This window comes from Eupeodes corollae, chromosome 2 (genome assembly GCF_945859685.1).
Source record: "Eupeodes corollae chromosome 2, idEupCoro1.1, whole genome shotgun sequence".
Classification (NCBI taxonomy): domain Eukaryota; kingdom Metazoa; phylum Arthropoda; class Insecta; order Diptera; family Syrphidae; genus Eupeodes; species Eupeodes corollae.
The window spans coordinates 129,100,663-129,244,841 of record NC_079148.1 but is presented as its reverse complement, the minus strand read 5'-3'; the positions used below and the strand labels follow the sequence as shown (position 1 = coordinate 129,244,841).

General features: G+C 33.8%; 5 protein-coding genes across 10 annotated transcripts; 3 read left to right on the top strand and 2 right to left on the bottom strand.

Moving 5' to 3' along the window:
* Positions 1-8,782: 8,782 nt before the first annotated feature.
* Positions 8,783-33,887, top strand: LOC129948251 (zinc finger MIZ domain-containing protein 2). 4 transcript variants are annotated; one of them, XM_056059176.1, is made up of 12 exons: positions 8,783-9,658; positions 27,281-28,040; positions 28,150-28,500; positions 30,001-30,695; positions 30,765-30,898; positions 30,964-31,096; positions 31,168-31,381; positions 31,451-31,809; positions 31,889-32,257; positions 32,320-32,500; positions 32,563-32,979; positions 33,099-33,887. In XM_056059176.1, exons 1-12 carry the CDS (start codon positions 9,594-9,596, stop codon positions 33,234-33,236), a joined length of 3,816 nt encoding a protein of 1,271 aa, XP_055915151.1. In that variant the 5' UTR covers positions 8,783-9,593; the 3' UTR covers positions 33,237-33,887. The 4 variants fall into 4 exon arrangements, with proteins under 4 accessions (XP_055915151.1, XP_055915153.1, XP_055915152.1 ...); XM_056059178.1 differs by having other exon boundaries at positions 8,784-9,658; positions 32,335-32,500; XM_056059177.1 differs by having other exon boundaries at positions 8,784-9,658; positions 32,332-32,500.
* Positions 33,888-47,622: 13,735 nt separating this feature from the next.
* LOC129946337 (biogenesis of lysosome-related organelles complex 1 subunit 4) lies at positions 47,623-48,488 on the bottom strand. Its single transcript, XM_056056485.1, has 3 exons — positions 48,339-48,488; positions 48,203-48,274; positions 47,623-48,140 (listed from the first exon to the last, which is right to left on the bottom strand). Exons 1-3 carry the CDS (start codon positions 48,399-48,401, stop codon positions 47,784-47,786), a joined length of 492 nt encoding a protein of 163 aa, XP_055912460.1. The 5' UTR covers positions 48,402-48,488; the 3' UTR covers positions 47,623-47,783.
* A 2,850-nt stretch (positions 48,489-51,338) lies between these two features.
* On the top strand, positions 51,339-54,313 carry LOC129946149 (ATP-dependent RNA helicase DDX42). Its single transcript, XM_056056228.1, has 2 exons — positions 51,339-52,779; positions 52,888-54,313. Exons 1-2 carry the CDS (start codon positions 51,481-51,483, stop codon positions 53,947-53,949), a joined length of 2,361 nt encoding a protein of 786 aa, XP_055912203.1. The 5' UTR covers positions 51,339-51,480; the 3' UTR covers positions 53,950-54,313.
* A 3,885-nt stretch (positions 54,314-58,198) lies between these two features.
* On the top strand, positions 58,199-59,455 carry LOC129947553 (uncharacterized). Its single transcript, XM_056058156.1, has 3 exons — positions 58,199-58,387; positions 58,449-58,632; positions 58,686-59,455. Exons 2-3 carry the CDS (start codon positions 58,589-58,591, stop codon positions 59,248-59,250), a joined length of 609 nt encoding a protein of 202 aa, XP_055914131.1. The 5' UTR covers positions 58,199-58,387; positions 58,449-58,588; the 3' UTR covers positions 59,251-59,455.
* A 4,080-nt stretch (positions 59,456-63,535) lies between these two features.
* On the bottom strand, positions 63,536-140,959 carry LOC129948240 (elongation of very long chain fatty acids protein 6). Of its 3 annotated transcripts, none has more exons than XM_056059159.1 (4): positions 140,821-140,959; positions 139,739-140,196; positions 66,029-66,166; positions 63,536-65,755 (listed from the first exon to the last, which is right to left on the bottom strand). In XM_056059159.1, the coding sequence occupies exons 2-4, from the start codon at positions 139,918-139,920 to the stop codon at positions 65,176-65,178; spliced, it is 900 nt and encodes a 299-aa protein (XP_055915134.1). In that variant the 5' UTR covers positions 139,921-140,196; positions 140,821-140,959; the 3' UTR covers positions 63,536-65,175. The 3 variants fall into 3 exon arrangements, with proteins under 3 accessions (XP_055915134.1, XP_055915135.1, XP_055915136.1); XM_056059160.1 differs by having other exon boundaries at positions 140,817-140,892; XM_056059161.1 differs by lacking the exon at positions 140,821-140,959 and adding an exon at positions 140,354-140,804.
* Positions 140,960-144,179: the final 3,220 nt, after the last annotated feature.

Below are 144,179 nucleotides of genomic sequence, written 5' to 3'. Positions count from 1 at the left end.
AGCGCGAAACACATTTCGAACCGAACACTGATTTTGGTAATAAAATTCAATGATTTGCAAGCGTTGCTCGTTAGTAAGTCTATTCATGATGAAATGTCAAAGCATACTGAGCATCTTTCTCTTTGACACCATGTCTGAAATCCCGCGTGATCTGTCAAATACTAATGCATGAAAATCCTAACCTCAAAAAAATCACCCTTTAGAACCTCCAACATTTTTCATTTAAATAAAAATTGTTTAGAAAATCAAACAAGCAAATTCTTTCTTTAGTTTTCTAAACTTTTTTGATATTACGTTATAATTGTTGGAACAAAAATTAGCCCTCTTCACTTAAACAAAAAATAAATCACTAAATACTTTAATAGTTGGTAAAATTGTTGTGCAAAACATTTGCAACTTGGACTTCACATCTAAATTTCAAACTATTATCTCACTTCAAGGCAAGGAAGTGTTAATATTTATTACTAACTTTCTTGAGGTGGCTCAACAGTCCTGTGTGAACTAGGGCCTCACCCAACAAACTTCTCCATCTAGCTCGGTCACTAGCTAGATGACTCCAGGTTCGCGCTTCCGGTTGGGTGAGGCCACTTTTTAATTGTTCGCACCACCTGATTCGAGGCCTTCATCTACTGCGCTGTCCTGAGGGTGTGGATTCAAAGGCTTTCCTGGTCGGAGAATTGGTTTCCATGTGCTCTACGTGACCCAGCCATCTTATTCGTTGGACTTTTACCCTTCTGGCTAAGTCAACGCCGCTTAACAGCCCGTACAGTCCGTCGTTCCATCTTCTCCTTCTCTCCCCTTTGATGAATACGGGACCGTAGATCACACGAAGAACTTTTCTCTCTCGAACCGAACCAAGGTGCTTTCATTCGCTTTTGTCATAGTCCATGCTTCTGCACCGTATAGCACCACGGGGATGATAAGGGTCTTATATAGCGACACTTTGGTCTTTCGAGAGAGGACTTTAAAACTCAATTGCTTTCTTAGCCCAAAGAAACAGCGGTTAGCAAGAGTTATTCTTTGTTTGATCTCAGCGCTGGTGTTGTTTTCTGCGTTTACAGCAGAGCCTAGGTAGACGAAGTCCTTGACTAACTAAAAGTTTCGTCGATGGTGACGTTTTGACCGAGACGTCGGTGTTGTTTTCTTGACGACAGCATGTACTTTGTTTTGCCCTCGTTAATCTTTAAATATTTAATTGCGCACCCTATATTTTTTATAACGGCTGCATCGAAGCCATAAAGTTATTAATATCCGTTTTTGGAATGTCATTCCACTGCCTCTGAATTCCAGTGAATAGATTACTTTTTTGCTTAAAAATGTTGGTCCGAATTCTTCTTTTCACAATTTTCCCACAGGTTCTCTATTGGGTTTCGGTCGGGGGATAGGGATGGCCATGGTAAAACCTTTATTTTTGTCTGTAATCTACTTTGTGGCCATCTTCTTATTCAATATAACCCTCCACTTGTCGAATTGGCCCGATTCCTTGACCAGAGAAGCAGCTCAAGACCAAAATTGAACAACTTTTATGTTTGAACGTCCCTTTAGTGTGTTTTGGATCTAGCATCTCACCTTTTGACCTCCCTACATATTTTTTTTCACCCGATCGGTGCATATTGAACTTTGATTCGTCAGAAAACAAGACCACTTCCCACTTTTGGGGACTCCAATTAAGATGAGTTTTTACAAAAGCCAAACGAGCTTTTACATTTTTTTTTGTAAATAATTCGGCCTGCAGTAATGTAACCTAAATTCAATTTTTGCTTCCCTGGATTTGTTTTTTTTTAATCATCTTTTGCTGTGGTGCTTCGAGAACTTTCTTCTCTATGATGACATAACACCTTTCCACTTTTGATGATTCTACAAATAATTGATTCGTGAATCGAATATTTCTTGGAAATATCTTCTTGTGATGCGCCTTTTTAACAACAATCTTTTTTTTTTCAATTAAAAGAAAATTTATCTTAAGAAACCGTTTTATCGATCAAAGTCCCGACTTAACCTAACTTAACAAATGAAGCTACACGTATTAACTTATTAACCTCAAAATAAATCAGATTAACCGTTATCAAAATGAGACGAAAAGAGAACTAGTTGCAAATGTTTTGCACAGCTGAAATCATTATTGTTTTTGTAAAAGCAGTGAATTTGTAGAATTTGCCTGTGGATCAGTGCTTTAAGATTATGAACAGTAAGGCGACATAATACAAAAGTCGAAGGCAATACAATTAGTTTAATTGGACCACCCTTTATATAAACGAATGTTCGTTTTTTGATAGGCGGTGATAGTTGCAAAAGTTTTGCACAGTACTGTACGAAGGAATGGAATAATAACGTCCACGCGTTCTTGTTATTATTTAACTTGGCGCCTTTAAAAACAAATGTAAAATAAAAAAATGTACATATACGCCTAAGTGCACTACTATTTGTTCGTTGGTGAAATTTGAACCTAAGCGTCCCTAAGCGGGTCAGAAAATTTATTTTGAGTTTGGTGCAGATTATCACCTTTTAAACTCAGCATGCTTGTTATGCCAAAACATAGTATTTTCCCTAAGGCCCAGTTTTGACAAAGTTAGATCATTATATTACTTACTTACTTAAGGTGGCAATACAATCCAGGAAAGAACTGAGCCTCAACTAACATGCCTCCCCTGCCATCTCGGAACCTAGCTAACTGTCTCCAGTTTCACACGCCAAGTTGTTTGAAAGTCCTCTGCATGTCATGCTCGGATTAGATTCGAAGACCTTTCGGTCTGGAGCGTTGATACACATTCTCAGTGCAAAGTTCAGTCATCTAAGTCTTTAGACTTTTATTTTTTGACTAGATAAGTGTCACTGTACAGTTCGTCTTTGTAATTTTAAATGTAGAAGGGGCTAAAAATCATTCTGAGCGTTTTTGTCTCAAAACATCACGAGATTTAAATTAAAAAATGTAAGCAAACTCCGAAAATTACTAACAATGGAAAATATTGTTAAATGGCGCCCAACGCTTAGTGAAAACAAAATTAAAAATGTTTTATAGTAGCTTAAAAAATATATTTCAGAATAGCTCCAGACAAACTAAATGACTCTTAGCTCCAGAGGTATGTAAATATCTACCTAGCTTAGACGATAAGTCTTATTGAATAAATCAGAATGACTCTAAGTAGCAATGAGATTTTAGATACATCATTGATTTAAGTTCCATTGTTGTAGTGTTTAAGGTTAAATTTGGTGTCAATTGAATATTAAATCTTAATGAAAGGCATTTGAAGAATTCGCAAGTACTTGGCAACCCCTTAATCTCAGAACTAAATTACTATGGAATTATTGAGGTATAAAAAATTTTAGAACTGATTTTTTTGAGTTAACTTTTTAAAAAATTAAATTTTGTTTAAAATTTGGTCGACGGATGGTTATTTTGTATGCAAAATAACCACCTGTAAGCTAACAAACCTGGAATATACCTAATTAATTTGAAATTTCATAATACTAAAGCCCTTATTATGAGTAGCGAAACAAACGTTCGCTAAAGTTCGAATGCTAAATCAAATTTCTTTTTTGATAGTACTATAGTACAAATGTCAATGGTGCCAACCATTGGAAAAAATAAATGAAACGTCAAATAATGACATTCAATTAGTATTGTATTTCTCAGTTTGTGTTTTGATTTCTGATTTACTTAGTAAAAAAAAAACAATGATAATGTTAAGCAACGTTGAGTGGTTTTTTGGAGATAACAATTATGACAGAAAAATTGAAGAAAGGATAACGATATATCTAAAAGATCTGCTTGTGTGTTTGCAACAATTTGAATAATTCAGATTCCCTTGCAATGGAATTGTTGGTCTGTTCCAACTTGGCAAGGAACTTTGTTGTGCAGATGATTTTTTTGGCTCGGTCGCCCTCCCTTGCACTTGAAATCAATGAGTTTTGTTAAAAAGATTATTCAATCTGTTCACGTGCTTCAAGTTTGATACTAATATATTGTTGAAGTTTTATAGAATAAGTCGTTACATCGGTTGAAAGTAAATGCATGCCAAAGCAATTTCTTTGTGGCTCAGACTAAGAAATCTATCTTCAGCTTGCTCCAAAGGATATAACGACGCCTGGCAGTATGGTTCTCCACCCGAAGCTGTGGAATTTGTTCTTAATTTTGACAATTTTTTGTTTGAGTTTTACATCGCAAACCTATTTGCAAATATTTTTAAGACCGAATACTCCTATGGCGCTGGCCACATCGGGAATCGTTTCCATCAATTGCACCAGCCTAACAAATTGATTTGAATTTGCCCTTACAAACTCTTACAAAATACCTTGGACAGACTAATACTTTGGGCTGATCAGTGTGGACTGGCTGTTAACATACACAAAACCGATCTGGTCTTATTTTCGAGCAGATACAAAATTCAATTTGTCAACCTTCCCTTTATTCAAGGAATCCGATTAAAATTCTCAGACGAAGCTGAGGTCCTGTCTTAAACAAAAAACGTACAGGAAAGAGTCAATAAAGCTACTGTAGCTCTCCTTTCTTGCAAAAAAGCTATTGGTAATAACTGGGGTTTACAACCCAGAATCACTCATTGGCTATACACATCGGTAATCAGACCGATTTTAACGTACAGTGTGGCAGTATGGTGGACTGCTTTAGAGAAAGGTATAAACAGGGATAAGTTAAATAAAGTCCAACGTTCAGCCTGCCTATGTGTAAGCGGATCGCATCGCACTACCCCGTCTGCGGCACTGGACACCTTGCTCTACCTTATACCTCTTGACATATTTAGCAAACAAATAGCTGCAAGCTATTATCTCATTTCGCCTTCCCAATCATTGTAGCGTGTTCTAGGCGGAACTTTTGGCGATAAATGAAGTTTTGTCTTGGCTCAAAGAAAACGTGATATCAACATCTGTTATCCGTATTTTCTCTGATAGCCAGGAAGCTATCAAATCTCTGGACTCTGTCCCTACAAACTCTATAACAGTTCATAACTGTCGATCATCTCTAATGGAGATGGCGCAACAGTTTAATATTCACCTTTGGTGGGTGCCGGGCCATAGAGACATTCCAGGTAACTGTAAGGCAGATGAACTCGCCAGGAACGGTACAGTACAACCCATCCTACCACGTTTGGCAAGTACTGGCATACCAATCGCTACTTGTAAACTGCTACTAATGCAAGACGCTGTGAGGAGGGCAGGCACCAGGTGGACCAACATCACCACGTGTCAAGCCACTAAAAACATCTGGCCAACACTGGATTTAAAACGTTCAAGGTGCTTGCTCTCTCTAAGCAGATCGCATATAAGCTCGATAATAGGTGTCATAACCGGACACTGTCAAATAGGAAAGCACGCCACGAGACTAGGCGTATTCTCAAATGACTTTTGCAGAAGCTGTATGGACGAGGAAGATGAAGAAACGGTTCTTCATCTTCTCTGCACATGCCCTGCTCTAGCTCGAAAATGCAGGAATTACCTAATAGAATTCTTCTTTAACGATCTAAACGATCTAAATCATATCGGTATAATCAGCCTCTCACATTTCGTAAGGGACTTAAGCTGATTCCATTGAGCTTAGGAGGAAGCCTCAAGATTCATGTGGTATCACAATGGGCCATTAAACTGGCCTAAGTGTGTCCGTTTCCATCTTGGACAGCCACTATAATCTAACCTAACCTAAGTTAGATAATGTTTTGACATCTAAAGCGAATTAAATTTAAAAGAAACAATACTCATAATGCACAGTTATCGAATTCGCTCGCTTCGCTACAAAATGAAGTACGTTAAACTAGCCAAAATTTTCTAAAGATAAAAATATTGTCCGTTTTGTATAAAATTCATAAGTAAAAACATAGTTTTCAATATAATTTTATGGTGAAACAATAACTATATCTTAGCAGCTAGGTATTTAGAAAATAGATGACTTAACTTAACTATAGATCAAGATCAAAATCCAAGAACATTAAGCTATTTATCCAAGTATAAAAAATCACTCATAAATTAACACTTTCCATCGATTATGACCAAACAAATTAAGTATTATCATTTTACAAATGATTTGGGACTGATTCACATCTTCATTTTGTCGCCTGATTACGCGCCTCCTCGATATTAAACCATACATAATATCTCGTGTCACTAATCACTTTGTCATCCTAAGGATTATCATATAAAGCATAACAAAACACCTCCTTCCATTATACCTTCCTACCACATTAATCAAATAAACAGAGTTTCACCAATTTTATGTCGTTTTTTTTTTTTTTTCTTCGATGGCAACACCAACCAAAACCAACCAAACAATAAACGCCATAAATGAATATCACACAAATCTATCACTATAAACTATTCAACCACTTTACTTCCTCTTCCTACATAAATAAATCAAACAAAAAGAAAACGAAGAAAAAATACCAAACAAACACACACAACCAAAACACACAAATTCAAAACATTTACCTACCTACCTTTTCAAAATCAAAACGAAAAACCGTAACAAAAGCTAATTTAGTGTTCCTTTCTCTTTCTAACACGCATGCCTTTTATTTATAACATTATGTATATTTAGAGTCTCCAAATGAAACGACCCTGTTTGTCCCAACAATCTGGCAACACTCAATTGGTATTCAACAAACACAAAACGATCATAACATCAACGACGGCGACGAACGGCGACGACGACGACCCTCACTCGAAAGTGCAATCACAATTTTTCTCTCTCTCTCTCTTTCTGTCTCTACATCTTCACTACCAGAAAGACAGAAAGCAGTAACCAGCGCTCAGCGCATCAAGAAAAGCAACATAGCAAACATAGGGAACAGCAGCAGTAACGGCAGCGCCAACAACCAAACCAACAGAAACAGAATCAGAAACAGCAAAAGCAACAACACACCGGAACACATTTTCAAATACACAAACGATATGATTAACTAACGAACAAACAAAAATGCACCACAAAACGACACAACGATGACGGCAGAACGAACATTTTACACCAAAATATACACACAGAACAACACAGAACAACAGAACGAGGAGAACAGGATAAGGATTGAAGGGCTATTAATAACCCGAAGGGTCATACCGCGCGTCGCCGTCACCATCACCATTGCCATCACCGTCGTCGTCGTAGTCGTCTCTCCGTCTCCGTTTCGTCACACCATTCTTATGCCTGCCTTGTGCATTTCATTTTACCACCATTTACCATTTCCATCTCCATCTTCATCTCCACCATCAACATCAACCACTACTGCTGTGAATTTTCAAAAACATCATCATCATCTTCTTCATAATCATCATCATCATCAATGGTATAGAGATGAAGATTCGAAACTCAAAAACTCAGATACTCAAAATACCAACGAACCATTCAGCATTCACCACAGTCAGTCCTCACTTGGATGAAATAGTTCAGTTAGTCAAAAAGGAGCAAACTAGCAGAAGCTAGAAGCTAGGAGCCCTTCTAAAACCTAAAGCAAGCTATCAAAAAGAAAAGGTAGATAAGGACGAATGAGGGCGATGAGGGACCAAATGCATATCTGTCAAATATTAATATTTTTTTTTTGTTTGAATACTGTCAGATGGCTCAGGCATTCACTTGTGTACTGTTACGACTTCGACTTTTGTAGAAGAAGCTTGTGCATCTGCACCCTAAAATGTCAGTGTCACCCAAAAATGCATGACAACTTTAAAAGGGGGAGTTTTGCGGCGCTAGCTCTATCTATGTGCATTGTGAAGTCACCCCAACTTAAGTCCTCGTTTACATTTTTAACACATTCCTCCCTCGATACAAAAAAGTACCTAATACATATCGAAACCAAAAAAAAAAACGAATACAAAAATAAATAAAAATAATAATTTAACTCGACAAAATCGAACGAATAAAACCTTCATTCATCTGAAATGTTTATGTTTTCATTACTCTCGGTATCTTTTCTATATTCCGTGTATGAAATGTATCTATCTAAATAGAGATACGTCGTCGTCGAAGTCGTCGTCTATCTTTTGCAGTACTCATGTCAGCAATACGAAATATCACTTTGTAAATATGTATGTAGGTATCTGCGTGTATGTCTGTTTGCTTGTTTGTGTGTGTGTGTGTGTTTTGGCCTTTATCGACACACAAGCAAATGAAGGAAAGACTACAAAAGAGCATACAAAAAAAAACCGAAAAATATTTTATAAGAAACAAAATAAAAAAAAAATTATGAACTAACGAAAAATAATACAAAATAACCTCAAATATGCGATTCAGGTATAAGATACTGTATCTGTAGTTGTATCTTTTGTGTTCTGCTGTGCATGAGTGTGTGTGCATTTGGACGAAGTTTCTTTTTTGTCGTTGTTCGTCTTTTTCGTCTCTGCTCTGCTTTTATTGCCTCTTCCGTACCTTTAGTTTAAGTCTTCTTCTCACTGTGAATATTGTCGTTTTGGCCTCATTTTACCGAAGCGAATGAAGTTTCTCTTAAAACGTCAAATAAAAGAGCATTTTGCAATTGTATTAGTTTTGATATTTCAATACATTCAAACCATTTTCTCCTTCCACACTCTTTTATCGTGAATTCTTTTTCAACAGCATAAGAAAGTATCGTTTTTTTGTTTGTTTTTTTGTTACCACTACAATTTAAGGTTAATTTTTTTTTCTATCTGTCAGATTGTATAACTGTATCTGTATCTTGCGCCAGTTTTCTACATTCTCTCTCTTTCCATCGCGTTCTCATTTTGTCTTTCATTTTCATCAGTTTCGTGTGCTTTTGCTGCCTCTGTGCTGTGCTGTGCTGCTCTGGTGTGTAATATGCCATATGTGTAATTATTGCCCGATGGGAACCATTGACGGTTGACAAATGATGGTCTCGGATCGAAGGTAGCACACAGTCAGGCAGTAGTTCCTTTTCGGCTGCTGTCAAATGTCGTCATGTTTGTTTCACGCTACGTATGGTTAGTGGTCGTCGGGAAATTGTTTTAGAGAGAACGTGAGACGCGGAAAATCCGGTTTTGTTTCTATACAATCTTCTTTGCGAAAATCGTAAAATATTTTAAAATAATATTATTATTCAAAAAAAAAATATAGTATATTTTACAACATAAAAACCGTCTTCATATTGAATATATTGTACTTTAAGGCTCTGTTTACACTTGACAAAAAAAATATTTAAAAAAATCAAAAATCAAAGAAATTGTCTTAAGACATAAAATTATTGTTATAAATAGTTTTTTTTTTCTTGTGTTGTGTGAAGAAAAAATAATTAACAAGTGAAACAAAATCAACAAATAAAAATAAAATATTGACAGTGCATAAAAAAGTGTAACAGTCAAAATATAAAAATACAATTATCAAAAAAAAATATATATCGAAGAAATTAAAAAGTATTTTTATACACAACAAAAAAGTGAAAATATTTTGTGTGACACTCTTGTAAGTTTTGAAACATCAAAACTTCACTCAAAGGATTAACTCAGATCATTGGATAAACTCAACACCTTTTCCAGCACACAAAAAATTTAAATAATATTTAAAAGAAAAAATAATAATAAACTATTTGATAGTAGACAAACTGTCAAAAAAAAATGGATTAAAAAACCAAAACAAATTTTTAAACTGTGGATTATTATAAATAATGCAAATTTTAGTAGACAAAATTCCCATGTTTTCGAAACAACAATCGAAGCGAAATTTAAAAAAGTAAGTTTGTTACAAAATAATTAAACCAAAACAAAAAAAAGTTAACAGTGACACGAAGAGAAAAAAAAAAGTGAAAGAATAAAAATTCAAAAAAGTTTATTTTCCAAAAAAAAAAAAAATATTTCATACAAAAAAATTGTGTTTCCAGTGAAAAGTTTAAGTTTTTTTTTTACTATCTCAACACAACTACTGGAATATATAAAATAAATATTATTGAAAATTTATAAATAAATGCGAGAAATAGTATTTGGCACATATTAGGTAAACTATAAAAAAAAAAAACAAAAAGTTTAAAATAGATGTGTACTTAAAAATTTCATTTTTTGATTTTGAATTTTTTTTTTCTATCGATGTCAGTGTTAAAAAATTGTTTCTTTTTTTTTATTTAAGTTACTTTTCATAAAAATACATAATATTTTTTTTGTTTTTTAAGTTTGCTTCATGTGTATTTTATTTATTTTTATTTTTGTCTGTGGTGAATATTTAAATAGCTGACAACATCTTTTACTTTTAACTCGGCACAATACACAATGTTTACAAACTTTTGAACTTAAAGATTTTTGTCTAGTCTTTTTTTTTCTTCACATTCGTTTTATTCATCATGAGTGTTTCCTACATTTGTTAAGTTAGGTAGTTTCAAATTTTTCAAACTGACAAATCAAAAAGAAAATCATACAAAACCCCTAAAATGACATTTAATACAAATTTCACAAAATGAGTTTGGTAGTTTCAAATTAAAAAAAAAAATACCTTTCGAATTGACAAATCAGAAAGAAAATCATCCAAAACTTCACAAAATTCAACACTCTTACACCTGTTTTAAAAAAATATTGAACCTGTGCAAGAATCAAGAAAAACTGTGAAAGTAACCCTTGCGGAGTGCTAATTTCAATACGATTTTAAAAACAGCTGCCAAAATTTTGCTCTCTTAATTAGCCAATTTTTTCGACTAACGAACTATTGTTCTAAAACCAACTAATATTTCTAACATATGTCAATCTTCAAATTTGTTTTTTCATATTTGTTGACATATGTATAAATTTAACTAATCGAAATATACCTATGTTCGAAAAAAATATTTTTGTTTCGAATTTTGGCTGTTTCAAAAATGTTTGTTTTAAGTTCAGGTGAAAAATCAGATTTCTAAAATAATCAGTGCTTCATTTTTTGAAAAAAGCTGAAATAAATGCTTATTGGCATTGTTTATGACATCATTTATTTATAAATAAATGTATATATTTTATTTTTAAATTAAATACTAAAAATACTATTAAAAATTACTATTGTGAATTAACGTAATTTGTAGCCCAATATGACATTAATGTCAATTATAACTTTAGTACACAAAAGTCAAATTCTTCATTATTAACCTTGATTGTTTAAAATGTCATTTTTGCTTTCTCATATTCATTTTATTCGTTCGAGAATATTCATGGTATTTAATCTTTTCTTTTATTTGGAATTTTGAATTATAATACCGGCAATGTCAAAATCAGGTGTTTTCTTCTAACAGAACTTAAATTTCATCAAATTAAATAAGTCTTATCAATTTTGAGAATTACCCCTCCCAAAAATTCATTGAATGCTTGTTAATTTTTGAAATTCAAGAATATTCATCAAAATCCAATTTTCTTGTCCTTGTTTTTAATATTTATATTAATGGATGTTAAAAAAATTAGCTTACTACTTTAATAAATGTTATTTAAAACCATGAAAATAAAATTATTATTTTTAAAATCATTAAATGAAAATAAAAATAAAAATAAACCAGCATAGGTGTTCTTATATGCGTTTCGCCCCGATGCAATGGTTGGGCTCATCAGAAGAATGTGAATTATATGGTTGCTACAAGTCTTCACAGAAGATAAACTACTTTAACCCTTAAACCCTACCCAGGGTGCTGCATCACTCTGTACCTTATTTGATTGATAATATTTGTGGAAGCCCTCAAATTAAAATGTGTACTAAATGTGTTAAATAGAAGTTTTAATAAAAGTTTTCTGATATTCTATTTAAATATTAATAAAAGTAAATTAAATAAATATTAAAAATGTAAAAGGATTTTTGTTTAATAAAATACCTTGAAATCAAAAACAGGGTGCCATGGCACACAGGGTAGGAAATATCCACTGGGTAGAATTCTGGGGTTAAATTACATTTATCGTTCCTTTGCTTTGTGGTTTTAATTTTTATTTAACTCATTGTTTCGTTTTTGTTTTACTTTTGTTCAAATTTTTTTTTAAGATCAATTCTGCAAATAAAAAGTAATAATCATTTTTGAAATTCCATTATATTCACACTTTTAAACATTTTTTTCGCGCCATCATCCATCAGCAATTTATTTTTTCTGAAACAGAATATTTGGATAAAAAACATGACATTTAAAATAAATTTTAATAAAAGTTATGAACAAAAATATTTAAGTAACTTAATTTATTTTAAAGCAGTCAAATAGTTTATACATACCTTTATTATATTCCGAATGATATCCTTAAGTGCCTTGCACATGAGAGCGAACAACGAATGAACGAATGGACAAACAAACGTGATTTTACACATTTCAAAAAGTCAATTTCAAACAAAAACACATTTAAATTATAAGAAACAAATTAATACTTATGTTAGGATAATAAAATTTGCATTTTGTTCTCTAAAACAAGACAATTTTGTAAAAACAATTTGGTAGTAACGAATTGCCGTTTGGTTGTTACGAACTGTCAAACACTATCCGCGTTCCACATACCATCCACACTGCAACGAATACATTGTTCGCGCTCAACTTAACCTCAAATTTATACCACTTTTGCTTTGTTTGTTGAAAAGGTCAATTACAAATTGACAATTCGTCGCTGTCTGCGAATAGAAATAAAGCCACAGTTCGCAGTTCGTAGCTCATGTGCAAGATGCTTTAGTTACTATAGGTACACAAATTCATTCCTAGAAATCATATTTGTCTTTCATGTCTCTGACATTCGTTCCTTCATCCAAATATGCCCAACTTCTGTTCCTCACAAATTTGCATAAATTCCTATATCAGTTCACATTTCCATCTACAAAACAAAAGAGAATTTCTTACAAATTATAATAAATTAACAATAGAATAGATTTGAATTAAAACAATAATGCATAGATAAATGTCAAAATTTGACAGATTATTTGACATTTGAGAAACATCAAAAATTTCTCACACAGACTTTCAACTTTCTTTTGACAGACAGTTGACTTAGATAATTTTTGAGAACATCAAAAGTATAAAACATTTTATGCTGCAAAAATTTGGTACAGTCAAGACCTATTTAAAATTCTGTCAACTTTCAATAGGTATAGGTTTTTTTTTTATATGACCATGAAGTTAACAAAAAAAACAGTTCCATAAAATACGAACACAAAACAGAATACATAATAAATAAAGACACCGCAAAAAAATAAAAATATCTCGGTTAAATACATATGTACACTACACTATAGACTATACTAAACTACACTACACTATACCTACATACTAAATAGAGTTATGGTACTGTCTTTACTCTCTAGACTCCAGACTTAGGTATAACGTATAGACAGACTTTAAAAAACTTAAACAAATAACACCTGCTTTTAAAACCACATCAAATCAAATCAGTTTAGCGTAATTTTTGTATATAGACGAATAATAAAACAAAAAAATATATAAAATTTTTATATTTTATATAGTACGGAAGTTTTCAAATTTTGTTGTTGTTTTTGTACTGTTGTATTGTTTAATATTAAATAAACAACAGACTTTATTTTAGAACAACAAATAAAACGTATCAAAAAAGTTATATCAATTGTTGCAAGGGAACATATATATAGATACATATTTAGATCATGCGACATGATGATCCACTTGGAAGCACAAAGTATCTACATACCACAAAACACACCAATAAATACGATGATATAGACAACGCAATTAAAATTCTAAACAGAAAAATAATAAACCTTTAGAGTTTAGTGTTTAGTGTTTTTTTTTTTTAATTTTATTTTAAGAAGGTGCTAATTAACCGAATGAAGTAATTAACATTCGACATTCAGTCTCCATCAATTCTAAACTATGCGGATTTAAACTTTACTCGCGTAACTTATGCATAGACGTACTCGTATCTTTAAAGTACGATTAACTATTGCAAAAAAAAATAATAATAATTTGTTTGCAATCAATCGTAGATAAAAATACTATGATCTTGATATCGTAATGATAATTTGAAATTGTAATACGTGTATATCAAGAAAGTACTACTTTTATACATCTACATATGTATATTTGACACGAAGGTACAGTTAGTTAAGCAAGCCTATTGTTACTATACGTAACAAGAAAAAAAACTGTTATTTTGTTCCATTATTTGTACTCAATTTTTTGTTTTGATTAAGCTTGATCCAGGCGCACGTGTAGCCATAGTTAAATAAATGCTAGACAGATTGTTGGAATTAATTTGTTATGACAAGTTGAATAGAAACCTTGTACTGTCAGAAATTCCAACCTGTCAAATACACATATGGGTTATCGAGAAAAAAATATCATAATCATATTTAAACTTAACTACACCCTTTGCAATAGATACAAAACTGTACTGTATTTACTTATCATGGAACAATTTGATATGAACCTGATTTTCCTTGAACTTGGTTTACGACACTGATTCTACTACTATTGGTAGTGGTTTAAGAATGAACTGATATCCAAAATTAACATCTGGCCAATCAGAGAAGAGAGGCTTAAACGTCAAATAATAATTGACTTGCATTGAACCCGGCAAATGTCAAGTGCGCACAAAAATAAACAAAAACAAACTACAAAAAAAATGTGAAAACAAAAATATTTAAATGAACTCCAAAGTTAAATCAAACTATAAGTTCAATTTATTTGTACGTAGTCTTTCACTATTGTTTTTTTTTACACACAATTTACGAAGTCTTGGCAACAAAATGCATTTAGACTTTCTTTTCCATATGACACAAAATGTAAACGCAGTGTGACAAGTGACATATACACTTAACTGTACAGTGGCAGTATGATATTTAAGTACTTGAAGTGTTGTACTCTATACACACAACACGTGGTATAATATGATAATGACAGTCCAACAATGAACTGAACAAATTGTCAATGGACATAACCAATTTCATTCAGAAACCTGAGAATATTTTGGTTTTGGTTTCTCAAACCAAAAATTTTGACAGTGTTTTAAGCTTTACTTTGTTTAAGGAAAAATGATACAGTCTCGTTTTCTAACCATAATCCATTCTCATAAGTAGGTAGATTTTTTAACATAGTTATTCTGGAAAATTCCAAACCGTTTTTTCTCTTTAACAATAAAAAAAAAAAACTAAAATAAAGAAGACAATGTACACAAACATTATACCTACCTAGAAGAAGATAGTATTGTGGGCGGTATAGGTCTTTGATCTTCTTGCAAAGAATAAAAAAAAGGATATTTTTACAAATATTTTATGTATGAAGACAATAATACACGCAGGCTCTTTTTAAAGTAAACCATGTCCTTCATATTATGTACGTTAAAAATGTCTGTATTTGTACGACAACATATCATTTTTATGTACATATTTCTTTGTTATCTATGGTGTATATAATTGTCTAACAAACACAACAATATTTACCAAAAAAAAAAGAAAACCAAAATCAACCAAATTTTCCTTAAAAGAAGAAAAACAACAAAATAAATGAAAAATGATGATGAAATTTCAATGGATGAATAATCTCTTTACTCACAGGAGATGTTCATTTTTTGTTTTTTTTTTCTTATTTTTTGAAATTTACCTTCTATATACACAAAAGGTATGTACCTAATAATTTTAACCTTAAAATGCACATTGTGTACAGGTACCTAGATGATTTATGTTGCACACAGGTGTTCTATATTGAATTTGACCTGTTTTGTTGAATGTTCCTTGTTTTTGGTGATCCATGGGAAATTCCCTATTAACTCACCTGTATTGGTTTTTATTGCATCCTGTTAAGATGAGGAATTTTACTTTGTTTTTTCTATACATCGATATCTCCTCCGAAAGTATTAGAAAATGTATCTTACTTCATTGACAACACTGTTTTTATTTTTACTTTAACCTTTTCATTCATACTGTCTAACGTCAAAATGAAAATTAGGTCATAGGTATTACCATCAGTTTTTTTGATTTATTAAACTGTCATATTTCTAGAGGGTATGTTCGCATAAGGTTACAATCACACTAGGTTTTGTTAGGGTGCTATACGCAAACCTACATAAATACAACATCAAACCATAAAGAGCACACATATTGTAAAGCAAAATATTCATCGTTGTCATTTTGACATTTGTTCTTTTTAAACTGTGAAAATTCTGTTTGAATACTTGGTTAAATGTGTACTTTGGTTTGCATGTGTGATATTCTAACTTATGATCGAAAAAGAAAGATAATTGGAATCTCAATCCTTCAATAAAATATTAATACAACGTCAAACCCTAAATTCATTGTCATTTTAAAATGTGTTCTTTTTAAATTGTCAACATTCTGTTTGGTAACACGCTCTTGCTTGTGTGATATTTTAAATTGTATTCGAAAAAGAAGATTAAAATCTTGATTCCCCAATAAAACAATAAAACAGCAACAATGCAATTTGATTTCCAAGTTTTAATTAAATGAAATGAAAACACACCCTCAAAATAACTCTTAATGCTTCAAAATGCTGGTGCAGAACACCCTTAAAATTGTCATATTCATTACTACAACGTTACAATTTACCAAGAGAACAGACAAATTCATAATATTCTCGTGTTCGGTTGCATATTTTCATAAAATGTTAATTACATTACAACGTGCCAACTCAAAAGTAAAAAAAAATAAATAATGTCGTCTATTTTTTTTTTTGCTAACTTGGCTTGTAAACAAAAAATTAAATTATTGAAATGTAATTTTCCTACAAAAATTATAATCTACAATCCTAACACATATACATAGAAAAACATTTAGGTGGTGGATATATGTATGTGTTTGTATTGAAATACAACTGTCACTTTACGATTTACCTATCATCATTCACTCTCGTAATCCTAATATGTCATTAAGCCAAAAATGAAACCCACCCCAAATTTGACAGCGACTATAGCATGATGTACAAATAATATTAAATAATAACATGGCGCTACAGAATAGATATAGAATAAAAGTGAGAAAAAGAGAACGAGGAAAGAGGAAAAGGGAGAAAAAGAGAATGAGAAAATATCTATCAGCGCTCAAATTGGTGCAAAATTCGTGAAGTCGTCGAATTTTCAGCATTTTCATTTTCACCCCCGTGTGTTTGTGTGTCATGAGTTATTTAACTTTCCCATCACTAACTCCGCCATCACCACCATCACCAACACCACCAGTCAATGGCTATGGTTAATAGAGATGGGAGAATGCGTGAGAAAAGAAAATCATTTAAACCCAAAAATAATATAAAAAACAATTAATAAAACAGTAGAACATATACATATACAAACTTAGGTTTTTATAGACATACAACAAAAAACAAAAAAACAACAAATATGTATAAACGTCTGTAAACAGTAATATTATGTATGTACTTTGTGTGTCGAATCAATTTCGTCACACATGCTTATTCCACCCTTATTGTTTAATTTTTTTTTGAGGTTGATAGTTAATGTCGTGACGTAACTAAATTAGGTTTTTATAGACTGCAAAACACAATCAAATAAAACTAACAAAAAAATAGGGGATGAAGAACTTAACTAAAATATTGGGATTGAGTTTCTCTTATTACATTGTGTTTACAAAATTTTTATAGATTTTCATCACAATTTATTGAGTTCTTGGAAGAAATTATTTTATATACAATTTTGTTTATTGCAAACATTTTATTTGAAAGTTATGGTCTTTTATTTCTGACAGTTCTTTATGTAAAAGTTAGGTTGTCAAGATATCTTCATAGATATCACAATATTCAAAATAACATGATGATTTTGCAATTTGTATATCAAATAAAATATTAAATTTTCATTATGACTTGCATTTTGACAATTTAGAATCTGGAACAAAAAAAAAGGACCTGGTAACACCATACTATTCTACTCTTTTAGTTTAAACTGTAAATTAAATTTCCTTTACATGTTACAGCTTTACTAATTCAGGGATGTCATCCGAAATAAAATTACTTTTTAATTATATTTTTAACTGTATTCTAAAAGTTCTTCTTCTCTCGATATCGTACACCTTCAGAAATTTAACGACCAAATAAAAAATACCCCAATGGCTAAGGCCTTTACATATAAAATTTAGCAACAAAATAAATAAATAATCATAAACATTGCAAAATTTCACCCTTATCAGCTCACAAATTCCTCCACGGGCTGAATAAAATTAGAACAAAACAAAAACAAAAAACAATTTTAAATTATCATACAAAATGATAGCAAATATATAAATATTATTAAAACCAGTTTTCTCTTAAGTGTTATGACTGTCCATTTCTTTATTTTTGTATTTTATATTGTTACCAAAATATACACATACTTAAAATTAAATTAAAAATAATTCCTAATCATAAAAAATTGATAAGACCTACAAAAAGAGAGCCCAAGAGAATAGAGTCCACCATAAGAAACACCTACAAATTGTAAAAAAGTAAAATAAATATTTAACAAAAATCACATAAACTGGAAAAACCCATCACGACCTTCCGTCGTCGTCCCCAACAACTACTGACTACTGTATCCTTTATATCATTTTATGTTATCTAGTTGTGTTAGATAAGATAGCAATACATTCAAATTATTCAATTAACAATGTTCACTTATTTTGTCTATCTTTAAAAAAAAATATAAAAGTTATTGAAAGCAATAATAATAATTTGTTGTATACAAAACAAAATCGAAGATTAATAAACATGCATTAGGTATATTAGAAGGAAATGAAGAAGAAATCTTATCTCAAAAACTCAGCTAGAATAGTCTAGTAGAAACAAAAAAAAAAAACATCTTCTAGAATTTTGTTTTGAAACTTATCACCACCTTTTCTAATCGATGAAAAAAAAACCTGCTTTGTGATAAAAAAAGACACAAATTTATTGAGTTTTTGATTGAAGTTAAGCGAAAACGAAAACGAGATTGCTCAAAATAAATCAAATTATAGAAAACCGTAAAATAATCATCGTCTAAATGTAAGATAGACTTTTCAAATGAAGTAATACCTAAAAACAAAAACAATGATAAGATAGACAAGAAGGTTTTACCATCAGAAAATAATAATTAGTTATGTTACCTTTTTCCATTAAATATTAAGACAAAAATTAATCTTATAAACTCAATCAATATGTGAAAATTACAATTTTAAATAAGAACCCCTCAGGCCATCCCTGGAAATCACCATATTTAAATGACAATCACAAGTGGCAACAACAACTGTCATTTTAATTTACCACCGACTGTTCAACTTTACCAAAACCAAAGCCACCCCCATACTTTTGTTTTTTTTTATTTTCCAATCTTATTTTATTCACCAAACACTCCCCAATACAATCAGTTTGACAAAAATGACAAATAAAACAATTCCTCTAACGCACAACCATATCATCATCATCTGTCAGAATGAAAAGTAAGTAATAAATACACCAGCACTCTGTTGAATCATTTGAATTAAAATCAAAAAAAAGATGGAAAAAATGACAATCCAAACCCACTCCTCTATTGAAAAGTCAACACAGAATCGAGTAGGAAAATTGTGAGCGAGCCTTAGGGAATCATCAGAAGAATCATCATCATCATCATCTCCCATGGATTTGCAAATTGCCACAAATGAAAATCTATTTTAATTCCTTCAACTCAACCTACCTTCAAAAATATCCCATCGTTATCTTTGGCCTTCTCACTCATACCATTCATCTCTTTCTCTCATACCATCTAGTACTTTTTTGTTTTTATTATTATTGTTTGGAAATAATCTGTATAAATGAATTCCGGACTTATGGAAGCTTCAAACATGTTCTATACACACCACCTACCACCTACCTACCTAAAAAACAAAAGAGCGAAGGATAAGTTAGTGTATTCAACACAGTGCCAGTGTTAGGGGTGGTAAATTTCCTGATCCTCCATACTACGTAGGAAGGTACATTTATTATTCATTTCTTCCCCTTTTTCTGATGGGTAGAAATATTGGAAACCTCGAACTCGTTGTCATACTAAATAAATACCAGGAGGAATGTTTTTGCGTAGTATTTTAATAAACGATTTTAACGACAGACAGGCGCTTGCTCTTTGCGCAAACGTCAAAAATGTGTTTGCTTAAAAAATGTCAAAATGTTCACCCTTAATATACCTCTATTGTAGATTATTTCCGGTGACAGGGATACATGTGGGAGGACGACATCATCATCGACTTGAAGTCATATAGAAAGGAAAAGTACTTATACACACAAACACGTTACTTTTCTGTTGAATTATGTTGGGGTGGATTTGAAGTTGGATTTGGATTTAGATTTGGAGGTGGAGGTGAAAATGTGATTTATGGTTTTAAATAAAGAAGTTCAACACGATTAAGTGCTAGAAAGTAGGAGATATAAATTGAAATATAGCAACACTATTTCATAGGGTGTGTTGTATTTTTAAAGACGAGATGTTATCTTTTTTTTCGTATGACGTATGTTTTATTTCAACAAGTATGTAAACCCAGCAAATCGATAGTAGTCATTTTTGTGTCTTCGTTAAAAAGAAAAAAACAACTTTCGTCAAGTTAATTAATACCTGTTATTTGATTTATAAAAAGAAGATGATGAATGTTATGAAAAATAGTTTGAAACGACGTTTTTGCTCTGTGGATTTGTGCTGTGACTGTACCAAATATTATAATAAAGGATATAGGTATAACAAACAAGCAGTAACAACAACAACAAAATTAAGAATCGCCCCTGTTATTCAAATTCATCTTCTCTCTCCCAACTGCAGTTTGTTTCATCTTTTATTTTTTTTTTCATTATTCACTTCATCGGTCCCTTTTTTCAATCGGAAATTTTTTTACTTCGGATTTTTTGATGGACAACGAGACAAAAATGGATTGGCAAGGATTTTTTCGGTACCGTGTTCCTGGGCAGGTATAGTTGTTTTCGGTTTTCGTTTTCGACGTTCGTATAGTCGTTCGTCGATGTTTTTTTTTTTTTGTTGAGTTGTCCTTCCGTTTCATAAATCCCTCTTTAGTGAGTGTGTTTTCTTCAGTTCTTTATTTTAACTTTTTTTTTTTTGAACACATTTCGTTGTTACACAAAACTGATTTTTTGTTTTCTTCCTTTTCTGTTCATATCATCGCAATCACAGCAGGATACCTGCGACTGCGACTCTGATATGTTTTCCCGGTATTTTGCATTTGCAATGCGTCTCTGGCTCGTTGTTGTGTTGTGTGGCAAGGTATTATTTGAATGAGGGTTGTTGCAGTTTTTGCGTTCTTGTTTAAGGTTTACTGATGATGGCTTTTATTTTACTATACTACTGTTGCTATTGGTTATGATTTGGGTGCCTTTGCCTTTATGTGTGGATATTATTTTGTGTTGCTTATTTTTGGTGTTGTTTTTGTTGTATTCGTTGATCGAGGGTGAAATTTAATGCTACGAGACTTATGGCGGGAAAGAAGGAAGTTGTTACATGTTTTTTTTTTGTAGTGTTTTTAAATTTTTGTTGTTTTTTTTTTTACTCCGAATATTTCATTTGCAATGGCGCCTTGTGTTCTGTGTTTGAGTTTTTTTCAAACAAACAACAAAAAAAAACTAAAATTATTAATAAAATGGAAGTCAACGCTAACGTCATGGAACTGATAGCTTTTTGAGTGATATTGTTTGACAGATCTCTTCTGAATGCAAATGTCATGTCGTTTTCGAATGTGAATCTGTTCACTTCAATATTGGTTTGATTAAATTAATATCCACTTGACTTATTTTGTTAAAACAAAAGCAAAAGAAAAAAATTACAATTCTGACACAAATGTTTAAATATCAATTCGTTAAATAACGACATTTACTTGCTCATATGTGCAGGAAGAGAAATCTAAAACCAGGGATGTGCTAGAAATCAAACAATAAATTTCCCCTTTAAGGTGCATACACATTATCGTTTTGTTTTTTGTTTTTTAGTTCACTGTTTTTAATTAGGAAAGTTTATTTTCTTTTGTGTTGAGTTTAAATACAACAAAAAAAAACTACAAAAGAAAATGCAACTTCTTCCTATAACTAAATCATTATTGTACATCTATACTGGCCAGCCACACTTAGACCTAATAATATCACACAATAATAATATTGAAACCGGCTTATACAAGCATTTAATTTACACGCATCGTTGGATAATGTGCATTGGTAAAGTTAAATTTTGTAGGTTGGCTTAAGCTGCACACACAATATACTTATGTATACACAGACACAAGACCGTAATTATTATCATCTACGTTTTAATATAAAATGTGTGAACATGTTTTCTCTCCTTTCTCTTTGCAATGAACGATGGTTTAAATTTGTGTTATTTTTCATTTCTTTCTATTTTATTTTTTTTCTTCTGTTTTATTTTTGTGTTGCTTTTTTTTGTTTTTGTTTTATTAATTGAAATTCACTCTCGCCCTGTAAAGCAATCAATCTACTTTTGCCTGTCACAATGTTGTGTATGATGGTTGCATTGCTGTTTCTTTTTGAAATTTTTCTCTTTAACGGTTTAACACTATTTTGATATTAAGTTAATTTATTATGTTAAATTAAAAATCGGTTTCTTATTTTTGTGTCGGTAAAACAGTGTCATTATAGAATTAAAGCTACTTTGGCATTTTTGTTTTAAATGTCAAAAACATAGAATCTGATACATAACAATGGTGTGTTTGTTTTCACAATCTGTTTGTGTGTGTATTGTCGATAATGCAGTTGACTTTTATCTGTTTAGAGATTATGTTAGGGGTTTAATTAAATACCACACCACACCACCAGCGTTTTGTACATATATTTACGCATTCGACACTTATATTTTTTTGTAATTTTAAATATGTATCTCTCCTTAGGGTTGGTTTTTAGGTTGTATTTGCTTAAACCATTCGCCTTTATGCCTTTTTCATTTTATTTCTGTTTTTAAAACATAATTACAAAGCATCATCGACGTTCGTTCTTTCGTTCGTTTGTCGTCATCTTATGTTGGTTATGATTTTCCTACATTTATTATTGAATACCCTCATTTATAACGAGTGGAAGAGTACACATAACCTTCGCGTTATTGTGGCTTTTGTGTATTCCCATTAGTAGGGGTATATATGGTATACCTATATCAAATCAAGGGTAGGTAGTTGTTGTTTTTTGATTGCGTGACTAAACGCGCAAATATTTTCAAGCATAAGCAAAGCCGATGATGATGATGATGATGATTATGACGATGACGATGAATGACGAAAAGTAAGATGACAATCTCTGCTATAGCTGCTAGCCCATAAACCGGGTGGTGGTTGGTGTCGGTGGTGGTTTTTGGTGTATAGCAGCAATGAGTCTTGTTTAATTCCCTTTATATCCTTCTTGGTTTTTGGATGGATTATAAATGAAATTTTTGTTGTTATTGGTACATATCTACATACCTACTACTATTTTATATATATTGACACGTTAATTTGCCATCCCTCCCCGCTAACTGATGATGATACTCAACTCACGTATAATATGAAATATTTATGTACACATAAATGTTGTGTAGGTTGATTTGTGTGGATATGGTTTTTTGGAGATATGTTTTTATACTGATGTTTTATGATCGTATATATGTATAATTTATAAATATAGAATTAACCCTTAGCCTGAATTTGTGGATGAATTTTTAACTTTATGGTTTAAAATATCTATAGAAATTTTGTATGTATTTTAAGTGTGAGTACATATGTAACCCTTTTGTGTACTTAATGACGTCATGTGATTATTAATAAAATCTTCTGTTAATTTAAAAACCATGATGAAGATGGATTTTTTTTTTATTTCTGATTTTGTAAATGGATTTTGGAGGTTATTTAATGGGTGCATAATTTAAATGGCAGTGTGGTTGATAATTTAAGGCTTGTACACATACTCTACACAGTAGTTAACACGGGTGCTAGATGGGTTTTAAAAATTAATACCTGTCTTTAAACTTTTACAATAAGGTATTTTGAGAAAAGTAAGAAAAATACCTGTCTATAAACTTTTACAATAAGGTATTTTGAGAAAAGGGAGTTGATTTCGGATTTGTTATTTAAATTAATACAAATGAAAGTAGTCAGGTCCCGGTCGAGGGACCATTTTTTTATATTTTAAATAACTTTTTGATGGTTGACAATACAAGGAGATACTTGACTGTGTAATGATTCATCTGTTTGAGCCATTTTGGAATCGTTTCTTGAGTATTTAAGACGTTCTGTGAGCCGGAAAGTGCCAGGAATAAATAGTGAGTGAGACTAAAAGCTCGAAATGTGTCAGTATAAAAGTAACTTTTCAGAAGAATTTTCAGTTAGATATAATTTCGAATGTGTCAGTGTAAGACTCTTATTCTTTTCTGTTGTTTCTCTGTCTTGTTATTCTGTATGGTTTTTCATTCTCGATTCTAAAAAAACCCTCAAAGAACTTTCAAATCTTGTATTTTATTTCTTAATCGTTCAATGACATTGAATTAAATATTTGTTTTTCCTTAATCATCAAATCTTTTCTTGAACCAGAAAAATAATCATAATTATATCAAATTTCCATTTGTAACACAATCATACAAAAAATCATAAATCACTTGCAATTATTAAATTTATTGATGATTATCATCACTCATCATCATATCGATCGAAAAATCAACATATTATTATAAGACCTACTTCATTAAAATCAACAATTAATATTCAATTAAACGCACTTAAAGCTTAAATCAAAAAATAAATAACCTTACAGGAATCATAAACTCAACAACAACAACAAAAATATTTAAGAAATTGTTTAAAATCTTATCAATTTGTTATCTTTTTGTTTTTTTTTTTTTTTGTTTAGTCTTATTTTGTTCTTCTCTTTCGATACTTGGAAAATATCTACGTCTTCTATTTCAAATCTAAAAAAATTAAAAAAAAAAAACAACAACCAACAGCGCGCGATAAGACAAACAATTTTTCCTAAACCGAACAAAAATAATTGTGAAACCAAGCAAAGCACCATAAAATCTTTATCGACTATAGAACAAAATAGAATAAAAAGACAATCATATGAACTAAACAGGGGCAAACGCAGAGTAGTAGTAAAACACCACAATATAGAATTTTTTTCGAAAAAAAAAAACCTTCACACTTTATCTATTTTGAAAAAAAAAATTAAAAAAATAAAATAAACAACAACTATTACCAATGAAAAAATGTTTATTTTTTTTATTTTTGTATAATTTTTATGTACCTATAGTATCTATCTATCTAGGCAAGTCGTATATGTACATATGTACTATCATATTGTCAGTCTTCCTAATAGCTATTTAATTTTATCTGTTTTTTTTAAATTTTTTCTTTACTATCTCGAAGGGAGATAATATAAACAGATAACGAATATCCGACAAAAGAATAACGCACTTGAGATTTAAATCAATGCGATTTATTTCTATAACCTGTCCTGAGGTTTCAAAAATAATATCTACATAAATATTAAGTTTTAATGTAAAGTTTCTGATTTTAACGCGTGTTGATCTCAAGACCGATCGAGGAGTGAAGCTTTACGCTCTAACACCTGTTCTCGACACTACTTACAAACAATCATGAGTAGATACATGACAATAATCAATATTTGTTTTTTGAAGTGCGTATGAATTACAATAAAAAAGAAAAAATCAATTTAAAGAAAAAGTGTTGAATTCATGATTGATGGCAGCCCTTCTACATGGAATCCAAAGTCAGGTATGTTAATGAGGTAGAAATGTCAAATACTCACTACTTGTCAACGAGTCTGATCAAACTTCAATTTATGTTTAACAACATAAACGTTCACTTTGCACTTACACACAATTGACAACTTCCCTGTTACGTACGAGTACCTGTCAAAAATTGACAGTTGTCATAAGTAATTTTATTTCAAAATAATATAATGCCCTCTTATAGTTAAGAGAGGATTGCATGACAATTGATATGAAAACACGCAAATGTCACATCGAATAGGGACAGCAACAACTGATCAGAAATATGACCAAGAAATAACGTTAATTTAATGTCGCAATAACCAATTAAATTAAACTTCATACATATACTCATAATACATATAGAGCAATGTGAAAATTTATAATGGAAAGAAAGAGACAAAAAGATATTATATTCAACTAAACTTAAAAAAAACAAGAAATTTATAGAAAGAAGCTTTCATGTAAATTAATTTCCCTCCAGAGGGTGTAAGTGTGTTATATCTAGGACAAATAATTAATGTAGGAGTGCCGCGACAACGACGACTGCGACGCCACTCTGTGGTGTTTTGAGTGAATGATTGTTCACCGATTTTGTGTCGTCCTAGATAATATCTATACCTTCAAAAAAATAAAGTACAAAAAACAAAAGCTAAAAAGGAGAGCTGGAATAAAATGAAAACAAAAATTATAAGAATAAAGGAAGAATATGTACATTATTACGACAGATGGATAAGAGTCCTTCTAGAAAAGAAGCTTGTGCGTGTGTATTTAGGTTGTTGTTGCGTCTAAAATTCAGGACTTCTATATATGTATGTAGCTGATGTACCCCCTCTATACCCATACCTACGACGAGTAGTTTAGTAAAAGTGATTTTTTTTTTCGTTCAATAGTCTTTGTTTGTACTAAACGGAGGACATTTTCAGCTGCGTATAAACAAAAAAAAATACGAACGAAAAAGGAAATAAGAAAGAAAATGGTTATAAATGTGAATTCGAGGGCACATGCCATGAATTGAGGGCAGGTGAAGAAATTATATATCCTTTCTTCGAATTAAATAATTGAGGCGAATGAATTTTAGTGGATTTTTAGGTTTTGACGTCATTTTTTCATTTCGTTTCTATTAGGTATGTTAAAGTCATGATTAATGTTATCAATTACTTACTTGAACTAAATTAATAGTTTTTTTTTATGGTAACCTAAAAACTAAGGAAAATAATAGTAGGCATTGTAACAGGAAAATCTAACATTCTTTGTGAAGAATCAAGTTTTCAGCTGCAACAATTCAATACGTTTGAGCAAATGAGTAGGATTATAAAAGAACTGTCATTCTGACATCTGGAAAGGCAATTTTTCCTTTTGTGTCAGTTTCTGTCAAAACTTAATAGCTATAACCTTCGTCGTTGACAGGTGTAATAGATTATGTTAAAGTACAGAGATCACTTCTTTTGCCGCACAACACGAATGTGAAATGTATTAATCTGTTTCAAAATGTCACCAACACATCATGAATCATTCATCAAACAAATTTTGGTTTATCATAATGCAAGATATTGATGTGCTTTACAGTTAATATTTTATTTGATGTCAATCATCATTCTGCATGATCTTGAATCAACAAAATTTTCTTTCTTTTTGATTCTTTGAAAAAAGTTTATTTTTTTTATTTTTCTAACATATTCTTTCTTTTTTTTTATTTTTGTTTTTATAGAAAAGATGAAGAAATGAACGCCCAGGGGGGCTCCTCAAGGGCTCCAGCCTTAGGGGGCCAAATATCACCACCCGGGGCAGCATATACAAGTGAACAACATCATCTACTACAACAACAACAGCAACATCATCAACAACAACAACAACAACATCAACAACAATCATCACTTCACCAGCAACAACAACAATTCTTGCAACAGCAACAATTCTACCAACAACAACATCACTTTCAACAGCAACAACAACAACAGCAACAACAACATCACCAACAACAATTGCTACATTCTCAGCAAAGTGGTGCAAACTTCCATAATTCAGCCTACGATTCGGGTTTTAGTCATGGTAGCGGTTCTGGTGGATATTTAGGTGGCAGTGCTAATGATAGTTTAAATAGTCTAAAGAATACTTTTGGGCCGAATTCCGAATTTCCATATTCAGCTTCGAATTCAGCGAACGGCAGTAGTAGTAGCAACAATAATAATAGTAGTTCTTCATCCAGTAATTCAAACAGCAATACAGCCCAGCAGCAACAGCAACAGCAGCAGCAGCAGCAACAACAGCAGCAACAGCAACAGCAGCAACAACAACAACAGCAGCAGTTGCAAGCTGAACAACAGTCTGCAGCAGCGGCAGCAGCAGCTGCAGCAGCATCAGCAGCGGGCTCCACATCCGCGCCATCTGTTGGTAGTTACGGTAATATGGTAGCCGCCACAAGCGGCTCCTCACAGCAAACAATGGACACGATGGGTGGTTATGGACAGGTACGTGTCTTTAATTGTTAAACTTTTGTTGTTTTGTTTTGAAATTCATGAATCAGTTTGAAAAAAATAAAAACAAATAATTTAAATCCTTTTTCATCCTCATTTACAGATGGGTATGCACAATAGTATGCATTCGGGAGGCAATGGCGCCGGAATGATGGGTGTCGGTGGACAATCACATCACCACCCGCATCAGTATATGAACGGGAGTGGTGGTGGAAGTGGGAGTGGAAATGGAGGTGGCAGTGTGGGGATGAATGGTGGCCAAATGCACGGCAATTCTGTAGGAATGGGTCCAATGGCAGGATTGGCAGCGAACGGAGCCAGTGCAGGGATGATGAGTAGTGGTGGCGGAGCAAATGGTATGCAAATTGGCGGCGGCAATGGCGGTGGTGCGATGCAAATGAATTCAATGGGACATATGAATGGGATGTCGTATAACGCATCCAGGCATCATCATGTGAGTATTTGATGATTTTTTTTTTTATTTTGATTTTTTTTTTTTTTTAAACTCCATTTTGTTTTTTGTAAATCCTTTTTCTTCGCTCCGATTGCTGTTTTTGTCGTTCATATTCATTTTACTGTTTGCCCGGCAACGACGACGTCGATGTTTTCCATCGAGGGATTGTAATTGCATTGATGCCGCGAAAGGGAAACATGGATTCCAATATCCGACATTACAGAGAAAATAAAAAAAAAAGTAGAACTCTGCTTTTTCTTTATTATTTGCTTTCTCTTTGTTCATTCGTTCCCTTCTGTCATAATTTTGTTCGCCGTATTCTTTTTTTTTTCTGCACAAATAATTCAATTCAATGGAAGACAGGAAATATACCATTCTCAAACATTTGAGAGGGTGTACTCGAATGTGTGTATTTGAACATGTTCAAATATTTACCATCAATATCGACTGAACGACTTTTTTTTCTGTCATTTTTGTTTTTAAATTTTAACGAGTAAACGTTTTCGGACGTAATTTGCAAGTATTGATGTTGTTAATCATATTAAATAAAAACGAAAAGAACTGCCATACCATCGAAGTTCTGTTATGTGTCACATTTTGGTTTGTCAAATTAAAATTCTCGAATCAAACAGAACTCGATGGACGAAAGAAACTGTCAATATTTGATGGTATCTAGCAAAGTTGTCATTAGGCGGTGTTCACATCATCTGACTCATTCTTTTTCTACTTTTTCGCTTATTTTACATCTCTTACATGATTTTTCATCATGAGAATGGAGTGAATTTAAGAAAAAAAATAAGAGACGTCAAATTGAGTTTTTCAAAATGAGTTCAATGTGAACAGTTTACAATATATTGACGACTGACAGATGGCATTTGACTGGCCAAATTAATTGCATGTAATCGAAACATAAAGTCACTTTGAATAAATAAAATAAAGTCTGACTTAAAGACGAACAATTTGAGACAAAGTTGTTGATATTACAAATTCCTCGTGTGATCAGAGTCAGAATTAGCATTCACACGCACAAAACAAATCTACTTAGCCAAGCATCAAATAAAGAAAGAAAACAAATGAAATAACAAAAACTTATGATTACTTTAATGAGATCAATTATATTATTGTGTCTGGCATTGGTGCAACAAATATACGTAAATACCGCATCATTGAACAACACCTTCTCTCTTTGTATAATATCTATATGTAGATATTTACACAGCGAATCAATATATGCAGCAATTTTATTATACAATTGTTTTTTCTAGTTTTATTTTGTTTTAATAGAAAACTCTTAGAAAAAAGCATGCAAATCAATTTTTCATTTCTCGATTTAAATGCTCATTTAATTGTTATTAATTATATCGTCGACGGTTATAAATAACCTTCGGAATGAGCTACACGCTACACCTGACATATTATGAATAACAATAATAATATCTAAACGCTCGTGGTGTTCCAACAATCTCTTATGTGTATTTTGTTATAATTTTTTTTCTTCAGATGTCACCAATGAATCAAATGCAAAGTATGAGCATGGGCATGGGTCCAATGCGAGGTAATGGTGCTGCTGGGATGGGTGCTGGTGGCGGCGTAATGAATGATGCCAGCCAAATGAGTCATCAAATGACCGCAATGAATCCTATGGCCAAGATGCAGGGTATGGCAAATAATGGTTATCCACCGCGAAGGATGGCTCCTTATCCTAATCCACAAATGCATGCGGCACAGAAACGCGCAGCCATGTATCCTATGAATCATCAAGCAAATCCTCAAAATGTTCCTCAGCATCATGCGGCAGCGGCGGCGGCAGCAGCAGCTGCTGGTCAAATGCAATACAACCCACATCACCAGCACCCGCATCACAGTACGCATCAGCCGAATGGTGTTCCAGTTCCTATGCAAGCCGGTTATGGTCGGACAGGTGGTCAAATGAATCCTTACGGCAGGGGACCTGGTGGAATGATGGGACCAGTTGGTTCAGCAGCGGGTATGATGCCGCAGCAGAGGGCGGTTCCTGGAAGCTATGGTGGTGGTGCACCAATGGGTGCGCATGCGCAGCAATTCTATGGTGGTGGAGGTGGCAATGCGGTCGGTGGTATGGGACCATTAGGCGGCATGGGTGGTGGTAATGGTGGCCCCGCTGGTCCGGGTGCTGGTGCCGGTACACCGAATGCTTATCATCAAAATGCGCAAGGGTAAGTTTTTGAAGCTTTAAAAATAATGTAACTCCTTCTGACTGAATCTCTTTTTTTTTGTGTGTTTAGTTTCCAACAAGATGTGCGGAATATGAATTATCAACATAGTCCCGTCCCTGGAAATCCAACACCTCCTCTAACTCCCGCCTGTTCAGTTCCTTATGTTAGTCCAAATCCTGACGTCAAGCCACAAATTGATCACAGTAAGTTATAACGGTTTTTATTTTTTTGAGAGCATGACTTAAAAAAAAATTTCTTTCCAAATTAGATGAAGAAATGCGCTTAACTTTCCCGGTACGAGATGGAATAATTCTTCCGCCATTCCGGCTATTGCACAATCTTTCGGTCAGTAATCATGTCTTTCATCTGAAGCAGAATGTCTACAACACGCTGATAAACAGGTTGGTACCTCTAAAAAAAAATCTCCAAAGTTTATGTAGAAACTAAAATTATTTAACTTTTTACTTATCAGGTCCGATTTGGAACTGCAGCTTAAGTGCTTCCATCAAGACGACCGACAAATGAACACAAATTGGCCGCACACGGTGACGGTGTCCGCAAATGCAACTCCCTTGGTGATTGAGCGTTCAGAAAAAACTGGGCAAGCACTTAGGCCATTGTATCTTAAGCAAGTATGCCAGCCGGGTAGAAATACCCTCCAGTTAACAGCCAGTTCCTGTTGTTGTGTAAGTTTCTTATTTTTATAAATGGCGCCCAATGTTCACAATTAATGATGTTTGTCTCTTTTTTTATAGTCGCATTTGTTTGTGTTGCAACTAGTACATCGACCTTCGGTGCGGCAAGTCCTTCAAGGTTTATTGCGTCGTAATCTGTTGCCCCGTGAACGAAGTGTTTCCAAAATCAAGGGCAACTTCGCCATGGGAATGTCTGGTTCTACGCCTCCAGCATCTGCTGGTGATGCCACCAACCCCAATGGTGGCAACGATCATCAACAACAGCCATTTGTGAAAATATCCCTTAAGTGTCCCATCATGAAGAGTCGGATACGACTTCCAGCGCGAGGCCAAGAATGCAAACACATTCAATGCTTCGATTTAGAGGGATATCTGTTGCTGAATTGTGAACGTGGTAGTTGGCGCTGTCCTGAGTGCAAGTAAGTTAAAACAAATAAAATAAGTCCAACTAGAATCGCGAGTCTGACATCTGTCAATCTTTTTTTTCGAATTTTCCAGCAAAGCAGCTTTGACAGAAACACTTGAAATCGATCAATACATGTGGGCGATATTGAATACCCTAAACAATGCCGACGTCGATGAAGTTATTATTGATTCATCAGCGAATTGGAAAATTGTTCCACAAGGTGCAGTTCCTGGCATGCATAGTGGCGGGGGAAATCCCACATCAACGTCAACTTTAACATCGAATCAATCGAATAGTTCTACGCCGAATATAAAACAGGAGCACATTGATGATATATCAAAGGTGATGTCACCTGGTTCGACGACACTCCCCACATGGGATAATTCACAAGCGATGAGTCCGTACATGGGCCATGATATGAATTCAATAGCAAATGGAAATATGATGGGACAGAGCCAGAGGTAAGTTAAAAGCTTTTGGGAGCAAATGATGTATGAACTTAAAATCAAATTCTTATGATCAGTTGTAATGCCAGCAGGAATTCCTATGACGCGTATAGCGGGAATGGAAATGGTGGCAGTGGAAGCGGTGGCAATGGTCAAAGTGATACATCCGGCAATGGAAATGATTCATTGGCACATTTGAGTGAATCGGTGAATTCGCTCGATCAATTAAATGCCATGGAAAAATCTTTGAGTGATCAGGTATGTTTAAAAATTATACTTAGCTTTAAAAACGAGCTCTTCTAACAATTTGTTCTCTGAAGATGCCCCATACGCCGCACACACCGCATACTCCTGGTGGATCTGGTCATCCGCACACACCCGGTGGACCACCAAGCGTCAGTTCTGCGCACAATGAACCCTCGAATAGCAGCACCAACAACAGTAATTCAAACAACAATTCTAACAATGGCAGCAACAACAATAGCCAAAATGGCATTGGTAGCTGTCATAACTCACCCCAACCGGGTACACCAACTAAGATGCCGGGAAGCAATGATAATTCACACCATCAACAACAGCAGCAGCAGCAACAACAACAACAAACCCATCAGCTTATCAATTCATTGATAAACTCGCAAAATGATATGGTCAACCTAAATGACAGCGATTTGAACGCAGAGCTGAGCAGTTTCGATCCCACATCGGTTATCGATAACGAAACTGCAAATGAATTAAATGTAAGTAAAGTTTTTTTTACCTTTAATCATAGAATGTAGAGGTTTTCAAAAGAAATCATTTAAGTGGCACCCAACAGCTTAAGAAATCTTAATTAATTCTTTTTTTTTTATTATTTCAGCTCCTTTCGGACAGTGTAGTTGACCCAATGGAAATTCTATCATATCTAGATCCCCAACCGGAACTAAATACCCCGCCATCTAGTGGATCTAGCAACAATCCTAATCAAGATGATATACTAGCATCCTTATTTGATTAAGGCAACTTAAACAAACAAACAAAAAAAGTTAATAATTCAATTTAACACAACAAAAAAAAAAACAAAAAATAAAACAAACTGGTTATTAAAAGAAAAATCCCTTGTACATAAAAAGGAAACTTTTTTTGTGTATATAGTATTATTAAGCGAAAGTTTTCAACAGCAAAATTGTTCCATAATTTCCTTTTAAACAAACAAAAAAATATATATATTTAAAGCTTTTCCGTTTGAATTTTTCCATTCAAACTGAAAGGCCACCCAAAAATTGTGATGTAAAAATCAATTTACTTATAGTAAAAAATAAAAAATAAATAATAATAATATGAAACTATATTTTGTATGAAAACTGTGGCATTATTATGAATTTTGTTTTCTTTTTTATCTGTACATTTTTTTGTATTACTATAGTTAGCTGATTATTAAAAAAAAAAAAACATAAACATAAAACTACGAATTCCTCAAAAATACAAAAATCGTTCTTGAAAAAAGCACAACGCAAAAGTATTCACACACAATACAAAAAAACACATAAATAATATTTGTCCTGTTTAATTAATTTACGATTAAATTTACATAAGACTGTTCCTAAATTGCAAATTAAATCATGCAAAACTTATTTAAAACAAAAAACCAACAACAACAACAACAAAATAAACAAAATTTTACCGCAATCTGAACAAAATTTTATATTTTTGTTACAATTTTACTTACAGAAGGGAAGAATTTTAAAAAACAAATGTAAAAAAAAAATATTTTTTGTTAAGAACAATTGAAAAACAAAAATTGTAATTGAGAAGAGTTTACATTTTTTTCTTATTTTTACATCAAATAGAAAATATTTATACATTTTTGAACAAAAAAAAATCAAAAAATTAAAAAAAAAAAACAAGCAAATTATTGTACAAAGTATTAAAACAACATTTTTTTATTAGAAATTAGTTTATATATTGTTGCATATTTTTAAATATATTTGACAGAACGAAACAAAAAATTTAAATAAAACCTATTATTGAGTAAGATGTAAAATTTATTCAAAAACAAAATGCATAAATATATATATATATTTTTTTGTTTTATTATTTTTTTTGTATTATTTTTAATATTAAGACAGAGATATTAAAATATTGTAGAATACATTTATGATAAAATTAATAAAAAATAAAAAATAAAAATTGTAATAAGAACATAAAAAAATATAATTATATCCCATAGAAAGTAAAACAAAATATAAAAAGAAAAACAACAACAACTAAACTTAAATATACATATAGAATAATTTCTAATAAAAAGAAGAAAAAGAAAATAAAAATAATTTTATTCCTAAACAAAAGAAAATAAATAACATCATCAACTAAATGTTATCAAATTTCTATTATGATTTTATTATTATTTTATTTTTTTTTTGTATTCTATGCATATTTTTTATTTTGTTTTGTTTTGTATATTGTTTACATAAAATATAACACAAAACAGGAAAAAATCAATTTATGATTAATATAACTAATTCAAGCAAATAAATTAAAATATTTATAATATGAAAATGGAACAAGTTTTATTTATTTATTTTATTTTTGTTTATTTTTTTAGTTTGTTTTTATTTTAAAATTTTTGTTTCCCTGAGTTTGTTCTTTGAGAGTTGTATGAATAATTTTTTAAGGCAAGGAGGAGTTAAGAAGCCAATTTGTAAGTTAGACTTGGGGACAGGAAATCAATAATTGTGTCTCGAATAGACAAAGTGTGTCAATCGAAAAATCTGAGATAAAATGGCTCCTTCTATTCAACAGACGAAATCAGGTTTATCTTTGATCAGAGATCGAATCCATCCAAAATTATGTCAAAGAGAGAAAGTATTTCACAGCTTTGTTAGATTTTGATCAGAAGAAGGTATAAGATCTTAAACAAGACCAAATTTCTTACATGTAAAGTAAACTTGCCTTTAATTTTCCTGACAAATATTAGAACATAGACTTCGGGATCCCAATCTAACAAGATTTGAGAGCAAAAACTGAGAAATGAATACTTTTCGTGAGAAAATGATGTCCTGAGACCTTTTTCTTTTTAATGTTATATTTTGAAAACAAAACCTATTATTATCCGTTTCGTAAATATGGGTGAACTTTTTGAAAGGAATATAAAACCCCAACCCGTATTTTTTTCCAATAATAATTCTAAGTACTTCCGAGTTATTTTAAGAAAGTTTATTCTTGTACTTGGCAACGTAACGCCTATTCATTTATTTAAATAAAATGCCAGAAATTGATAAGAACTATAGTGTCATATTTAAGTGAAGGTATTTTAAATATTTTATGAAACAGAAGAAGGAAATAATTTGTTCGAACTATGAGATATGACTATAGGAATTTTAAAATAGTTTTTCAGTGGAACTCTGTGTCATTTTTCATTTCTTTGTAATAGAAAAATAGCAAAAATGATTAATTGACAACAAACAAGGAAATAAATAAAATAATTTTTGGAAAAATCAGAAATTTTACGTCAGAAATTAGAGAATTGGGTAAGATTGGAAAGTTGCTTTCATGCAACAGTTTATTTTCAAAACACTATCTATGCTCTGAAAAAATGCTATTTTGTTTTGTATTGATTTTTTTGTTTGTTATTTTTGTATAATTTTGTATTGAAAAAGGACCAATTTTACCATTTTATACATAACCAATTAAAAAAAGAAGCAAATAATTTGTTTGCACATTTTTTTTATAATTACACATTTCAAAGAAAAATAACAAAAAAGTTTTCAAAACAAAAAATCCCAATTTAAACCAAATGCAAAACTAAATTTAAACCGAAAAAATAATCTTAAAACGCATTAAATAGGTGTTGCTTTTAATGAAAAAAGAAAAATAATAAAAAACAAAAAATGCATAGCAATTCCTTAAATCAAATTCAATCTTTATAACGTAAAAACAAAAAACATAAAAACAAAAATTAGAAAATAAAACTAAATAACTTTTACTCTTATAGATCCATTTTTTCTATACTAGCTTAGTAGTTAAAGGCATTACGAACAAAAAAAAAATAATATAACAACAAATAAGAAAAACAATCGCAGTTTAATAATAAAAAAATAATTTAAATAAACAAAAATGTAAAAAAAAATAAACAATGTGTACATTCTATTACAAATTAAATGGATGTGAAATAAAAAATAATTATTTAGTAGTGGTTTCATTCTAAAATAATTAAAACAAATTAAAAAAAAAGATTAAAAAAACAACAAAAAAAAAAAACGAATCTTACTAGATTTAAAAAAAAATAGTTTAAGTTTAAAAATTTAACATTAATTTTAAAATTTTTGAAAACAAAAATTACAGATTAATCTAGATTATTCGACATTCAAAATGACGAATTATAATTTATTATGTAAATATTTAAAATCAAAAATGATTAATGCAGAACAAATATATAATATTTATCCTAAAAAAAACATTGTTTTCTTTTTATGTGCTTGTAGTGCTTGTAGAAAATCAAGGACCGAAATTCGAATTCGTAATGGCTGAATCACAAACACGCTTCAGCTTCGGCTTTGTCTGCGTCACGGTGGGCCTGCTTCGAGGTTGCTTTGAATGACATTTCTATTATTTCATCCCTCCAAAGAGCAAATATTTTGTTTTTTGGCATTTTTTTTTACAGCTGTTGAGCTGTCAGACAAAGCAAATGTTCAGATAATTGAACTAGAGCTTCCGTTTGGAGTCACATTACGTTCTTTTCCTTACGATTGTCAAACGAAACGTGAGGTCGAAGCTCCATTGTGATAGCATGCATTGAAATCCTATGGCTGAACTCGTAAACGTCAGGCGAAGCCGAAGCTGAAGCGTGTTTGTGTTTCAGCCATAAGTGATGTTCACTGGCAATATCGATGAAATTAGAATGTCAAAGAAAAGCTACAATATTTTGGATTTTGACACAACAGGAGAAAAAAACAATCAACCTTATTGCGGTAGTCGTTGAACGACATACCAAAACACGACAAAGGAATTTGAAATTACGTATGGCGTTTAATGTCAATTAGCGTTTTTGTTTATGTGGAATGCATTCATTTAGTGACATTTGTCTTAATGCAGTTATTTTTCGTATTATGTAAATCGTTTAGAAAACAACAACTTCTCTTAAAAGGCCAAATTGCGAAGTTCACAAAATTGCAAACGACACGGAGCTTAAATTTATCTCAAAATGTAGGTTTTCCTTTTTTGTTTTTTTATAATTGTTATAGAAAGTTTTTTTAGGGTAAAAGTTACGAGTCAAAAACAAATGAAACGCCTTCTTGAGCTGATGGAGGCAAATGCAAACCTCGCAAAAAAATTTAAAAGAGGTGCAATCGCAAATCAAGAAACAAAGTTGGGGTGGGGGTCCCTGGCAAAGGAGCTAAATTGCATTGGACCACCCACACGAAATGGAAAGGAATGGCAGAAAGTAAGATTTTCCAATAATACCAGGAATTCCAGCCTGCTGGAAAAATTGTAATTTAGCTTCATTTTTTCTTCCTGGGAGAGTTCCATCTTTATCCATAATGGACACAGATATTCCTCAAAAAAAAGTATCACTTCCTTAAGAATGACGCTAAATGTAGGCTGTGCTAGTCCCAAATTAAAATCATTCCCAACGCCTTTTTGGTAACCTCCATCAGCAAGAAACCTTAAGGTGCCCGCTAATTTTAAAATATTCGGTATTGAGACAGAACGTCTCTCAGGAAAATTACTTTCCACCAAGTTTAAAATATATAGAAAAGCTTCTTTATTGAGTCGGAAATACATTTTAAACCTGGAAAATATTTTAAATATTGAAGTTCCAGTAAAAATTTTGTGAGCACAACTATGAGTACTTTGAATCAGGCAAATCCATTGGGTTAGCTGTGGATCGAATCCATCGCCTCTGCAAAACTAAATCTTTCTTTCTTCGTTTTTCCTCTTGCCGCTCGTCGTCCTCACTGCGGCTCCATGAGAACAGCTGGCCACACTATACATTCTTTTAAGATTTTGTATTTGTAAGCAAAAATTTTTCAAAATGTCAGCTGTTTAAGTGGATCGCATTTGGAACTTAATAGCGACGAGGAGTCTGGCGTTTAAGCTACGCAATACCGATTTAAAAACCACACGACTACAAAAACGACAATTGGCGTTTTAGTAAAACGACTATTGCATTAAAGGTGAATACCTTTAGCCAACGCCACACACCACGCACAGTGGCCCGTTTTGACTTTTTTGGTTGCAAAAATCATATTTCCTAAACGAATAAAGGTATTGCTTGAATTTTTTTTGTCGTGAAGGAAATTTCCAAGGCTATAAAAATAGTGAATTCAAAAAAAATAATTACAGGGTGTTTCAGAAATTTGTGTTAATATAAGAAGTTTTAACAAAGGTGATTAACACAGCACTATTTTAATATGCAATCGCCAAAATCAATTTTTTAAGTAATTTAAGTGAATTGAAACAGTAGAGTAAAAAGAAAAAGGAAAAGGAAAAAATTTAAGGCATTTTTTCCAGTATTCAAGAATAAATAAATAAATAAATTGGATGGCGCAACAGTCGGTTGTGAAACAGGGCCTAGTGACTTACAACTCTCAACCATTCCTGTGTGCGAGTACTGTTGTCAGGAATGGAAGGGACCTACAATTTTAGGCCGAATCCGAACGGCTAATTTGAAAAAGCACTTTTTTATGGCAAGAATTACTCTTGAAGGATTTGTCAATTCTTCGCAAGAGGCAGTACCCGCGAAAATTATTTTTTTTAAATTAAGGTGGCACAGGCAGGGATTGAACCCAAGACCCCTTGCATGACAATGCAACGCACTTTTTTTTTTAATTCATTTTTATTGATTCAATCTTAAACCTATCTTAAAGCTTGACAAAAATTCATAAAACTAGCCTAAATAACCATAACTTACAACTAACTTAATGGTCCCATACGGACACTCTAAGTTAAACAATAATACTTAATACTAATGCTTTCCGGGCCTAAGATCTATTTTACTTGAATTAAATTTTATTTATTTTTGTATATATTAGAAAATTTGAAAAAAAAAACTGATATCGATATCCTTTTTTTATTTTTACTTAAAAACTACTTTAAATAAGGTCCGTAACATAAAACTTAAAGCTAACCTATTCCACCTATAAACTACTTAAAACTAGAACAACCACAGCAGCAAATTTAACTATCTAACATTTTTGTTTTTCATATTTTGTTGTCTTTTTTTTAATGTTTTTTTTTTTTGTATTATTTAGTTTTTTTTTTCTTTTGTATTTTTTTATATTTCTTTTTGTGCCACCATGCCTATTCTACTTAAAACTAAACCCTAAAACTATAAAACAAGTATGTAAGCCGGCCAAGGCTTAAAATCCCATCCCGACTACCCACTATCAAGTGCCGATTGAAGCCACCAAAACTGGTTCTCCTGCTTCACAATATCACATCGGCCTTCTGCCATGACGTCCCGATAGTACAGGAGTCGCCTATCCACGGTTCGTCGTCTAACGTGGTAGATTAACGGAACTGCCAATCTATTCTGTATCACACCGCATCTATCTAAAAAGAGGAATGCCTCTGGTGGTATGAAGCCGCTCAAGCATGCACTTTCTAAATACTCGTCGTTCGGGTAGAACGGCCCGAAAATTAAATTGTTGGTCGAAGACATAGCTCTTTCAATGTGACCTCGAACGAGTTTTATCACGAAACTGTCAATTCTGTTGATTCGAGCCCCGTTGTATAGGACCTCGTTGGAATAGTAGTGCACGTAAGAAGATTCGACTGTACGATATAAGCCGGTACAGCGTCGTAAACATTGCCGCTCGAACACCCAAAACTTCTCCATCTGGGAATGAGGGCCATGTAGCAAATTATCTTCACTCTGGAGTCAAGCCAACTGCTAAAAAACAGCCGTTTCGTCAGAGCGAAGGCTCCTCTGGCCCTGGTCCGACCAGCATTTATATGTCTGTCGAAATATAAATACTGATCTAACCAGATACCGAGGTACTTCACTACACTTTTGCTCGCTAATGGCTGCCCGTGAAGATCAACGATGACCATCTTGCGCCAATTCTTACACCCTCGTGGCCCTAGCCAACGGAGTCCAAAACAGAATTGTCTCTGACTTCTGGACATTTATTTTCAGTTTCCAGTCGTCGCCATATCGTTGAATCTTGTCGAAATCACGTTGCAAGAGAATTCTAATAACCTCAACCTTTCGGGCCGTTCTGTACGCAATTAGATCATCGGCTTACGCAATGGCCTTTGTAAGACTACCTATCAGATCGCTGGTGTAAATGCTGAAGAGAATCGGCGAATTCACCGCTTCCTGTTGAAGACTATTTTTAATTGAGAATGTTGTGATAGAAGTTACATTGCCACTTTTGACAACAAACTTTCTACCGTAAAGCGTATCATAAAGTATATACAACAATGGCTTGCTTATGCCAAGCCTGCTCAGTTTTATGTAAAGACCCTCTAACCATACGGTGTCAAAGGCCTTTTTCAAATCAACCAGAACAGCACCTGTGCATTGTTGTTTTGATTTATTCCATTGCATATCAGAAACGAGTTTAGACGCAGCATGAATTGTGTCATGACCCGCCTTGAACCCGAACTATTTATCCGGAATTATTTTGTTGTCCGCAGCCCACTTAGTCAGAGCCCTATTAATGATTGTTTCGAAAACTTTGCTGATGCTCGGAAGAAGACTTATCGACCGAAGATTTGACGGGTCAGTCCAACGCACTAATCATCATGCCACGGGTACTACAGTATTCAAGAATACATAATGTATCAAAAGTCAAACAGTGTAAAAAGAAATAAAGACAAAACAAATTAATATACAAACACTACATTTCTTGAAAACTATCATCTAAGTCCGGGGAAATGTGGTATAAACTCATCATTCTGCCGAATCCTTGAAATTTTGCACGTATTCTGATATCGGTATTTCTTGTAGTCTTTATTTTTGCATTCCTGGGCTTCTTCTAACAGTTCTCCAGTTGGTAGTGATTGATATTCAAGGATATTTTGACTATGAACCAATATTTTGTGTAAAGTAGGTGTGAGTAGTTTTTCAGGATACTTTGGTTTTAAAAGCTCTGCCGTTTTCTTAGTGTACTGCCCAAATTTAACTGCATTCACTACTTCTCTGCAATTCAAAACGTTCAATATTACTTTGAGCTTCATTATAACTTCTCCATTGACTCCAGTTACTTCTTACAGTATTTCCGTCATTAGTGTTTCCAAACACACGCTTGCTTTGGTTTATCCACATCAAGGCCAAGCTCATCGCGAAAATACCTTTGGATCTCTTGTTTTCTTCTTTTTTCCGCCTCCTTCTTGTCGAAAAGTATACGCCAGCTTTAAAATAAATTCCATGCATATAAATTTAGCGTGCAGTTTAGAGATTCCATATTCGTAATTATGTTCGTCTTCAATTAATTCACCTTTATTGAAGTCCTTTTGCATATCGGACATGACCGCGTAGACTATTTAAAATTTTATGACAGGGTTAAAAAAAAATTAGCTCTAAAACTCTTGAAAATCTTAGTTAATAAACATAAATCAAAAATGATTAACATTTTTTTAAATAAAATCATCTTTTTTAAATCCACCACACACAAAACAGAGAAATCATACTTCCAAAGATTTTCTAAATGAAAAAAAAGAGGGTAAAACAATTACTGACTTCATCATTTAAAATCTCCCTAGCTCCGTTCGATGCAAAATGACGATGTTGATCTTTTGGATTTTTGTTAAGAAATATATAAGGATTCTGAATCCATTGAGATCTTAGCACCACTCGTTGAATCTTTTTTTTTTTAGACAATATGAAGTCGAAAAAGTGTGCAAAAAGTAGCGATTCAAAAAACATTAAATTAAACTATTAAAAAATATTTTTTTTAACTACCGATCTAAATAATGGCAAAGCACATAATTAAAACAAAAACGAAAAGCGTTTCGAAGCCTTTTTTTTAGTTTTTAGATTCAAAGTTAAGACAAAAAATAAAAAAATTTAAAAAAATATCATCATACAAAATCTTCAACTTTGACCTGCTCTATAAGGCACACCAATAACCCAAATGTAATAATTTTTTCGATTACTCGAGCTTCAAATATTAGTGAATCCAGTGAACTAAAAAGTTTTGCATTATAGACCCACTCGAAAGATGAATATTGCAAGCAGTTTTGCATAAACGGGCCACTGTGGCGACGCACGCCAAAATCTTAAGTGAAAAAGTAATTTAATAGTAACAATTAGAAACAAGAAAATGTCTAGTTCTCGAACATTAACATTTTTACATTTTTATTTTGACAAACCAACATTAAGTTTTTGTTGATAAATTAGTCCATAAATGTCTAGATTTTTGTCTTGACTCATGTGTTTTGATATACATAACTTTTAGATAACTGATTGAAGCTAGCTTTACCACATAATGTGAATTTACAATTTTCCAACAAGTCACTCGTAATTTGTGGAAGACGAAAAAAAGTCCTTATTAATTTGTCTTTTTCCCATCTCCAAAGGTTAAACATTTTACCGACAATCAATCGATATGTGCAAGAGGTACAAAATATATGAGTCTTGAATCATAGTAACAGTTTAAATAAAGAAATCAGACAGAGTTTAAAAAGCCTGATCTTTTATTTAAAAAAAGCTTGGGTACAATAAAAAACCATGATATAAGGTAAAAAAAGGGTTGCCTACTCTTATTCTGGCCCTAATTAACCGTGACCAGGTTTAAAGAGGCAGGTATGTGGAATAAAGGGTTATGTAGAACAGTAAAGGGTCACCTAACAGAAAATTGACATACAAGAGGCGAGGATTGCCTTAATTTGAAATGCTAATACTTTGGTAAGTGTAAAAAGTTGGTCACATGTGTTATATAGTTGGCTTTTGTTTTAAATAAAGGGAATCAATTTATTATTATAGGGGATTTTTGTTTCTCTTAGAATGCCAAGACACAGTGTGAGCATTAGAAAAAGAAAAAGCCAAAAATTCATAAAGCTTTTGTAAAATATATAATGATTACTTCCAATAAATTAATTTATAAAATTTAAATTGAATAATAGAATTCTGAGTCCGTACTTCCTGTTCCATTGAGAGTATTTTCTTCAAAAGATTTTGCATTCACCTCGAAAGTAGTTAATTTCAAATGGCTATCAAACACCCAACCAAGATCTTTTAGAAACAGCATGCATTAGTTCTTTCAGATCGAGACTTTAATTTTTTAATTGGTTTTATTTGTATCTTATTTCAAATGCTGTAAACACAATATTAGGCCAACTTTTGGTCAGGAAACCATAAACTGTTTGAAAGAGAAATATTACTTATCTAATTTGACAACACAATCAATTAAATAACAACATTAAGTTGAGCATAAATAGTGAAGTATGTAATTAGAGCTGGCTCTCAGCATGGGCACTATAGAGGATTTGGGAGGTGTTGGGTTACAAATTCAGAATTTAAATTCTATCAATTGTATGAAGACCTACAAAATTGCATAGGTAATGCAACTTTTCCAGTTCATTTAAATAAAAATGGAAGGACAATTGTCATTTTTGTGCCTATTGCTTAAACACATGAGATATTTATCAAATGTAAGCATAGATTTAGCGAAATATTTTCAAAGTCGCTTTGGGTGAATTCGAAATATGTTACCTTAATATTAAAATAGTTAAAATTCAAGCTAAGCAAATGAGTACATGTTTAACTTCGTGCAGTTATTGCTGCATAAGAATAGAAATATAAGAAGAAATTCAAAATTTGTTTGTGTCCCTTATTTCACATTCAATACCTTAACAAATTCTTTGCAATAAAAAACGGAAAACAATTTGTTCTAGAAAAACAAACCAAAAAGTTAAAACAACTCGCATGTTTTTTTTTTATAATAAGCACACACTCAAGGGGACATTACTACCCTTAATATACAGAGGCACAGTGTGAGCACCAGGAAGAGGAGGAGATTTTGATGCGCATTTGTTTTGAATTCATGAATATTGCAATGACTAGGAAAGACAGAGTAGTACCCGTAGCGTGATGGTCTTGGGCTCAATCCCTGACTGTGCCACCTAACTTTTTCCACGGGTACTGCCTCTTGCGAGGAATTGACAAATCCTCTAAGAGTAGTTCTTGTCATGAAAAGTGCTTTCTCAAATTAGCCGTTCGGATTCGGCATATAAACTGTAGGTCCCTTCCATCTCTGGCAACATTACTCGCACACAGAAATGGTTGAGAGTTGTAAGTCACTAGGCCCTGGTTCTTCATGGACTGTAGCGCCACCTATTTTTTTTAGGAAAGACAGACTGTGGTAAGGCATTCCACATTCGCGTAGTACGGCTAAAGAACGAATTTCTGTATTTGACAGTACGGCCGATGTTGGGCTCTAGGGTATACTGATAAGCATTCCTAGAAGCGCGAGTATTACGGTTCAATTGTTTAAGGGGAGGGCTATTTCACTTATGCTCTAGCCGTTGAAATAACCGTAAAAAAGGGTGAGACAAGAGACCTTACAACGATGTTCAAGCGAAGTAAATGAACTTATGATGATATTATCAGCTATCAATTTAAATGATCTACGTTCAATAATATCCAAGAGGCTTAAGTAAGTTGCAGGAGCACCAGGCCAGAGATGGAAGTTATACTCAAAATTTGGACGTGTATAAGTCTCGTGGATAACAGACAGATCAGAAGGGGTGAAATATTTCTTGCATTGCCTAAGGAAAACCAAACACCTTGCGTTATTTTTGGTGACATCGCGTATGTGATCATTCCACAAGAGGTGGTTGGTGACACACATACCGAGAATATCGAGGTGTTCAGTCTCATTGATGTAAGTGCCATCCATGGATAATGGCAAAGGGGGTATATTTCGCTTTAACGATACCTTTTTGAAGCATTAAATTCCACTCCGTTTTTTAATGCTGTTTTGGTCGAAATTTAATGATATTATCATATTTTGTCGTTGCAGTTCCACATCCGAACAGGGATGCGAGTCTGAAATCAAATATGAAAAGCTAAGAGTACTATCGTCAGCGAAACAATGTATTGGATTAGATGTTGCAGACATTAGATCATTTATAAAAATGAGAAAGAGTGTTGGAGATAGAACAGTGCCCTGGAGCACAACAGTATTGAATCCATCCAATACTAAGATGTAAAGATTTTCTCCACTGTTCGTTGAGATGAACCATGAGATCACCAGTGGACCTATTGCCGTACTGACGGTCATTAAGAAACTTTCGATCTTCAAGATATTTCTTGAGTTGATAATTAATCAGCGTTTCCATCACCTGGGAAAGAAGTGACGTAAGTGCAATCGGTCGGTAATTAGAGGATAAGGAAGATTCGCCTTTTTTGGGAATAGGCTGGACAAATGCCGTCTTCCATCTGCTCGGAACGAGACCTGAGGAGTTCAAAAAGCCTTTGTGCAAGAGCGATACAAAAATTGCCTGTTGCCTGTCGAATATACCAATGTTCATACGCCCCAAAGTTTCAATAGTTACAACAAATTTTAATATTGAATGTATATATGTACATTATGTATGTAGAACGACAACCGTCTGGCAAATTTATTGTTTATAATATCATTATAAAGTCCTCTTTTGCGATTCCAAAACTACAAGTGTTTTATTTATTTAACAACAATTAAGAGAGATTACTAATGTTTTGTATATAAAAAAAATGCGTAACCGAATTCATTGTATTTTTTTGAGTTTTTATTTTCATTTTTTAACAAAACTAAACTATACCGGAACTTTGTTGCTTCAATTTGCTTAGTTGTCAATGGAAATTAATAGCAGACGATACCTACTTAGCTATCGTGTAAACGCTATCGTTTTGACGATATCACTTTGACGATTATCGTCTTACGTGTAGTGAGACTATCGTCGAAACGATATCGTCGAACGATTATCGTTTTACGGAATGACCCCCCAGGATACCATCCAGGTAGGGTATCCGTCCTGTTAAAATATTACTTCCTCCTCAGGATAAGGGCAGATATTTACAAAATCGCGAAGATGAGTCTGTAGAATGTTTAAATAATTCCCCTTTCTCATAATTCAAACTATATTTGTAGTGGCCCATGTGAACTCCTCCGGACGTCGACAGCAATATTGTTTGCCGTCGGACTGCTACCGGTTAAATTTTTATTCGTCTGACCACACCACACGCTACCAGTCATCTGTTGTCCAATTTGTATGTTCTCTGGCAAATTTTGTCCGTGCCTTTACATTTTTTAAAGAAAATGCCGGTTTTTGTTTTTTTTTTAACGCTGAGATGTAGCCAATGTCATTGAGGGTTCTTTTTGAAGTCCATCGGCTACTGGCTTATTAATTGTTATAGAAGTATCTTTTGATGTAAACAAATTGTCTCTTTTTATCCGAACTATCATGAGCCGTTTCTCCGCTTGCGTAAGGATTTTTGTACGACCTCTGGCTTGTGCTTTTGAAGCAATCTCGCCTTTTCTGAAGACTAATGACTACTGATTGGCTTTTATTAAGCTGCTTAGCTACCATTCTCTTTGAAGAGCCATTCGCGTCATGACTACAATACAATCCTTAGTTTGCTGTGATAGTCCTCTCATTATTTTAAACAGCCATGAAATTATTGTGTCCATTTGCTTTTTCTATTGTAAAGAGTTCTTACCTCCCGCAATAAAACACATACAAAACTTTAACTCAAAAACAAACCAAAGCTAACTTTAAATTTGTATGTTTTTGCTGAAAATAATCGAAAAACCCAACAGGTGCAACTTATGCAGTACTAACTACAAAAGGCAAAAACATGGACTCATTTCTGCTTAGAATGCGAAATATGAAAGAAACAACGATTTTTACTACCTCAACTTCAAAATCTTGAAATCTCAAAAACCAATTTTGAAAATATAAATTAATGTATGTATATCAAACAAAACATAAATTTTCAGGTATTTGGTTTTAATAACATGTGTGGAAAGTGGTCGTTCTCCTTTGCATACACTCAACCTTACACCCACCCCAAATTCTATAGTTTGCAACACGTCACTGTTTATACTCACCGTAATGCTGGCTGCGAAATGATTTGTTAAAAGGAAAATAATACCATTTTATTTCAACTTGTTTAAGTGTAATAAGACTATCTGCTGAAAACTGATGTCCTTATTTTACTGTACAAAATTGCCGGTAAGTATTTGCATTACTGTAACAAACACAATCTATCGAAGCAACAATTGAGCTCACTCCTTACCCAAATCCTACGAAAAGTAATTTTTAAAAAGTATCGACAGAAAATGGAATGCAGCTTAGAAAAGAGTCCAAATCTATCTTTGTATAGAATAAACCGAATAATTGTAGTTTCAATTTGATCGCCTAGCAACAAACTAAGTAGTAAATAAGTGGAACAAACATGGAGTTCCGTTAAGTATGTGTATAAATTAAGTTCAAATATATTTGAACAATTTTTATTTATTTAAGTATTTCATCCATTCAATTTTATTTTGAAATCATCACAAATACAAAAATGCATATTTGTTAGCATTAATTGGCATATCTCTGGCCATTTAATCAAAATCCTACTTACGTGTTATTCATACGTTTCTAGTGCCATCGTTTCATCGGTTGGTGGAAAATAGTCCGACGTATTGAATAAGGCAACTTTTTGAAATTCATCATCTTTTAGATTACTTCTGATCTCGCCATCAATATTTTTCGCTCTTGAGAATAATGGCTTAAATAGGAGACCTTTCAAACTATAATCTGTGACCCCAAGCTCTTCCTCCGCTATTTCAATAGACTTCTCAACAGAATTAACATTTTCATTGACTACATCAATGAAATTCTCTAGCTTGTCAATTCTTTCACAAAGATTTTGGAAGTTTTCTTTGAAGGCAAGTAGTGGCACGACATTATTTTCCATCGTTGAATTCGTTTCGATTTTAACCTTCATAATAAAATGCAAATTAATATTTAATTAATAATATTGATTGATTGAAAATAGTTTACACTTGTGAGGAGAGTTTCGAACTCATCTAGTCTGGTTAGAGTTTCCTCTATGCTCAAGCAAAGTGGGTTAATCTAGATGACAAATTTATATAGAGAATATTATTCTTTAATGATTTTTTACTTTAAATCTGTGTACCTCTTTTTCGACATTGCAATTTTGAAAGTATTTTGAATAATCGCCGGCTAGTTTTTCGACCATTGTAGATGTTTTATTTTTATTTACTTTTACTGTTATCAAAATAAGTCAAAACGGTAACAGCCATCAAAATTCATCAAAGGGTAATGAAATGTCAAAGAAAATCGGACAGACAAAACAAAAAGGTTCAAACGCATTTTTTAAGTCCATATCACAATTTCAATCAATAAGATGGCGAAATAACGACATAGTTCACGTATGGTGATTTTAAATATGGCTTTATTTCAACTCTTTAAAACAAGGAGAATACAAAATTCAGAAGATGTTTCGTGATTGCAGATCATACGAAGAACTATAATGTGCTCTGAGCTTTTAACATTGTATGATTATTAATTTTTGTTAGTGGTAGCTAATAATTAACCATAGACGCAGTTCAGGATAGAACTACACAAACGAATTAAACCTGGAAAATTTTTCAAATCGATGTTCCACTCATAAGTTTTTTTCGTAGTAATTTAAACAGCGAGTATTTTGTAAGACTTAATGAAAGGCATGTTGTAGATTGTTGTCACAACTGCAACATACAAACATTTTTTTGACTGCTAGTGACAACTGGAGATTGATTTTTTTTCTATTGAAATGCAGATGGTGCTATCCTGCTAATATAAAAATTTGAAGTGAAGTTTCCAAGTTATAAATTAGTCATTCATGTAGCCTTCGCAAAAAAAGAAAAATAAGTCAAAGTTTTGGTGCATTTGATTAAAAGATAATTATTGCTCGTAAAAAAATCTTCAAGTATATGTCATCTATTTCTGAAAGCTTCTAGCTCTTTTTTAGGTTCAGTGGAGATATAGAGAACCTTTTTAAGCTTAATTTTCGTATAATAGGAGTCCTTAGTTTCTGAAAAAAATCTTGTTGCGGCATAAAACAAAAGATAGCATTTACTTTTTTCCATCAAAATTACTAAAGGGTACAAGCACAAATAGATTGCATCACTTTTAAGGGGGATTTCCTATAGGAATATGAATCGACAGTCCATATCTAGTATTTTAATAGTTGCGTCTTAGTATGGCCAATGACCCATATATATAAAACTACGAACATAAAACGATATATTATATTTAAGGCATAAAACGTTTAGGCTCTCTATCTTCTCTTTTCTTATGTTTGTCTACTTTCTCTCTTTTCTTTAAACTACAGTTCACACCTTGCTATTTCAAACACAAAATAGCCATCTAACCGTCATAACAATAAAAAATAAATTGGCACAACAATCCGAGGAGAACTAGGGCCTTGTGACTTACAACTTTCAACCATTCCTGTGTGTGAGTAATGTTGTCAGGGATGGAGGAGTCCAACAGTTTAAAGCCAAATCCTAACGGCTAATTTAAGATAGCACTTTTTTATGATAAGAACTACTCTTGGAGGATTTGTCAATTCCTCGCAAGAGGCAGTACCTGTAAAAAATCTTTTGATGGCACAGGCAGGGATTGACGAAGTGGGACAGTTCACCTCCACCAGTTTACCTCTGCCAGTTTACCTCTGGACAGTTTACCTCCAGAGTAGGTAACGTTGTTTATTATTTTCAAAACTACCTTCTAATTGAAAACTTTTGACATTTAGTTTCAATTTGTTCTTTATTTTCATTCTTTATGAAATTAATTATGACGCAAAATTGTCTATATGATATTTAAGTAAGTTTTTGTATATATTTTTTTGAATATTTAACAGAATTTAATCATTTTAAGGACAAAAATGTTCATAGAAAATGCAAAAATCTCACGACCGAGTGGCACTATAATATAAAATGCCAAAAATGGAAAAATCGGCATTACTAACAAGCAACCTGTAAGCAAAATAAGCCACATTTCAAACTAGCTTACCTGCTCTGATGGTAAACCCTCCAGAGGTAAACCGGCGGTGGGAAACTGTCCAGAGGTAAACCGGCAGAGGTAAGCAGTCACGTACCGGGGATTTAACCAAAGACCTCTTGCATGACAGTCCAACGCACTAACCATCACGCCACGAGTAATACGCCCGTCAGATGAAAACTATTTTTTAGGTTTATGAAATTGACCATTGATAGAAACAAGGATCTCAAATTGTTGTTGTATTAATATGGATCATTTTTGATAGAAAAACGGAACTAATTCATATGGCTTTTGACTTTCATTTTAAGATAGTTTTTAATAGCTTTTTTACCATAATAGAGGTAAACGAAACTTGAACAAAGGTCACATTAAAGCTAAAAAACAAAAGGGGCGAATTTCCATTACCGCAGCACGAATTTCCTTCTGATTTTTTTTACAGTTAGATAGGGGTCTCAATAGAACATGTTTTAAATATTAGGGCGAGAAAATAACTTTAAGTCATAAAAAAAATATTTTCTTTTTCGGACTTAACCCTTCTTTTTTGTATTGCATTTTTTGAGCCTAAAGCAAGTTTTTTTTAATTGATAGCACGGCGTACTAATAGCTAGGTATGTAACCCTCCTGCTTGGGGTCACTATAGGATTTGGGGTGGGTGCGAGTTTGGGTATATGCAAAGTACTTTTCCATTTGAGCACTAAAATAAAAGAAATTACCAAGAAAAAAACAAGTATGGCAACACTGAACAAAAAACAGTCATGAAATGTCAAAATCAACCATTTTTGAGTGTTTTGTATGGAAAAAAGTGAACTTTAAAAATTAATTAAAAAAAATAAATAAATGTTTAATCGCTCTAAAATTGCTATAGTTATTATTTATTTGCACATATCTATCGAATAAAAAAAACCGCGAGTCGAAATTCGTTCTGCGGTAATGGAAAGTTGAGCCAAACAAAACGACGATATTGTATAATTTTAATTTTTTAAAGTTACTCGAAAACCAGTTTCCTCGTGTGAACAGAGTTCGAATATAATTCGATTAATTGGCAATTTGCAGTTCCAACTTAAAGTTTACGTACTGAATTCCATACTCATCTTCTCTTTCACTCATCGATGACATTTCATTTGACAGAAGCACAGAAGTTATTCGCTTTTTTTGTCAACTTGCCGAAATTTTTATTTCTCTACAGTATTTTCATTTTCAATTAAAAAGAAAATACATTTTTCCTTAATTTGAACTATTACAAAAAATCCTCATCAACCAACAAAGAAAAAATGAGTTACCGTGGCATCGGAGGTGGTGGGTATCCCTACAAATCGTCAAGTCGTGGAGTTGCAATGAATGCAGTTCCACCACCTCCGTCGACTTCTGCACCAATCGGCAGACGCGGTGTCGGTATTGGCTCAGATCGAAAACCTGGAGCGAGCAGTGGGCTATCAAAACATGGCTACACCACAATGGATTCGATAAGTCAGTTTGCCAGCACTCAACAATCGCTGGGCAAGCGCAAGGCTCACACAGAAGACGAGTACTTTGACGACGATGAGGATCAAACGCCAGAATTGGCTTATATCCCAGCACCAGGCAGTCCAGGTGCCGTGAGTAAGCAAGCTGCTGCTTCTGAAAGCGAAGAGGAGGATGATCCTCTAGACCAATTCATGGCTGGCATCGAACAACAAGTTCAAAAGGAGAAAGTTCGTGCGCAGAAGGCAGAAATTGCTGTCGCCTCTTCAATGGAAGCCAAAGGCATCCGAACAGATATCGACGATGAGGATGACGAGGAGAGCTACTATCGGTACATGGAAGAGAACCCCATGGCAGGCGTTCGAGATGATACCTCAGACGTAGAAATTGACTACGATGAAGACGGGAACCCGATTGCTCCACCAAAGAACCGCAATATCGATCCTTTGCCACAAATCTACCACTCGGAAATCGAGTACGAGAAGTTCGAAAAAAACTTCTATGCTCCACACGAAGACATTGCTGCTCTGTCTGATTCTCAAGTCGCTGATCTTCGGCGAACCTTGGGAGTCAAAGTCACCGGACCAGAACCACCAAAGCCAGTCACGAGTTTTGGTCACTTTGGCTTCGATGAACCACTGATCAAGGCGATTCGCAAAGCAGAATACACTCAGCCAACTCCAATCCAAGCTCAGGCTATACCAGCTGCTCTGGGAGGCCGTGACATAATTGGTATTGCCAAAACTGGAAGTGGTAAGACTGCTGCTTTTGTATGGCCAATGCTGGTGCACATTATGGATCAGCGAGAGTTGAGGGAAGGTGACGGACCAATCGGGCTCATCCTGGCACCAACACGAGAACTCTCCCTTCAGATTTACAATGAAGCCAAAAAGTTTGGTAAAGTGTACAACATAAATGTAGTCTGCTGCTATGGTGGTGGCTCGAAATGGGAACAAAGCAAGGCTCTGGAGCAGGGCGCAGAGGTAGTGGTGGCAACACCAGGTCGAATGATTGACATGGTTAAGATGAAAGCAACAAATCTCAGACGTGTTACGTATTTAGTGCTCGACGAAGCAGATCGCATGTTCAATATGGGGTTCGAACCTCAGGTAGGTTTTTTTTTATTTGATTTTTTAGACTCGATCAAGAAGACATCCAGATCATTGTTTTTCTGACTTCAGTGCCTTTCTTAATTTTACAACTCCTTTTAATTTTAGGTCCGTTCCATTTGTAATCACGTCAGACCTGACAGACAGACGCTCCTCTTCTCAGCGACCTTTAAGAAGCGCATTGAACGCCTCGCCAGAGATGTCCTTACTGACCCGGTGCGCATAATTCAAGGTGACTTGGGCGAAGCCAACCAGGATATTACCCAACAAGTATTTGTCTTCAATAATCCCCAGCAAAAGTGGAACTGGCTGTTGTTGAGGTTGGTGGGATTCCTCTCACAAGGCAGTGTTCTTGTGTTTGTAACCAAAAAGCTTGATGCCGAAACCGTGGCCAACAATCTGATGGTCAAGGAGTACAGCTGTTTGCTCTTGCACGGAGACATGGACCAAGCCGATCGTAATAAAGTTATCACGGCATTCAAAAAGAAAGATTGCGACATCCTTGTGGCCACTGACGTTGCCGCCCGTGGTTTAGATATTCCGCACATTCGAACAGTCATCAATTATGATATTGCCCGTGACATTGATACTCACACGCACAGAATTGGCCGAACTGGTCGTGCTGGCGAGAAGGGTAACGCATTTACCCTTGTCAGTGACAAAGACAAGGAATTTGCTGGCCATTTGGTCAGGAATCTCGAGGGAGCCGATCAGGAAGTCCCGCAAGACCTTATGGACCTCGCCATGAAGAGCTCTTGGTTTAGGAACTCCAGATTCAAGAACAGCAAGGGTAAGAAAATTAATGTTGGCGGTACCGGATTGGGATACCGTGAGAGGACTGGATTTGGCAGTGCCAGCAGTGGTCGTAGTAGTGATTACTCTGAAAGTAAGCCCCCAGCAGGAGTGGCGCCATCAACAATGACCACTAAACCAGCTGGAGGGCCCGCATCGGATAGGTACAGCGCAATGCGTGACGCTTTCCGCACACAATACATGTCACAGTTTAAACCATCGTCAGATCGCACATGGGAGCAGACAGTTCCCGAGGCAGGAGTTTTTGCCGCCCCAGCACCACCGCCATCATTTCCACCCCCATCCTCCAACAAAACGCCCGCTTCCTCTACTCAAGATGCCACTAGCAAGCGTGGAAAGAAAAGTCGATGGAATTAAAATGCTTTTTTTTATTATTATTTTTCCTGTAGTATTACATAGACAAACAAACAAATAGCGATTGATTAAATAAAAAAAAACTTAGTCTTATGATAAAATATATAATTCTAGTAAACAGCGCCTGCCCGCTTGAACTTGATATGTACTCGTTGTCCTGATTTTGTTTGGTTTTTCATACCCCAAATTTTTAAATTTTACATCTACACTTTTATTCTGTTCTCAATGTAGTTTTTTTTGTGTGAAATGAAAACAAAAATTTAGATCTTAAACAAACGAAACAACTATCACGCATCATACATACATAAATTACGTGTATTTTATTGAAATATATAAAAAAAAACATAATTAAATATGTTGAAACAAATATTTTAGGTTTTTTCTTTCAATATTGCATTAGGTGTTAATTGATTGCTGTATCTGTATTTACATTGATTTTTATAGACGCTCTAAGAGGGAGATCATAAATTTGAGAATTATTAATCTAATAAAAATAAATATTTCACCAAATATTGAAAGATAAAAAGATATTAAAGAAATGTATTTTGGGAGTTAAAATGTATAGAATGCTCAATATTTTATTTATTCTCCTTTTTTTACTCTTTCTATTAAAAAAATTGAGGTCTGGAAATGAACCGTTATTTTGTTTTACTTTATTCTGTCAGATGTGACAAAAATTAATGTATTTTTTGTACGATTTTCAAAGTTATTTTTGGTTTATCTTGAATAATTTTTAATTAAATTTGATTAAAATAAATAATTGAATAATTTTCAATTAAATTTTTTAAAAATGGGGAAAGCAAAACCGTTAAATGAAGCCGAAAGGGCCAAAATAAAGGCTTATAGTCAATGTGGTCAATCAGCTATAGAGGAAATATGAGGGGTTGTCCATCTTCTGTCATTACAGTAACTGACAAGTGAATTATTTTTAGGCACGCGTCCAATTCACTCGACTCTGCAGCCAAGATTAAAGAAAAAACCGGTGTAAAAGCATGAGTGCATTTAAAGCGCCTTAAAATAAATAAAAAACTCTTCTTAACCAAATTCGAAAGACGCAACGCCTCTATTTCTGCAGAGCGCATATGTCCTGGACGAAGGAGTAGCAGCTTGTTGACTTTTCAGACGAGAAAAAAAATGTAATTTGGAGGTTCCCGATGGTTATGCTTACTACTTTCATGATCTTCGAAAGAAAGAGCATACTTTAGATCGGCTGCACAGCTGTGCTGGTGGTGTCATGGTATGGGGAGCTATAACAATTGCAATTCCTTACTCGTCGCCGTCGTATGCATGACACAGCATACAATGGATAATTTTGGGCCCCTAGAATTGAAGTTCCACCTCTATAATGCCCCTATCCCAACCTCTAAGGCCGTAAAGTATTGGATTGAGCTCCAAAAAGTACCCTTACTGATATGGCCGCCATACTCACCGGCCTTAACATAAAAGGTCTGTTTGCGTTACGAAAAATTACGAAATTTAACTAAACCCTGTTCGCGTACTCAAAAATTTCATTAAAAGAGAGCGCTCACGAGAGAGTAAAATATTTCCCTCAACCAACAAATTTTAGCCCAAGAAATTTCTTTAAGCTGATTTGTGAAAAGTGTCAAATTTGATAGAACTTCAAATAAATGAAATAAATTGCTCGCTTTTGCTGTCACTTATAAAATTAAAAATTCTTTCCCCAACAAGATTGCAATTTTCAAGTTTTAGTTTAATCAAGTTTGATGTTGCTTGAAGTTGAAATCAAATGGGGTGGCGCAACAGTCCGTTGTGAACCAGGGCCTAGTAACTTACAACTCAACCATTCCTTTGTGCGAGTACTGTTGTCAGGAATGGAAGGGACCTACAATTTAAGGCCGAATCCGAACGGCTAGTTTTTGAGAAAGCACTTTTTCATGACAAGAATTACTCTTGAAGGATTTGTCAATTCCTCGCAAGAGGCAGTACCCGCGAAAATTAATTTTTGTTTTAAATTAAGGTGGCACAGGCAGGGATTGAACCCTAGACCCCTTGCATGACAGTCCAACGCACTAACCATCATGCCACGGGTACTTGTTCACGTTGTCTTAATTTATAAATAAATTCTAAACACGAAACGAAACTATGATCTTTCAGAATTTATATTTTTTGACAGTCAAATTGTGTGAAAAATTAGTTGTTTTCCCGTTCGCTTACTTTTTTGTAGTTTTGTCTTTTTGGGAGACAATTTTACCCCCACCCTTTAAAATACGTCTTTTTTACGAATTTTAGTGCAGAAAGTAAGCGAACGGATCTAAGTTAGGTAAGTAAACGGGTCTGGAAGCCAATATCCAACTGGAGCGGAACTCATTGAAGGAATTAAATAAAAATGCCTGGCAGACTATATCACTGGACTTTATAAAGAAATTATATTATTAAATATAAATAAAATATTCTCTAAGCATATTCTTATGTTATTTGGCATTTTTCAAGTGGGGGTTCCAATCAAATGTCCGAAAAAAAGATGATTTTTCTTATTAAATTCTTTAAAATTCTTTCATTTGTTTTCGAGGATAATGTTTCAAACTTTCAAATGTTTTATTTTATTGGCTGATATTAAACTCCAAAAACAGGAAGCACAAGGGGCGCTAATCAAAGATTGCAATAAGTAGGTATACCAATTATTATTATTATTATTATGGTTTGCGAATTAATCGCTTAAAAGTACGGTAATTAGACTTTCTCATTTGATTTAGCGAATTAATTGATTAAAAACAATCAACGATAAGTTCAAGAGCAACAGTTTTGGTGTTGAAACTTATTGTTTGTATCTTTTCAACAATAAACAATTATTGTTTAATACAATAATGTCAATATGTATTACATATGTATATGCAACAACTTGTCCATCAAAATTGATTTCCAGCGAAATGTCGTAGTAACAGGACGTGGCACTATCGATACGTGGGCTCTTATCATGTCCATTTGGAATCCATTTGACCAAACATCAAAACTTAGTAATATGAACATTTTTATTATTTAGCATTATTTTTATATTTTGTTCAATATACATATTCCCTAAACTCGATGTATATATACCCTAAAAAAGTTTTTAGCATAAATGCTTTGGCTTTCTTTTACAGTATTTTACATAAGAGTGTGTCATATTTCTTTTTCTATGACATTGAGGGCAAGGGCCCCTCAGTCCTTAATGCTTTTTGGAAAAAGTCAGCTGAGTGTCAAATTTAGTCTTCAATTGAGTGGTTTTTCAAAATGAGTGCTGTTTACGTTTGTTTGTTTGCACGAAAATGGACCCAAATTAACGCAAACTGCTGCTGCGAAATATATGGGAAAGTCGAAGCAGTTCGTTAGCTAGTGGATAAATCGCTATAAAAAGGTCGGTAACGTTGATTATTTTCCTGATCGCGGAAGTGCAAGCAAAGTCTCAAGAAAAAGACGAAAAAAAGATTCTCGCATTGATGTCGAAAGATCCAACTTTGACTTAACGTGAAATTTGACTTGCTGTAAAATTGAAAGCAAAAAGTTGTTGACATATCTTAAGGAATAATTCGCAGGCACCTGCTTGCCAATAAACTGAAATATCGCAGTACTTTGGAAAAACCAATGTTGAGCGCAAAACACGTTAAAAAACTAGTGGAATGGGTGAAGGAAAACTTGGACCGCGATTGGAGCAACGTAATTTTTTCTGATGAATCCTCCTTCTGGTCATTTCCGAGCATCAAACACGCCTGGACAACCTCCCACAGTAGGATGCTTCAACGGACTGTTAAACAACCTGTCAAGGTCCATGTTTGTGGATGCTTCTCAAACAAAGGTTTCGGTACTTTGTTCTTATTTACCGAGAATTCAAATGCCGAAAAAATTAATAAAATATATCAAAAGACTTTGTTACCATCTGTTAAGCAATGGTATATCAAGAAAAATGAAAGCTGGGGGGTTATTATGAAAAACGAAACTCGTTCAAAATAACGCTTATTCGTTAAGCCTAGTACATACTTGTGAACCATCTCGTGAACCCATACAAATTTCAGTTTTTGGTTCACCCGTGAACTTGCTCGTGAAGCTGAGTGGAGAACAAAGTGGAGAGTTTTTGTTCACGGGCAATTCACGTGCAAAATGTACGGGAACTGTTGGTGAAGCTTTGACATTTGGTTTGTTCATGTTCACAACGTGTACTCACAAGTGTGTACCAGTGAGCAATGTCAAAAGTTCACTTTCTCCACTGGCGAACGTTCACTTCACGAGGAAGTATGTACTAGGCTTTAAATTGCGATTAGAAAAAACGATTGTAGTGGCACTAAATCGTCAAATTGCGATTAAGAAAAACGAGAATCGTAAAAATGACGATACTCGTATTTTTATTTACGAGTGCCTTCAGCTTTTGTTTTGGGGGTAGATGTCAAATGTCATTTATTTTTTTTTTGTTTGGTTGGTTTTTGTTTTGTTAAGTGCGCAAAAAAATGTAAGTAAATAATAAATACAATTGTCAAAAAAATACAAATAAGTTATTTCTAACCTTCTAGGCCTACAACTAATGCTAAGCAGTTGGATTTGCTGGTAGCTTTTATATAAACCAATCCAAACATAGCAAAAAATTACTTGCCGACGAGCCAAGCCAAAGCCAAATCCAAAATTCTTTGAAAGGCTTTGACTGATAAGCTAAATGCATGCGGTCCTCCAGAGGAACCAATGGATGGTTGGAAAAGTGTAGGTTTCCTAAAAACAAAACTGCGTTTATGATTAATTCTGTTCTTCGTTAGGTATGGAAAGATTTTAGGTACAATCTTAAGCGCAAAATGCAAGGAAATTTGCTCCATCGAAGTTGCACAGGGGGTGGCCCGAATAAGCAAAAAAAAAATTTCAGAAAATGAAAAAATAGTAATTGCGATTCTAGACCTAAATGAGGCCGTGTCAGGTAATTTATCAGGGAAACAATTCGGTGATACGAGTGATGCGAATATTCAAGTGGCGGCCGGCAGCAGCACCAGTGTTAATGTGACTGTGGAAGAAGCTGATGAGCAGGAAGTACTTCTCGCTATGTTCAACGATGACTCTTTACCACAACCAGACAACAATGAAAATACTGAGCCACAACCAGATAATAGTGAACATTTTGCAGAAGATGTCAACCCACCACCTTCCCGTAATAAAAAAGCACCAATGTTAATAGGAGTGAAGTTAGTTGTTCCTTTAAAAAATTATCATTTTTCGTTTTTGCCTGGCAACTTTTTTTGCTTTCTATTTTCGTATCTTATAATCGCTCTTCACCATGACTTTCGTTTCTTCGAGTTTCGTTTTTTCTGCCGTTCGTTTCGTAATTCATAATAAGGGCCCTGTATCCTTCAAGAGGACAACGATCAAAACGACAAACATCGGAGTCGAGCGTGCAGCGAGTGGAAGGCGCAACACGGAGTTCCTACTTTAGATTAGTCATCTCAGTCACCAGATGCAAATCCCATAGAAAATGTGTGGGTTCCGATGAAAATGCAGCTTCGCAGACGCAAGCCATGTAATTTAGATCAGCTTTCTCGACAAATTCGGAATATTTTTAAGTCTTTTCCGTTAGAATATGCAGAAAATCTAGTGGAAAGGAGATTGGACTTCCTACTGAGGTATTTGTATTGAGTATTGACCACCAATATGCATACATACCACGTCAAACTTTAATGTATGACGAATTGGTATGTATTGAAAAATAAGTAAGATTCTGAAATTTGTTTAACCTAATATAAAAGTAAGGGATTGGAGATTTAGAAAATCATTTCGTATTTTATAGGAACTAAAACTACTGCATAAATTTACATAGCCTCGAAAATACTAATAAATGTTTTTTCTTTCCGAATTATAAGTCTGTATCTCAAAAACTTGAAGTGATAGATTTATTTTAAATTCGGATTCCAACTAAATCAATCTAAAACCTTAGAAAAAGTATGATTGGACTATAACCTACATCACCTAGTTGACCAGTGTTATCCAGCCGTTATTTAGGGTGAGCGTTTGAAAATTAACGAAAATTTAATTTTGGGTCAAATGATAACCACATAAATGAAACATCAAAAATATCCTAGTTACAAAAATGTGTGTCCAAGGTGTTTAACTTTCAGCCTTTATTATTTTTTCAAAAGCATTTTTCAACTTAAGACCCCAATAACTGTTTTCCCATAATGTAAATATTCAAAAGAATAATTTTCCAAAATATCAGAAAAAAATCTCCTATTACAAAAATAAAGTTTTAGTTGCAGCCTTCAGTCAACTAAATCGTCCAACGTCGCTTTGAGAATGATTATTCGAAAAGCTTAAATTGAACTCTAATTAACTTTCGCAATGAAATTTGGTGGCGGTCGGTGGTTTGGTTTGTTTTTCATAAGCTAGAGAACTGATCTAAAAATCAATCTAATACAAAATTTGCACTTTACAATTAAGTATAGTCAAGAGCATACATAAGTCAAACACAACACAGTTTCGAAGCACTTTCAATTTTTTTTTTTGAATATTTTGAAATTGTATATTCGAAAAGTTCGAAATAAGTTTTGGTAGTTTTCTTTACTTAAAGTCGAATGGAATCGAGAACCGCATTTAAAACAAATGTTCGATTCCCCGTTTATCAGAATATACATAGCTGAACCTTTCCAATAAATTGAGAAAAGTAAATTGAATAGATTATTTCAAGATCCAACAACCCTTTAAATTTTGCGCTGCATTTTTAGTGCTCTTCGTCTTCGCGTATTTTCTTTATGTATTGAAACGACAATATTATCCATTTTTAAGGGCAAAAACATTCCATTTTTAAGGACAAAAACAATTCCGCAAGTGAGCTATGAAGGGCCGATCCTTGCCGGGCTAGCTCGTCAGCCCGTTCATTTCCCACGATACCTCTATGGCCCGGAACCCATGGTATAAAGAATACAAGGTATGTTTGACAGTTCTGGTGGACTGAATCGTGACGTCATTGCGAGTGAATTTTCTTATTTATTTATTCTTAAGTGCTTAGTTAATCCCTGGCCTATTGTATATATTTCGGTTCATAATATGGTTAAACATATTGTTAAATTTGATTAATGTTTAATTATCTATAGTTTTAGATGGCCAAACATTTCATGAAGAAAAAGTGCGAACGATTATTGAACAAAAATTCTCAGGATTCCAATTGCTTGAATTGAAATTATCTTGTGGTTATTTGATAAATTTGATCTTCTTAAGGTATAATTAATAATTAAATTAAATAATGAAATTCTGTTTAAACCAATTTTGTTTGTTTTGTAGAATTTACTACCAAGAATGCCCTTGAACAAGGTAACCAAGTCAACAGATATTGGAATTGTACCCACACCGGAAACTTGTAGAATACGTGGATATAGGAAAGGAAAAGAGGAAATCGAACCTATAGAAATCCCATTTTCTTATAAATATTTAGTGGGTAAATTGAGTTCGGTTTTCAATTTCTATATATGTAAAACTTTGAAATAAAGAGGTAAACTAGGTATTTCTCTTTTAAGTAATAGTTTTTATTTTTTTTACGTTTGTTTCTTTTTTTCGTTATTAGTATTATTTAAAGACTTTATTCTAAAATAAAGTCTACATCTAAAGAACAAAAGTTTAACTTTTTCAGGTAAATTTACATCATCACAGTTTGTTAAGTGGAACTTTAAGTAACCACTTATAAAATGTATCTTCGTAATTTCTAGCTTTCTCCATAGTCCTTGATTTGTTGAACCCATATCAGAAACAATTGCAACGACAGTGAAGTCCACTTGGTGTAGAGTAATAATTATGTTTTGAAAGATACTTGCCATCATTCTACAGTCATAATCATAGAAGACTGGTTGCTTCCAACTTCCACTCAGACCTCTAACCATAACCACTTGAACATATTCCGATGGTTTTAGAACTGTGTCGGTTGATTTATCAAACTCATAGGCAGACTTTATCTCATCGAAAGAAAACGCAGATCCTCTCCATTCGGCTGAGTGGGTATTCCTTCATATACCGAACAACATCTACTAAGATCCCTGGTTGGATTTTTATTCTTGAAGCCCACTACCGTAGAGTCCACGGTCCGGGCAAAGGATGATTTTTTTTATAAAGATATCGGTACGCACGTGCACCAGCAGAATGTAGACAAATCGCTGATGATATATCATCCAGTGTCCAGTTCAATTTCTTCTTGGGATTCTTTAGTCGTTTGATCTGGCCATCAGTAAAAATAGATGCAATTGAGTTAAAATTGAATTTTCCATCTGTACAACATGCTGCATTTGTTCTTGCGTATTGGGTGAAATATTTTCTTTTTTTTTCTTTTTCTTCATAATGTTGGAGGCAACTTGCCACAGTTCTTCGGTTGTTCCTTTTGTCCGCCCTAAGCGCATTGTCACCGCAACTTTCAGGTGTGTTTCTGGTTGGTACGGCTTTCGGATCAAGTTTTGATTTAGGCAATGGCACATTCATTTTAAGACAATAATCGTCTTCTTTAAAATGCAACGAGCATATTCGTGCAAAGCTGGTATTAACATTTTTTTTTCCACAAGATTTAACCCAAGCCTAACTCAGATTTGGATCTTTTGGGAAGCAAAAAAATCTCAGGTTTTCACAGTTTTTGTTGTTTGAATAACTTTTTCAATTTTTCACACAACAGCAATTTGGCATATTTACATTTATGTAAATAGTTTGTTTATTTAAAAAGAAGTTACAATTATTTATATTTTTCAAAGGCACACTGTCTATTTACTTTTGCAAAGCCCACGCAAGCTGTTCTCTGAACCTTCTTTTAGAAGATAATTGTGATTTTTTTTTTATAACTTCAAAATTGACTTATTTTGTTTTCGTTTTTAAGATGACCAATTTGCTAGGTCTCGTCTCCAGTCTACTGTCCAGCATTCTGAAGTTGAAGAACATGAATTCAAAGTGAGCAAAATTCTTAGCTAAATTGAACCTGTCTCCAGCTGATAAGAAACTTTCTTGCTTACTCACGATCCAAACAAGAACCAACTGTTTTTTCTCCAAGTTAAAGTTCTTTTATTTTGCTGTACTTTGTGCAAAAGATCCTAATAATTTGAAATCGTTGATAAGCAAGTCATTATATATATCAAGACTAGTTTGTTCACATTTTATTGGCTATTCTAGTTGATGGTGCCCCTTGAATGGTTTTTAAAGAAGCGTTGGAGAACAAAACAGATATATCATCTAACAAAAGTTCTTGCTTTTTATCTACTGTGAACAAACTAACTCAAAATCATAGCAAAGAAACTTCTGCAAATTCGGAAATGAGATCGAAATCCTTCCAAACTACATCTATGTAGGTATTGTCACTTCATAAGCTTAAATATTTCTCTGATGTAAATGTATTCGTATTCGTAGCGTAACAACATTTTCGGGGACTAGCTACGAGGGACTCTGTGTTTGTGATAGGGTTGATTAATTTAATAGTGTGAATCAAGATTAGTATAATATTTTTAATGACAGTGAAATTTTGACTCTATTCAAAGCTATTAGTGGAATGAACATATTATGACCACATTGTGAGAAAAAAATCAAGGAAAATAACGAAAATTTAAAACTTATTTTCTCTCGGAAACCTAAATAATTCCAACTTAAAAAATAAATAAACAACATATTTTTTTTCCATTTCCATTTTTATTTTATTTTTCATTGTGTTCACAAACGCTTCAGCTCTCAAAATGTATGTTTGTGTGTGTAAAATTCACCACATAAAATAATCAAATAATTTTATTATTTTTTTTATTGTTTTTGTTTTGTTTTTCATTAATCAATAATCATGCAAAATTTTACCTTCTTATATTGGTGTTTGTTTTTTGTTTTTTTCTTCAATATTTATTTACTTTCCAAAATTCTTATTTTCTTAAAATATTCTTCTTAAAAATTAAAAAAAAAATAAAATCCCATTACAACGTGGTTAAATGCATTTTAAAAGAAAACGTCAAAACATAATGTTACATATAAATAATATTGTATTATATAGAATGACTTGTGGTTGTTGTAATATTATATTTTATATTAAATCATGACTTATGTTGATGGTTTAACAAAACTCTTCTTTTTTTGTTTTGAAGTCTTATAAATAAATTGGTTGTAATATAAGAAACAAAAATATCGATTAACATACATTTTAAATAAAATAACAAATCATCATTGCCATATCAGGAATTATTAAGTTCGATAAATTTATTAAATTTCCGAATTGAATCAGAGAGAGTTCGTTCGTTTTCATTCATTTCGACTTATTTATTTTGTCTGCTTCTTGAATTCGGATCAAAAAATGTTTTCTTATTTTTTGAATTTATGTTTAAATAGTCTTTGAAAAACTGCACAAAAAGAAGAACATAATTTTGTGGATGCAGTTTTAAAGTTTTGAAACAAAATTCGAACTTGAACATTTAATATTGCAATAGAACATATTGATTTGACTATTTTTGTTTTTAATCAATAAAATGTGTGTATTTATTTAATCAATTATTTAATTCAACAGTTTATTTAGATTTGTTCTATTTATACATATTTTTGATTAACCGTTTTTTTGTTTTTGTTTTGTTTTATATTACTTTTTGTTTAACTTGTTTTATATTGTTGTACGGTGTTGCTGGTTGTATGTGAAGCAATTGAATGATTTCTTGTTCTTCTGGTCTCATAAATATATAAATATTTAGTTTTTCTTTTTTGTTTGTTTTAAATAGTATACATACCTACTCGTATAATTGTTTTTTATTTTATTTTACAATAAAATTAGAAATAAATAATTAGGTTTTTAAGTTATGTAGTTTTATTTTTTTTCGAGTAGTTTATTCCCACCGACAATTTTTTATTTGTTGTTTTTTTTTTACAAGCTAGATTCTATTTTGAATAGAAAATATCAGAATGTTTCATTACAGATTTTTTTTTCATTTTTGTTGTTTTTAAATAATATTTAATAATTATTGTAACATAAAAAATTATAACATAACAAATAAACCCATATAAAATAATTGTAGGAATTTTTTGTTTTCATTTTGATAATTCAGCACATTGAAAAACGTGAGGCAACTGGGCGCAAACGCACGTTTAATCCTTTTTTTACAATAACTTTATATAAAAAATTATTTATTTTCTTTATTTTTTGTTTAGCTTTAAAAGTCTGTTCTTTTTTTTTTGTTGTTGCATTCTGCACTTTAAATTGGTGTATATAGTTGTGTACGTAACTGGTATTTTGTGTGTGTGTTGTATTTGTGTGAGGCCTTGAGGAGACGACCGGCCGCAAATTTACTGTGCCTTCATTTTGCCATTTTGTGCGGTAGATGACGCTGATGAAGCCGATGTTGATTCAGAGTGGTGAACTTTGACGTAACGGCTCTTCTTGCCCTCGGGCGAGAAGTAAGTCTTATAGAAGAACCTTGCGAATAATACAAAATAACTGAAGTACATTGCAATGGAGAGCTTGATGTTTGTCGGCGAAATATTGCACGACTGACGGCCGTGAGTTTTTAGGAAACTGTGGGCCCACATGTTTATCGCACATCCGACAACCATTTGTGTGAGTTGCAGCGATGTGATGATCATTGGAATGAAACGGGGTGGATTGAAGCGGGCTGCCTTCAAGGCGTAGTATGAGTACATTACAGCGTGGACGCAATAATTCATCACAATGAACCAACGTGCAGAGGCGGTGTATTCTGTGTAGGAAAACCATGAGTAGATGAGGACGGTAATGTGATGGTACCAGTGAAGGAAAATCAAAGGTTGCTTTCGCAGGACAATGAATAGAGTGTCTCCTAGCTCGGGTAATTTGGATAGTACAAACAACCATGTCCAGAACCCGCTGACACGATCATTTGTGATGAAACTGAAATGATTAAAAAGACAAATTTTTAATTACATTGATTTTTTTTTAAGTTTCAAACTATTGACTTTCTTTTTAAATTATGGCATATAAAGTATTCAGGGTTCTTTTACATTTGAATCAATATATATTATTGATTATCTAAGGCTCTTTATCTGTTTCACTCAGCTACAGCTAATACTCTAACCCTGAATACTTCATTCTCATATCATTAAACTCATTCCGTTCTCAATTAATGGAATAATAATCCAAGTCAATAATAAACAATTTACTTACCTAGGAACACAACATGAATGGAAAAGTCCATAATGACGCAAAACGTGTAGTAATTCCGGAGCCGTCCTAAATGCTCCCATAATACTGAACATAGCCAGCAGGGTATTCCATATGATCAATAAACCTCGTAGCTGAAATCTGAAAATTACAAAACAAACAAAAAATGTTGTTTAATAAAATATTATGTATGTTGTATGTATGTACATAAATGTTGAAAATAAATAATAAAATTCAAGGAAGAAGGTATTCCATGAATGCAATAAGTGTATGCGTAATGAGGTGTAATGAGCTGTAAAGGAACAAATACTCAGTAACATAGTGAGTGTTGGGGTATTGTGGGAAAGCTTACATATGGTGACAATATATACCATGTTAACCCATCATTTACATTTCAAAACTTTTAGAGTCAAGGATATTCTTTACGTATATAGTATACATATCTGAATAAAAAAACTACGAGTATGTAGTAAGAATTAAGGGTGTCATATGACCTTTTGAATTCTATTTTTAGGTAAGAAAAACGGAACTTAGTAATGATTGGCAATTAATTGGTCATTGGATCTTTCTTCACACAAGGACTATGTGGCTATTTGCATTTTGCTTTCCTTTTACTTTTGTTGACCTATAGAGGCATAGGGTTTCAGTGATTTATATCCAATTGAGGAAAAGTTGGAAAGACGACAATTTTTATATACTTTATGGAAATTAATGTGAGGTCTAGTTAAATAATTAGAAATAGAGGTTATCTATCCGGCACACGGCCAGGACATTGGAATTGTTTACAGGAACTTGGTGGGATTATTATTATTATTATAAATTCTTTTTAATAGCTAAGAATAAAAGCATGGCAAATGTTGCCGTCTGCCTGAATTGACTTATTTCGAGTTTACATTTTAAGTGAAAAAGTTAAAGTTATAAACTATGAGTTGTATATACATACATTAAAAAATTTAAAAAATAGTAGTTTGTTTATTCATTTTGTTTAATTCTATAGTACAATATTTAAAATATAGGAGCATAGGGGTTTCCAATCTGGATTACCATTTAAGAGTTGCTTTGTATATTCAAGTGTTAGAATGTTTTGTGAAAAGAAAAGCCTTCTAATTTCTTGTAACATTGGACAAACAGGTAAGAAGTGGTACACATCCTCAATTTCATTACGGTTGCACAAAGTACATTTTGGATCAAGGTCTACTCTATGTGGCTTATAGTTTAAATTCAACATCTCAGTTCTTGCATTAAAAATAAGGCTCATTTGCTTTATAGATAATTTTTCGTTAAAATAATTACTTCTGTAGAGTGTGTGGTTTAGTGTTTTGTATATGAGTCTAATGCTAGAAGTTTGAGTTCTATGCAAACACTGTAAATAAAGAGAGTCATCTATCTTTAGTATGCATTTATAAAAAACGTTTTGCCAATAGGCTAGAGGTGTATTATTAAGATTTAGATTAAAGCAATGCTGATTAGCCAATTCGTACCATTCTTTAAAAGGCGATAATTGAGATCGGAGTGCGTATTGCCTTTTTTTATTGTGAAGGTTTGTATCAGGTCTATTCATAACTTTAACAATATAGTCCGCATTTGATTTTAAATTGCCTCGGCATATTTGTGCTATACCGGTTTCTACGTGGATAGCATAGGTTGGAGTTGAACTAGGTTAGGTTATAGTGGCTGTCCAAGATGGAAACGGACACACTTAGGGCAGTTAAGTCCATACAGCTTCTGCAAAAGTCATTTGAGAATACGCCTAGTCTCGTGGCGTGCTTTCCTATTAGATAGTGTCCGGTTATGACACCTATTATCGAGCTTATAAGCGATCTGCTTAGAGAGAGCAAGCACCTTGAACGTTTTAAATCCAGTGTTGGCCAGATGTTTTTTGTGGCTTGACACGTGGAGATGTTGTTCCACCTGGTGCCTGCCCTCCTCGCAGCGTCTTGCATTAGCAACAGTTTACAAGTAGCGAATGGTATGCCAGTACTTGCCAAACGTGGTAGGATGGGCTGTACTGTACCGTTCCTGGCGAGTTCATCTGCCTTACAGTTACCTGGAATGTCTCTATGGCCCGGCACCCAGCAAAGGTGAATATTAAACTGTTGCGCCATCTCCATTAGAGATGAGCGACAGTTATGGACTGTTATAGAGTTTGTAGAGACAGAGTCCAGAGATTTGATACCGGCCTGGCTGTCAGAGAAAATACGGATATCAGATGTTGATATCACGTTTTCTTTGAGCCAAGACAAGACTTCCTTAATCGCCAAAAGTTCCGCCTGGAACACGCTATAATGATTGGGAAGGCGGAATGAGAGACTTAATTTTAGTCGTTCAGAGTACACACCTCCACCAACCCCTTCTTTGGTTTTTGAGCCATCTGTGTAAAAATGGATTGACTCATCCTCCAAAAATGTCCTATCCTCCCAAAAAGATCTGGTAGGTATAGAAATCTGGAAGTTTCTGTCGAATTGTAGTTGGGGGATGGTGTAGTCTGTGTGTTTTGGAATTGATTCTAAGTACCTTAGAATTATGGAGTGGCCAATGTTGTTGTTAGTCCACTGCGACGAAGCATTGAGGCGAATAGCAGAGCTTGCAGGTATTTGTTTGCTCAATATGTCAAGAGGTGTAAGGTAGAACAAGGTGTCCAGTGCCGCAGACGGGATCATACGAAGCGATCCGCTTATACATAGGCAAGCTGAACGTTGGACTTTAAGCTTAAGCTTATCCCTGTTTATACCATTCTCTAAAGCAGTCCACCATACTGCCACACCGTACGTTAAAATCGGTCTGATTACCGATGTGTATAGCCAATGCGTGATTCTGGGCTTTAAACCCCATTTATTACCAATAGCTTTTTTGCAAGAAAAGAGAGCTACAGTAGCTTTTTTGACTCTTTCCTGTACGTTGCGTTTCCAATTTAGTTTTTTGTCTAAGACAAGACCTAGGTATTTAGCCTCGTCTGAGAATTTTAATTGGATTCCTTTAATATAAGGAGGATTGACAAATGGAATTTTGTATCTCCTCGAAAATAAGACCAGATCGGTTTTGTGTGGGTTAACACCCAGTCCACACCGATCAGCCCAAAGTATTAGTCTGTCCAAGGCATTTTGTAAGAGTTCTTTTAGGATATTAAGATGCTTTCCTGAAACTGCTATAGCAACGTCGCGTCGTCCGCATAGGCTATCACTCTGAAACCCTCCGCATCCAGACTAGTTAGGATTTCATTCACCACTAGGTTCCAGAGGAGAGGGGATAGAACACCACCTTGCGGTGTCCCTCTACTAACGAATCGTCTGCAAGAAGAGTTGCCCAGTTTTGAGTTAATTATTCTGCTAGTAAGCATTAAATGAATTAACTCCCGAAGCGAACTCTCTACATTTAGAGATGTCAGTGCAGATGTGATTGCAGATGTATCCACGTTGTTAAATTCTTTACTATGATTGTAAGAGCAAATATATGGTCTATTGTAGATAATCCTGCTCGAAAGCCGGCTTGGAAAATACTAAGGAGTTTATTCTCTTCAACCCATTTTGTCAACCTTTGGTATAAAAGATGGGTGAATATTTTCCTAAGACATGGCAGAATCGAAATGCCCCTGTAGTTGCTCGGAAGTTGCAAATCCCCTTTTTTAAAAATAGCACAGATCCACGCTTTTAAGAAACTCTTTGGAATTTCTTCTTCTTCAAGAAGTCTATTAAAGAATTCATTAATATGATTTAGAAAATTCGGAGTTCCATATTTATAAAATTCACACGGGGATTAAAACTAAAGGAAGGGCATACTGAAATTTTAAACTTGTTGTCAAAGGGTTCAGGAGTTGTTTCAAGTGCTCGGCGAGTTTTTCAACATCAATAGCTGAGGCTGACATACTCTTGCAACCACCTAACAATCTAACGTTTGGTCAGAATGTTTTTGCGTCTTTACAGTTTGAAAGCCTGGTTGCTACGCCATTTACATATTTTTTTTTTTTGAATACAGAGCTTTTTATACAGTTTATTGGATTCTATGTAAAGACTTTTAAAAAAAATTGAATTGGTCTTCCTAAACAGATTGAGATTTGCGAAAAATTTGTTGCGGAGTTTTCTACATTCCCAATCAAACCACGCAGCAACGCATTTATCTCTGGATTTAGGTTTTACCACAACTGCTGCTTGTCTTACACTTTTTAAAATATTTTCAACGGCCTGGTCACAACTATAATGTTCTTGGGAGGAAAGGCAATTAACCTGAGCGTCCAGCCTTCGTCTATACACTTCAGCACGATTTTCTATCCATTTTAATCTATTTAATGTGTTAATGGTGATTAAGTTACATCTTGAAATTTTATAGAGGTAACAACTGGTAAATGACCAGAGAAATTTGCAGATACAACCTCGAAATCCTCGACAACACTAAGCCAATTACCTCTCGCAAAACAATAATCAATAACTGAATGACCTTGACCCGAAATGAAAGTGAGATCGCCTCTTCTGTCACAGTTCAAAGTTCAGCTTTCAGTTGAATGAAAAAACATTATCAACTGTCATTTTTAAAGGAAGTAGGCTTGACTTGATAGCTTGGGAGATTTTTCTTGACTAACTTTCTATTAAAGTTGCCTTAATTGGTAGGTAATTTTTTGACAGCTGGCCAATCAGATACTAGAAACTTGCCTAACTTTCAAGTCCCTTATGTTGTCTGAACCTGCCCAATTAATTAAAAACATAGTATGAAGATGCCAAAATTTGAAGATAATCAATGAAATGTACTTAAATAATCTTGACTTAAGTAAAAGTATATAAACAAGATTAAGAAAAAATATATTCAACTAAATTTGTAGGTCACCAAAGTATCAAAATATCATTATTAGAATTATTGTAGGATGCTTGTGCTGAATATTTTATTATAATTCGAGATATTAAATTGGCTTGACTACAATCTCTACAGATTAAGCAGAAACAAAATGTTTGCACTTCATCCCAACAAAAATACTAAGAATCCATTAGAAAAGGTCATATTTTGATAGGAATATTTATACATGAGGAGGATTTTGCAAATTTCAACGATTTTGCTTGTTATCATAAAAGTCAAAGCAGACTTAAATATAAAATGAGTAAGGCACATACCATAAGTTGGTCTGATAATAATAATAATATAAAAAAACGCTAACTTGGAGTGTAGTATCTGTTTCACATAAAATATGTACCAATGTACATACGACTTATTTAATTTTACTTTTTTTTTGCAATAACTTTTTACGTATAGTCATTGAAGGCACACTATCAGTACTTGGGGTGTGGTTTTATATTAAATAGATTGTTTTCGTATACTTGATCAAAGCTGTTTACTTTTTTTTTATTTTGAGTATAAATTATCTATAAAAAAAGCCAGACACAATATTATCAAAAAAAGGAAGATATTTTGTCTTCTTAACAAGTTTGTTGATGAATTCAAATGATACACATAAAATTAAAATTAAATCAAAAACATGAAAGAAAAGGTTTTACTTTTCGAGTCCTGTTAAAAATGTTCTTATAAACCAAAATTGATACACAAACCTATTTAATTTAAATTCAAGAAATATGACGAAGAGATGATTTTGTAAAGGTTCAATTGGTTTCAGAATCTGGGTAAGAGTCGTTAACCACAAGAATATACGTTAAGAGGTACCGATTTTAAGAGATGAAAAGGAAAAAAATGTTAGTGTGAAAGCGCCTTGGACCTTAAGCTGACCAAACTCAACCGAGTTAAATACCTTTACCTTCGATAACGCTAGGTTAGGTTATTTTAAGTTCTAATGGGATAAGTTGAAAATCGAATTAAATCGAAATAACTCAATCCTTAAATGACTCAGGACTTCAATGAGATTTTAAATCCTCAGAATCGAATTTGTTCTATGTTGAATTCCTCGTTTGTGTAAGGCCAACTTTTATTTCAGATAAATTTGATTAGGATCGAAATCTTTGAACCCGAGCAGGCGATGAAAAAAGTGGCATGTTTCATTTCATTTCAACTTAAAGGTAGATATTTTTTAACTCATATAAATTAGTTGAAAAAAGATAAACAGTTCAATGTACAATTTATAGATTATTTAAAAACCTTTGCCCAATAATTCTAAAAATCGAACGATCAAAAAATTATCTATACCTTTCATAGACTTTTGACTATCACAGTCAGGTTATCCATAAGAAAGTCTTTTTTAAATGAATGGATATTTAAAGGAAGCCATTTTTTGGAAAGACTTTTAAGTTTAAAGCACCTTACAAAAATATTTCGTTAACCCTTCGAAAATGTTTTTTATCGGGTGTATAACTAAAAATAGACCTAAGTGGATAGGAATTTTAAAAGCGTGTAAGATATCAATATCAAGGTTTATAGAACCGAAAGAAAATTAAAAGCATCAACCTTTCGAACATGGAACCTTTGGTTCGAGAACACGTTTTTTAAATCTTGAACGTGTGTTAAAATAACATAACCCTTCGAAAATGTAATTATCGGGTGCATAGCTTGAAATAGACCCAAGTGGAGAGGAATTTTAAAAACATGTAAGATATCAATATCAAGGTTAAAGGAATCGAGAGGAAATTACATCAACCTTTCGAACATGGAACCTTTGGTTCGAGAACACATTTGTTAAATCTTGAACATGGGTTAAAAAAAAAACATATGGAAAGATAGCGTCGCGTTTAATGTTATTTATTCAACCTCTTGAACAATTTTGCAGATTCTAATCTCAAAAAAGAGCAATATCTTTTTCAGTCGATCAATGTTTTTCCAGATAAAAAAACAAAAGGCAATATTAAAATGGCGTGATATTTATTTTTAATATTCCAAAACTAATAAATAATAATAATACTTCAACTTCAACCGCAATTTAAATCGCGATACTTTAGATGTACCTTTGTTCCCTCAATATGAAAAATCATACGATTTTCTATACATAACAAATTATATCCACGCGGACATTTCACAATCAGCTTTTTTATCATGTGTGAGGTCACAAACGACAACAAATGATATGATAAAAAATGTGTTTCCTATCTCCAGTTTAGATAATAATACAAAATGTTTAACTGTTTTTGTTTGCGAATAAGGTAATTCAGCTAGATACTAGATTTGTTAATAAAATAAAACTTGAAACTTTGTTTGTCTGTCTTTCTACATATTTGTACCTTGACTTCTGAATACATGAATAGCTGCCAAAAATTTGTTTGTTTAGGAAAATGAAAGCTATATTTAGTTTTAATTTCAGATTTGGAGAATGTGTAGGTTTCGACGACATAAGGGACTAGAATCTTAAATTTAGACAATGGGCAGGTTCAGCCTACATCAGGGACTTAAAAGTTAGGCAAGTTTCTATTATCTGATTGGCCACCTGCCAAAAAATTACCTTCCAATTAAGGTAACTTTAATGGAAAGTTAGTCAAGAAAAATCTCCCTAACTATAAAGTAAAGTCTACTTCTATCAAAAATGACAGTTGACCAACTTTTTTCATTCAACTGTAAGCTGAATTTCCTGAAAGCTGAAACACTCCTTAAATGGATGAGTAATTACTTTTGCAATCGCTCACAGTTTGTTAAAATTGGATCTAAATTATCTGTCAAAATTAGAAATTTCTCTGGTGTGCCTCAGGGCAGTCATCTTGGACCATTGTTGTTTCTACTTTTCATTAATGATTTACCCACGGTGATTAATTTTTGAAAATGTCTGATGTTTGCGGAGGATGTGAAAATCTTTAAGTCAATTGCTTATAGCTTAGACTTACAAAAAGATATCGATGCATTGAATGAATTGTGTTGTTTGAATGCTTTAAACTTAAACATAAATAAATGCTCAGTTATGTCTTTTTCAAGATCCAATATATGTTAAGTACAAGATGATAGATACTGCATTGCAAAAAGTTGTAAGTCAAAGGGATTTGGGAGTTATCTTTGATTCACAACTTTCTTATAATGTACATATTGAATATGTTATATCGAGAGCTGACGCTATGTCTGGATTTGTATTTAGGAACTTTCAAGAATTTGGGGATCCTTATACGTTGAAATCCCTTTTCGTAGCATTAGTTCGTCCAATTTTGGAATATTGTTCTATTGTATGGTCTCCTCTTTTTAAAAAAAATTTGACACGTATTGAGAAAATTCAAAAAAGATTTACTAAATATGCGCTTAGAAGATTGAATTGGTCTGCTTGCTTGCGTAGAAGAACTCATTTTTCGGTAGCATTCGCAAGAGATGTCTTAACGGGTCATATAGACTGCCCCCCTCTTCTAGCTTTGTTCGGTATATATGCGTCTTCTAGAACATTAAGACCTAGAAGTAATGTTTTTTTGTATATTTCTCGACATGCAACTAACTATGGTCAAAATGAGAAAATCACTAATGCTTGCATAAATTTTAATCAATATGCAAATGTTATCGAACTTGATCAAAATAGAAATATTTTCAAATCCATTATTATGGAAAACATTGTATAGAGCTATTTTTCATTATAGTAGTTTTTAAGAAATATGTACTTAGCCTAAGAGAGTTATTATACTTATAGACGTAGATAAATAAATATTTTCTGCACAACTTCATTTAAAGTTATCTGTAAAAGGGTTCGTTGTCAATTTCGAAATGAAATAAGTAATAAAAGTAATGTACGTTCAAAGAATGAAGTTAACTGCAAATGGGTCTCTTATATTGCCTGAACCTGCCCAAGTAAGCAGTTTAGTAACTATGTGGTCAGGTGCAAAAGAATGGCTTCAAATTGAGCCAATTTTTCGTTTGGCAGGTGGTTGTAAGGTTAGTCGGGAAAAATCACGCGTAATATCAAGTCAGGGGAGTTATTCCGTAATTTCCGAAACGATAATCGTCAAAACGATTATCATTAACGATATCGCCAATAATATGCTTTATCACTAACGTCTCGTCAATCGTTTTCAGCATATTTCAAATACTCTAATACTATGACTGAAATATCAAAATGAACTTAACGAATAATAATGTTTGTTTAATAACTTGAAAATGTCAATAAACTTGGTTTTTCTATTTGGGAAATTTTGAAAATTTGCAAAAAATGTATTGTTAATAAACATGCCAACTTTTTGTTTTTATTTGTTGCCGCCGACGACAAAACTATAACATCAACATTTATGTTTCATGTCTGATATTTTTGTAATCAGCTGCAATTATAAACCCAATTCAGCCCAAGGAAAGGATGATAAGACTTCATTTTATTCACAATGAACATAACGTGGCTGCAAAAATATTTTTTGTTTAACTACTTTGGATTAGTACTTTATGCAAGAGCGATATTTTAATCCGGCCCAAAGTTTCAATAGTTACAGCAAATCATTATAAAGATCCGATTCATCTCTTAATTGTTCGCAACCGAATTAAATCTTTTCTTTTGAGTTTTTATTTTCATTTTGTAACAAAACTGAACTTCACCTTAACCCATTCTCTCCCATTGTACTTTTTTAAGTACAGCAAAATGAACTAAGTTGATGGAGCCATAAAATTATGGCAATACTGAAAAATGAAACGTTTGACATTTATTCTTCTTTATTCAATAAATTTGAATTTTTCCACATAGTTTTTTCTTACAAAAAACGAAGTAGGCTTATTTGAAACTGTCTTTTTGTGCATGACATATTATATTTCTACTCGTGTTGTTAGTTGCAAGAACATAAGTGCTCATAAAACTCGTAAAAATCCAAATATTTCGATTTCCTTCCAAATAATCAAAAGAAATAAAGATAACGTTTAGCAAATTGTAATTTCAAATATATTTCGTTGTATATATAAGGAGGTAAGTTTCGTCAAAGTTTGATGTACTTTAAAAAGTACAACGGGTTTATGCATGCACTTTTTTTTTAGTTTCTAAAATGAATTTCAAAAGTATCCCATCGGAAAACTTTTATGGAAAACGCTTTCAAAATCTGGAATCTGCTCTGGACGAACTATACAGCAATGACGATATAGTCAATGCTGATATCGTCATGGTTCCTCCACCAGTGGACTACGTTACGGACGAAGAGGATTTAGATGAAGAAAATATAAGAGCGATAGAATTACCGCAAGATGTTCCAGGTGAGGTTGAGATCTTCGGAGTTTTGAATATTGAATATTCGAAGAAGAATACGAAAGCGATGACGACCTTCCGCTGTCCGAGCTAAAAAAGTTAATTGCCCCTCCTGTTTGGACAAAGACAATTTCCCCAAACAAATTTCAAAGTACTGAAAACTATTTGGAAAGAATAAAAAACTGTGCTTCAGATTTGATTGGGCTCAGCGAAGTTGATGTTTTTGAAAAATTGTTTGATGTCGAGGTAAGACAACTCATTGTGAGCCAAACCATGTTGTATGCTGGCCAAAAAAATCAACACAGCTTTGTATTCAATGAAGATGACTTAAAAACTTTCATTGGTATCTTGTTGTTTTCGGGCTATCATTCTGAAGCTAGAGAATATATGTACTGGAAGCTGTCGGCAGATACCCATGTTTCTATTGTACCCAACAGTATGTCAAGGAACAGGTTTCAAGAAATAAAAAGGTATACATTTTGCTGATAACAACAACCTTGACTTGAATGACAAAATGGCAAAACTTCGTCCGCTAAGCCAGCTTATGTGCAAAAAATTTCAAAAATGGGGATATATGCATGAGCATTTATCTATAGATGAATCCATGGTCAAATACTTCGGTCGTCATTCTTCAAAGCAATTCATAAGAGGAAAGCCTGTAAGGTTCGGCTTCAAAAATTGGATGCTTTGTAGCAAGGATGGTTAATGGTTATATGTATCAATTTGATACTTTTGAATGTCCAACTGACCATGCAATTTATTTTGACAAATTTTTTACAAACTATGAACTTATGAAGATTTTAAAACAAAAGAAATTTAGAGCAACTGGAACAGCTCGCGACAATCGGCTCAAAAAATGTCCTCTTCCTCAAAATAAAGAATTTCAAAAGCAAAAAAGGGGTACTTTTGATCACCAATTCGACGAGACCAATGAGTTGCTTTTCGTTAAATGGAAAGACAACAGCATCGTTACTATAGCCACTAACTACGACAAAATCGAACCTTGCGAGAATGTAAAAAGATGGGACAAAGAACAACAGAAAAAAAATTCATATTCCTCAGCCGCTGTCTTCAAAAACTATAATAAAAACATGGGTGGTGTTGATCTTCACGATCAGTTCATCAACACTTATTCTATAGAAATAAGAGCGAAGAAGTGGTGGTGGAACATTTTCACATCGATGATTTCATCTACTGTCTCTAATGCCTGGAAGCTTCACAAATTGACCAACAACTACAAAGGTGATTTACTGGAGTTTACAAGAGCTGTTACGCTGCATTATCTCAGATTTCACACTTTGAATAAAGGACAACCGAGACTCGCAGTCAAAAGGAGCATAACTGAAAGCCCAGGATACCATTTTGCAAAGAAGTTACCAAATCAGTTAAGATGTCGCCAGTGCCATCAGCGATCGAAATGGTGTTGTGAAATGTGCAATGTGACCCTTTGCATACATAAAGATTGCTTTAAAAATTTTCATATTAATCAAAATTAAAATAGTATGTATTATACCATTGTACTAAAAAAAAGTACACCCTCGTAACTGCTGACCACTATTTTTTGAAAACTTTTTTTTTTTGCAATTAATTTAAATTTAAACTCAATAAACAGAAAATATCACAAAAATACAAAATTTCTATTTTTCTATACCCTTGGGTGTTAATGGGTTAAATCTGCTTAGTTATCAATGGAAATTAATAGGAGACGATACCTACTTAGCTATCGTGCAAACGCTTTCGTTTTGAATGACCTCCCAGGACAAATTATGTAAAAATGTCAACTGATCATGTTTTTTCATTTAACTGAAAGCTGAAACTTTTTAATTCTGGATTAAATTTATAAATTGCACAATTTTATTTTTAAGTTTTATGTAAAAGGGTTCCTTTTCATATTGGAAAATGAATAAGGACTTTTTATTTACCATATAAAACACAACTTATTATGGACTTATAACCTGTGTAAGGAGTTTTTTTTTGTTTGTTAATTTAGTTATTAAGTTCCAAGTTTGAAACTAATGAAATCTGAAAAATGGTCTTATATTGCTTTTAAAGAATGCAGATGACTGCAAATAAGGTTCATTACGTTGTCTGAACCTGCCCAATAGCCTAGAAAAACTAAAAAGATTCATTGGATTAAATTTGAAGTCAAAGAATGCAGTTGATTGCAAATAAAGTGCCTTATGTCGCCTGAAACCGTTCAATGAATTGGTTGGTCTGAATTTCCTTCTTTTTTAACAGAAATTTTTTATAAAATAGCCTTTAACATTTATTCTGCAAAAAGTGCTTTTAAAACACATTTGATTCTATTTATCATTTTTAACAAACGAATCTTTAACGCTTAAACCAAATTATAAGTTAATTTATGAATCTTTTGATTATAGATTGAGTTTGTGAAAACTTTAAGATTTTTCTGTTAACAGTTTTTTATTTCGTTTTCTGGCAAAATTTAAGGTGCAAAAAGTTAGGTTACTACCCCTATTACGGTTGGTGAGATATTTTCATTAGTGAACTAACACATTCGACATTTCACTGGTGGCGAACTTTACAAGTTGAGTTCGAAATTCAGTGCTAATATACAAAAAAAAAAAATAACAGGCATAAGTAAACGCCAACTCATGAAATTTAAAAAACAAAAACTGTTGTGTTCATTAATTGATAATTTTCATATTTAATACAAAATAAATCAAAATGATAAGCAACATAGATTTGTTTTTTGGAGAAAACAAAAATTACAGAAAAAAAGTAAAAATGCTTTGACTGCGCAACAATATTAGTTACAACTCTAATTTTTTAGAACTCCGTAATCATCTGTAAGTAGAACAAATATTTTATACCTACTGGTAGTTTTTTTTAACTATAATTAATTCCTTAAGTTTCAGATCATATTTTCGACTGAGTAAGGAAGCGTTTATATTCGTATTGAACAAGTTGGATGGCGAATTTATAAATGCAAGCACCTCCTTAATACCTGCTATACTAAAATTCTTCTGCCCTTATATTTTATGCTAGTGGAAATTATCAGAGCAGCGTATAGGAAAAGATTTTGACTTAGGTCTGTCAAAATCCTCGGTTTCCTTAGTATTAAAAGAAGTTGTGTGTGCATTTGAAGATAAATTATGTCTAAACTGGATCAGTCTCAACATGTCATCCGATGAAAAACAAAACGCACGAAACTACTTTCTTTTTAACGGCCAGGTTACCAGGAGTAATAGGATGTATTGACGGAACCCATATAGGAATCATTGCCCCGATTGAGTTGCGTCATCAGTATCTTAGCAGAAAAGGATATTACAGTTTAAACGCAATGATAGTAAGTTTTTTCCTCGAGAGTAGTTTTTGGGTTTTAGTGCAAGCTTTTAAGGCATGTGACCATAAAATGTGTATTTGTTATGCTGACTTAAGATATCCTGGATCAACCCATGATTCTTTTGTATGGAACTGCAGTAATCTTAATGGCTGAATCACAAACACGCTTCAGCTTCGGGTTCGTCTGCGTTACGGTGGCCTTGCTTCGAGGTTGCTTTGAATGACATTTTTGTTATTACATCCCTACAAAGAGCAAATATTTCGTTTGTTGACATTTTTTTACAGCTGTTGAGCTGTCAGACAAAGCAAATGTTCAGCAAATTTGAACTATAGCTTCCGTTTGGAGTTACATTACGTAACATTACGTTATTTCCTTACGATTGTCAAATGAAACGTGAGGTTGAACTCATAAACGTCAGGCGAAGCCGAAGCTGAAGCGTGTATGTGTTTCAGCCATCACTCTTTAATTCGACTAGCCAATGGTAATAGGGGTATACGAGACTTCACAGATAGCTAATTTTAGAGTTTCTATCTGTCAAAATACCCCCAAAGCAAATTCCTACCTACTACGTCCCTGCTTAAATTATAAATACAATCTTAGTAAACAATCGTTGTTCTGTTTTGTATTTTATGTCACGATACCTAACCAACTAGATTCTTAACGACCTTTAAAGTAATTTTACAAAAAACAAAATAAAAATAAATAGTTTTAAAACTATTATTAGACCAAAATGTACTCATACATATATTTATAAGCGTTTCGTGCATCGTGTCAATCTATTCATTTTTTTATTTTGAAAGAAAAAAAGCTTTTCTTTATGATTTAAATACCTTCATGAAATTAGTTCAAGCTCCATGTCACTGTATATTTTATGATTCATCTAGCCTTGTGATGTTATATTAACTCTGATTCAAACGCAGATGAACTACATAATGTAGGCGTGTGCATTTGTATCATCTATAGGAAAGTCTGGGGGGTTTTAAATATAAAAAAAAAACTCGCGCGCTTTGCTGTACTGTCAGCGACCTCTGTAATGTAAGGGAGGTAAATGTTTATGTACTTAAGATTAAATCATGGAGGTTTTATGGTGTAGACATTTTTTTTAGAGATTATGTCAGCGTTACTTAAGTTCTTAAACTTTTCAATCAGCTTAACCACTCTATTTTCTACACATGTAAGAAAAATTATCAAAGATCGGATTTAAGAGAAGTCGTTTTAAAGTAGGTAACTATTAAGTCTATTTACTTTGAACTTAATGCATTCTAATTATAAATTATAAAAAACAATGCACGCAAGCAAAATTGTAATATTTAAATTTAATAAAACAGATAAAATATTGTAATACATATGATTAAGTAAATTGTCAGCGTTTATACAATCAACTTGTTTATTTAACTACTATTTTGTTATAACTTTTGATTGCTTTGTTTTTTTTTTTTATAGCTAAAGCACGAACTAAATATAAATGCATAGGACATATTTTTGTATCGATAGCCTACAATCCTACGAAAACAACAACAAAAGAGTTGAGTTGGTAATTAGGTATAATTACGCTTATTACGAAAAAAAACTAGTGATCTTAATCAACTTTACGGGAAGGTTCAAGTGTAACCATTTTTTTAAGTACTTGCCGAATAACAACCTGTTTTTAAGCCAATGGTAATTTACAAAATAGGTATTCAAATGACGCAAAACTTAGACTTGAGTATAATGTACTATTGGTCCAATAGTAAATATTTATAAAAAACGCGTATGAACTATGAATTAAGAAACACAAACATGTGCGCTTGTTATACTTTCTTCAAAGTTAGGCTTATATTGAAACATAAACTTTTAACAACTTTAGTGAAGTCTCCATTATTTCGTCTTTTCTCTCTTTTTGATAATATTTACTTTTGCTTTTGTACTTTTACTGGACTTTTTTTAAATTTTATTTAGTTCAAGTTTGTAGAGCTGACTTTCAAAATTTAGTTTAAACAACATTTTTAGTCAATTTCTTTTATAACAAAAAAGTTTGGGACAAAGTAAGAATTAACTAAATTTTCAAGTAGGTTAAGAGAAAGTGAGTTTGAATTTAATGTAGATCAGGTGATTTTGTTCTAAAAGAAAAATATTAAAAGGTTGCTCGCTTCAAATATTTTGTAAGATGATGCAAGAACTTGAGAAAAACCTCCATCTAAAGAGTTGGGTTCCAAAAACATACTTAAAGGGGTCATCCCATGTGATTAGTTCATAAATTGCTAGTTTAATATGTCTAGAATAGTAGTAAATTTATTTTTCAAAATTCTAAGTCGTTTTAAAGATACGACTTCGGCTGGTAAAAAAGATAAAAAAATAAAGGAATCGGTGGAAAAGGACCAGGTAAACTTACTGATAAATTTATTCAGGAAATCTTTAATGAAGGTTTTGAAGGTAATTTGAAAGTAATGTCGGTTATGGATGCCCAATAGGCCGCGAAGCCCATACTTATGTTGAGAAACGTGATAAAAAACGAATCTCACGTTCTGAGCGGTGCGTAAGTTGTTCGAAGACATAGCTCTTGCAATGTGACCTCGAACGAGTTTTATCACGAAATTGTCAATTCTGTTGATTCGAGCCCCGTTGGAATAGTATGCACATAAGAAGATTCGGCTGTTCGATATAAGCCGGTACAGCGTCGTAAACACTGCCGCTCGAACACCCGAAACTTCTCCATCTGGGAAGGGGCAACGTTGAACCACACAGCACAACTATAAACGATTATTGGCCGTATGAGGGCCATGTAGCAAATTATCTTCCCTCTGGGGTCAAGCCGACTGCTGTTAAACAGCCGTTTAGTCAGAGCGAAGTCTCCTCTGGCACTGGTCGGAGCAGCATTTATATGTCTGTCGAAATATAAATACTGATCTAACCAGATACCGAGGTACTTCACTACACTTTTGTTCGCCAGTGGCTGCCAGTGAAGATCAACGATGACCATCTTGCGCCAATTCTTGCACGTATCCCTTGTGGCTCCAGACAACGGAGTCCGGAACAGAATTGTCTCTGACTTCTGGACATTTATTTTCAGTTTCCAGTCGTCGCAATATCGCTGAATCTTGTCGAAATCACGCTGCAAGTGAATTCTAATAACCTCAACCTTTCGGTCCGTTTTGTACGCAATTAGATCATCGGCGTACGCAATTGCCTTTGTAAGACTACCTATCAGATCGCTGGTGTAAATACTGAAGAGAATCGGGTAATTCACCGCTCCCTGCTGAAGACCATTTTTAATTGAAAATGTTGTGGTAGAAGTTACATTGCCACTTTTGACAACAAACTTTCTACCGTTAAGCATATCATAAAGTATATAAGACAATGGCTTGCTTATGCCAAGCCTGCTCAGTTTTAGGTAAAGACCCTCTAACCATACGGTGTCAAAGGCCTTTTCCAAATCAACCAGGACAGCACATGTGCATTGTTGTTTTGATTTATTCCATTGGATATCAGAAACGAGTTTAGACGCAGCATGAATTGGCTCATGACCCGCCTTGAACCCGAACTGTTTATTCGGAATTATTTTGTTGTCCGCAGCTCACTTAGTCACAGCCCTATTGATGATTTTTTCGAAAACTTTGCTGGTGCTCGGAAGAAGACTTATGGACCGAAGATTTGACGGGTTGGAGTTGTGCTTTCCCTTTTTCGGGAGAGGATGAACCACAGCGGTCTTCCAATGCATTGGATAATATGCATTATTCAGTGCATTGTTGAAGAGTGTGGTGTAAATGCCAATTGCTTCCATCGGTAAATGTCTTAGTACAACGTTGGATATACCATCGACACCTGCTGACTTTTTATTTTTTATTGAATTGAAGATGAGCTGGAGCTCAACCTTCGTTCAACAATGGACTTGTTCCCGTTTGCTCGGCGATTATGGCATTTGCCAAGGAATCGTCATTGAACCGCATGAAACCGCGGTTCTCAGATCGCCATTGTGTCATATGATTTGTAAGGTAAAAGTAATTGAGTAGGGCTCTGTTTTCCAGGTCGTGGTTGGGGCGAATGCTAACATTTACCTTGTACACTTGCTGGAAAGCAGCTCCCACCGCCTCCACTTTTTCCTTCGGATCTTCAATTATGTAAAAGTCATCGTCAAATATGGCTTCTTCTGGATCTATTTGCGCTGTCCTGAGTACGTGTCTGTTTTCTTCGGTTCTTTGGAGTTTCAGACTCGGAAGGTCATTGTCATTCTTTTTCTTGAATATCTTGCTGAGTTTGGGCAACATACTAGGGTCAATCGAATTAACTGACCGGATCTTGCGGTCCCAGTACTTGTTAATTGATAGCCTGTAGTTCTCCTTAATCAACAGATTGACATTTTTTATTGACGACTTCAGTGTCCTCACCTCCAAGTCGTGTGGGTCTGTAAGTCGTCTGTACATGTTTTTAAGTCTTGTCAGTAAGCCACTCTTGTGTCTACGTAGTGCGTCAATTGTCGCGTTTCTGTAAGCGTGGATTTGGTCCCGTTTTTTGTACTTTGGAATTGTCCGTTCCATCGTTCGTTTTATTGTTTCGTCCATCTGTTGTAAATGTTGGTCAATTTCTGTATTTGTCAGGTTTCTGTCACTCGAACGAAGTTCTCTCGCTAAGGCGTTGGTGAAACGAGGCCAACGCATCTTACTGTAATTGTAAGAGTGCGTTGCAACGTATTCTTCCAATTCCACGCGTTCGTTCGGAATCTGCATTACAGCAGCCAGTCCGCAGTGATCACTGTCGTACTCGACTGTCTGTAAGCAGTTTCGAAGTTGATTACCCACTTCATCTGTAACTGTGAGTCTGTTGTCGTATAGCAAAAGATCCAGAAAGGAGCCACTTCTTGGATACGATGGCTTTTCAGTAGCCAGCAGGTCGACGACATATTCAACGCTGTAAAGATTCATCAAATTAAAAAGATGGTTACCTCTGGGATTATTATGTTGATTTCCCCAATCTTCATGTTTTGCGTTCAAATCACCGGCCAAGATGATGTCATTGCAATGTTCAAGAATTCAAAATCAATGTATATCCACCTGCCTCCTTTTCAACCCCCTCTTTCTTTTGCATATTAAAGGTTGACAAAACTCTTTGAGGTGTGCGCTAATCATAAATAATAGAAATGACCTTGAGTTCAATATGCCTGACTTGTATTTTCGACATATCCAGAATTGATATTTTGGTCGTTACTATTATTATGTACTCGTAGTATATATATTTAGTTTTGAAAGCTTTCAATAATTCATTCTTAAAAACGGGATTGTTCCCTGCATAAACTTCAATGGCTTTCAACCTCCTGACATGGGAAATTGATTTAATATAGATTTATTACCTTCAGTTGGTAGCACAATTTCACAAAACAATCTTTTTATAGAAAACTTAAGCAAAATTATTATAAGAAATCAACAAATCATAGAGTAATAAATTATGAGTAAAACAAACATACTTAATCAGGTGTTTTTATATCATAATTCATAAGTATACTTGACTTGATAATAAGGGGAATGTTTGTTCATCTAACTTTCTAATAAACTTTAGAATATGTTGTTAAATGTTTGCCAATGGGTAGGTTCAGGCGTCAAAAGGAACTTGAAAGTAATAGTCCAAAACCAGTTTTTGGCGAAATTATGGGTTTTCGCCGAAGGCCTGCATCGAAAACTCAAGTTTTCCCATACATTTTTGGTAAGCCACAAGTTTCCGTAAACTACAAGTTTTATATAAAACCTCTTGAAAACTAGAAGCAATTCAAAGTTGAACTAAACAAACAAACCTTTCAAAACATTCAGCGCTCAAATTAATGTAAACAAAACAGCTGATGGCTGCTGTCAAAGCAAAAATTTGGTCGTGGTAAGTATGTAGGTAATATTATTTATACAATTTCCTTACAAAATAAAAATTATTTCCTTTTGTTTTTTATTAACAGAATATGAAGGAGAATAAAAGGAAACTTTGGAGAGCTGCGTGCGAACAAAAAAAATTGCGGAAAATTTGCCAACGTCGAGAATAAAAGCTCCAGTGACTATTTGCGGCACTTTTATGATCCTCTAGAGTTTCAAACGCTTGCTAAGCGAGGAACCGGAATTCACTATGGCTACTGACGTGACGACCCCAAAGACAAGGAAGACTTGCTCATAGTTCGTAATGACGTCTCCAAGGGATGCGTCTTCGAACTCGTCGCCACAAATATGTTCAACGCCCGTTTACTACCTGGAGAAAGACTTTCCGGTAACTCCGTTCAATCACAAGGATTTGGAAGATATGAGAAAGGCGATAAGTTCATTTGTGGAAGAGAATAAGTATGAACGAACATTTTTGGTGGGGGCTAAGTCGCAGCAGGCTAGGAACATTTTCGCCAAAACATTCCACAATGTGGGAATCGTTGTTCAAGTGAATAAAACCACAACAGTGGGCTATCGCAACTTGATGAACAAGCCTGCCAACATCAAGAAGAACCTCAGTGCATTGGACAAACCAGGCAAGTCCTCAAAGGAAGAAGCCAAAGAAATAGTCATGGAGAAATTGCAGCCCATCATAACAGCTTCAGTGATCGCTTTGGATGAGTGTGATTTCGGTAAGAATCTGGAAGTATGAATTGACCGGCCATAAGGACCTACACGAAATCGTTCAGAATTTTCTTAACCCTGCTTATAAGTTTCTCTGACGATTCTGAAGGCACATTTGGCCAACAGAAGCAATAGTCATAAGAAGCAATAGTCACAAGCTCAGTATTTTGGATTGAATTTGTTGTGAAAGAAGAAAAAATGTTTTAAATAAAGGGAATTTTTATTGTAACAGTTTTGTTAGTTGTTGATTCTATGATATATTTTTTTCACTATTAGCTTCTCCTTAGTTAATTGTTTGGACCGGTTGAAGTGATCTAAGAGGATAGCTGCAGCCAAGCGAGCTTGTAGTTTTTGTTGGTTCATGTCGTGAGCCCATTCCACCCGTCCCCAGAACTTGAAACTCTTTTTTTTCTAGACGAGCTTGTGTTACTCTAAAATCAATTTGAATTGGTTAGAATTCATTTTATTTTCACAGATAACATTGGTCAACACTGGTTTTGTCACACGAACTTTGATTGCTAATTTTGTTGTGTCAATCTAGACTCATTATTAAATCGCAATTGTCGTGTCAATTAGCCTCAGTTTTGTTGTGATACGGTATAACTCAAAACTTGTACTACGCAGCAAATTAACAGAAGAACTTCCAAGTAAACCGTTTTAAAAATATTTGTGGTAGCATTTTAACACCTTTTTGTTTAAGCATTTTTTTGTAATTAACCCTGTGCCTGTGAAAATGTCGAGGAATGTCCGTTATGTTTGCGGAGAACTGACATTCAAAAAACAAAGACGAAACTTTACGAATCTTGTGTTGGAGTGTTATCACCAATGTTTTGGTTTTTCTGTCGCCCATCAAGACAAATCCTGGGATCCTTATGTCGGTTGCATAACGTGTGTAAAATATTCAACCGACTGGAAGAAAGGCGCACGACCTATGCCGTTTGCAGTACCCATGATATGGACTGAACAGCTAGATCACGTTTCGGATTGCTATTTTTGTCTCACTGGCATAAACGGTACAAAATACAAGAACAAAAATACTGTTATTTACCCTAACTTATCTTCGGCTATAAGACCAGTCTCTAGTTGCAACTACGTCTGTTGAGAATGACCATTCACACCCGTCCACTTCAGGTAAATGTGTTAACGAGGACGATGACTTTCAGTTTAAAGGAATCGCAAACGTGCCACATTTCATAACTCAAGGAGACTAAAATGATTAAGTTCGGATTCTAAATTTGTCCAAAAAACAATCAGAACTAAAAAAAACTAGAAAAATCTGCATGGAAGGCTTTTAAAAATATTGTTGCAAATTTGTTGGGTAACCACAAGAGTGACAGCTACAGGGAGTTGGTTAGCGACCTGTTAATGACATATGAAGCTTTGGGTTGCAACATGTCACTTAAGATCCACTTGTTAGACTCCCACCTGGATTTTTTTCCTGACAATTTAGTGCCTGTCAGCGACGATCACGGTGAGAGGTTCCATCAACACATTTTGAATATGGAAAAGCGGTTCTAGGGCAAATGGAAACCAAATTTGTTAGCGGATTATTGCTTGGCAATTAAAAGGGACCAACCAGAAGCGAAAAATGGACAAAAATCTAAGATTTCTAAGTCATTTATAAAAAAAAACAGTTTTGATTAACAAGATCTGTGTTATTTCGCAATATTTCAAATTACTCAATAAAATAAAATCTTTGCCAACAATTTTTTTTTAACTATTTATTTTTACTTATGATCACCAACTAAAGCAAAAAATAAAATTTTGTTGACCAGTGTAATTTGAGAAGAACAAAACTTTTTACTCGCAAATATTTCCATCAATACAAAATTTGACAGGCGGTGTTAAACAAATCTAAATGTCAAATGAAAACTTGTAAATGTTCGTTATGAACGATTTTACGATTTTTGGGTTTTCGAAAACATTTTGCCAAAAACCCGGTTTTGGGCTTGGTGTGAAAAGGCTATAAGCCAAGTTTGTAGCATATAATTGGCCAGCTGCCAAAACTTTGCCTTCAAATTAAGTCAACTTTATTGGAAAGTTACTAGAAAGTTAGTCAAGAAAAATCTTCCAAACAATCAAGTCAAATCTATTTACATATGTCAAATTGACAGTTGATCATTTTTTTTCATTCAACTGAAAGCTGAACTTTATTTGTCATTTATTTATTTATTTTGTGCATAATTCCATTTACTGTTTTGTGTAAAAGGGTTCTGAACTTGTAGCTCGCCTGCAAAGTGTTTTGTAGACAATAATGTTTTTAGTTGGCTTTGTACGATGAACTGGCGGTAGAAGTGAAGTAAAGTTCCAAGTATGAAATGTATGACACTTGAAAATTAACTTAGTGCCTTAGTCAAAATGTTCAAACTTGGCTTTCCTTCAAAACCTTTATGTTGTCGGAACCTACCCAATCCCAAGACGACTGCAAATTTGATTTTCCGTAAATCAATGACTTTGCAATTTGACAGATTCAAATTAAAAATAAATTGATTAATTTTACAAAAAACCGATGGAAGACTTTGAGAAATACAAAGTTCAACTCGTTACAAATATTCAATTAATCTTTTTTGGCATGTGGTTAAAATAAAGTTCAAAAAAGTTTTTTTTCTTTTACAATTACCAAACTAAACAAACATGAGCGATCAACATTTGTTTTTTATTTATTTATTTTTTATTATCACAATGCGATAATATACATTTCGGGTATAATTAAGTGTGAACTCTTTTAAGATGATTTGTGTTTAATTTAATTTATGGAAAAATACAAACCAGAATGCTTCTTATTTAAAATGCAACAAATGTTTTTCGTTTTGTGATTTAAGATAAAAAATTAATGTTTTTGGTTAACAGTGAGCAACATAAAACAAATAGCAACAAACATTAATTTTTATTTGAATTCATTTTAGGTATACATATACCACAGTTTGTTTAATCTAATTTATTTGTTAATTCTAAGATTCTCAGCTATAACCTTCGAAATCGAAATCGTTTTTTATTTGTGTTTCCGACATATGGTTTAGGAACATTAATACTTGTATTTACTTTTATAATTTTTCGCAACTAAAAAATGAAAACAAAGATCCTATGTGGTTACTACAGTGTTGGCAAGTTAAGCGAGTTTTACCAATTTTAATTAGTTACGCGTAATTAATGTAACTTATGTAACAAATTGAATTAGTTAAGTAACATTTCTCCAGAAAAAAAGTCACGTTTTATGAGTTATAAAGTTCAGATATAAAAATTAAAATGTCCGAGTCAAAAAATGAAACAAAGCGTCAATCCGGAAGGCCTGTTACCAATTCGTATTTGGATCTGGGATTCATACCAAAAAGATGCCCTGAAACCTCAAGATTGGTGGTTTTGTGCAAAATTTGCAATAAACAATTGCAAAACACTGCTTTGCAACGATTAAAAGGACACAGGTATGTCTTTAATCCAAAAACAGAATAAATTGTTTCGCTAATGCAACCATTGTGATCTTCAGAAATACTTGTAACATGCCCCTAGTGAATTCCGAGCGGAATGAAATAGAAACATATATATTAATTGACGGAGATGAATCAGTAAGTATAACCATAATATTCATCAAATATTTGTGTACTTGTGAGAAAGCTTAAGTGTAAAATGTGTATTTGCTTAGATTCAATTGAGTGAAGATGGAGTCGAAATCACAACAGTTCCACAATCCATCCTGGTCAACGATTCAACAAATGAAGTTGTTCTAGCTAAAGCCAGCTTGGACTCAGCGTCAGCACACAATCAAGTATCTGGAGAAGTTTCAGTTTCCACTTGGTCCCTACCCTCAACTTCCTCTTCTATACCGTCAACTTGTAGGGGCATAGGTTCATCAGATAATCAGGCATCTGGAGAAGCGTCTACTTCAACTTGGTCTCTTCTGTCAACGTCATCTTTACGATCATCTTCATCGGGCATACAATCGTCTCCAAAACATCCAAATCGTTATTCAAAGTTGCTTAAAAGATCGCGAGAGGAAAACAAGGCAACAAAACTGGACAGCTTTATTGACAAGATTTCTGAACCGGAAATAGCTGACGTGAGCATGGCTTTGGCGAAATTTTTCTTCGGGTGCAACATACCATTTAACGTTGTGGAGTCCAAATTGTTTTTGGAGTTCATTAAAACAATTCCTCCGTCATATGCTACCCAAATTCCCAACAGAAAATCACTGTCGTCAAAGTGGCTCGATTATGTGTACAACGAATGCAAACAAAAGTCGTTGGCAACCACTAAAAAGGACTCGGTATTGTTAATAGACGGATGGAAGAACTCGTCATCAAATACAAAGACTGTCGTTTGTATACTTCATGATTGTTCTTCAGAAACCAAGGTTTATTATTTGTGCATACCAAAACATCTTTATTTGTATTATAATATTTTTATTCTATTTTGTATAAATATTTCTTGATGCGTGGAATCTCAACGGAGTTTCGGAATCAGGAGATAAGCTAGCTGAGATTGTTTGCGAAGCTATAGATTTAGCTAAAAAGGACTTCAACGTTGATGTTTATGCCGTCGTTTCCGACAATGCAAGCAATATGGAGAAAATGGGAAAAAATTTGAAGCATGTCGTTTGGCACTCAACTTGTAATAGCCATACTGGGAATTTGTTAGCAAAAGATGTGCTCGACGTAAAACTTAATGACGAAGTCACCACAATTTTAAAACAATTTAAACAACCAGATCTTGCACAAGCTGTAATTAATAAAAAAGGAACCAAAATAAAGCTGCCATGTGAAACGCGATGGTGTTCATACAGGGATTCGTACGTATGCCTCATTAATAATTTGATTCCAATGAAAATGGCTGCAGCGGAATTCAATAAAATGAAACCAGAAGTGCTTAAATTGTTATTTGACGAAGAATTTATCGAGAGTGTAAAAAAAAATTGAGTTGTTCGATCCAATTTGTCAGCTAATAAATAATTGCCAAAATTCAACAACTTCATTAGCCGACGCTGTCAAGTTTTGGTTAGAATTAAAAGTTCCAGCACAGTTCGAAAATCTCTATAAATCCCGTCTTAATAATTCACTTAATGTTTATGCACTAGTAACTTACTATTTACATCCTTGCTACTCTAATGACAAATTAGAAAACGATTATCATTTTCAAATTAATAACTTCCTTTTAAAAATGCTAAATTCTGATGGACTGAACGGATGAGATCATTTTAAATCCAAAGACGGAGTTTTTTAAACTTTATATGAAAAAAATATTGAAAATCCAATTTTGTTTTGGAAGACAGCCGATTTTTATGCACCCAATCTTTCAAAGCTTGCGCTAAAATTGCTTAAAATTCCCGCATCGTCCGCAGAAATAGAGCGTACTTTTTCGAAATGGTCTTTAATTCACACCCCTTTGAGAAATCGGCTGTGTTTCGAACGTTTCTTTATGGAACTTTAAGAATGGAAGACGTAAATTTATGTTTGGAGGACTTTGAGTTTGACGAGTTCAACTAATTTAATACCTACATATGTAAAGGGTGATTTTTTTGAGGTTAGGATTTTCATGCGTTAGTATTTGACAGATCACGCGGGATTTCAGACATGGTGTCAAAGAGAAAGATGCTCAGTATGCTTTGACATTTCATCATGAATAGACTTACTAACGAGCAAATCATTGAATTTTATTACCAGTGTTCGGTTCGAAATGTGTTTCGCGCTTTACGTCCGATTTATGGTCTACATAATCGACCAAGTGAGCAAACAATTAATGCGATTGTGACCAAGTTTCGCACTCAGTTTACTTTATTGGACATTAAACCAACCACACGAATGCGTATAGTGCGTACAGAAGAGAATATTGCGTCTTTTTCTGAGAGTGTTGCTGAAGAGAAGTTGGCAGAAAATCCGCTTTTTTATCGACAAATTTTGTTCAGCGATGAGGCTCATTTCTGGTTGAATGGCTACGTAAATAAGCAAAATTGCCGCATTTGGAGTGAAGAGCAACCAGAAGCCGTTCAAGAACTGCCCATGCATCCCGAAAAATGAACTGTTTGGTGTGGTTTGTACGCTGGTGGAATCATTGGACCGTATTTTTTCAAAGATGCTGTTGGACGCAACGTTACGGTGAATGGCGATCGCTATCGTTCAATGCTAACAAACTTTTTGTTGCCAAAAATGGAAGAACTGGGGCCCAACTCTGTAACTCGATTCTACAAAGAAAATGTGCGAATTCGCAAATTTGGTACTCTGTAATTCTTATAGAACACTACAATGTGCGAAAATCGAACAGTTTTAGTAGTGCCAAGTACTTTTTACGCACTTTCGCATAAACGGGGAACTACCGAACTCGTAAGTAGACGCCAAATTGTAGCAAAACCTCACAAAATTATCCGTCATCAAATGTGTTGGCGAAAAGAACTGTGCGAAAGTATTATTTTTCAAAATGTAAGTAAATATAAATTGAAAATTAATAATTTATTGATTTTATTTCATTATTATTGTATGTGCATGTGTTTTGTATAGGGAATCATCAAAAAATCCGAACACGAAGACATCACAATTTGAACTAATGGTGCAATTCATGACTAGCCATTCAGATTTGGCTAAAGGATATTTAAAATCTCCCAAGGCAAGACAAAAGTCCAAACAGTTGTGGCTAAATTTATCTGCAAATTTGAATGCTGAAGGTCCTCCGCAGCGTGATGTTGTCGGTTGGAAAAAGGTAAACTAAGTTCCACCATTGACCACTTTTTTTAAAGCTATGTACCTTGTCGATGTCGCTGAGCTCCAATATATTGGAATTATCTCGTATCCATCTCCTTTGTATTTGTTGAACTCTTTCCTCATTTTCATTTGACTCCTCATCAAACCAAATTCCTACACTATCCATATTTAATTAACAAATAAAAAACTATGTTGGAATAAATTTCGCGCTTTGTGTTATTAGTTTTTCTCTTTTTATTTTTGTTCATGTAATGTCAAATAAATTCGAGCCTCGTTCGAAAATCGCAATTTTTCTAGCAATTCCTTGGCATTACTGGCATTCGATTCTACTTTCATAGGTAGTGCCACTTAAAAGTAGAATCGCAAATGATTTTCTAATAGAATCTAAGTAGAATCGAGTTACATAGTAGGGCCCCTGAACTTGGTTGACATGTGGTTTCAACAAGATGGCGCTACATGCCACACAGCTCGCGATTCTATGGCCATTTTGAGGGAAAACTTCGTAGAACAATTCATCTCAAGGAATGGACCGGTAAGTTGGCCACCAAGATCATGCGATTTGACGCCTTTAGACTATTTTTTGTGGGGCTACGTCAAGTCTAAAGTCTACACAAATAAGCCAGCAACTATTCCATCTTTGGAAGACAACATTTCCGAAGAAATTCGGGCTATTCCGGCCGAAATGCTCGAAAAAGTTACCCAAAATTGGACTTTCCGAATGGACCACCTAAGACGCAGCCGCGGTCAACATTTAAATGAAATTATCTTCAAAAAGTAAATGTCATGGACCAATCTAACGTTTCAAATAAAGAATCGATGAAATTTTATGCGTTTTTTTTTTTTTTAAAAGTTCTCAAGCTCTTAAAAAATCACCGTTTATTTTAGTTACATACATAGATTTGATTGATTTTGTTATTTTTTGTTTTTATGGAATAAAATTTGTGTTTACATTATAAATGTTATTGTTTATTTATTTCAATGTTCAGTCACAGTCAGTAAATTTTATTTTTTAGCTATTTTCGTTACATAGTTATGCAGAAAATAAGGTGTAACTAATTACAATTAGTTAGGCGTAGGTTAGGTTAACGTGGCTGCGGATTTAGAATCCACACACTTTAGGCCAAGAGAAAGGCCCATTGTGATACCACATGAATCTAGAGAATTACTTCTAACTAGTAGAACCATTTTGAGCTTTTTATAAAGCGAAGAAGATATTTAATATCTATATATTTAATATTTTTAGCTAGTTCATCAAAAGAGTAGTCCGCCAGATGAAGTTTGCGTCTGAGTGAAAGAGCAAGGCAAGTGCATAAGAGATGAGAGATTGTTTCCTCTTCTTCTTCGTCCATGCAGCTCCTACAGAAGTCATTTGAGGCTTCGCCAAGTCGTATTGCGTGTCTGCCTATAAGACAGTGTCCTGTAAGGACACCTATTAGGGAGCTAATATGAAGTCTGCTAGTTAGGCGTAACTATATGGGTAACTTACTCGGAGTAACTTACGTTGCGAACACTGGTTACTACCTTAACTTATAGTTTTTTATACCATTCGAATGTGTTAGTTAAATTTAATGAGACCTACAATTTTCTACAACAAAACCGCTAAAATGAGTAAAAATACTTTAATAATATAATTTTTCGATGGAAACGATTCAACAACAGCAATTTTCAGAAGACATTTCAACCCTCGTTTGCATGAAGTAAAATATCTAACTGATTGTAATAATAACTTACTATCTACAACAATTATTAATATCAACTGAAAATGCACATGATAATCATTTAAAAATTATTATGGTGCAGACACCACTGACTGGCGTCGCATCGCATTCTGTCACGAATCTTAACTGGTATAAAGCGAATTGTACAGACTATAAGTTGACTCATTTCTGATGGTTATACATAATGTACAAACAAGTAAGGCTTACATACGTAAGACGACGACGACAACGACGTACAGACATAAAATATTTTCTACCTCCTTTCCGATTTAATTTTACATTCTTGATATTCTTGATGAGTCTTCCAACCTACCTACTCTCTGACGTTTGCGTTTATAGAAGTAAAAGAAAATGAACAACTGGTGGTTTATTGATATCCATTTCCATGCCTATGTTTAAATGAGTATCGATTATACTCATATTAAATATTTAACTATTCATTTGGATGGAAAAATCAGGTTTTATTTTTTATGAGAAAAACTTTATTATAATAATTATTACGAGACTTAAGTTATCCTCCAAAGGAATAGCACCCACTTTTAATACAACTTGATAAAAATAACCTATTTAGATGCACCTTGATGTGTGATATACACAAAGTTGCCTAAGTAGTAAATTAGCAAGCGGCTTGTAGGGTTCCTACCTTAAATTATTAAATACCTAAAACCTTTTAAATCATCCCACATACAAAATCAAGAAGTATTTTATTTTAATTATTAACAATTCTTACATTTTCTATACAGATTTTGGTTTGTTTCAAACTTGGACATTTGAACGCCATTTTCTAAAAAAGGGAAATTTTGAGATATGACTTGTGTCATTTCAGAACTGATTAGCTGATTTAACTTATTCCTATTTGTAATATCAAGTAATTTCTAAAAACTTACATGACGAAGTTAAAATTGTAATGTTCATGTTTTGTCCTAAATAAGCCAATATATTAAATTCTACAATTATTTATGTTTATTGAATCCGAAACTAATTCAGTTTTGATATTTTATCCAATTTATTAAATTTTGCCCTTTTCATTTCTCAGACATTATGGCAACCATAATTGGTAACAAGTTCTCGATGCGTAGTAAGTTTAAGCAAAAGATATTAATGTTAATCCGATAGAGTTAAACCTCAATCTGTTGACTATTAATTTATAAATGAACCTACACATAAAAGTTACATACAGTTGTGTTCATAAAAATAGCAGTGCTTTTGATTTTATAATTAAAAAGGTTAACAATTGATTTTATTTTTATTTTTTGGTTAGTAAATATTTAACTATTTAAAGTTTTCTGCAAAAGTCATCATACGCCTAGTCTCGTGGTGTGCTTTCCTATTAGACAGTGTCCGGTTATGACACCTATTATCGAGCTTAAATGCGATCTGCTTAGAGAGAGCAAGCACCTTGAACGTTTTATATCCAGTGTTGGCCAGATGTTTTTTGTGGCTTGACACGTGGAGATGTTGTTCCACCTGGTGCCTGCCCTCCTCACAGCGTCTTGCATTAGCAGCAGTTTGCAAGTAGCGATTGGTATGCCAGTACTTGCCAAACGTGGTAGCATGGGCTGTTCTGTACCGTTCCTGGCGATTTCATCTGCCTTACAGTTACCTGGAATGTCTCTATGGCCCGCACCCAGCAAAGGTGAATATTAAACTGTTGCGCCATCTCCATTAGAGATGATCGACAGTTTTGGACTGTTATAGAGTTTGTAGAGACAGAGTCTAGAGATTTGATAGCGGCCTGGCTGTCAGAGAAAATACGGATATCAGATGTTGATATCACGTTTTCTTTGAGCCAAGACAAGACTTCCTTAATCGCCAAAAGTTCCGCCTGGAACACGCTACAATGATTGGGAAGGCGGAATGAGAGACTTAATTTCAGTCGTTCAGAGTACACACCTCCACCAACCCCTTCTTTGGTTTTTGAGCCATCTGTGTAAAAATGGATTGACTCATCCTCCAAGAATGTCCTATCCTCCCAAAAAGATCTGGTAGGTATAGAAATCTGGAAGTTTCTGTCCAATTGTAGTTGGGGGATGGTGTAGTCTGTGTGCTTTGGAATTGATTCTAAGTACCTTAGAATTACGGAGTGGCCAATGTTGTTGTTAGTCCACTGCGACGAAGCATTGAGGCGAATAGCAGAGCTTGCAGGTATTTGTTTGCTCAATATGTCAAGAGGTGTAAGGTAGAACAAGGTGTCCAGTGCCGCAGACGGGATCATACGAAGCGATCCGCTTATACATAGGCAAGCTGAACGTTGGACTTTATTAAGCTTATCCCTGTTTATACCATTCTCTAAAGCAGTCCACCATACTGCCACACCGTACGTTAAAATCGGTCTGATTACCGATGTGTATAGCCAATGCGTGATTCTGGGCTTTAAACCCCATTTATTACCAATAGCTTTTTTGCAAGAAAAGAGAGCTACAGTAGCTTTTTTGACTCTTTCCTGTACGTTGCGTTTCCAATTTAGTCGTTTGAGAATTTTAATTAGATTCCTTTAATATAAGAAGGGTTGACAAATGGAATTTTGTATCTCCTCGAAAATAAGATCAGATCGGTTTTGTGTGGGTTAGCACCCAGTCCACACCGATCAGCCCAAAGTATTAGTCTGTCCAAGGCATTTTGTAAGAGTTCTTTTAGGATATTAAGATGCTTTCCTGAAACTGCTATAGCAACGTCGTCCGCATAGGCTATCACTCTGAAACCCTCCGCATCCAGACTAGTTAGGATTTCATTCACCACTAGGTTCCAGAGGAGAGGGGATAGAACACCACCTTGCGGTGTCCCAGTACTAACGAATCGTCTACTAGAAGAGTTGCCCAGTTTTGAGTTAATTATTAATTAATTAAATGAATTAACTCCCGAAGCGAACTCTCTACATTTAGAGATGTCAGTGCAGATGTGTCCACGTTGTTAAAGGCACCTTCGATGTCAAGGAAAGCAACCATAGTGAACTCTTTATTATGGAGGGAATATTTGACGGTGATTTTTTAAGAGCTTGAGAACTTTTAAAAAAAAAAAACGCATAAAATTTGCAAAATCTCATCGATTCTTTATTTGAAACGTTAGATTGGTCCATGACATTTACTTTTTGAAGATAATTTCATTTAAATGTTGACCGCGGCTGCGTCTTAGGTGGTCCATTCGGAAAGTCCAATTTTGGGTAACTTTTTCGAGCATTTTGGCCGGAATAGCCCGAATTTCTTCGGAAATGTTGTCGTCCAAAGCTGGAATAGTTGCTGGCTTATTTATGTAGACTTTAGACTTGACTTAGCCCCACAAAAAATAGTCTAAAGGCGTCAAATCGCATGATCTTGGTGGCCAACTTACCGGTCCATTCCTTGAGATGAATTGTTCTCCGAAGTTTTCCCTCAAAATGGCCATAGAATCGCGAGCTGTGTGGCATGTAGCGCCATCTTGTTGAAACCACATGTCAACCAAGTTCAGTTCTTCCATTTTTGGCAACAAAAAGTTTGTTAGCATTGAACGATAGCGATCGCCATTCACCGTAACGTTGCGTCCAACAGCATCTTTGAAAAAATACGGTCCAATGATTCCACCAGCGTACAAACCACACCAAACAGTGCATTTTTCGGGATGCATGGGCAGTTCTTGAACGGCTTCTGGTTGCTCTTCACTCCAAATGCGGCAATTTTGCTTATTTACGTAGCCATTCAACCAGAAATGAGCCTCATCGCTGAACAAAATTTGTCGATAAAAAAGCGGATTTTCTGCCAACTTTTCTAGGGCCCATTCACTGAAAATTCGACGTTGTGGCAGATCGTTCGGCTTCAGTTCTTGCACGAGCTGTATTTTATACGGTTTTACACCAAGATCTTTGCGTAAAATCTTCCATGTGGTAGAATAACACAAACCCAATTGCTGCGAACGGCGACGAATCGACATTTCACGGTCTTTAGCAACACTCTCAGAAACAGATGCAATATTCTCTTCTGTACGCACTGTACGCATTCGTGTGGTTGGTTTAATGACCAATAAAGTAAACTGAGTGCGAAACTTGGTCACAATCGCATTAATTGTTTGCTCACTTGGTCGATTATGTAGACCATAAATCGGACGTAAAGCGCGAAACACATTTCGAACCGAACACTGGTAATAAAATTCAATGATTTGCTCGTTAGTAAGTCTATTCATGATGAAATGTCAAAGCATACTGAGCATCTTTCTCTTTGACACCATGTCTGAAATCCCGCGTGATCTGTCAAATACTAATGCATGAAAATCCTAACCTCAAAAAAATCACCCTTTACGACGGTGCATAATAAGGTGTGTTACGCTGTTTCCACCGATTAACTTTTACTTGCCCTTAAATGGATATCAATCAATCTTTCCAAGGTCTTAAGAAGGAATGATGATAGACTTATGGGTCGTAGATCTTTAAGATTGAATTGGGAGCATTTACCTGCTTTAGGTATAAAAACAACTTTAACTTCTCTCCATGCCGAGGGAACATGGACCAGGTAAAGACAGCTGGTAAAAATTGCATCAAGGATTGGAGCAATTATATCAGAAGTCTTTTGTAATTCGGCTGGTATTATTGCATCTGGTCCTGCAGCTTTAAATGGTTTGAAGCTGTTGAGAGCCCATTGTAGCTTATCCCTTGTGATCAGACCTTGTGGATATGTTGTATTTGAACTTGAACGTATATAACTATTGCAAGTTTCGGTAAGAGAACTACCAGGAAAGTGAGTGTCCAATAGTAAGTTCAGCGATTCATTTTTTGAACTTGTCCAGGAGCCGTCTGTATTTTTCAAGCAGCTTGGCAAAGCTGGATTAGTTTAAAGAATTTTCCGTAACCTAGAGGCTTCAGAAGTTTCTTCTATCATGCCATAGAAGGATCGCCAAGAAGATCGCTTGGATTTCCTTAATGCCTTCTTGTAGATTCTTGGGGATTCTTTGTATAGGAGTCCCAATGAGAGGCTAGTCTTGCAGCTTTGGCCCGGTTGAAAAGTTTCCTGCAGTAACGCCTTAAAATGGCAAAATAAACCGAAAACGCGAGGCCCAAACAGGATGACTACTGAGAGAACTAAAAAAAGATTGTTCAGTTAGCAAAACAGAACCCTTCCATAATCTCTAGGAAAATAAGAAAAGGACTTTAACTGTCTGTTAGCGCTGTCACAATACGAAGACGTCTTTTATAAGCGAAGTTATCAGCCCGAAGTCCACGCAAGGTACCAATCATGACGAAAAGGTATGTGGCAAAGAGAATGGAGTTTATTAAAGCGCATAGATTTTGGGCAAAAGAGAAATGGAAGAATTTTATGTAGAGCGGTGAAAGCAGTCGACCTTTTTGGGTCCAAGGGTCGTGGAGAATATGTGAGAAGACCGTAAAATGCAGCATACGATCCACGGTACGCTATAAAAACAGTGAAGCATGGTGGAGAAAAAATTATGGTATGGGCTTGCTTTTTATGTTACGAGGTTGGGCCTATTAATTCCATCGGGGGTATAAGGTATGCAACCGAGTATGTGGAGGGTATGTTACCCTATGCTGAAGAGGAAATGCCACAGGTTTGGGTATACCAATTGCGCCGAAGAAGTTATCCGTTATGGAGTGGCCCGCTCAATCCCCTGACCTTAACTTTACTGTGACAAAGGCAAAAAATCGATAGTACTTATTTTCTGTTATATTTTGTTTTATATATTTTAGTTTGTTATTAGAAGTTTAATGAAATATTTTACAACGTTGATATTGAAGGCTTTTTTGTTTTATTTGGAGAGCACTACTTTTTTTATGAACACAACTGTAGGTACCAAGGTCAAAGGAATCCAGTTGAATTGAAGTCCAAACGTCAATGTTTCCTTACTTTCAAGGCTATTTGTATGCAAAAATAAATAATTATCAAAACTAAAACAGGTTCACTATTTAAATTAATTTTACAATTAAAAAAAAATACATAGGTGCCCATGTCCTATAACTATACCTGTAATAAGAAATAATTGACGCCAACAAATTAAATCGCTTCCAAGTGGAATTGCATTACTTAAACAAATAATTGTTTTTTCTTTATAATGTTATGCGTGTAAACTTGACAATGAAACGAGAATGCCTATGCAAAGTCTGCTAATAAATTATTAGTTTTTGTTGATTTGTTTAATTGGTTTTTGAGTTTTACGCCGCCATAGTCAAAGTGACCTGAAAACCTAAGGGTGTGTTAGCTAAGGTTCATAAATACGTAAGTAAGTTGACAGCACATTTATTTTATTTTTTTTTTCAGGAGCAATTAGTTAAACTAATGAGATTTCTATAATTTCTTATAAAATAACATTATATTACATAAAAGTTAAGAGTAATCTAAGTGCCTTGATATTTGTTTTGCATTGTAGTTTTACAAATTTAAAATATTTATTTTAAATAAAGAAAAACTGCTGATCGCAGCAACAAAATGTTATGATGTTAAAATGCTTATATCAATCATTAAAAGTCTTATGAAAAATTCCAATTTTGCAAAAAAAAAACGTTTTATATATTAAAATAATTTGCATATTAGATTAAATATTTATTTCGTTTTAACGAGCCGTCAAGGACTAATAGAAACCAAAAATATTCAATGCCATAATTTAACCTTTAAATTATGCGGTACAAATTTGAATCCAATGAAAATGCATATTGAATGAAAAAATTTTAACTATTAGAAACAATTCTTACTTTTCTGTATAACAAATTTAATACACAATGCAATATGTAGTCATAGAGTGCATAATACAGGTAATTAAAAAAAGCAAACCAGGTGTCGATAATAAATTTGGTTGAATACAAAGGTATAGGGTGTTCTAGCAGAAGCGCAGTTTCCAAAAACGAAATAACTCAGCAAAACCCATGGAAATGTTATCAAATGATTCTTCTATAAAGAAAGATAAAAATTATCAGTCTAATTTTTTTTTTAATTCACAAGCACTCAAGGGTTATTAGTACCCTTTATAGAAGGATTTAAGAGGAGATACCGGTGCACATTAATCTTAAAGATCTGAACATCAAAATGGGAGGGAAAAACAGAGTTGGCCAAAGCATTCCACATTCTCGATGTGCGATTTAAGAAAGAATCTCTGTACTTGACAGTACGCCCGAAATTGAGCTCAAGGGTAAACTGATGAGCATTCCTAGAAGTGCGAGTATTACGGCTGAATTGTTTAAGGGGTGGAATGCAATTGACTAATTCGACAGAACATAGTCAGTAAAAATATCTATAAAACAACGAAAGGCATGAAACATTGCGGCGGTGTTCTAGCGATGTAAATGTTTCGATTATAGTTCTGTCGCCTATCATTTTTAAAGCCTTTTGAATTCTATCCATGAGATTTAAACTTGTTTTGGGCGCACCTGCCCAGATATGCGAATTATATTCAAACTTTGGACGGATGAAAGCTTTGTAGATTATAGCCAGATCAGAAGAAATTTCTTGCATCGACGGAGAAGCACCTGGCAGCATTTTTGACGATTTCGAATATGTGATCATTCGATAAGAGGTGATCTGTAATACACATACCGAGTACTGATAGTTGATTGGTTTCCTGGATGCAAGTACTATCATAGATAGTGGCATAGGGGGTGCGTTACTCTTTAACGACATGAGACAGCATTGAGTTTTCCAAGCATTAAATTCTACACGGTTTTTGATTCCCCATTGGACAATGCTGTCAAGATCAGAATTTAATGAGCTTATCATACGCTGACGTTGAAGTTAAACATCCGAAGGACAAGGATGTGAATCTAGAAAAGAATATGAAAACCTGAGGGTACTATGTCGTCGGCGAAACAGTTTAATGGATTTAGAAGTCACAGACAAAACATCGTTTATGAATATAAGGAAGAGAGTCGGAGACAAAACGGAACCCTGGGGGACACCAGCATTTATTTTATGAATTTCAGACTTGAAACCATCTAATACAACTTGTATTGAACGGTAAGAAAGATAATTTCTAATCCAACGAAGAAGAGATTCATCAATACCAAAAGCACGCATTTTCGATAAGAGAGCTTGGTGCCAAACTCTATCAAATGCTTTGGAAATATCAAGTGCAATAATATTACTTTCTCAAAAACGATGTAAAGATTTGTTCTACTGTTCGATGAGATAAACCATGAGATCTCCAGTGGACCTATTGCTACGAAAGCCATACTATCGGTCATTAAGAAGCTTCCGTTCTTCAAGATATCTCTTAAGCTGAAAATTAATCAGCGTTTCCATGGCCTTAGAAAGAAGGGACGTAAGTGCAATTGGATGATAGTTTGAGGGGGAGGAGGATTCGCCCTATTTAGAGACAGACTGGACAAATGCAGTTTTCCATCCACTCGGGAAAAGACCTGTAGAATAGGATAGATGGAAAAGCTTACGCAGTGGTTTTGCCAGCGTTGACGAACACCTCTTCAGAACAATAGGGGTAATACTATTCGGACCAGCGGATTTGTGTATGTCAAGGTCTTTCAGTACTCTTGCGACTGCGAAAAAAGATTCGTCCCATAGCATCATTTAGGCTCTCAAGAACAGGAGGACTCTTGACACTATCCAGCAGCGTCGAGTTAACAGCAAAATCAATCGAGCTTACATAGGGAGTGTCATTATGGACGAGCGTTGGAACCGAGGATGACGTGGTGTTTCGTACGTTTTTTACAAATGACCAAAACATTTTTACTACTTTTGGGACATTGTAGCATTTTTTTGCCTTAATTTCTGATCATGCATAGTTCGTCGAATATGACTATTATAAGTCTTTCTAGCTTGTTTAAACTTATTCCGGTTATCCTCAGTCGGGTTGGCTTTATAACAACGGAAACTTACATCTCTAAACCTAATAACCTCTTTACAGCTCTCTTTGTGTTTGATAGATTTCACCCAATTCGGGATAAGAATTCTCATTCCACAAAGAATTAAATTTGTTACCATATCAGCGCTGGAATCCACGTCACTTTCAAGGAAGCATAGTGACCAGTTAAAGTTCCTGAAGAAATCATTGAGACCGACCCAGTTGGCTTGCTCATATTGCCAAACGGTTCTCATTAGAGTTTTTTCTTTAACTGAGTTTTTTCGACATGAGTATTTTGCAGATACGATACAATGGTCTGATGTGCCTAGAGGCGGTAATACACTGATTGTGTATTAACTAGGGTCAGAGGTAAGAAACAAGTCTACGGTGTTGGCGAATTGACCTGCAACGTCAGGGATTCAAGTTGGTTCATCGACAAGCTGAGTTAATTGATTTAACTCAACAAAGATTTCAACATACCTTCCTTCCGGTGTTGACTGGTCAGAGTAACGGAGCCAAGAAGAATTGTGTACATTAAAATCGCCCGTAATGACGATTTCAGTGTGAGGATACTGGGCAACAATTCTTTGAATGGAGTCAGACAGAGCATCAAATTCGTCAAAAGTTGAATTTCTGTCCAGATTTGAACTTCAATATAGGAAACATCCGTGGATGTTGTGCTTCTTTACCGTAAATTTTAACCACATGAAATTGAAGTTTGTGTTAAAGCACAAACCATATTGTGGCTGGAGTTGATACGCAACATTATTTCTTATATACACGGCTAATCCATGATGAGGAAAAAATAATGGCACTAAGTTGATATACAAAAACTGTAATGTATGTCAAGTACTTAATCTTAGTAATTAAAAAAACCACTTAAAAGCCTTACAAGTTTCAAATGAACAATGTATAACATATTTGTTAATATTAATAAATAAATATGGGTAATACTGCAAATATGCGAAATACTTTTATTAAATGATAATAGCCATATCAAAATCAAATGGGGTGGCGCAACAGTCCGTTGTGAACCAGGGCCTAGTGACTTACAACTCTCAACCATTCCTGTGTGCGAGTACTGTTGTCAGGAATGGAAGGGACCTACAATTTAAGGCCGAATCCGAACGGCTAGTTTGAGAAAGCACTTTTTCATGACAAGAATTACTCTTGAAGGATTTGTCAATTCCTCGCAAGAGGCAGTACCCGCGAAAATTATTTTTTATAAATTAAGGTGGCACAGGCAGGGATTGAACCCAAGACCCCATAGCCATATAAGCCCCACTATTTATCGATCAAACCAAATAAATACAAAATTATTTTATAATTGTTAAATCTTCGATCATCAGAAACCAGAACCTGAATTAATTAATATCAGTGTTTTTTTTGGCATTCTATAAATAGTATAGTAGAAAATTCCCAAGAAAACCCATCGGCCGTAGCGAGATTTTTGCATTTAAAAATTGGTAGAAGTGAAATAAGACCTTTTAGAATAATAATTTAAAAAAAAACGCAAATAAAATAAATGTTTGTGAAAACCAAAAATTGTACGTAACTTAAGCAAAAAATTAACTAAAACTAATAAGAAACACCGAAACACCATTTGCATTTTAAAAAGTTCTGTCAAAATTAATCATTTTTAAATCTTCTTGTTCGGTAGAAACACCAAAAAGATAGATTTATTTAGTCTACACTGAGATAAACCTTTGGTTGAAACATAGCAAAACTTAGTCTAGTTAGTCCATTTTCATCAACAAAACTAAGTAATATAAATAGTAACAGATTGATTTTTTCCCCAATGGAAAACACTTGATTCCAAATGCAGAACTATTCAACGAACACATCCATCGAGATACAAGTGCAATATCAATCGTACCAACATTAGAGGACGAAATGACATAAGATCCATTCGAGACTCGTATAATTGTCAAAAACCCATCTATAGTAAGATTCTACTTTAACTTTTATCGGTGTTATTCATACTATGGATATTGTTTTTGTTATTCGTGTAAAATCCTACTATACTATGGATAGATTTTCCAACAAAACACGGGAAATAATGCCCTACATAATAACTGCTCCACTACAAAGAATATCATATTAATATTAATTGTTTAACTCAAAAAATTCAAATCAAGACAAGAACAAATTATTGGCAATTTAAACTGTGCATCCGGTTCCGATTTAAATATCTTCTATTTAGAAGCCGAACCATCATTTTGTGGCCTTCTTAACTGCCAATCGAAAACGCCAATAGATCAAAAGTCAAATTCACAAAATAGTATAGGTATATCTTTTCTATTATCTGTCAAATTAATTGAAATGTAAATGTCCAAAGTATTTTATAAATAATACACAACGATCACACAATATTTGTTATGCATAAGTATGTATATCAAAATGCCAGGGTTAAATGATCAATGAATTATGGTTTCGTTTCATAAATAATTTAATAAAAAAAAAGATATACGTTCACATACAGTAAATGTTATATTAGATTCTTCAAATGCCCCTGTTATAGAATTTCTTCAATTAGATTCTGCAAATAGTGAAGATATAAAACCTCACATTCCACATTTGTGCAGCACAGCGATTCGATTATCTTAAATTAAATTCAAGTACATAAGTACTTACATTCATAACCGTTTGAATGTCTATAATTAATTGAACACTCAAATCAATTTCAGTGCTTTTGTTGAGGAAATAAGATGACAAAATTGTTACAATTAGATGTAATAAGATAATGTTTCCGTTTGAGCTGAGTTCAAATATCTTAATAAACCTTTTTCTGTGTGATACGTTTAGGGACATAGAAAATACGTGAACATCGAGGTTTGAACATAGAGAAATATTTTTATGAAATCAGACTCACTTATTCTATTTCTATGGTTTTGTACTAAAGAAAAATATGACTATCCTGAAAAATCCTCATCTTGGTGTAAACCATTTATTTGTTTTCTTCTTTTTATAGGTCAGTTCTGAAAAACATTTAACTTATTTTGCAATCATTCCATATTTGGATGCTGTTTATTAAAAATGTCATTATTAACTTCCCATAGGAAGTTATTGGAATGGGTCCGATTTGTCAAATTGAAAATTTTTACATTTCTCGACGTTTCAAGGTCGTTAGAGTCGAAATAAAAGATTTTTAGAAAGATGTCTGTGCGTGAGTGTGTACGTACGTTCGTACGTCCGTACGTTCGCGACGTTTTTTCGTCGTCCATAGCTCAAGAACGAGGAGAGATCTTGATTTCAAATAAATTTTGTTATACAGATAATAAGGCAGAAAGATGCAGAAAGGGCTCCCAAGAAAATTGCGTGGGTGTTTTTTTTTACCATAACAGTTTGAGAAAAAGGTGAAAATTTTGGTTAACCCTAAATATCATACGAACCAGAAACGCTAGAGACTTGAATTAAATTTTATATAAGGAAGAAGCATATTTTTTGAAAAAAATTAAAAAAAAAACTGAAAAAAAAAATTTGTCACCTCCAAAATTTTACGACTAAAATATGATTTCATCTCTCAAACAATTTTGTGCAACGAAGAATGTTTTTGACATCTGATAAAATTTTGAGAAAAGTCGAATTGACAATTTTTTTTATAAAAAATAAAAATACAAATTTACTCAAAGTTCGTAAAAATTGAATATCGATCCAAATATCTTTTCAAAAACATGAAATTTAGGCTTCAAACTTATTTGATCTTATAAGAAATAATGTTTTCAACATTCTAAAAAATGTTGAGAAAAATCAAATTGACAGTTTTTTACAAAAAATAAAAACCTAAAACAAAATTAATAAAAGTTGGTAAAAATTGATTTTCGACTCAAAAATCTTTTCAAAACTTTGAGATATTGGCTTTAATTTACTTTTATCTTTCAAAAAATATTGTTGTCAACATTCAGTAACATTTTGAAAAAATCGAATTGACATTATTTTTTACAAAAAATAAAAACCTAAAACAAAATTAATAAAAGTTGGTAAAAATTGATTTTCGACTCAAAAATCTTTTCAAAACTTTGAGATATTGGCTTTAATTTACTTTTATCTTTCAAAAAATATTGTTGTCAACATTCAGTAAAATTTTGAAAAAGATCGAATTGACAGTATTTTTTACAAAAAATTAAAAACCGGAAAAAATTAACAAAAGTTGGTAAAAAATGATTTTCGATTCAAATATCTTTTCAAGAAATTGAGATAATAGCTTTTTACTAATTTTTACTTATAAGAAATATTGTTTTAAACATTAGGACAGATTTGAAAAAGATCGAATTGACTGTTTTTGTACAAAAAATTAAAAACCTAAAAAAAAATTTAACAAAAGTTGGTAAAAATTTATTTTCGACTCAAATAGCTTTTCAAAAATTAAATATATTGGCTTCAAACTTATTTTATTTTACAGAAAATATTGTTTTCGATATTCAGTAATTTGTAGGTATATAAAAATCCAAGGCACGAGTACGATAACTTTGGCGACAAGTATAATAACTGTTTTTGGTAGAGGGGCTTAAAACAAGCATTTTTTACTTTGGGAGTGGGGGGGTCTATCTCCCCCCGTTTAGCCGATAGTTGGCAATTTAAAAAAATATGTACATTAAATGGAAAAAAAATAATTAAAAAATAACGGTAATATTTAAAATTAAGTATTATACCTTTTTTTAAAGCCTAAATTTTTGTCTATTAGCTTGTTTTTAAATCAAGTCAAAACTATGCATAGTTTTTGAAAAAAATAGTTTTAAAGTTAAATTTGTGCCAAAAAAAAAGGAAAAAAAAGGGTTAAAGTGTAATTTTCCAATACTTCAAGATTAATTACAACTGTTTTTATTTCAGAATTTATTGCTCTTATTAATTGTTTTTGATCAAAAACTTAAAACTAGATGATTGTATGTCTTTCAGTTTTTGAAAAAATTGAAAATAACCACAACTACTATTTTAATTTAATTCTTTTTTTTTTTGCTTGACTGGTCTAATTTTGATAGTAAGAATGGTAGGTGCGAGTTTGGTGGTATGCGACAATGGGATCTGCAAGGGGGGGCATGCTGCACCCCTGCAACACCCCTGCTTGGCTACACTATAGGATTTGGGGTGGGTGCAAGTTGGAGTGCGTATTATCAAAAGAAATACTTAAGCAAGGAAAAAGTAATTTAATTGAAATATTTTGTTTTTGTATTTTCAATTTTCTCAAAAACTAAAAGACATAAAATCATCTAGTTTTCAGTTTTTGATCAAAAACAAATAAAAGCAATAAATTCTAAAATAAAAACAGTGGTAATTAATCTTGAAGTATTTTTTGCACAAATTTTGATTTTAAAACTATTTTTTTTTCAAAAACTATGCATAGTTTTGACTTGATTTAAAAACAAGCTAATAGACAAAAATGTTGGCTTTAAAAAAAGGTATAATACTTAATTGTAAGTATTACCGTTATTTTTTAATTATTTTGTTTCCATTTAATGTACATATTTTTTTAAACTGCCCCTACCGCCTAAACGGGGGGAGATAGACTCCACCTCCCATAGTAAAAAATGCTTTTTTTTTAACTGTTCTAATCCGTCATCGAACTTTGTCGCCAAAGTTATCGTACTCTCCCCAAATCCAACAGTCCCTTTTTTCATAAAAAATAAAATCTACAAAAAAGTACGCAAATTTGGTAAAAATTGATACGAGTACATATAGACAAACTTTTAAGATAGACAAATCGACAGACGGGATGGGAAGTTATCAGTGTGGGTCGCATCCCAGCCTCTTTTTATTTGTATGAAATGAACCCAGAAAAAAAAAACACTCGCAGAATTGTTCTCAAGGAACTAGAGGTTCAACAGCTTTTTTCCAAACTTATACCTTCCAAAAAAACATGCTCCTTGAACTATGTATGTGTAATCACTAAACTTCATAAATTTGCATAAAGACTTCGTTCAAAGCCTAATATTTAATTTTAAACTAAAACCTATTATAAAACTTAACCTTAAACAATAGATAGTCCAAACTAACTAAACTAAACTAATCTGCATAAATCTAAGGACTTGTTTATTTTGAATGTAGAACCTTCTATAAAATTTGACAAAAAATACAAAACTATGTTTAAACATACATACAAACAAAATAAAAAAAACCTTATATGAGTGCAAACAAATAAAACATGTTTACTTACTTAATTCCAAGTTTTGCCAAAAATTAAATATACATATGGACGTATTCATATAAAATTCAATGAAATAAAAACAAAAAATTAAAAAAAAGGTTAATTAATGCAAATCTTGCGTAAACATACACAACACACACATACATACATATGAAGGTATATCTAGTTGATTGTTTGCAGGCTAAATAGATACTCTTGGGCAAGTGGAATCTCATTTAAGTTGTTAAATATAATTTCACTAGCCCAATGACCAAATCACTTTCAACAAATGAATAAAATATTTTGAACAAAAAAAAAATCATAATTTGATTTCTTCAGCATAAATATCTCAATAATTATCATCAACTCAAAGATGATCCGGTCTATGTCTTTCAATATCAAACGACTACGTCGCTATTCACAATCTGACCACCAATTATGTATAATAATCAATTCAAGTTGAGACTTTTGCTTATTTTATAAGTTTTGGTTTTAAAAATCCACCACACCACCGGCAAAATAAAAATCTAAGGAGCTTAAACTTTATTTATTTTAGGTCTTAAACAACAACAAGTCAAAGAATGAACAAAAAAGTTAAAATTTCTGCCAAGCAGAGTGGTGCTAGTGTGTGAGGGGAAAAATCAATGGTGGGAAGGGTTGATGGTCCAATGTCAATGTCAATGGCTTTGCTGCAGTGAGTGGGATGCAAACATTGTGATGTGCATAAAAATGGTTTGGTGACCATATTTTTGGAAGATAAAATTAAAATTCGATAAAATCTTTCATGCTTCTTGAATTTACATATAATTCCTCTAAAATTTGTATTCAGTTACATCACAAACAGTTAACAATTAGATTAACCTTGATATAAACTTTATAATAATTGTTCTCATGAAAAGGAAGTATGGAGCTACGATAAAAAGAAAGAAGAATTTCACGTGTTAAGCTTATTTTAGATACCTACAATATAGTTTGCGGTTAATTCAATTTGTAAAACAATCAGTTTATAAAAGTTAAACAAGATTTTTAAGTTTTTTTATTTTTTGTTTAACTTGATTAATGAAATGCATTTGGAAGAAGATTAAAACTAAATGTAATTTTATCTCATTTGCCACAATAAAAATTATAGAACACATGGTCACCACATGAAATGAGCATCCGATAAGTACTTGCACGTGCTGCAATAAAACCTACACTATTTCCATTCAAAATAAAAAGTTTAGAGAGATGAACCCAACCCCACAACGCTTAGGGTATGCTTCAAGAAGAAAAAATAATAGAATTATTCTCATCCCCCCCAACAAATAGTTCTTGCATAGTCAGCCTTTGGCTGTAGATGCTTTTTCACACTTAACTATACGAAGGTTTTGTTTTATTTTTTAATTCAATACATTTTCTTGTATAAAACGACATTTGCAAGGACTGATGTACCTAGATCCTTTTGACACTGATACACCATCTCACATCTTAGTTAAAAGGTTTTTTTTTTCTTTTACTTTTTAAATTTTTTTGTGGTGTGACATTTTTTGGTTCAAATTATACGAAATTAAATGAAAAACTTTCCAAAGATGTTCAACTTAAATGAATTTTTGTGCATGTCACGTTAATTGTAACTTTTTTTCTTCTGTTTTTGAACACACACTTTCACTTGACATGAAATAATTTTCTTAAGAAACAATTCTTATAAAATGTGTTCGTGGTATGGTTTTAACGTTCACAAATTTTTTCTTGGGTAGCTACCATTATGAAGTTGTTGAATATTAAATGGAGATTCATTATAAATTCATATCATAAATAAGAAATGTATAATGGTTGCCTTGACTTTGGCCCTATATACATACATTTTTTTGGGGGTATAGCCGATGTTTGTTTGACAAATTTATAACGTGTGTAAATCTTCAATAATTTGCCTTGGCCCAAGATCGTAAAACCTGAGATTTGAGTCAAAAATATTATTTATTATTGTTTTTAATTTAAAAGGGTCAAAGATCACAATTAACTTGTGATAAAACCTAGAAAACTTCAGATACTAAAACACTTCTATGTACCTTACCAACATAATTGTAATTGTTGAATGGGAAATAAGTCACACATGGCAATTGATCATTTACAAATTGATTGTTTAAAGCCGACTTAAGTTAAGTCTAAAAGTTTTACACGAATAATTTGTTAAGTAAAATACCTGCGAGTTTTCTGAAATTACGCCTGGTAAAAATCCTCGTTTCAAACCCTCCCAGTGGGTGCCGGGCGGTAATGATCACCACAGTTGTCTTGCACGTTGTGAAGATGGAGATCAGCTAAGGTCAGGTTGAATTGCTGAAGTTTCCTACTCCTTAATAATAGCAAGCTTTAGCAATGCAATTTGACCATAGATACGGGGTCCCTAATTTCAGTGGTGGTGTGAGCGTCTTACATAATCCGTGCCGAAGAATGAAAGGCTGGGGGGCAAACCAGTCGCTAACGAGCTCATTCGGATGCCTTGGCAGGGTCCGTCTTATCTTCTGCCTTACTCCGGTATATCGGCTCTGCCGGGGCTGACCTCTTTTTTCCGACCTACTCGTAGGACCAAAATACAATAAACTTAAACAAAATGGACGAAATAGACAAGACAAACGTAGAACCCTCCACAGACTTGGAGGATGAACTGTTGGCCTCCAGCCAGGAGACTTTGAAGGGGAGCTCATGTAGCGCTGGTAGTTTCAGCACTTGTGAGCAACCGAAAACCACAGAAAGTATAGGCAGTGCTATTCATAGCACTCCAGCCTCTCCAGCCGAATCTCTTGAGCTACTGATGAAGACGGACTTTCCGAGAGTGATAACCCCGAATCGCTTGAAACCACAGAGCTAAACGTAGCTCATATGGAGCAAGTCAATTCCGTTATAATAAGAGAAAATATTTCCTAGACATAGAAGGTGCTTTTAACAACGTCCTTACCGAATCCACAGAAGAATCGCTCGTTAAGTTCGGTGTAGAAGACTTCATTCGAGAATGGATTATTTTCATGCTCAGTGGTAGGAAGATTCGAGCCACTCTAGGCAATACAATTGCAACAAAACACGTGAGTAGAGAAACACCCCAGGGTGGCTTCTGGTCATGGATACAATTCTCGTTAAATTAGAGAGATGTGGAGTGAAGGCGGTAGCCTATGAGGATGATTTGGTGCTATTGGTGTTAGGAAAGTACACCTCCATGATTAGTCGGAGTTTGCTTTGAAGAAAGTTAGCTGCTGGGCCAAGAGTTGTGGACTAGGAGTTAACCAAAGTAAAACTGAACTGTTGCTCTTTACCAGCAAAACTAAAGTACCGTCCTTCACGCTACCTCGACTCAACGGTCAAATCCTATCATTGTCTTTCAGTGCAAAATATTTGGGAGTTATACTCGACCCTAAACTAAACTGGAAACTAAATATTAAAGTACGGGTTAAGAAGGCCTGTGATGCCTTCTACGCCTGCAGCAAAACTTTCGGCAAAAAGTGGGGACTTCAGTCAAAGATGATTTTATGGACGTACACAGCCGTTCGATTGTGTGATGGCCTGCTCTTAGCAAAGCCTATAATATTGATAAGCTAAAGAAGGTTCAGAGAACGGACGCCTTAAACGTTATTTTGGATCTTCTACCAATCGATCTTTTTATTAAATACATAGTTTCCTGCAGCGCTATTAGGCTGAAGGAATCAAACAGCTGGTTGTCAAAACCTCATGGTCACAGCAACACAACGAAATTGATTGCCTCAGATTTTTTTTTATTTTGAGCCTCAGTAAGGGTTTTAAGGTTATTTTCCCATCCAGAGAAGATTGGGAGGATGACATCGTGTCGATAGGTTTCGGCACAACCATCTTTACTGACGGCTCAAAGATGGAGTGCGGAGTTGGTTCTGGGAACTTTTCTGAGTCCCTAAATGTAGCTAAATCCTTTAGGCTTCTTGAATTTGCTATCGTTTTTCAGGTTGAACTGCTGGCAATAAGGGAGGCATGTAAGATACTTAAACAAAGCCCAAACCAAAACCGAAATGCGGCTATCTTTACAGACAGTCAGGCAGCTGTCAAAGCCATTAACTCGGCCACATCCTCATCTAAATTGGTCCAGCAATGTCGCGATGAGCCTGCGAGCCTGAATATTAACCTCGGTGTCACCCTGATCTGGGTTTCGGGCCATAGTGGTATCGTGGGAAATGAACAGGCTGACGAACTAGTCAGGCAAGGATCGGCCCTTCATAGCTCACTTGCGGAAATGGTTAACATTCCTCTTGGTGCTATGAAGGGTAAAATCTTTTCTATCTACCAAACTGAATCAAACCGAAGGTGGAGCAATTTACCCAACTGCATTATATCTAGGAAGATATGGCCCACCTATAACAAAACCCGTACAAACTATCTTCTATGCAGGCCACGTCAAGACATAGCCAGGATTGTTGCGGTTTGTACCGCACATTGGCCTATAGGAGTTCATGCGGAGAAGTTGGGTATCTCCTACAACACCTTTTGCCGTAGTTGTAGTGACCAAAGAGAAAGGGAAACGATAATCCATTTCCTCTGCAAATGTCCTGCTTTGGCAAACACTAGAATGAAATTCTTTGGAAAAGCATTCTTTCAAGAGCTTGATGAGCTATCTGATTAGAGACCTAATCTTTTTTCTCAATGCGACAAAATGGCTCTAACATAATCGCTATGAAGCTTCTCTATTCAATCTATCCCTTTCAATCAAAGGTCAAACGAGTTTTTGGTATCAAAACGGAGCACTACAGCGCTAATTGTATCTCAGGCTAGGTTGCCTTGAGATCGCCATTTCTACCCACCTTTTCTGAAATTAGACAAATTTTGCCACTCACAAAAATCCAAACAAATATTCAATGTTGAGAATCACGCAAAAAAGTTCATATGGGTCATATGCAAAAAGATGAGTTCAAGCTCTTTACTCTATTCTCTGAGAACTTTCTAAGAGTGGTATGCAAACAAATTACAGAGGCCGAGATCGATCTGAAGCTGTGAGTTCGAACTCTAAGTGTTGAGATATATCTCTCAAGGAAAGCTCTATGTGAGAAAGTTTTAGTTTTGATATGCAAAAAGATGAGCAAACCTGGATTTCAAAGCGGTATTAGTGAAGACATTGGTGTCAATCAATCAACGATATCTAAGGTGGTACAGCAAGACGCAACAAAAATTGCAAGCCGTGCAACTGATTGGATCATATTCCCACACACTTCTGAAGAAATAGAAGAAGAGCAAAAGTTATGGAGCAGTAAGTATGAGTTTCCTTACGCCATTGGTGCTCTGGATTGTACACATGTGCATATAAGGAAACCACTCTATCACAACGAGGAGTACGTCAACCGCAAAGTACAAATGTACAGGCTACTTGCAACGAGGACGAAAAATTTACAAAAATCAAAATAGACAATTCTTATTCCCAGCCCTTAAGAATTATTTTCTTATTTCATATTTGTCACTTTTTTAGTAATTTTTGTTTTCACTTATTTCCCGCCAAATTTGTTATTAAGTGCTTCTACGATTTTAAGAATAGCATCTGTTTTTCTTGCCTTTAAAACTGGTAACTTCGAATTCTTCATTAAAACTTTATTTAGTTTAGTTACTAGCAAGAATGAGAAACAGAAGTTTTTTCCGTGATGGTTATGTTCAGGCAAATAAAGAATATACAAAACTCTGACAAATAAAGGAAAATGAATACTATTTAGGAATAGCGAATAATTTAAATAATGCCAAGGATTCTTCTGAAGGAACTGAATGGGAAAAATTTCAAAATTAGTAACAATTTGGATGCTCATATTTTGGCAAATCATTTTAAAAATCTACTTAATCCATTAGAGATTGAAAAACCAATATACCATTGACTCTTTAGATGGGGATATCACTTTAGAAGAAATTCACAGTGTTTCACATAAAGCTAAGAATAGCAAAGCCCCAGGATATGATAAAGTTTCTAATGAATTTTTTCAAAAACGCCCCAATCGATTTTTTGAAAAATTTAGCAAGGACCTATTCAAATATATTGCACACGGCTGAAGTACCTGAAACTTTTAGAAAGTCAATTGTATTTCCAATACACAAAAAAGGGGACATACATAATGTGGAAAATTATAGGGCTTATCTTTCCTAAATGTGATTTCGAAGATATTTATAGGAATAATACCGAAAAGGCTTGATTTTGGGGTAAAGAAAACAAATTGTTGAACGTATTTCAAGCAGGTTTCAGAGCAGGTTATTCAACAACGGATCACATTTTTTTCATTCAAGATTATTACGCAGAAAATGGGGAAAAAAAGCTGCAATATTTATTGATTTCAAAGCAGCTTTCGATAGCTTTGATTGAGGAGCATTGTTTTATAAAATAAATCTACTGGGGTTATCCTCTAAGATTTCTAAAGTACTAAGAAAACTTTACGAGAACACAACATCAGCTGTATGACACGGTGAACAAATATCAGAATGGTTTTAAACCAAAAGTGGGAATGAAACACTTTCAAAGTAAACTGAAGAAATCGTTATCTGCTATAAACTTAACCTGGCAAAACTTGTTTAGGAACACAAATGTTGCACATGGTGTCAAATTTATAGTGTTTGATGCGTATCTGAGAACTGTAATGACATATGGATGTCAGGTATGGGAATATCAACAGTATGATGAGGTTGAAAAACTGCAACGGCTCTTCCTCCTATTTTTATTTCCACCTTGAAAATGTACTTTGATAATGTAGCCAAAATACTTTCTTATGATAATAATCGATTACCAAAATTATTAGCAAAACACAGCATCCAAAAAAATAGAAGTTGGTTCAGGAAATGGGAGGATATAACCATATTGAGCGGTATTTCGGTGCATCCTTGGGAGATGGAAGATGGGAGTATGAGAGAAAAGATCAATTGTATTCTCAAAAAGCTAGATGACAAAATAAGACTAGATGTAATTGAGGAAGCAAAAGGCTCTTTACGTAGATCTCTATATCCAAAGCCCAATTATAATCTGAATGAGCTCAATTATTTTACAGACGAAATGAGCTTATTTGAAATTTTTATCATTTTTCGCATTAGGGGAGAGCTCCTTGACTTAAATTACAAACTTTATTGTAATGACCAATCAACTTTTTGCTCTCTCTGTTATTTGCAATAACAAGAAAACTCTTATCAATTTGTATCATTGTGTCCTATTCTTAAAGAAATAAGATTTGTATACTTTTAAAAGTCAATAATAAGCGAATCAGACTCTATAAGTATCTTAAATGGAAGCAACTGGAAACTTCTTGCCCAATATTAAATTGAAGCCCCAAATTACGGAAAAGATTTTATAAATTACTAAAAGATTTGAATGTATCTATTAAGTATTTTGGCGTACATATTGTACAAATTAAACCTATTTTTGTATTGCAATTTATTTAATTTTATGCTCATATCTTTTTTTTTTATTAATAAAAAAAATACTAATTGTTAAATGAACAATGTAAAAATAATAGCAAAACACACCAAAAAGCTTACTCGAATTATTAATATTAAAAATATATTTTGTAATTTTTAACTGTAAAAATAGAGATCACTGAGTCAGAACTGTAGAGGGTGAACTCTTTTTGCATATGAAACTGAGTCCGAGTTCGAGTCCGCTCCATCGATCTCACATGCGAGTTCAAGCTCGTCAGCTCTGACTCTGAGAACTTTCTCATACTTTAGCATATGACCCACTGTATTTAAGTTGTATTTTTAAACCTTCTAAACATTTCCTTTTAAAAGTGCACTCACGAATCACCCCATTTAGGTGAAGAAAATTAAATTAAATAACTTAATATACATTTGTATTTATGTATGTATATGTGTATATTTCTACATAACATACGAACAATGTATACAATGTTCATTCATTTGAACAAGAAGTCAAGGAGCTTTCATCAGGTTCTTAGCTTCTTACTGAAGAACCATAGGCCTATATACATATGTAGTTATACAGCCATACACACAAAAAACAATGTTTATGACTTAAAAGTCCTGTGCGTGGCATTAAACATGAAGTTTTCTTAACAAAAGACCTTCGTGTAATGTTTTGGTTTTGTGCATGGTTGGTTATATTCTATTTTTGGTTTTATTCATTCATTTATTTAGCCCTTTTGTTGGGCTGAGTTGTAATAATTAAAGATTTTTAAATTTATTTTAAAGTATTTGTATTTATTTATTGAATTTACTAAATGCAACAAGATAATGAGTCTTTTAGATGCATGAAAATGTACAGTTACCAGGTTTACATGTTTGATGAGTACTTAAAATATAAATTATACACAAACATTTAATTTTAATACACACATACAGTGTCGAGCATACGTCATGGTACTCAAAGTGCCATGTCATTAAAAGCTTTGAAAGAAAAGAAAACTTAAGGACTTAATTTTCATGCATCAAGTTATTTATTATGATAAAACCTTATTCTTTGTTTTACCAATAGAAAAACTTCGAAAACAAATTCTATTTTCTAGCAAAAAATAATAAAACCTTGAAATCTATGAAAAAAGTATTGCAAAAGTCTAGGTACTTCTGCACTTTACTAGTTTTAACTGTTTAAATTTGTAACGGTCCTGTTAGCTTTGTTTTTTTTTTTGCATGAAGCTTGTAATATGACATGTGTGTGTCAATCAGTACAAAGCGATCGGTCGTGCAGTTTAAGGTTAAAGAAATTTTGTTGTGTAAAACCAAAAAAGCGATGGTTAGAAAAGAACTAACGGTAAATGAGCGTCAAATTATTAATAAAATTGTTGGACGACCCAAATCTACCATACAAAATGTGATTAACCGTTACAATAAAGAAAACCGAATCGAAAATAAAGTCAGGTCTGGTCGTCCGCGCAAGCTTACAGAAAGAGATGAACGAAAAATCGCGAGTATAATAAAAAAAGATCCATTCAAAAGTGCTCTAAAGATTGCTACCGATATACAGATTAGTTTAAATAAAACAGTTTCTCCGTGGACAGTTGCAAGATCGCTCCAGAGATCTGGGTTTAAGTCGTGCACACCTCGTAAAAAGCCGTTTGTAAGTGAAATAAATAAAAAGAAAAGACTGGACTTTGCAAAGGATTATAAAAATAAATCAAATGAATTTTGGGATAACGTAATATTCTCCGATGTGTCGAAATTCAACATTTTCGGCTCAGATGGCAGGATTAGAGTGTGGAGAAAACAAGGCGAAAAGCCTTGAATCCTAAAAACACAATTAAAACTGTAAAACACAGTGGCGGTGGTGTAATGGTACAGGGGTGTATGTCATCCAATGGTGTTGGGAATTTGACAATAATTGATGGAATTATGAATAAGAAAGTTTATTTGAACATCTTAAAACAAAACTAACAACAAAGTGCAGAGAAACTTCGGATCGTAGACACATATCACTTAAAACAGGATAACGATCCCAAGCATACGGCTACAAATGTAAAGTTGTGGATCGCCTACAACACGCCCCACATGCTAGTTACACCCCCCCCCCCCAAAATCTTAACCCAATCGAACATTTATGGGATGTCTTAGAGAAACGACTTCGAAAACACAATATAACGATCAAAACCCACCTTAAAAAACTCCCGGTATCAGAATGGGAATTAATAGGGTCAGATGTCACGCGAAAACTTGTGAACTCTATGCCAAAGCGTTTAAAACAGGTTATTAGGCTCAAAGGTTTTCCCACAAAATATTAGGTAATTATATTCTTAACATAAAACATTCGAAACCGAATTAAATTCGTTTGTCCTTCTAGGGTACCAAGACTTTTGTCTTATTGTTGTTAGGGACTAATACTTTTATTTTAACGTTTTTAAGATCCTTGAAGGATAATTTTCTGTTTTGTTAATTTGTTAAATAAACTTAAACTTGAATAAATCAAAACATAAATTGAAAATTGTGTCTTAATATCATTTACATTTAGCTTGGAAACTAAAAATCGTCGTGGAAGACCAAAAAAACCACCATACGAGATGATAACACTATAGTCCGGCTGGTTAAAAAGGACCCTTTTATTTTGGCTACAACGATAAGAAGTGCAGTAGGCTTGTCCTTATCCAGAAGGACTTGTAACGAAGAGTTGTGGATGCTGGTTTCTACTCGTACAAAACTCTTAGGAAACCATCTCCAAGAAAAACTAACGGGCGAGGCTCCCCTTTGCAATGGTGCACAAAGCCTGTAATGTTGCTAAATGGATGACGGTGTTACTATCGGATGACTCCAAGTTTAATCTGCAGGGTTCCGATGGAAAAAGGCAAGTCCGCAGGCCTAAAGGCCAAATATTAAACCCACTTTTTACAAGAGGAACAACAAAATAATAAGGAGGAAATATTATGGTCTTGGGATGTTTTTCTAGTGCTGGAGTCGGTCCAATTCATAAGATAGAAGGCATAATGGATCGCATTATGTATAAAGATATCCTTCCAAACATCATGCCGCCACATAAATTCCCCGTAAAGTAAATATTTCAAAATGACAATGATCCAAAACATACGGCTAAGATCAACGTTTTGAAGTGACCACCTCAGTCCCCTGATCTCAATCCCATATAAAATCTATGGGCCATTGTAGATCGTCGGACTAACCGAAGTAGCTGCAAAAATTAAGATTCGCTCTTTGCTCAAACAGAAATTGCTTGGAAAAGTTTACCCCAGGAAATCATAAGGAACTTAATCGAGTGAATGCCTAGTAGATATGAAGCAGTCATTAAAAGTAATGGTTGCGCAAAATATTGAAAAACAAGTGCTTTCAAGAACAGAATTTGATTATGTGCTTTAGTTTTGTCGCTATTTTTTTTTTCAATGAATTGTTAAAATTATTGTTATATTTTCATTAGTGTGAAGGTAATGTACATATATTTTTTTTGTAATACAAGAGCTAAGGTAACCTAAGCTCACTTAATAAAATGTATTCAAATTAATTCAAGTTTTGAAACTTAGGTAGGTATTTAAAGAAATTGTAACCCAATAATATTAAGTGCTATTGTTTTGTCCGATACTGTATTTAAAAAGATAAAAGTAGTTTTAAGCCAATAGCTCAAAGTTTTGAAAAGATATTTGAGTCGAAAATCAATGTTTACCAACTTTTATTAATTTTTTTTGTTTAGGTTTTTATTTTTTCTAAAAAAACTGTCAATTTGATTTTTCTATAATTTTTTCCGAATGTTCAAAACAATATGTCTTATAAGTTAATATTAGTTGGAAGCCATAATGTCCAATTTTTGAAAAGATGTTTGAGTCGAAATTCAATTTTTACCAACTTCGAGTAATGTTTTTTTAGGTTTTTATTATTTTTTATAAAAAAAAAACTGTCAATTTGATGTTTCTCAAAATTTTACCAGATGTTAAAAAACGTTAACGTATAAAATCATTTTGTATTCGTAAAATTTTCGAGTTGACAAATTTTTGTTTTCAGTTTTTTTGATTTGTAAAAAATATACTCATAACGTAATATAAAATTTAATTTAAGTCTCTACCATTTTTGGTTCGTAAGATATTTAGGGTTAACTAAAAGTTTCACTTCTTTTTTAAACTACTATGGTAAAAAAAAACAACCACGCAATTTTCTTGATCAATATCTCTTCTGGTTCTTGAGCTATGGACGTAAAAAGTACCGGCGCAGGGACGTACGAACGTAACACACTCACGCACAGACATCTTTCTAAAAATCTTTTATTTCTACTCTAGGGGCCTTGAAACGTCGAGAAATGTCATAACTTTCAATTTGACAAATCAGACCCATTACAATAACTTCTATGGGAAGTTAAAAATATATAGAATTAATTTAAAGAAGCTGAGAAAAACAAAGATACCCTTTTCCTTAACAAAATTGATGAGGTTATTCTCTGCAATTCGATTAGTAAAGTATTCCACAAACGAACTACAGACACGAAGAATAATCTTTTAGCAATAGTATGTCAGAACTTACTGGCTTAAGGTGGCGCTACAGTCCTGTGTGAACTAAGGCATCACCCAACCAACTTCTCCATCTAGATGTGAAAAGCGCGGTAATATTATTCGCAAGCCTCTCTGTGAGTGGGTAAACCGAACTAGATCTTCCAAGTAGCTCGGACATTTTTCATGAATTATGTTGTGAAGTACTATCACATTTTTACGTTTAAGAAAGTTTTCAAGGCTTAAACCTACAAGAGAATTTTAAAGATGAGAAATATTGACGAATAAAAAATAAAAATGAAATCATTGAAAGCAACATTTAATATTCGCTTAAATGAAGTAAGAAGATAAATTATATTTTATACATTTTTTGTTATTATTATTGTTGTTAAAATCTATGCACAAAAAAAATCTAAATTTTGCATAGAAAAAAACAACATAATTATAACAAAAAGCTACGTCGTAAAAACATACATATGAAGAGACTTGCCTACCACACATGGAAGACCTTTTTTAAAAAGGTTATAATAACATATTTTATTGCTTTTTTAAAGTTGTTTAGCTTACACACCAAAATAGGATCTTTTACCTTGATTAAAGTGTAATTTTATAAAGAATATTCCCAAGAATGTAAACACATCCAAAATAACCTCATGAACTGTAAAACAACAAAACACTCAATTAATTTCTTATTTACCCCAGTCATTTTTTTTTCCAGACAGTCTTACTTTGCCGAACAAATAATGGACTTGTAATTTTTTAATTAAAACTTTTACATATTCAATTTTAATATTAGAAAACTGCTCAAAAACTAATAAACCATAGCTAAAGATTTGTTTACATTTTATTTTTACACATGTCATGTCATCAATAAATTAATATTTAAGTGAAAAGTAAACTTCAAATAAATTCTATACATACAGTTGCTCCCAAAATTGAGCGTGCACTCAATTGAAAAATTCTTTTTAATTTCCATTTTTTAATAACTTTTTCTTACGAATACATAAAAAGACATTACCTAAACAATAAACAAAAGTTAATATTAAAAAAAAAAACTTCACTAGCTCAACATTTCATCGCACAAAATTAAGCGTACACTTTGTATTTAAGGCTTTTTATTTATTGTTAAATCAAGTTTTAAAAAAATTCACTTGTTTTTTAAATGGAATTTAAAACCGAAAACGTCGGCCGAACACATTCGACGGTCAAAAAAATACTTAACAAATATCGGTGTGAAGTACGACTTTTTCTCAGGAAGACGAACGAATAATTTTAAGAAAAGAAGCGGGGATGGGACCCACACTGATAACTTCCTATCCCGTCTGTGGATTTGTCTAGCTTAAGTTTGTCTATATGTACTCGTATCAATTTTTACTATTTTTTGTAGATTTTATTTTTTATGAAAAAACGGACTGTTGGATTTTTATATAAAAAATACTGAATATCGAAAACAATATTTTCTGTGAAATAAAATAAGTTTGAAGGCAATATTTTTAATTTTTGAAAAGCTATTTGAGTCGAAAGTAAATTTTTACCAAGTTTTTGCATTGTTTTTTTTAGTTTTATTTTTTGTAAACAAAACTGTCAATTCGAATTTTTTCAAAATTTTACCGAATGTTGATAACAATATTTCTTATAAGATAAAATTAGTTTGAAGCCAATATTTCAAATTTTTGAAAATATATTTGAGTCGAAAATCAATTTTTACCTACTTTATGCTATGGTAAAAAACCCACCCACGCAATTTTCTTGAGAGCCCTTTCTTCATCTTTCTTCCTTATTATCTGTATAACAAAATTTATTTGAAATCGATATCTCTTCTGGTTCTTCAGCTATGGACGACGGAAAAAACGTCGCGAACGTACGTACACACGCACGCACAGACATCTTTCTAAAAATCTTTTATTTCGACTCTAGGGACCTTCAAACGCCGAGAAATGTCAAATTTTTTCAATTTGATAAATCGGACCCATTACAATAACTTTCTATGGGAAGTTAAAAATTCGAGTTGAACCTCAAAACAAGTGTACCAAACTTGGCGGCTGAAATGGCGACACTTATTGAAAGACCGAAACAGTTCGTCGTTTTTTTCGGAAAAATGATTTTAACGGCAGAGTTGCTCGGAAAACACCTCTTATTTCCAAAATGAATAAAAGAAACCGCCTTGAGTTCGCTAAAAAGCACCTCAACAAGTCTCAAAGTTTTAGAAACGATGTTTTGTTCTCGGACGAGACCAAAATTAACGTATTTGGGTGTGAAGGAAAACAAATTGTTTGGAGAAAGCCCAATACTCAGTTCAAGACAGAGAATTTGCTTGCCACTGTTAAGCATGGGAGAGAAAATGTTATGTTATGGGGGTCAATGGTGGCTTATGGGACTGGGAACTTTGAATTTATTGACACAGAGATGTGAACATTTTTGCACGTTCTTAAAAGAAATATGCGTCAGTCTCAGGAAAAATGAATTTATCAATTTTTTTTTTGTATAAAACACACACTCAAAGGGATATTACTACCCTTATTATGCAGATGCACAGTGTGAGCACTAGGAAGAGGAGAGAGGGTTTAAAAGGAGATGTCGGTGCACATTGGTTTTGAATTCCTAAATATTGCATTGACTAGGAAAGACAGAGTGTGGTAATGCATTCCACATTCGCGTAGTACGGCTAAAGATCGAATCTCTGTATTTGACAGTACGGCCGAAGTTGGACCGTAATATATTGATGAGCATTCCTAGAAGCGCGAGTATTACGGTTGAACTGTTTAAAGGGAGGAATGCAACTGGCTATTTCACTAGACCATAAGTCGTTAAAATAACCGTAAAAAAGGGTCAGACAAGAGACCTTACGGCGATGTTCAAGCGAAGTAAATGAACTTATGATGATATTATCATCTATCAATTTAAATGATCTACGTTCAATAATATCCAAGAGGCTAAGTAAGTTGCAGGAGCGCCAGGCCAGAGATGGGAGTTATACTCAAGCTTTGGACATATATTAGTCTTGTGGATAACAGACAGATCAGAAGGTGTGAAACATTTCTTGCATCACCTAAGGAAAACTAAACACCTTGCGGCCTTTTTTGGCGACATCGCGTATGTGATCATTCCACAAGAGGTGGTTGGTGACACACATACCGAGAATATCGAGGTGTTCAGTCTCATTGATGTAAGTGCCATCCATGGATAATGGCAAAGGGGGTAAATCTCGCTTTAACGATACAAGACAGCATTGGGTTTTCGAAGCATTAAATTCCCCGTTGAACAATACTGTTTAGGTCGGAATTTAATGAGTTTATCATATTTTGTCATTGCAGTTCCACATACTAAGAAGAGGGATGTGAGTCTGAAAACGAATATGAAAAGCTAAGTAAACTATCGTCAGCGAAACAATGTATTGGATTAGATGTTGCAGACAGGAGATCATTAATAAAAACGAGAAAGAGTGTTGGAGATAAAACAAAGCCCTGGGGCACACAAGCATTTATTTTATGGTTTTCAGACTTCTCCAAAACAAATTTTGGAGAATTGCAACCCAACCAACAAAAGTCAATCCAAAGTGAAGATCACGGAATTTGGGGAAAATATAACCCCGTCTTTTACTACAAAATTGTTGAATCAATACCGCGGCGACTACAAGCTGTGATTATGGCTAAAGGTGGTCCCACAAAATATTTAAATTTTAATTTGACCACTCATTAACGTTATTTTATGCTTTGAATTCCAAGTGTATGCTTAATTTTGTGCCATACATTTGATGAATTTTTTATTTAGTTTAATTTGTATTATTATTTTGTAAATTGTTTTTGTTGTTTTTCCTCTTGTTTATTTAACATAAAATTAAGTAAAAGAAAACTGAAAAAAAAATTCCAAAAACAAGATTTTAATAATTTAAAACAGCAAAACAGTTTTTTTTGCTGGTGTAGGTACGCTCAATTTTGAGAGTAACTGTACATAAATGTTGTATAGAAAATTAAAGAAAAATAATAATGCACATTTTAAAACTTAAGTCAAGTCAATGACGTAACTTTACATACACTATTTGGATAAATACTTTGCTAATTGTAAAAGTAAATTTATTCTACTTTTGTCATTAGCAGTAAGTAATGTTTTTATTTTTGCACTTCATAACTTATAATGAATTTAAGCAAATATTTGCTTAATGATCGAACTTACGAGTATATCCGTCTGCACTGTGAAGTTGTACAATCAGCTAAAGATATTTACATGTTAGAAAATTCATTAGAATTTTGTTACAAGTTTTGAAGTTTTCATTTTATTTTTTAGACATTTATTACATTTATTATAAATATTTTGCTAGAAATAAATAACATATTGTAAGTGTGTAAGGATTTGGTATATAAGTGGAATATGTATAGAGCACTGTAAACGGTGACAAAATATTAAAATAACAAATCACTAAACAAAGTGTTTTAATTTATTAATATTAATCCTTTAAAATTATATATGTATGTACATATCGCTAATAATGACAATACTACAAACTAAAAGAAACAATATCAATCCCTTAATGCAACAGAGTTGTGATCCCAACTTTCGCTTATACGAATAAACTGGATGGTTTGCCCACTCCAGAGCACGCCACGTATAACTTGCCGTGTGAAGAACATGAAGTTCTCAAATCTAAGCCGCAGACAGACATCCTTTGACCTTGAGACTTATTAATAGTCGTAGCAGATGCCAATCTTATTGGAGTGAAGGCCTTTGAATTGAATTGGCACATCTGTGGGCATAATAGGGATTCGCGGCAATAATATATTTTCACCTCGGAATTTGCCTTTTAGAATTATGGCTTCGATAACATTTTTCATTTGTTTTTTAATAACTAATCGCGTGCCGTTGCACAACCATGGTGGGTTCAAATTACGAAACAAAATTATCGGAGATCCAACCTTCAGTTGTAAATTATGCGGTGGCATGCCTGGTAAATCCAATGAGATCAAAAACTAAGTTGGATAATTGATCATAAACTGTATCAATAGATTTGTATGACACCAAGTTTCCTGGTAACAAATGATGTACATATCTTGAGATTTATTTCGTTGACATCTACATTTTTTGCGTACGTTGAAGGCGGAATAACAGGAAGTGTTAGTCTGAAATCACATGAAAAGAGTGCCGCCAAATAGTCTGTCATTGATTTTTAAATCTTTCAATGTTGCGTTCAACGCCTTAGGTGAATGTTTGTGTGCCATAGTGCATTCATCCCAGATGATAATTTAACATTGTTTCAGCACTGTGGCCATGGATGATTGTTTTTTTTTATATTGCACACCGCGTCTGGGTTATTTTGAATATTTAGTGGCAGTTCTAATACTGAATGAGTAGTTCTGCTTCCATCCACCAAAGTTGAAGCAATGCCATAAGATGCAACAGCCAAAGCGATACCATTATTTGATCCTAATTTATCAAGAATTAGCGAAATACGGGGCACTACTATGTAGCTCGATTCTACAATAAAATTGCTCGAATTCGAAAAATTGATACTATGTATCTATTTGACTACTTTCGAACCAACGAGAATCGAATAGTTCTTGTAGTGCCAACTATATTCTTTTGAACTTTCGAAAAAACGAGGAACTACGTAACTCGAAAGTAGAATTCAAAACAAGGCAAAATCGAAAATAATCACTCTACATCAAATGTGTTTGCGAGCGAAGTTTTGTTGGTCAAATGTAGAATATGAGTTTCATTTACCACCCGAATTATACCGGGAATTCGTGATTTTTGCCTCATCCATTTGAGAACTTATCATCAGCGGGCATATGACTCTTTCGATTAAAGTCAAAACTTCGACAAGTATTTTTGGCATGGTTTTCTGTGCAATCCCAGCGGTCTTGTCACCACCGATTTGGTTTTGGTAACCTCCTGTTGAAAAAGTATTCAATGCTTCTGATAATTTAATGATAATCGGAACAGCATTTTGTCTTCTGCAAGTAGTCATGTCGGATGATATGGTGAAGTCAGAACATTAAATTTAGAAAGATGATAGCTCTTAATAAAGCTAAAACAAAAGTATATAAGAAAGTTTTCCAAAAGAAACACATACAATTCAGAAAAATGCATGAATTCTTAATTTTAATTGATAGTACGGTCCATACAATTTAATGCTCGAAGATTATGTCATGCAAACGTTGACCTTGACTGCGCCTCAAATGTCCAACTTTGGCATATTCTTTCCAAAATTTCGGCCAGTATCTCACGAATAAATTCTTTAATGTTGTCTTTCAATGCGTCAAATGAAGCCGGCTTGTCTGTAAAGACATGAGCTTTAACATAGCCCCACAGAAAATAATCTAAAGGCGTTATCTAGGTGGCCAATTGAGAGGTCCCGCACGTGACATAAGCCCATTGTTGCGTGGCTGAATGGCATCGTCTTATTGAAACCGCATGTCATGCAAGTTAAGCTCTTGCATTTTGGGCAAAAAGAAGTTGGATATCATCTCACGGTAGCGCTCACCATTCACAGTTACGATACGATTCGCATCATCTTTAAATAAGTACGGTCCAATAATGTCACCAGCCTATAAACAGCACCAAACTGTGACTTTTTCTGAATGCATTGGTACCTCTTGCAATATTCACTCCAAGAACCCATTAACCAAAAACTTAACGTCTCAGTAGGTCGTTCGGCTTCAATTTTTGCACCAACTGTATTTTGAAAGGCATCACACCTAAATCCTTCCGCAAAATTTTACACATTGTTCGCACTCTATGTAAGCGTGTTGGTGTTGGTGGTTAATGTCCAAAAATGTAAATTTGGTGCGAAATTTAGTCAAAATAGCCGCTTCAATGGGTCGACTAAACTGACCATGAAATAGAAGAAGAAAGCGATGAACTTTCTTAAAAGAGCACGCATTTTGGTAACAAAATTCAATAATTTGCAAGCGTTGTTCGTTTGTAAGACTACTCAAGGTTAAATTATAGACCAAACTGAAGATATTTGACAGTAAAATAAAACACGAAACCTGCGTCACCTGTTTAAAAAAGTGTTGCCAAAAAGATAATAGCTTAAAATTCACCCTTTATATGTAACAAACCTTTTCTCACTCAGATCCATTATTTTGGAATTAACTTTTATTCTTCTATTATTTGCTCGTACCGATCTTCATTTCCTTGCAAATTAAACCAAATTCAACCGGTGTCCATTTTTGTAGTAATTATTCTTGTCCAAAAATTTGATGTTTTATTTTTAAAATTGTCAAACAATTCGATATTCGTTCGAAAGTACAAGTTTTTTTTTAATCAAGTTGGTATAGCCGGCATCCGATTGGGTGGCGCAACAGTCCGTTTGAGAACTAGGGCCAAGAACTAAAATAAAAACCTATTCTCAGACTTACCGAATGTATATCCAAAATTTAATTGAAATTGGTTAAGCCGTTTCGGAGGAGTATGGCAACTAACACTGTGACAGGATAATTTTATATTAATTTGTGTGTTTTTGGTTCGTTATTAAATGTTATTAAATTCAATTCTTTATATCGTCGTCGTTCTATGAAAACTCCCTAAGTCCATTTTCCGCAAAAATTAAATAAATACACTAAGTTCATGTAAATGACAAAATCTATATTTTTTCAAAACTCCCTAAGCTTAACGAGGCACCATTTTTAAATTATAAAGAATTAAAACTCCCAAAAGCTATTGATTTGCATATATGATTTCAAACTTCTAATGCAAATATTTCAAAACACAAAAAATGGACTTAGGGAGTTTTAATAGAACGAAGACGATATATAGACCATCAGGTTATTTAAAAATGATAAAGACCAATGTTAAGTATTTATATACTCAACTTTAATGCCTTGGTAAAGCATCGTATCCAAAACAACTAAATTGTACCTATTCTTAAGCTTTAAAAACTAAATTATTACTTTTCTTTTTTACTTTGTTATTAACAAAAAGCATACAAACAATCATAGGAACCTTATAGGCTCATTACCCACAATCAATAATTAAATGCGATTTTATTGGCAACAACTTTTAGTTAATTAGTATTCAAAATCATTTCTGCTATTGACAATGATCCACAATTCATATTATAAACAAAGACCTTTAACTAATTCTTCTTCTTCCGAACCCAAATACCTAAATGGCGGCGTGTGTCATGGAGCAACCTAATAACAATCGTCGTCGTCGTCAACGTCAACGTCTACGCAACCATCATCACCTACCACTACCAATATGGTTAAACAAAATATCGTACGATTATTTTTGTTGCGTATTATTTCGAACAACTTTTTTCAATCAATTTCCATTTCAACTTGTTTAACCCTACTGTCGATCTCATCAGACTTCTTCGTTACATAATAAACATGAATTTGTAAGAAAAGAAAAAAAAATGAAAATAAAATTGCATGCCAATAATTCGGACCTTACTTCAATGCTCTAAAGTTTCATTCAACAAAGAGAAGAAAATAAACAACAACGCAACAAACGAACCAAATATCCAAATCCAATACTAACAGGCAGCTGCAAATAGAGACCACAATTTTTATGCGTATACCTACCATGTGCACTTAATGGTTTAGAAAAGTAAGTATTGCAAAAAGTAAAAATTGCAAAATGTTTTGAGACATTTAAAACAACCTGTGCCACATTACGTCGCTTCCACGTCGTAACCAAAGAACCTTAGAATCCTACTTAGGCAAATGATTTCATTAATAATAAACGTCTTAAATTATTTATTAAATTTAAAATAGCCTTTATACCTTCTACCTCCTACCTATGCTACTTTTTATGATTAGGAATCTAGATTTGTATGAAAAATTCATTTGAATTAAAAATATTGCTTTACTCATAATTTTGAGCTTAAAGAAGAAGAGTTAAAAATTCCAAAGCAAAGCTTCTTCACGTGTGACGTGTGATTTTATTCATGCACAACTATCACGCGTAGCTGCTACAAAAGAAAAAAATAAGCGGAAGAAATCCAAACCATTGCCCGCCAAAAGAAAGTTGTTGACTCTTTAATTTTATGAGTGGTTTTGGTTTCGTGTAGTTAGTTCGTAGACGTAGATATTTGTATTTACATTTTTTTTCAACAACGCAACGCACTCGTGCCGAAGTTCTTTGCGGATCATTGGAGGACAGTTGAACAGGTGTTAACCTTTTTGTTAAGCTACGTCAACTGTTTTATTTTTTTTCCGCTTTTCATTATTGGAGACAAAAAGTCAAGTTCGTTGTTTTTTCATAGATACCTTAATTAAATAAAAAACTTATTACATAATTTGTTGGTTTCTATTATCAGTTAAGATTAGTAATGGCAAACTTATAATTCATAATTTTCTACTTCATAGTAGGTACCTATCTACTAGATCTTTATGTTGTCTTCGTTGTAATAATGTACCTACATATATTTGTTTTGAGTAGGTTTCACTTTAGCATATTTAAGTTATAAAATAAATCTTCCATGTTACAAAGAATATGTCTTTTCAACAGATAAAAACTTTCACAAAGTTGCAATTTGAAGAAAAAATTAAGGTTTGCTCTTTTTCTAAAATGAGAGTTGTTTTGTTGTGCCAACCGTTTTGTCATTATCATGATTTTTAACATATTCTTTAAAAAAGACGAGTAAACTTTAAATAATTTTAAAGGGCAAAGAAAACTCTCTCTTGGTTTGGAGATTTGATTTTGATGTAAAAAGTCTCAAAGTCTCACCAAATATTTACAAATGATTTTGATTTTTATGTACGTCAACAGCATATTAGAGAAATCCTAGTTGGACAACATCTCGAAAGCTCTCAGCATGCTTATCTTAAGGGCAAATCTACGGAGACTGCCCTCCATGAGGTAGTGCGTACTGTAGAACAAACAATCCATTATAAAGAATTTACTCTTGCCACATTCCTAGACATAGAAGGTGCTTTTAACAAATTCCTTCCCGATTCCATAGAAGAATCGCTCGTTAAGTTCGGTGTAGAAGACTTCATTCGAGAATGGATTATTTCCATGCTCAGTGGTAGGAAGATTTGAGCCACTCTAGGCAATACAATCGCAACAAAACACGTGAGTAGGGGAACAATCCAGGGTGGTGTCCTTTCGCCTCTTCTATGGCTTCTGGTCACGGATACAATTCTCGTTAAATTAGAGAGATGTGGAGTTAAGGCGGTAGCCTACGCGGATGACTTGGTGTTATTGGTGTCAGGAAAGTACACCTCTGTGATTAGTGAAATCACGGAGTCAGCTTTGAAGAAAGTTAGCAGCTGGGCCACGAGTTGTGGACTACGAGTTAACCAAAGTAAAACTGAACTGTTGCTCTTTACCACCAAAACTAAAGTACCGCCCTTCACGCTACCTCGACTAAACGGTCAAATCCTATCATTGTCTTCCAGTGTAAAATATTTGGGAGTTATACTCGACCCTAAACTAAACTGGAAACTAAATATTGAAGTACGGGTTAAGAAGGCCTGTGTTGCCTTCTACGCCTGCAGCAAAACTTTTGGCAAAAAGTGATTTTATGAACGTACACAGCCGTTCGATTGTGTGGTGTCCTGCTCTAAGCAAAGCCTATAATATTGATAAGCTAAAGAAGGTTCAGAGAACTGCTTGCGTGGGCACCACAGGGGCCATGAGTACTTGCCCAACGGACGCCTTAAACGTTATTTTGGATCTTCTACCAATCTACCTTTTTATTAAATACATAGTTTCCTGCAGCGCTATTAGGCTGAAGGAATGAAACAGCTGGTTGTCAAAACCTTATGGTCACAGCAACACAACGAAATTGATTCCCTCAGTTTTTTTTTATTTTGAGCCTTAGTAAGGGTTTTAAGGTTATTTTCCCATCCAGAGAAGATTGGGAGGATGACATCGTGTGGATAGGTTTCGGCACAACCATCTTTACTGACGGCTCAAAGATGGAGCGCGGAGTTGGTTCTGGGATCTTTTCTGAGTCCCTAAATGTAGCTAAATCCTTTAGGCTTAATGACTTTGCTAGCGTTTTTCAGGCTGAACTGCTGGCAATAAGAGAGGCATGTAAGATACTTAAACAAAATCCAAACCAAAACCGAAATGCGGCTATCTTTACAGACAGTCAGGCAGCTGTCAAAGCCATGTGAAATTGCCAAAAAGAGGAAACATTTCATTGCATGGACCGATTCTTGCCCTGGACAAAACAAAAACTTATTTTTATTGTGTCTATACCAATTCCTTTTTTTTAACGGAATATTTTGATCTGATTGACCACAAATTTCCTGAAGTTTGCCATACTTATCTTGACAATGACAGGGATTTTGAAAGAATCGAAAAAGAGTTACGAAAAAACGAAACCATTTACATAGCTGAGAAATACCGACATATAATAAAAAATACCGTTATAATTGACATGGAGAACCACTTTCGATCATAAGAAAATCTTCCAGCAAAACTAAACGTTAAAAATGTTACAAAAAACATATCGAATGAAATTTCCATGATAACGTCAAATGGCTTAGAATAAACAAATATGGATCCCATTTTTATAACGAATGCTACGAGGAAGATGCTTTATTCAATGAAGCAGCTTGCAGCATCATGGATGTCCGAACTTTCCGAGGAGCTAACATCGACTCGGACCACTACCTCGTTGTAGCCAAGGTAGCACTTCGGATTTAGAGACCCAAGGCAAAACCAGGAGGTGCTGGGAGAAGGTACAACGTCGAACGGCTACAATCGCCAGAGATCGCAAAATCCTTTTCCGACCAGCCAAACAACAGGAACGCAAAGCGGCGCTGCATAAAAGGACGAGAGCTGCTCGTGAGCTCTATGAGCAGAAGAGGCGAGAGAAATGCCGACTTCTCAGAAGGAAAAAGAGAGGGCATGAGAAGCGTGCGGTCGAAGATGTTGAGAAGTTTAAAAGCAGGAATGAAGTTCGAAAGTTTCATGAACAGGTGAAACGAAATTCACAGGTACATAAGCCTAGAATCGAAGGCTGCAAAGACGAAAGAGGAAACATCATAGTGGAACCGCAGTCAATGCTGAGGATATGGAAGGACCACTTCTTCAGACTGTATAACGGCGACGAAGAACTGCCATATCTAAGTTGAAGTCTAATAAAAGCCGTTGGAGCGGATGGCTTGAATGCCGAGCTCTTTAAAGCAGCTGGAGATAAGTTGGTTAGGAGCATGCACCAACTTATCTGTAAGATATGGTCGGAAGAAAGCATGCCCGATGAATGGAACCTCAGTATTGTTTGCCCGATCCTGAAAAAAGGCGACCCTCTAAACTGCACCAACTATAGAGGAATCAGTCCACTTAACATCGCCTATAAAATCTCCTCTGCCGTAATATGTGAACGTCTAAAGCCCTTCGTCAACAACCTGATAGGTCCTTATCAGTGTGGTTTTAGACCAGGAAAGTCCACAGTTGATCAAATATTCACATTACGGCAGATCCTGGAAAAAAACCCAAGAACACCAAATTGACACCCACCATCTTTTCATCGATTTCAAGGCCGCATATGACAGCATCTACAGGGACGAGCTGTATAGAGCCATGTCTAGTTTTGGCATCCCTGCCAAACTCGTCGATGTCAAAAATGGTTTTAGACAAGGTGATGCGCTGTCATGTGATTTTTTTAACATCGTGCTTGAAAGAATAGTGCAGAGCTCCCACGTCAACAGTAGAGGCACTATCTTTCAAAAGTCTGTCCAATTACTAGCATATGCTGATGACATTGACATAATCGGAAGAGCTCAGCGTGATGTCAATGGGGCTTTTGTGAGTATTGAGACAGAGGCGGCAAAAATGGATTTAACGGTTAATGAGGGCAAAACAAAGTACATGCTGTCGTCAAGAAAGGACATACAACACCGACGTCTTGGTCAAAACGTCACCATCGACCGACGTAACTTTGAGGTAGTCAAGGACTTCGTCTACCTAGGCTCCGCTGTAAACGCAGAAAACAACACCAGATCTGAGATCAAACGCAGAATAACTCTTGCTAACCGCTGTTTCTTTGGACTAAGAAAGCAATTGTGTGGTACAGTCCTCTCTAGAGGGACCAAAGTGTTGCTATATAAGACCCTTATCATCCCCGTCCTGCTATACGGTGCAGAAGCATGGACTATGACAAAAGCGGATGAAAGCACCTTGGGTCGCTTCGAGAGAATAGTTCTTCGTGTGATCTATAGTCCGTATGCATCAAGGGGGGTGGAGGAGAAGGTAGAACGACGAGCTGTACGGGCTGTACAGCGGCGTAGACTTAGCCAGAAGGGTAAAAGTCCAACGACTAAGATAGCTGGGTCACGTAGAGCGCATGGAAACCAATGCTCTGGCCGGGAAAGTCTTCGAATCTACACCCACAGAGCAGCGCAGTAGAGGAAGACCACGAATCAGGTTCCGCGCACAAGTGGAAGGTGACCTCACCCAACTTGGAGCGCGAAATTGGAGACATCTAGCTAGGGCCCGAGCTAGATGGAGAAGTTTGTTGGGTGAGGCCCTAGTTCACACAAGACTGTAGCGCCACCTTAAGTAAGTAAGTAAGCAAAAAACATCCGAATAGTTCCAGACAAAAACCAAGACTGTTTCGTCCGAGAAAAAAAAGATAAAGCAGCTTTCTGTTGAGAAAATACAAAAATTAAAGGAACCAATGATGTTCATACCAAGCGAACACCACTGGTTTTATGAAAAAGCTTTATCGGAACCATGCGAACAGAAAACAACTTTTCAAAATATAAAGAACAAAAATGAATTTTGTTACTTAACCCCTTTCAAAATACTAATAACCTTTTTGTGCAAAAAAGAGTTAAGTGCTCTTTTTCTGAAAAATGTTGTTTTTATTTTTAAATAATGCCAAGCTACTGTAATGAAATTTATTTATTTATTTACATCATTTAGAGATTTTAAATCTACAGTTAGACTACCGAATACATGCTAATACATAGAGATGGAATTATAGCGTATTACATACAATAAAATATTTTTAATAAAATAAAAATAAAAAATAACAATATGACAACAGTAAAATTATATTGTAAAATAAAAAAAACAATTGAAATGAAAATACAATAACAATCTATTTTTTAAAGAAGATCTACTCAGATGAAAGTCAAATTCAATATGAGACGCAATAAGATTAGTTTCACTGACACAGCGGGTTATAGGTTCATTTTTTGCATAGTTAACTCTATGAGCATCTTCACGAAATAAAGAACGTTCTCTCAGTTGTCGCGATGGAGCATATAAATTAATTAAGGATAAAAGAAATGGGCACTTAATATAGTACGATAAAATATCACTTATAAACATAACTGAATACATTTTTCGTCTATTTACAAGTGATTGCATACCTAAAAGTTGACATCTGATAGTATATGATGGATTTTCGATGTTCAAACTTAATTTCAATTCTGTTTGAATGAATGTTATAGAATGCATTCCAAATAACACAGCAGTATTCTAATATTGATCTGACATAAGATGAATAGAGCGATTTAAGAGCAAAAGGGTCTTTGAAATCATTACTATTGCGTTTAATAACCTAGCATGGAATTTGCTTTGGATACACTGAACTCTATATGCTTGACAAAGTTTAATTTAGAGTCGAAAATTACCCACAGATCTTTCTTTCCACAAACTCTATCGCGAACATGGCTATTAATCTTATATTCAAAGATATTTTGGGAAAAGTTACGACAAAAAGTAAAACATTCGCACTTAGAAGCATTTAAATATAATTGGTTTACAGAGCACCATTCAGATAATTTACGAAGATCATTTCGCAACAGATAACAATCCGTAAAAGACTTTATACATTTAAAAAACTTTAACTCATCAGCAAATAGAAGTTGAACAGAATTTTCGAAAATATCAGGTAAGTCATTGATAAAAATTAGGAAAAGAAGTGGCCCAAGATGGCTACCTTGGGAAACACCTTATTTTCAATTCTAACCAATTGAATACGATTCCTAAGGTAAGAGTCCAACCATTTCAAAAGATTTGAATGAAAACCAAAAGAAATTAATTTTTTCAACAAAATTGAGTGATTTACTCTATCAAAAGCTTTCGCAAAATCAGTGTAGATTGCATCAATTTGGTGACCTTTTTCGAGTTTATAAAATAAAATTGGAGAAAATAGATAAATTGGTTGTTGTTGATCTTCCCTATACGAAACCGTGTTGAAATGGTGAAATCTGTTCTTTCACGAGGAAAGCTAACTTATTGTATATTAATTTTTCGAACAGTTTTGGTATGCATGACAATTTACAAATTGGACGATAATTGTTTAATTGATGCTTTGATCCAGATTTATGAATTGAAGTTAAATGATTTTTTCCACACTGATAGGACCTGACCATTAGACAGAGAGCTTTTGAAAATAAAAAAAGAGGTTCTATTATTGCTAATGCACATTTTTTAAGGATAATCGGTGGTATTTCGTCCGGACCTGGATTTATGTCCTCATTCAAACTCAAAAGGCCACTTTCTATTTCAGATATATTTAGCTCTATTTGGCCAATAAACACCTTACACTTTTGAAATAAAAATTCCCTATTACTTGAAGTAGCTTCGTCAGATCTGGTTAATTTGATTGGAAATAATGAGCAAATGAATTACAAATAGAAAAAAGATCAAGGTAATGCATATTACTAGGAATGCCACAAGAAGATTTTTTGTAATAAAGTGTGTCCCAAAATGAACGCAAGATTTGAATTTGCCGCCATTTGTGCAGTGAAGTGTTGGCAACCTTGAAAAAAAGCAATTTGACAGCCAATGAAAACCAAAGTATAGGGTTATTAAAAATGGAGCGTTACACGATAGAACAACGTGTCTTCATTATTAAAGAATATTTCAAAAATAGTGAAAGCTTGGCGGTTGCAGTTCGAAAATTTCACACAAAATATGGTCGGAATAGTGTTGTAACTTTGTCAACTGTGAAGAGATTAATTGAAAAATTCATGTAGACTGGATCCGTTGGAGACGCCAAACACACTGGTCGTCCAAAAACAAGCCGTTCAAATGTGAATGTTGAAGCAGCGCGTGAGAGTGTTGCTGACAATCCAGGAACCTCAATTCGACGTCGTGGACAAGAATTGCAAATTTTAAGAACCTCTCTACAGCGTATACTCACCAAAGATCTGTGTCTTCATGTTTACAAAATTCAATCAACACAACAATTGAAGCCTAATGACCATGGACAGAGAAGAGAGTTCGTTGAATGGATTATTGAACATCAACAAATGAACCCTGATTTTTCGAGCAAAATCATCCTAAGCGATGAAGCACATTTTCATCTTGATGGCTTTGTTAATCGCCAAAATTGCCGCATTTGCGGTTCGGAGAACCCACATGTGACTGTCGAAAAACAAATGCACCCACAACGCGTGACTGTATGGTGTGGATTTTGGGCTGGAGGCATAATTGGGCCATATTTTTTTGAAAATGATGCTGGTCAAGCAGTGACTGTTACTGGTGCTCGATATCGCGACATGATTACACAGTTCTTTTTGCCAAAATTGGATGATATTGATGTGTCGTGTACTCTCTCGTTTCGGTGATCAAAATTGGCCTCCTAGATCGTGTGATTTAACACAATTAGACTTCTTTTTATGGGGTTATTTGAAATCACAAGTCTATGTCAACAAGCCCACAACCACCCGTGCATTAAAGGAGGAGATTCCACGCTGCATCAACGTAATTCAGCCACATTTATGCAGAATGGTCATGGAAAATTTCAACAAAAGAGTGCGCATGTGCATGCAAAGCCGTGGAGGCCATTTGTCCGATGTGTTATTCCATGCATAACCCTATCCTATGTACTTCACGAGTAAATAAAAATATAACTATCAAAAGACTAAAAACGGCGTTTTCTATTTAATTCAAATCTTGCGTTAATTTTGGGACACCCTTTAGAAGTAACATTGTTAAAAAGATATTATTTTTCTTGTTTTATTAGTTTATTAAATTTTATTTAGATTAGAATACGAAAAAAGTTCTCAACAAAAAACTTTAAGTCTTTAACTTTACCCCTTCTTTATCCAAACTCTTCAATTCAACATAATTGTTTAAACTAAATGTTCATAAATATAATAAAGTACATCCATACATACATATTTCCTATGTGTGTGTTCATGTTTTATTGTTTACAACTTCCTTAGTCTAGTTTAAAGGGTAAACAATCTAAGTTTCCATGGATCATGACAAATGAGTCATACTCATGACCAAATGACTCGTATCTATTCTCATGAATTTATCAAGTAGGTATATATTTAGTATCTTTATTCACATCAAAAACAAACGAAATCACAGATATATAAAAGGTAAAATATACCTAGGTATGTAAGTGATAACAATATGGCTATAAATAATAATAAATACCTACAATAGTTTTCTTGAAGTCAATTATAAACTAAATACCTTCCAATACAAAAACTAATCATAAGTAACTTTTTACATACTAAAGATAGAATTTATCTTTTGATTCTTATTTTAAAGAAAATAATGACTTATGAAATTGATCTTATAGATTTGATTGAAATGTTTTACAGTTCCAACAAGATGTTGAATTTAAACTGACAGAGAGTATGATAGCTCTCAGTTCACAGAATTTGTTTACATTATTTGCTCTACCACCCACCAGTAGACTGTGTGTCCTGCTTTTGTTATTATTCTCAGTTTGAAAATTACTTTGAATTCTTTATTTGTTTTTACTTAATAAATGAATTCTTGTTCTTCAAATGATCGGTTTTAGGAATCTTGAGTGATAATGATTAATACATTTTAAATCAAATTAGGTAAATTAATACCCTCTTATTGTTCTATCTTTTCAAACTCATTTATATAAATTTAGGAGGGTTGTTTTTTTTGTTAAGTCGATTACATAAAATAAAAGATATTAAGATGAATTCATGAGTATAATATAATAATATGCAGGTTATTCACATTACTTAGTCAAATTTACGGAGCAAAATCTCTTTAATCCCGAAAACGTGAACTGACTAACTATGAAGGTACTTGTAGGTATAGGTATACCTACATAAATTGTCATTACATTCCTTCTAAGTTTTGCTCACGTATAGTAGAAAATTATTTGTTTTTAAATTGACATTTTTAAGGTAGAGGAGATAGAATTCACTTTTGTGCCCATGTGTGTAGACCAAAGAATAAATTTGAAAGTAATCAAAATTTTCAATATCCATTTGACACATGGCCGTAACTTCGTAATCTATTGGTATCATAATAGATGAAGCTAACAACAACATCAAAAAAACGTGCAAAGAATTAGGGATTTCTTTTAAGGCAAAAAATATTGTGATGCAATAAGTCCTTTAAACTGACCTGAGTTCGCATGAACTTCAATACTGTATCGAGTCATGGTGAGGAAAAAGGATACAAAATACAAGTTTGTTGGGGAATGGTCACCATTGGGGCTGTGGGGAGAGAATTGTTCTTTGCCATCTGCTGTTTGCTCGCGTGATATTCATGTGTCATGTCATGTGCGCTGATTTTTCATTCATCCAGCAGCGAATCCAAAAAAGAAAAAAAACTACCCCTTCACGATGCATATTATGTAGGTACGGAGGCAGGTACGAAAGAATCAAGAGAATACCAAATTCAGATTATAGGTATTCAGATTCACCCATTACACACCCCATCATGCCTTAACATCACATCTTCATCAATCAATCATTCAATTTCATTAACAAGTAACAACACTTACCTTGGCCTATTTTGCATAAAATGTTGCCCGCCGAATATAACCATCATGTAGATGCCACAATAGTAAAACACCCATGTCCAATTTTCCAGCATCCATTTCCGTGTGCGCTGATGAATGAAATCATTTTCGAAGTCGAAAATGTAGGAATAATTCGGTGTAACGCTGATATCCATGTTAATCATTTTGAGTCTCTTTTTGTTGCGTTATTTCAAATAAAAAGATCTTATCAAAATATGTATGATTTTTCACAAAAACCGTAAAAAACCAAAAATTGTTCTAAAACGATTATATCCGGTTTTTATTCGTTTTTTTTTTTTTTTGTTGGTAATTCGCTGCTTAGTGCTTCCAGTCAATCAGTCGATTTCGATGAATTCGCCGTGAACGCGGTGGAGGTATTTACTACCAGAAAAGCACACTTTCGCGAAATAAATGTGGGAAGTTGGAAGGTTGGCAAAAAACTGAAACAAATTATGTCACAAAAATAAATTTTTAAATAAATAAACTCAAAAAGAAGACAACGAATGAAGAATTATGAGAAAATTATAACCGAATTTGCTGGGTAAATAACCACCGCAAAACTTCTGTATGACTTCGAAATTCGAACGGATTGGATACCTCTGTCGATGTCGAGTCGAGTGTTGGAAAAAAAAAATATATTTAACCAGCAACTAACTAAACTAGAGAGAAGAGAACGAGAAGTCAAAAAAGAAAGCTAAGAAGAATATTGAACTTTTTCTCTACGGTTTTTGTATGCATCAACTTTTATTTCACTTCTTTTTATTTGCTATTAATTTTGAATCAAAATTTGCTTCAGGAATTTTTGTTTGTTCTGTATTCATGGGAGTGGGCCGAACGCGCGTTTTGCAACTTTTTTTTTTGCTATTTGCTTATTGCTTCCGCGATACACAGTCGTTCCAATGAATGGATTCACAATAATTTTAAATTAATTTTAAAACATTAACCGTGGGCAAGTATTCGACTTTAATTCAGAATAAAATTTAATTTAGAAAAAAAAATATTTTTTTATAATTTTAGCATTTGATGGAATTTCTTTTGGTTTTTTTTTACCCACACTTACGTACACAGTGTTCGTTGCGACAGCCGGCGTCTGCGTCTGTCAGAAACAGAAAAGATTCATCGAATTTATAATTTTATTGTGAATGCGAATGGTGAGCAAATTGGAGTTCATCCCAATTGGAATGCTTCAATGGACGAATTTCTGTTTTCCATTCAGCATAAGCTCAATATGCAGCTTTATCAGTGATGACACTTTTTAATATTTTCAACGTTAAGGCTGTGTATGAACTGTGTTAGGCAGGCGATGTATACGGGCAAACATACTTAAGGGCCCGGTTATAGCTTTCAATAAATGTCATCAATACAAATTGAAACAGTAGGAATTTGAAATGTTTTAAAAGCTAATTTTTAAATAGTTTTTATGCTCAACTCTCCATTACGGCAGCACGAATTTTAAAACGCGTTTTTTTATATTGATAGATATGTGCAAATAATTATAGCAATTTTAAAGCGAGGAAGCATTTATTTCTATTTTAAATTAATTTTCAAAGTTCAATTTTTCACATACAAAAAATGGATGATTTTGACATTTTTTCACTGCATTTCGGTCAGCGTTGCCATACTTAATTTGTTTGATGCGAATGTCTTTGATTTTAGTGCTCAAATGCAAAAAGTACTTGCATATATCCAAACTCGCACCTAACCCAAATCTTATAGTGATCCAAAGCAGGAAAGTTGTAGGGGGGTAGCATGTCCACCTTACATACCTAGCTGTTATTACACCGTACTATCAATTAAAAAGAAATTGTCTTAGGCTCAAAAAACGAAATACAAAAAAAGCAGGGTTAAGTTCGAAAAAGAAAATATTTTGTATGACTTAAAGGTGTTTCCTCGCCTTAATATTTAAAACAAGTTCTTTTGAGACCCCTAGACAAAAAAATCAGAAGGAAATTCGTGCTGCGGTATTGGAAAGTCGCCCCAGTTTTCATTTTTGAATTCAATCATTGGAATTTTGTCTCCAGGCTACTTAAGCAATCATTGATGGTTGACTCACAAACACGCTTCAGCTTCGGCTTCACCTGACGTTTACGATTTCAGCCATAGGAATTTAATGCATGCTATCACAATGGAGCTCCGCTTTCACGTTTCGTTTGAAAATCGTAAGGAAATAACGTAATGTGACTCCAAACGGAAGCTGACAGCTCAACAGTTGCAAAAAAATGTCAACAAACAAAATATATGCTCTTTGGAGGGATGAAATAATAGAAATGTCATTCAAACAACGTCGAACAGGCCCACCGTAATGCAGACGAAGCTGAAGCGTGTTTATGATTCAGCAATCAAAGTTTCAGGCAGAAATCTATCATTGAAATTGTGCAATTAAATCAGTGAATTTTATTTAATTTTTTGACAAAATAGGATCATGTTTTTAAAAAAAATCAATTTCAGTCAGGAAAATAGAAAAATGCATTTTCAATTCAATTCTTTGTGTGTGTTTAGAATTTTAATCAAAATTAAACGAAAAATATCAATTAAAACATTTTCTGATAAACAAAATGAGATCTACGAAGTGTTAAATCTAACTTCATATATAATTGAAATCAAAGTATGGACTGTGAATTTGTTGTTTTGTTTTTTTAATAACTTTTTCGAAACTAGATAGTTCAAACGTTAGTTGCCCAAATATCACGCACATAAGCAACTCCGAAAGTAATCAACGAAATAAATAAATACACAGGAAACATTTATTCACTTTGACTTACAACTTACTGCTGGAACACAATGGTGTCGGAGAAATTGAGGACAAAATATCCCAGAACACCATACATGTTTCAACAATTATTTTTAGAACTGTTGAAGCACCCATCCGTTAACACCATTCTACATTCTGGGCTTAGCTTTTCGAATCGACAATTTCGTCAAACGCTTTTTCACTTAACTCAACAATAAGTTGTATTGGATGTGATTCATTCTTGTTGATTTAAAAAATAGATCAGGATCATTTTCTTTAATGAATTTAAAAGTGGTTTCAAAATACCCCTTTTCATTTCTTTCCTGGTACACTGGCCGGACCCACCACCTTCGCATATTGACTTTATTATAATATTTTTAAAAAATACACGACATTTTAAAAAGGGACATTATTAAAACTATATCTTTGTTTTCAAAATCCATTTTATTACATAATTTTAAAACTCAGCCAAACTCAAACCAAAAGTATCAAATCAATAATTTCAAAATTACAACAAAATCTATATCAAACGTCAAAAAGTCGTACGACGTATTGAGTGCATACTTTCTGTTAACGTACGATAAGCTGTGACAGCTATTCCTATTAATTTTCATTGTGTTCCAGCAGTTAATTGAATGTCCGTGCAGTTACCTATAATTTCTTGTGACACAAACCAAGGAATCGGTTCGAGGTGATCGTTTAATTTGTGTCAAAGCACAAACTAAAAAGTTGCTCGAATGGGCGACAGAATAGTTTCTGTATGTGCACGAACTCTCATATATAAGTCTATATAAATTTATTGTTGACACTTTCATGAAATGTATGAGTTTAGGAACAAAATGTAGCAACTCAATGTGGGAAACGTATAAAGTTTCCGTTTTACTAAAAATTCCAAGAAAATATAAATCGATTGAAAATTAGTTAATTGGAGAATTTTGTTTGCTAAAGCAGTATTCACATGTGCACGACCAACGAACGACGAATGAATTACAAAATGTGAGTTTATATACATTTGAAGACATATTTCCACACAAAATCTTAAAAAAGCGATAGCAATATAGTTTCTATTTGATTTATAATGCATAATTTTACTTTTCAATATCATATATTAATAAATTTAAGAAAACAAATTGATTCATCGCGAAAAAAATAGTAGTTCATACGAACTGTCAAACTTTATTCGCATTCCACATTATCACACTCGCAACGAATAAAATAATCGCGCGTTCTTAACCCAAAAAATCATTGTTGTTTTGGTTTCGGTGGCGAATGGTGTTCGGCTGTGGCTCCTTGTTAAACTTCATTCGTGATGAATTAAAAGCTCTCATGTGAAAGAAATGTCAAAATCGATGAATATTCGTTTATTCGTTGGTCTTGCTCATGTGAATAGTGCTTTAGTGCTAAAATGCAAAAAGTATATTTTATGTTCAAGTAGAAATCTGTCATTGAAATTGTATAATTAATAAATTAGTGAATTTCATTTGAATTTTTGACAAAATAGGATCATCTGTTCAGAAAAATCAATCCAGTGAGGAAAATAGAAAAATGCATTTTCAATGGAGTTCTTTGTGAGTGTCAAAAGGAAACAATAAAATGTCAATTAAATCATTTTTTATTTTTAGCTAATTGAAACTAAAGTTTGGACACAGAAAATTTGTTATAGTTTTTGAAAAATGAAAATTTCGTAGGCAA

What these genes read in the sequence shown, in the direction of transcription:
- LOC129946337 (XM_056056485.1), bottom strand. Translation starts at nt 48,401, where the DNA reads ATGGTCGAAAAACTAGCCGGCGATTATTCAAAATACTTTCAAAATTGC. An exon ending in ATTGCAATGTCGAAAAAGAG is followed by an intron (nt 48,275 to 48,338) that starts GTACACAGATTT and finishes TTTGTCATCTAG; the next exon opens with ATTAACCCACTTTGCTTGAG. An exon ending in TCGAAACTCTCCTCACAAGT is followed by an intron (nt 48,141 to 48,202) that starts GTAAACTATTTT and finishes TTTATTATGAAG; the next exon opens with GTTAAAATCGAAACGAATTC.
- LOC129948240 (XM_056059159.1), bottom strand. Translation starts at nt 139,920, where the DNA reads ATGATTAACATGGATATCAGCGTTACACCGAATTATTCCTACATTTTC. An exon ending in TTTATGCAAAATAGGCCAAG is followed by an intron (nt 66,167 to 139,738) that starts GTAAGTGTTGTT and finishes TGTAATTTTCAG; the next exon opens with ATTTCAGCTACGAGGTTTAT. An exon ending in CATTCATGTTGTGTTCCTAG is followed by an intron (nt 65,756 to 66,028) that starts GTAAGTAAATTG and finishes TAATCATTTCAG; the next exon opens with TTTCATCACAAATGATCGTG.
- LOC129947553 (XM_056058156.1), top strand. Translation starts at nt 58,589, where the DNA reads ATGCATGCGGTCCTCCAGAGGAACCAATGGATGGTTGGAAAAGT. An exon ending in CAATGGATGGTTGGAAAAGT is followed by an intron (nt 58,633 to 58,685) that starts GTAGGTTTCCTA and finishes GTTCTTCGTTAG; the next exon opens with GTATGGAAAGATTTTAGGTA.
- LOC129948251 (XM_056059176.1), top strand. Translation starts at nt 9,594, where the DNA reads ATGCAAATTTTAGTAGACAAAATTCCCATGTTTTCGAAACAACAATCG. An exon ending in TCGAAGCGAAATTTAAAAAA is followed by an intron (nt 9,659 to 27,280) that starts GTAAGTTTGTTA and finishes TTGTTTTTATAG; the next exon opens with AAAAGATGAAGAAATGAACG. An exon ending in TGGCGCTGTCCTGAGTGCAA is followed by an intron (nt 31,810 to 31,888) that starts GTAAGTTAAAAC and finishes CGAATTTTCCAG; the next exon opens with CAAAGCAGCTTTGACAGAAA.
- LOC129946149 (XM_056056228.1), top strand. Translation starts at nt 51,481, where the DNA reads ATGAGTTACCGTGGCATCGGAGGTGGTGGGTATCCCTACAAATCGTCA. An exon ending in ATATGGGGTTCGAACCTCAG is followed by an intron (nt 52,780 to 52,887) that starts GTAGGTTTTTTT and finishes TTTTAATTTTAG; the next exon opens with GTCCGTTCCATTTGTAATCA.